A 144,179-nucleotide genomic window follows, 5' to 3' on the forward strand; every position below is an offset into this window, starting at 1 on the left:
ATATATATATATATATATATATATCTGACAGAAATGATAAGAACAACTCTGCCACCATGAAGGCAAATAGATGTCAAAATAACTGCCTGAATCACCCTAGGGTATATGTTAGAGCCCCAAATTCCTCTTGACACCGACATCTGATAAGACCCATAAGGCATACATTTGACATACAGTTCCAGAATTACTGCATTAAAACATACTGGACCTTTTTTTGAGGGTGAAAAGTTACCTGACATTTGAACAGGAACAGGTTGCTAGAAATATCTCACAGTGTCAATAATTTGGTAGAATTAGGTTATGATTCAAGCTCTATATGAATGATAAATACTTTGAGCAAATACATAATATAGCAAATACCTTAGACCTAATATGGCCAATGCCCTTAAATCTGTAAATAATATTGCATTGGATTGGACTGGTTATTATTATTATTATTATTATTATTATTATTATTATTATTATTATTATTATTATTATTATTATTATTATTATTATTATTATTATTTGTTTTATTTTAAATACAAAAGCATTGGACAGCAGACATTTTCTGCATTCATCTGGACACGACATGGTTTCAGTAATCATCCTGGCTACCTTTGTTACTATGGAAACATGAAACATATTTATTATCCTGGCAGCAAGGTTCACATACACATACACCATCACTAATTAGACTAATAAAGTATGTGACTTGACTTTCCTTGAGGTAACAGTATAATACAGAAATGCATGGCAGTGCCATTAACCCTATAAAGACAGTTCATGGCTTTAGGGGGGAAAAAAAATCTATTGAAATGTACTGGAATTGCTTTTTACATATATCACCGTCCAACAAGTATTGGGGCACCCTGGTTTTGCATATCAGGTTATATATATATATATAATCATGTAGTTTGCATAAAACAAAAAGGCAGTCTTAGTGGAATGAGGATAGCTGAATAACCTACGCAGCAGATCTGTCGAAATGAGTTTCATGGAATACTTTTTTTTTTTTTTGCCAGAGAAAGTATTATACTGGAACAAAGCTTGGTTGCATAATGCATGCTAATTTATGAAAACTGCCAACTGGAGTCAATTTATCTTGACTTAATTTTAATTAACTGGGTAGGTCTTCTGACACGTTCTGTACTAACTAATTGCTGGTTATTTTGGGAGCTCTGAATCAGCGGGTGCAACAGTCAGAAGCCAGGCCAGATGCTTAGGGTTTCTTTCTGGTGGCAAGTCTAAGAGCAGACAGCCTTGCACTGGTTATATTTTGTTACTTGCTGTGAGAGAATTATAACCTTGTGTGAGTACAGAATTACTCAGTGTAGCAGTTGATGGTTTAGATCTATTAACCACTACAGTATACTACTTTGTCATTATTTTTCTATTTCCTACAGTTTAAGTATATACTCAACATCTATATATGTCTTGTTAAAGGTTTTAAAAACAAGAAATCGAGATTTTTTTAAAAATAGTTTTGTTTACTAACAAATTACTGTTACTAGTGTAACGCTTCATGTCATGAGATACAGTAATTACTGCACAGTATATTGTTTCTTCTTCTTCTAACACTATTTATATTGCCTGTTATTTACAGACGTGCTCAAATTTATTGGTACCCTTACAGCTCATTGAAATAATGCTTCATTCCTCCTGAAAAGTGATGACATTAAAAGCTATTTTATCATGTATACTTGCATGCCTTTGGTATGTCATAGAATAAAGCAAAGAAGCTGTGAAAGAGATGAATTATTGCTTATTCTACAAAGATATTCTAAAATGGCCTGGACACATTTGTTGGTACCCCTTAGAAAAGATAATAAATAATTGGATTATAGTGATATTTCAAACTAATTAGTTTCTTTAATTAGTATCACACATGTCTCCAATCTTGTAATCAGTCATTCAGCCTATTTAAATGGAGAAAAGTAGTCACTGTGCTGTTTGGTATCATTGTGTGCACCACACTGAACATGGACCAGAGAAAGCAAAGGAGAGAGTTGTCTGAGGAGATCAGAAAGAAAATAATAGACAAGCATGGTAAAGGTAAAGGCTACAAGACCATCTCCAAGCAGCTTGATGTTCCTGTGACAACAGTTGCAAATATTATGAAGAAGTTTAAGGTCCATGGAACTGTAGCCAACCTCCCTGGGTGCGGCCGCAAGAGGAAAATCGACCCCAGACTGAACAGAAGGATAATGCGAATGGTAGAAAAAGAACCAAGGATAACTGCCAAAGAGATACAAGCTGAACTCCAAGGTGAAGGTACATCAGTTTCTGATCGCACCATCCGTCGCTTTTTGAGCGAAAGTGGGCTCCATGGAAGAAGACCCAGGAGGACTCCACTTTTGAAAGAAAAACATAAAAAAGCCAGACTGGAATTTTCTAAAATGCATATTGACACACCACAATCCTTCTGGGAGAATGTCCTTTGGACAGATGAGTCAAAACTGGAGCTTTTTGGCAAGTCACATCAGCTCTATGTTCACAGACGAAAAAATGAAGCTTTCAAAGAAAAGAACACCATACCTACAGTGAAACATGGAGGAGGCTCGGTTATGTTTTGGGGCTGCTTTGCTGCGCCTGGCACAGGGTGCCTTGAATCTGTGCAGGGCACAATGAAATCTAAAGACTATTTGCATTCTGGAGCGAAACGTACTGCCCAGTGTCAGAAAGCTCTGTCTCAATCGCAGGTCATGGGTCCTCCAACAGGTTAATGACCCAAAACACACAGCTAAAAGCACCCAAGAATGGATAAGAACAAAAACATTGGAATATTCTGAAGTGGCCTTCTATGAGTCCTGATCTGAATCCTATTGAACATCTATGGAAAGAGCTGAAACTTGCAGTCTGGAGAAGACACCCATCAAACCTGAGCCAGCTGGAGCAGTTTGCTCAGGAAGAGTGGGCCAAACTACCTGTTAACAGGTGCAGAAGTCTCATTGAGAGCTACAGAAAACGTTTGATTGCAGTGATTGCCTCTAAAGGTTGTGCAACAAAATATTAGGTTAGCGGTCCCATCATTTTTGTCCATGCCATTTTCATTTGTTTTATTATTTACAATATTATGTTGAATAAAAAATCAAAAGCAAAGTCTGATTTCTATTAAGTACGGAATAAACAATGGTGGATGCCAATTACTTTTGTCAGTTTCAAGTTATTTCAGAGAAAATTGTGCATTCTTCTTTTTTTGTGGAGGGGTACCAACAAATTTGAGCATGTCTGTATATATTTTTATAATGTAATCCATAGAAGCATTGTTTTATAACAGATTTTTTAGCTAGAATAGGGCCCATAGGGTGGGTATAAAGTTGCACAACATTAATGACGGAGAAAATAATACAAATTTGTTTAATACAGGAGATACTCAAATTGAGCGATAGTTCTTTTAACAGATACCTGTTTAAGCCAGTGGTTGAGGATATTTAACTGGATGTCCGGAGTACATCCAGCACATTCAGTCCCTTTTTTTGTCTTCAGGTAATTTATAGTCCTTGAGCAGTACACTACTTGTCCCCAGAGAATGTATGCTAAAGCCATACAATGACCTTGGTGGCCATTCATGTGGTTTGTTTGTTATCCAGTTCTGAAATGTCGTTTTTCTTTACTTTTTGACAATACAGGATCCATTGTATAAGCTTGCATTTTGCATATGGGCCACTTGTGTATTATGCCAGCCTGTAAAAGGAACAGATATAAATCTAAAAAGGATTAGCCTTTGTCAGGCCTTCTTGGGCTACATATGAGAATTAATTTATGTGGCTTACATAATATTCAAGTGGATATACTACATGTGCAGAACAAGCAATTATTTGTGTGCATCAGCCATATTATTTTTCAGCAAAGCTGAAGTTCAATAAAATAATAATATCTTTATATAGCACCTTTCATAGTGGACAACCATCACAAAGCACTTTACAGAGGTAGGCTGTGAACTGTGCATTACATGCAGAGTCACTTACAATAGGACATTGAATTAACATCTCATCTGTAGGATGGAGCACAAGGAGGTTAAGTGACTTGCTCAGGGTAACACAGTGAGTCATTCAGTGGCAGAGGTGGGATTTGAACCAGTGTTGAACCAGTGACCTTCTGGTTACAAGCCCTGGACTTTAACCATTGGACCACACTGCCTCCCATTATAGGGAAAACAAAAGGCAAAGACCCTCTAACAAACATGATATGCATTCTAAGTGTCTAGCAGATACTTGGAAAATGGAACCATGCTATGGGGAAAATGTTTTTTGTCCTAACCAGTTATTTAACTTACTTTATTTTAATATTGAAATAAATAACAACAGAATAATTAGCCACACTTATAAAATAAGCACCTGTTCGTGAATAATCATTGCTGATTAAGGCTAGTGCATAGTATGTCATGAAAAGATGTGTAGTTCAATAGGAATTCAGTGGGAAATGATGTGTTTAGTCGAGGAATATTCAGGAAGAACATGGTTTCAGAAGGCTAAGCAATGGAATAGTAAACAGACACCAAGAAATTTTATTTTAGTATAGACTGATCATGGGGCAATGCAGCTCTTGGTTAAAATGCTGTTCATTGCTAAATTTAAATAACATTCATAAAAAAAAAACAAGTTTTATTGTGTTAGTAACTGGTAAGAATGGATCTGATGTCAAAAAAATGAAAGAAACTTGGGAAGGGAAGCACAGATATTCTGAGGGGAATACTGCTAGTATGGTCATGGGTGATGGCATCATTTAACATGTGAACGTTTGCAGTAAATTACAGTCCTCACACTATAACACAAAAATGATTATGAGCTACAATACAAATGCACAACAGAGGCAAGTACCTTGTTGTTAATCCTGTGTTGCATGGCTTTGGTTTCCAAATCAACAAAGAAGTAATCAGTTAATACTCAAAACATTTAATGCTATTTTTCATTTATTTTTTAGAAAACTTGGAGTCTCGAAGGCTGGACAAAAGCATAGACTAATGTTTTATATATATATATATATATATATATATATATATATTGTAACAGACTTCACCTCTCACGGGTTCGTGCCCCTTTAAAGTTACAACCCAGGACACAAGAAATTGAGTTTTTAAGCGCAGTCGCGCTATTATTTTAATAAACACAAAAAAATAAACAAAATACAAATAAACACCTAACTCCCACTGGAGCGCTAACTAAACAGGTTTTTCCCTCACTACCTTGCAGGACGGCTAAGCCGTTTACCTGCTAGTAAAAACCACAACCACACAGGTTTAACACCGCACTTACGACTGCTCGGAAGCAGAGCACCTTCCTTCTGCCTCCTTCTACTCAGCAGCCCTGTGCAGACAAGCTGCACGTCTTAAATACCCTGCACCTGGTTTTAATTTACAATTGTACCCAGGTGCGGGTGATAATTAATCAATAAACAAATTAACAAAACAATAAAACAATTAAACAAAATGTGCATACGCACATGTTTTTTCTCGCAGGGAGGTTTTAACCCCCTCCCTGCTGTTTCTCATAACCCGCTACTTCACACATCCCCCCCCTTGTCTTTACAAGACACAGGCCACGAGACGGCCACCTCCTCCCTTAAAACCTAACCACCCAACCTCAAGTCCATCAATGTCCTTTTCTGCCCTTTTCCACGGGCGGACTTGAGGGTGGACCGGTCCACATCCCGGCCCCGCCAGGTAAGGACCGCGCACCGGCGACAAGGGAACCCAACGGTTCGACAGGGGCGACCGGAGCGTAGGCCGTGGCACTGGAGGATGCAGCAGTGGACAGAGATCTTCCCCTGGGAACCGGCGCAGCGATGTCCGATCACCCAGGGGAAGCGAAGCAGCGAACAGGGGGAGTGACAGCGACGTCTGGCAGCAGCCCAGCGACGTCTGGGTGCTCGGGGAGAGCGGAGCAGGGAACCAGGGGCAGAGCTGTGGCCAGTGCTGCAGACTCCTGGGCTCTAGGCCTAGCACAGGGAGGTCCAGGAAGACCGGCCGGGTGTCCTGGAGCAAGGGGTGAGTAACTGGACGCAGCGGTGCCGGACTGGACCGTAGGGGTGGTGGTCGGGGCTGTGGTGGAGGTATGCTTTTCACCTCCCCCCTGGGCTCCGGAAGCGGCGGCTCTTCCCCTCTGGGCTCCGGAAGCGGCGGCTCCTCCCCTCTGGGCTCCGGAAGCGGCGGCTCCTCCCCTCTGGGCTCCGGAAGCGGCGGCTCCTCCCCCTCTGGCTCGGGAGCCTGCGGAGCTACGCTAACCTGCTCCCACTTTTGGAGTAACAGCTCCAATTCAGTTGGCTCCCGCTCCTGTATCTTCAGCGGGGCCAACCCCATCTGTATCGCCCATCTCTCCATTCTCGCAGTCTGCTCTATTTGAGCAGCAGTATTGCGGTTGATCCTCGCAATTAATTGTTCAATGCTCTCCATTTCTAGGGTCGTAGGGGCGCACACACTTTCTGACACCATATGTAACAGACTTCACCTCTCACGGGTTCGTGCCCCTTTAAAATTACGACCCAGGACACAAGAAATTGAGTTTTTAAGCGCTATTATTTTAATAAACACAAAAAAATAAACAAAATACAAATAAACACCTAACTCCCACTGGAGCGCTAACTAAACAGGTTTTTCCTTCACTACCTTGCAGGACGGCTAAGCCGTTTACCTGCTAGTAAAAACCACAACCACACAGGTTTAACACCGCACTTACGACTGCTCGGAAGCAGAGCACCTTCCTTCTGCCTCCTTCTACTCAGCAGCCCTGTGCAGACAAGCTGCACGTCTTAAATACCCTGCACCTGGTTTTAATTTACAATTGTACCCAGGTGCGGGTGATAATTAATCAATAAACAAATTAACAAAACAATAAAACAATTAAACAAAATGTGCATACGCACATGTTTTTTCTCGCAGGGAGGTTTTAACCCCCTCCCTGCTGTTTCTCATAACCCGCTACTTCACAATATATATATATATATATATATATATATATATATATATATATATATATATATATATATATATATATATATATATATATATGTGTGTGTATGTGTCAAGGAGGCTGTGTGGTCCAGTGGTTAAAGAAAAGGGCTTCTAACCAGGAGGGCCCTGATTCAAATCCCACTTCAGCCAATGACTCATTGTGTGACCCTGAGCAAGTCACTTAACCTACTTGTGCTCCGTCTTTCGGGTGAGATGTAATTGTAAGTGACTCTGCAGCTGATGCATAGTTCACACACCCTAGTTTCTGTAAGTCGCCTTGGATAACGGCGTCTGCTAAATAAACAAATAATATACACACACACACAGTGTTTAACATGATTTGTAGATTTGTTCTTCATTGTACTCCTTTAGAACATCACTGTACCTTGTATTCCAGGTTAAACTTGTTGTCACCTGATAATAGAATGATCTTTTACTGGAATCAGATTCTTTTTAAAGGGGCACGTAATAAACTGCCTGTTTATTTGAGTAGTCTGTTCCAGGAGTTTACTTTTGATTACAGCCTACGAAATCTCTGCGTTACCAAATATTTTAAAATACTGATGGTAAAAAGTGGTACGGAGGGAAATCTTTTGCTTTTTCTGCAGTTTCATATTGGAACGCATTCCCAGTAGGACTTAGGTCAGAGATTTTCCATCGTCATGATCAATTTGTTTTGGGTGAACGTTTGAGATATACAGTGGCAGACAGCAAAAAACGAAAATCTTTCTGTTAAAATGAAACTCGATGCGGTGGACAGAGTAAGAAAAGGTGAAACTCAAGCAGCAGTTTCAAAAGATATAAATGTTGCAGAATCTACATTGTGTGGATGGCTAAAAGACAAAGACAAACTAAGAGGTTGATAAAATTGTCTCCAAAGAGGGCTGCTCTAGGAAAAAAAAGAACAGGTTGCAGCGTATGCAAGAAAGCAAAACACTAGACAGAGAAGGAGTGTGAGATTGGGGTTTAAATAGGAGGTTAATGATGATAGACATTAATTAATTAAGCTGCCCAGCTACCACCCCCTAAATTTTGCCCTAAAGCTAACATTTCTCAGACCGTGCACCTACATTCTTGTATAAAGGGCTCTTAATTAACTAGGGCTGCTCTGAAGTATAATAGGGTTTTAACAGAAAGAGCCATGTTTTATTAACAACACAGTGGAAACCTAAGGATGCCAACGTACAAATCAATGTTCGGTTTCATTTTCTAACAGCACTACAATCCATCTTACTTCTGATAACTGGTAGCTACCTATCACCTGCAGACAGCAGGCTTTGTTTTGCAGGATCATCTTCTAAAGGAGAAATAATACTTATTCATACACTTCACTAAATGTGTCAAGTTTTGAGAGTGATTATATTCCTTGATTCATGACTGTATTTTATTGTGTAGTCCTGTAAAGCATTATAAATTCTGGTGGTCATGTTTATTGCTCCCTGTTGTTTGAGTCATGGGGCACCTTTAAAAAGACTATCCTCAGTGCCCTAACTGCTCTAAATTGTCCACTCTGTAGATGCTGGCTGAGTGATTAAGTTAGTTTTTATAACAAACTGTTAAGATGCTTTTCTCACCAGCTATAGTTTCTAGCATATCAAATGATGCCATTTGGTTAAATATGTACCATTAAAAAATAATATGTGAAAAATGGATCTCATCTCATATCTCTTTTGATCATTTTCCTTTTCTAAGGTGGTAGAAAGATACATTTGAATAGCACTTGCTGTAAAGATTATTAAATGGTGATGCGAAAAGATGAGTGACTAATCTAGGTAGACAAGACTTGATCTTTATTGTTGAAATTCTTAAATTTGTCTTTGATGCTCACAGTTACAAACTTTGGTCTGAAAATAAATGAAAATGCATTACCATAGAATGTTCTTTTGTACCTTAGTTTACACGCATTATGTCAGACATTTTAATACAAATTAAAAAATAACCAAATATAATATGGTTTCAACTTAATCCAATTAATTTAACAACTCAAAAAGCAATAGTTACCAAACATTTATCTCAAGTCTTACATATATTATTGAAATAATTACAAAAGGGAATTTTCTGAAGTGTCTCTACTGCCATGACAACTAACGCAGAAAGAAGGGAAAAAACAGCTTCAAATTAAATAGAATTTGGACAAGAAATGACAAAGATTTGGGTCCAAGACAGAAAGCTCTGAAGTTAGCAGTCCCCTTACATGTTGCTTAGCAACTAGGTAGAATCACATGACCTAGACATATTATGGCATCTGTATTCTCATCTTGCAATATAATTAAACAATATATTTCTGAAAGGTAAATGGATAGGCACTATAAAATAAGGTTAAACTATACTATTGTACATATATTTTACACAATATGCAAGCAAACAATGCACACATTCAATTCGTTGTTGTTTAGAATCCAGTTTTAATTTTTTTATATGAACCATGAAAATCACATTAAAACATTTATTTTTTTTAGATACAAAAATGCGTTATCTAGAAGGCTAATCGTTTAATTCACAAAAGATTTGAACAATTTTTTGTTTCTTAAAAAATGTCCCCCACCCAAAAAATATAAACGTAATGGTTTTAATCGAGGTATATACAGGGTATAACGTCCTTGGGATCTTATAGATTATCTAGAAAGTTTGAGGTATAGCACCAAAAATTGAATGCCTGATTGCTTAAAACATAGAACAAAGAAACAACATTAGTGAAGAAGTTGCTCTGAGTGTGCTGAAGAAGGCTTTCCAGTTTTGTCACTTGGGGTCTTGAAGGCGAATGCAAATAACCCAGAGCTCTTTGTGTGGTCAATATATACAAAGGGGATATATTATAATTAGAAAAAGGGAATTGAATTGACTGAAAATGCTCGCTTTATTTGCTTCATAACAGTTACACAGTATTCATTGACAACATTTTTTTTTTTTTCTTTTTTTTTTTTTTTAACTAACATTAAAGAGCCAGATGCAATGCTGAGACACATGCAAGTTTTGAAAGTGGGTTTGGAAATAACAGTATTGTACAAAAGAATAATTACAGTTTATTAAAATACACCTTCTTTGTTGTATTTTACAGAGCACCATTGTAGTCATTTTTGTACAGCACCAAAAGGAATCCAAAAGGCGGTCATTTCACTGCACATCAGACCTCCGCATGTTGTTGCCTGTGTACCATTCTCTGCCAAGGCATCAAATGTCCTTCACGGTTTTCCATAACAGGTATAAGTCATGTGATTCTGGCCCTACAAGGGCAACAAGTATTTTCTAGATAATACATACATACACGGCAAGACAAATTCTCTACACCATTCTTATTCAAAACTTGCATGTGGCATGAAGTGGGTTGGTGACACCAAGTCGCAGCTCGCTTGTGGATCTGCCCGTCGCTCTGAGTTTAACCAAGGAAGCAGACAGGACCAACTACAAAGCCAAATTTCTGGTTTGGATCACCAAAGTCATTCAACATCACGTCTACGATTGGCACCTGATCAATTTTAGGTGTGTTGATCTCCATCACAGTCTTTTCATAGCCTTTCCTCAACTGTAAAAAAAAAAAAGACATTAAAGCTTTGTTATTAGCACCTTTGTATTTACATTATGCAGTTAGTTGGCACACAATAATTTATACTGTGCCAATACACATACCTCTAAACTAAGATAGTGCTTATATTAACCATTACATGTAAACAAACTGATAAATGTTATATTGACAATTGTTTTGCTGTCTTTCAGAAATGTTCTTCTTATAAATGTAGTCACCTAAAAACACAAAGTGAAAAAAGCGAGACGTATTTTGTACAGATTTTACTGTTTAACAGAAAACAAATGAGCCTGTCATTCTGGTCTGTCACAATGATAGAAACATGACTTAATTGGAAATACTTACTGCGCAACCATCATAGAGGGCTTTGATGTACGGATTGTTATCATAAGACATCTCCTCGTCATTTGATCCCAGGAACCTCAGAGCCTTGTCAAAGCTGTCGGATGAGACATCATGCCAGGCCACGGACTGATGACAGTTGTAAGTGAAATTCTGTCTGGCAGAGGCACTCAGTAATTTCAGGAATGTCATTTGGACCGTGTTAATTTGATTGCCTTCAACGTCCACATATGAGAGCTGTGGGAGAAGAGCAGGGGTTTGTGGGAAGTTGAAAGAAAGAGGTGGAAAATAAATTTGAAAGGGGGAACGGCCATCTATACCTGTGTGATTTAATATTTCAAAGCAAAGCGGTATGGTACATAAACATGGTTTAAAAATGTAACTATTTCTTCAAACCGGTGTGATACATGAATAAATTACACTTTTTCAAAGAAGACGACATGTGCCTTTTAACTACTATCTAAACGGGAAAGGCTTAAGTTATACTGTGTAACTAACTAAATACATATGAATGGTTTTAAAATGTGAATAATGCATTTAAACATAGAGAAACAGGAATGCATTGACAGGCAGAAAGGTTTTGAAATGCCAATGAGGGGTAAAAGGTCAGTTAATAGAAATTATGTTAGTGATAAAAACAGAACAGCTTTAAAAAAATGCAGTGATATTTCCTATAAAAAGTGGCTTATGTATATTTACAATGAGGATCCTTTCCATCTTTTAGTTTGCTTTAGCATTTCAGGTTAATATTTCTAAGTAGATTTGGAAGCATAACCATCATCATGACATTTTGAATTATAGGTAATACTGCTTTGATAAATAAATCAATATACATAAATAATAATAAAATGAATCACCCCAGCTACATTTTAAATAGTGCTATTTATGCTTTAAGATCCCTTGAAGTGGTAATAATGGATTATATACTAGGAGAAATATTGATGTGGACAGAGGAGCACAGAAACCTTTTAGTGCCCTGCATTTCTACAAGATGACTGAGAAAAAGCTTAGAGAGAACAAGTATAATGTAAAATAGCCCTAAGTCTACTTACTAATTTGCCACGCTTAAATTCACTGAACCAAGATCCTGGAGTTTCCTTGGGCCAGGAGGAGATTCTGACCTATTGTTTGAAACAAACAAGACAGATTAGTAACACCACAAAATGGGCACACATGGAAGCTGTTTAAAAATCTGAAAATATCAAGGGAATCAAATGATCAACAAAAACATGTGTGTTGAAATCATTCTAATAAACCTCGAAATAATACAATACTGTGCCACATGGGCAGCAATGTGGAGTAGTGGTTGGGGCTCTGGACTTGCCCGGAGGGGTGTGGGTTCAATCCCAGGTGGGGGGACACTGCTGCTGTACCCTTGAGCAAGATACTTTACCTAGATTGCTCCAGTAAAAACCCAACTGTATAAATGGGTAATTGTATGTAAAAATAATGTGTCCAGAATAATGTAATTGTATGTAAAAATAATGTGATATCTTGTAACAATTGTAAGTCGCCCTGGATAAGGGTGTCTGCTAAGAAATAAGTAATAATGATAAAAATAATAATAATAACATGGAACGCATACAGATAACAATATTAAAATTGCAGTAACAGAAAAGTAATTTAACTCATGAAAGACTACTCAATTGGAGCTGTGGTAGATCAGGTAAGTTCCCAACACAGGTTTACACAAACATTGTATTCACTCTTGGTGCTGTCTCACTAGGTTACCTGGGATGTAGAGTAGAGTAGAAAGCTTTTTTGTGAGAGATAAAGAGGTTGCTGTGGTAACAGCTAGCAATAAATTAAATTTTGTGCACAACACCAAGAGGTACCACAGATTACAGAATACATTAGCCATTCTTTTATTGTCTACTATGGGGGGATGTCTGGCCTGTACTGTATATATTACAGTGACAAACAATCTGCTGAAAAAAATTCACACACTGAAAAATATAAAATAAATAAAAAATTAAAAAACAATATGGGCAATGCGTACAATATAATTGCACTTCAAGTATTTGAATAATTATTTAGTAATTGTATACAGGCTTCTCTTTGGATTACATTAAAGTGCAAGATCTATTGACAAATCTGTGCTGGTCGATATTCACTTTATTCTGTATAACCTATAGATCCACTGTCTTAACCTCAATGTTTCTAACCACTAAATGTAAGACCTTTTTTATAATTAGTTAGGCACTGAGGCTTGATTATTGTATTTGGGTTATGTCTCTCAAAAACATCGATTACACTTTTGATAAATTAGATCAATGAACTTACTGCCTCAGACTTCCTATCTGGGTAGATACAAGTCTCGCCGCCAGATGTGAAGTTACAGTAAACTTTGAAGGAATCTCCAGAGCAACCCTGGTTAGGATCAATCCAGTATTCACCTAGACACAAAAAAAAGCATTATTTTCAATTCACATTTTCAATTTTTTGCATTTCGATGTAGCAGAGATTTTATCCTGCTCTGATCAAACACAACATTCTACCTACAGGGTTAGACCACAATACCTGTTCAGCAGAAGAATCCAAATTAGTTTAGGTTTTGAAGCTGCATAATAAGTTTTTTTATCCAAAATTTCATTAATGTTAAATGCCAAGACATCAGGTAAGCAGCTCTGTCAGTATTGTATATGCAGCAGTGGCATATTTAAATGCAATGTGCTCTATCTTGTCTCTTGACTGATGCTGGCCTATAGTTAGATGCATAGCATTATCAGTCCCACTTGGGAGCCTATTTAAAACCATGTACTTTAAATGCCAGCTGGGCAATAACTCAAGCAATCATTATATTCCAAAGCCCAGTCTGCAGCAGTGTGGAGTAGTGGTTAGGGCTCTGGACTCTTGGCCGGAAGGTCGTGGGTTCAATCCCTGGTAGGGGACACTGCTGCTGTACCCTTGAGCAAGGTACTTTACCTAGATTGCTCCAGTAAAAACCCAAACTGTATAAATGGGTAATTGTATGTAAAAAAATAATGTGATATCTTGTAACAATTGTAAGTCGCCCTGGATAAGGGCGTCTGCTAAGAAATAAATAAATTATGTCTTAAGTTCCTTACCATCTGGGAACTCTGGATGGCAAAGCTGCAGGTCCTTGCAGGTTCGTGCTGGGTTGTTCTGGGTACCCATGGGGTACTTCATGCGTTCAATATCTTGTTTGAGTGTGTTGAGCGACCCAAAGATCTCTTCCATGCCGTCTGAGTAATCCAGGACATTTCCGGCTTCGTCAGCTTGTTCAGATGATCTCCTGGTCTTCTTTGGAGACTGGATAGGCAAAGGCTGGATAACCTCACCAGGAGGACCCTTCAGAAATGAGTAACAGAACCGGTTATTTAGAAACTAGACACTTTCATGGTAAACAGCCTTATTATTCTTTGACTTTATCGAAAAACAAGCTAGAAATATAGTCAACTCGTGGACTTTTACATTTTTATTTGGAGGATTTTAAAGAGCACTTACAGGAAGACCTGGAGGACCTGCCACACCTGTGTCACCCTTTTGACCAACAGAACCCTATGAAGACATGAAAACACCTTGAGGACATCTGTGTCACATTTAATTTGGCTTAGCATTGTGCTATCAATGAAATATTGTTTGATCTAAAACAAAAATGAAATGTAGAAACTTACCAAAGAACCCTTGCTACCCTTTGGACCTTGAGGACCCTATATTAAACAAACAGAAAGAAACAGCTTTTAGTAAAAACAAGTATCCTTGAAGTCAGGGTTTCATGATTTAAACAATTCATTCTAATGAAGAAGAACAGCTTACTGGGAGACCGGGAGGACCGGGGGGACCAAGAGGACCAGGTGAACCACCGATACCCTGTAAAACAAGCACAAAGAAACAAAGGCAATTTCAATGAAAATATTTACACTCCACTCTAATCAAATCAAGTTGAAGGAATAACAACAGCTGTATTTGAAAAAAAAAATATTGAATAGGATACTTACTGAGTCACCCTTGGAGCCATGAGAACCTTGTAGGCCAGGCAGACCTCGGTCACCCTTCTCTCCCTGCTCGCCAGGTGGACCGATGAGACCAATCAAACCTGGATGACCCTATAATGACAGATGCGCAATACTAACAACATGTAGGTCCCACACAAATCCTGTGGCTAAGCTCATACCTATGATATGATACAAATTTTTACAGGTAGCTGAACACTTTGCACTATTGCTTTATTATTGTACTATTATTGCACTATTATTATGTAAGTTAATTCTATATTTTATTTATATCTCTAATTCTATATGATCTTTTCAATTCTCTTGTCAGCAGCGACAAAGCTACAGTATTGTACATAAAGAAGTGGCATCAGGCCCATCAATGTAATTATTGCAGGCTAATTCAAAACCTGTCAAACTGTGCTCTGTCCGGCCAAAATAAATAAATAAATGATGTACAGAGCTTTGCCAGCAGAATAACAAAAGGCTTGCTATTTGGAATGCAGATTACAAATCTAAATCCCTTTAAGCTTGGATTATAAAAACAACAAGACAAAATCACAGTGTTGTAGCTTTTCTTTTCTTTTTTTGAGATAAATTACAATTTATCCTAGCGTAAGTCAGGATAACCTCACCAGGATCACTTAAAGTATCTGGAACGTTCACCCAACGTTTGAGAGTGAAATTGCATTATGGGGGAAATGGGAGCCACGACCTTACCATGTCATAACCGATTCTGCACTATAAAAGGTCATGTTATAACGGGGTAGCACTGTAATAAGTTTTACATTAGAATTTCATCTAGTTAACTTCAAGTCACTTCTTTTGTTGCCATTGTTCTTATTGTTGATGGGGGGGTGGTATAGCAGATTAATGCATTTTATTTATTATGCAGTTAAATCCAGCCAAACCTATGTTTTTTTTTGTCCAGTGCTTAGTTGGCAGTTCACATCACCAAAATAACTTCAGCCCGGCTTGCACCATTCCTCATCCAAAGACTGTGTGTGGTGCAGTCCACTGAACCAGGATCTTTACACACTGGAGCAGTGTTGGGATATCCATCTCATCTTGGCAAAACGAGAGGCTAGAGACACCAAGGGTTTCAGGGCAACCATCCATTTTTTTGGCTCATGAGTTCTAAATGTACTTGTCTACCAAAACTGCATGGTATTTTGGGATCACTCACCTTTTCACCTTTAGTACCAGGATCGCCTTTCAAGCCAGGGAGGCCAGGTGGACCCTAAACATAAAAAAGAGAAGTGAAAAATAAAATATTCAGTAGAAGACTGATACCAGGTTTCAAATCACCCATCTGGGTCACATTTATTAAAGCATTAGAACACCTGCAAAATCACTGCAGTCCTATGTAATTTCAGACACTACAGAGCCTAAAACCAAGCGATATATATATATTTTTTTTACCATTCAATATTAACAGCCTCATGTTTTTTTGTTTTGTTTTTTAACAGTGCACAACTGTATTTCTATAGTTTTAAATAACAATAAATACGTGCAAATCTTACCATAGGTCCAGGGGGGCCATCTTGTCCCGATGCGCCTGGAAGTCCTTGTTCACCCTGCAATATTATTATATAGATGTGTCAAGATAACACACAGTTAAACCCCTCACAAAGATTACTATTTTACACATTTAGACTAAAATAATAGCACTAAGATTCCTCTCCTTAGGTGGTGTATATATATATATATATATATATATATATATATATATATATATATATATATATATATATATATATATATATAGTTATGTGGCACCAGGAAGAACAGGGGCATAATCTAAGAACCACCCCCTCTGTGTTTGGTTTTAATGCTTAATTTTATGGAAAAGGATTTATAATTTCTACTTACAACAGGGCCTGGAATACCACGAAGACCCTCTGAGCCTTGCTTTCCTGGGGGACCTTGTGGACCAACTGGGCCAGTCTTTCCCTGTGGACCCTCTGAACCAGCTTCTCCCTATTATTGAAATGAAAGCAATAACACTTGAATACAATAATAACAGCTTTGTTTTGTAAGATGCTTCCAGCTATAATATTTCACAAACAATCCACATCAGCATCCGGTGAACATCATCTTCTGAGGCAGGCAGAGTTTTTGGGGAATCTGTGATTAACCTGCATAGATTTGCCCATATTCATTGGGACGGAATTCAGAATTTTCATCTCTCAACATTTTGTTTTGTCCTTGAATACTAAACTAGGAATAATTAAACATACTAAATGTCAAAACAACTGTCAATTTAAGTGCTGCGTGTCACTGAAATATATAACTTACAAACAGAAGCCACAAATGAAAGCTGTGATTATTTCATACAGTACCTTTGCACCCTTTTCTCCTTGCCTGCCTTCAGCACCAGCTAATCCAGGAGGACCCTAGAGAACGAAAAAGAAAAAGAAAAAGTTAATCATACTGTCATCTAGTTTGTAATTGAGTTGTTAAATGGAAAATTAATGCAATGGCACAGGAAAAAGGTTTGCAAATGAGTCCCAGTGCCTAAGTGCTTAGTCTTAACAAAATCCCTTCAGATATGTATTATAACAATAAGCCACAATCAACTGTGTTTGTCTAGTCAGAAAACATCAAGTGGTAAAAGGTCAGGTTTTGAACCAAACAATTAAAAATTCAGTTGACAGCATCATTGTTAATACTGCTAGCTCACAAAGAAACAGACATTTGCCTGCACTACTTCAGTCCTATATTGAATCCATTTTTTTCATATTCTAATGATGCACAGGGAAACAATTATAACGACTTCTCATCAATACGTCTGTATAAGTTTCACTAGTTTCATCCTACTGAATATTATAAAACTAAACCCATAGCACTGAATCAACACATTAGCGTATTGAGTGAGAATGTATTGTATAGTATCATCTATTCATTATTTTTATATGTAAATTCAAAATAAAACAAATTATTGGAAAATATTAGATAATACATCTCCATAGGTACTGTGTGGCAATAATAACTAAGAACTGCAGCTACAATGTAAATTATCACACTGTGATCACTAAATTATACATATTATCTCTCACCAGGCAAGAACAAATGATAGTGCCTCATTACTAATCATACTTAATGCTGCATTAAGCTGCACCAAACAGAACACTGCCAAATAAATGGGCCACTCTGTGAATTCAGAAGTGTCTTCGCACCAGTGAGGGGTTCTATGCATTATGCATTACTCCCCTGCTTGTATATGTAGTGCCACAACAGAAGAAACTAGCAAATGAGTTTACAGGGTTGGGTAATACAAATTAGTTTACAGGGTTGGACAATACAAATGCTCTACCTATGTTATTTTGATATCATCTCATCAAGATGCAAGTGCAAGATTAAATGAATGTAAAGCCTCTTCTGTGATCAAGTGGATTGTTGTGTTGCATTTTCCAATGGATTCTCCAACCTTCTAGACCCTCTGCCTTGCCTTCTTTATTTTCAGAAAGATTTTTGGCATGGTGGTCCATGTTTTATTCATGTTTATAATGTCTATATATTTTAAAAAGAAAATCTGAAAAGGCAGGACATATCATATGTGTCCTGATATAATGTATATGTGTCACAAACTGTGGTATTCAAAGACACAGAAAAAAAGCACAATGTATTGTGTAGTGTAGTGCCTTTTAGTTATTCAAAGCACTAACTCCTAAGAGCTTGCAAAAAATGCCAACTTAATTTCAAATAGCTACAGGCAAGATGCTGAGAAAGCAAAACTCTTTACCTTAAATGCAAAACACCCCCTTAACTGTGTATTACGAATTCTGTGGAGGATATAACCTGTGATTTTCAGAAATTATTCTATCTTGTATTTCAAGGATTTAAACTCCTAGTGTGATGAAAAGGCAGTTTTACTAATATATCTCCCAGGTCTTTAGTAATTGAGCCTCTGATGTGATATAGTTATATTTATATTATATTGTTCGAGTTATGAAATATGCTGGGTAGGAAGAAATGTTAATTTGAGGATCAGAGATGGCATAGATTGGGAAAATATTATATGCATATTTTTGATGCTGCTAAATGTAGAGCATGCTAATTTTAAAACATTGCATCCTAAATATGCACAGTGATATTTTGGGCTTTGCTAGGGTAAATTATATGGTTGTCTGGGATGTTTTATGTTGCAGGTAGGTATGTGGACTAGGTTTTTAGAGCCATTACAAAACAAACTGGAAAGGGGTAAGGGGGTTGAACTGTCGAAACATATAAGCTACTTGAGGAGGAAGCCTAAAGAAGACTAATTAGAATTGATTATATTATCATATCTGTTCCTGTCAGAAGTCTCTGTGTTTTTTCCACGCTTTGTTTAAATGTTCTCAACCTCAGCAAATTGTTTTGCAAGTGAATTTTATAATGAATTGCTAATTTGAACGGCAACCTTCATTTGTGGTTTCGTGGTTTCATTTTATCTACAGCTATCCATATATTAATTGCCTACACTGTCTTCCTTAATTGGATGTCTTACAGAAAACAGAATTGAAGCATGCTTAGAGGACTGCAATCGTGAATGTACCAAAAAATATGTAGGAGGCAGTTTGCATTGAAACAGGATTTTAAAAAGAACATGGTCCCAAACTCAATGTTTATTGAGTAATTGCAATGCCAGTTTATGCATTGTATCTCGTTCTGGTGTTTCAAGCGTTAGTCGGGTCAAAAAGTGAAAGCTTTTTATTCAAAGATATTATTTTGTATCGTTGGTCAAGCAATACATTTAAAGCTAACATGACTGTGAAATAAAATTGTATTACCCTGATGCAATTTGTCTCTGAGAAACCAAATAGAATATTTCTTGAAGAGGAGACTAGGAGCATGTCTCCAGGTACATGTCCTGAAAACGACAACTTAATTTCCCTTTGTACATTAGGCCATTGTTTTTACATTGCTGTCATTCAGCCCACTTAGATCAATATTTTATTAGGACGCTATCTCTATACGTCATCCAAAACCTGGTTCTATTTGAGTGAAGTAAATGAGTTTGAGACTAACTCTGTCTTTGTATTTTCAATTTCACACATAGATTTAATATCCAGAAAAAGCCCATTAGCACTCTCTTCATTTCTTTCTGGTTTTGAGACTTATTTCCACAGACTTCCATACAATGACCCTGTTGAAACTACAATGCCAAAGAAAGTTGTATTCATTAAAAGCGTGACACTGAAGATGTAGCGGATCTATATGCTTTAAGATTGATTCATTCACATCTGTATCTGAATGAATAGCTCCATCTGGTCAACTTTCAGAACCATAGTTTTCTGGTTGCTCATTCATTCTTTGCTGTGCATGTGTGATTAGACACCCTTATTTAAAATGAAAAAAACTATTTACATTTTATATCAAGTTCGCATACACATATTGTTAGTTATTATAACCTGATTTCCCCAAACCATTCCGTATTTGCTGTTATCTATGTACCATAATGAAGAGCACATATGTATAGCTTGATCACATTTCTGGCATTTTTACGATATAGGCTTCAAAAGTGAGAATCTATAATGCACTGGATTGCATCCTCGATTTTTCAACCTTGTCAAACAGATTTGAAATGGTCTACAATAAACCTTAAGGGCCCGCATTATCACTGTTGTCACAATATTGACATTACATTGATTATAATCGTTTTAGATTAGAATCTTCAATTGCTACTCAAGGCATTGCTGTTGCAATAAAACTGGTGTGGTACTCTTTAAAGCAGGCAGAGCCAATTAAGCATGTTATCACAAACAAGGCTGTTCAAGGCAGTGATAGAATGCATTTGTTTAACTGCTTCCAAGTTGTTTAATGATGTAGTTTATAAAAAAACATTGTTAAAGTTCAACTGATTGCCCTCAGTGGCAAAGCAAAAGATCAATATAAACTCTGCAGTTTTTTGTAATGTGCTGCTTTTTTCTGGTTTTCTTTTTACTACAATTTAGAGGCTAGTTGTAAGTGCTGTAGATACACTGTTAAAAAAGACTCATGTATATCAAAATAGCTGGCTTTAAGACTGACAGTGTGATGGGAAAATTAAATGCAGAAAATAATTGTGATTAGGAAATGATTCATGTAAGAAGGCATACTGGACTTTTAAATAATGAAACTCTCATGCAGACTGAACAAAGTGTGCCATAGGAAACAGGAGATCTAATGACATGTTGTGGTAGAATTAAAACCAACAACTAAACTTAATGTACATTTAAACCAACTTCTGTAGATCTAGCCCTCCCTTCATGATCACACCCAAAAATCAGATTTGTTGTTTTTGTCATTAAAATATAGTACACGAAACCTGAACAAAAATCTGTATACCTCTCTTGTACAGTCATGTAAAACATTCACTGCAAATTAAACATAAGCTTGCTTAATACTATAAAACCAATCCCCTGTGAAGGGAGAAGATTATTGTATTAAACTTCAATTATTGATATACTGAATTCTATTATTATTATTATTTTTTTATTTCTAAAGAGACTTAAGTTCAAAGAGTGTGCATATTGCTCCTCAGCTAATAACAAGAAGTGATACTGCTGAAAAAAAACAAAAAAAAAAAAAACAAGATAAACCCACTCAGCAGGGGTACCAAAATACAACATGGTTCATACTCATCCATGGTCCTTAAGAAAATAGCTCTTAGCATTTCCTTTAGCACGGCTGTGGATATGGCCTCTGGCACCAGCTAATTTCTACCATGCGGTAAACTGTAATGTAAAAAATGTGGATGTTCTACTCACTCTTTTACCAGGAGGACCAGGTGGGCCAGCTTCTCCAGATGGACCAGGAGGACCCTTAACAGTTAGGAAAAAAAGACATTGAGCTACATGGACATAACAACAACACTGACCATGTTCTTTACAGACATGCTGAATTTGCACTTCAAAAACTCGTCTGTGCATTTGTAATTCATTTAATGGAACGTCAACGGAAAAATAACAGAATTATCTTATTCTGTGTTCACTGTCAACAGATCTTTGACCAAAACCGAAAGGAATATGTGGTATGTTGTAAATAATAGTACGCACGCTAAGATTTCTCTACCAGAATGTCTAAGGTGGGTCATTTATTATAATAAAGGTGAGGTTTTCACTACATCCTCGTGGATGCTTTTCCTGGTGAACTGTATTGTTGTAATGAAAGGTAATTAAGTCCAGGTGTGTTATTTAAAGTCACAAAAATGAAGTAGCACGGTAACTTTCTGTGTGATAGGCCTATCAGAGGCCTGGGAAATGATTGTATAAACAAATAACTAGAAGATATGACTCTGAACTCTCAGTAACCTACTTAATGATATAATACAGCTTCAGAGGTTTCCAGAATGAATATATTTCTCTCTCCCATATGGAAGGTCACAATTATCATTCAGCCATGGTATTCTATGTTTATACAGAGGAAGAATTATCTTGTAATCATATTTCTTACAAAGAGCTGATAAGCAGTTGATATGCAAAACCATGTGTCTTCCCAAATATGCCCTCTCAATAACCTTGCAGCTTTTTACATTTGGAGGTTAAAATTCTGACAAGCTTGTTAAGTACCACAATATGTTGAAACATTAACTCTTATCTTGTGTTGGGTTTGACATTCCAACTGCTTTCACAATTAATATTGAGCTACTACAAATATTGAATTGTGTGTGTGGCAGGGCAGGGACCCTGCATGTGTAAATGTGTACATTCTGTGTGTGTCCAATTTAAATTAAGTTAAATGCTACATGTCATAATTAGAAAGTACAGTATCTACCAAACCATAGATATGACATAAAGTACATAGATTGCAATGCACATGTTATATACAATCTGATATATTTAATCTAAACATATTTTGTATTTATTTAGTGTAAATACATATTTATCTTAAATACTTTAAAACTTATCAAGACTAGAAGTATTTTTAAATCCTGAACTTCAAATTAATGTTCTACACTTCACTTAACATGCATGACCGTTTCTGAAGTACTTTATTACAGTTACATTGTGCAACCTATTTTCTCAACCTTCCATGACAAATTTCAATGCAAGGTGCTACAAATCACTGTTATGGTAATAACAATTCTGAATTCTACACAATTTATATAAAGGTAAAACAAACTGTCATGCAAATATACTGTATAGTACATTCAATCTACAGTATGTTGGTAGAGTAGACTGCAGATTGAATGCATGGTCCACTAGTTGCCTGATCTATTGTTACTCAAAATAATAATAATAATAATAATAATAATAATAATAATAATAATAATAATAATAATAATAATAATAATAATTCATACTTACAGGTTGACCAGCTTCTCCATCGTCTCCCTTCTCTCCACCTGACCCATCTTGGCCCTGCAATTAAACAACAAAATATTTCATGGCTTTGTTTAAACTTAATCTTTCTGTACTTTTCTGTCTGAACAGCGTTCATTTGTGTATACAAAATCCAAATCTTGTTTTTATATAGAACAGCAATATGTTTGTTTCATCAATGATAAACTATAGCACATCATGTGTTACACTAAAAACTACAAAAAAAAAATACACATTGCAACCTTTATCACAGTACCTTCAAAGATCAGTACAAACATTTTTTTTTTACAAAACCTTAAAACATTATTTATTTATATTCTAATCTAAAAAGGCTTACGTTGCATGAACAATACAATTATATATGCAGCATGTGTAATATTAATGTGATCTGCTCAGCTGTGTTTTGACACTAGTATACTGTACATAATTAGTCCTGGTTTCCATATACTATGACTTTAAAATGGATACAGTATTCATTGAGGTTTTACTTACAGCTGGACCAGCCTCACCAGGGGGACCAGGGTCTCCAGGGAATCCAACTGGACCCTAAATTAGAAATCAGGATACATGCTGATTAAAACAGGTACAGAAACAGGTTATGTTTCCATTTCATGGTCCTACGTCGTTAATATTTTGAATTGTTTTGTTCTGTAAAATGATAATAAAATGATAGTGCACCAATACTTCATCGGGCCAACTTCAAGGGACATTACTGAAAACCAGTATAAATGAATAGACATTTAACAACAGTGTGGGCAGCGGCATTTTTCAAGGTGGAATAATGGCAGAGGAGGCTGGAATTTGATTGGCTGCACACCCTAGAACGGAGGACCATTACCCCACATGTGTACTTACAGGGTTACCCTTGGGACCATCGTCTCCTGGAGGTCCCTTGCGACCAGCTGGTCCAGCAGCACCAGGTGGACCTGATTCGCCCTTCTCTCCCCTCTCTCCTTTAGGACCCTGCAACAGACAGAAAGTCCAATGAAATTAACCACCGACATCACTGCTGTTTATTCAGAGCAACATCAGAAATCCTAATCTTAACACTAGGATACACACATTTACACATGTGTGGTAGGAATGTAATTCTATACATCTATGAATCTTTTTTTTTAATTCCAGTGAAGTAATCGAATAATGTATGGGTCAGAGAATTTATCACACAACAATATATGTCTTGAGTTGGTTTTGGGTAAGTAATTCATGAGTGGCACAGCCATGAGTGCTGAAATAATGTATATTTTCAAAATATAAAAAAATGTAACCCCCCCATCTGCACCCAGTGTATGTGCGCAGGTAACTGAGGGATGGGTTGCTGGGAGACTCGCAGTGCTTGAACCACGCATCTATACTATGTGTGTTATTGCTGACATTAGTGATGGTAAATCAAAAAGGGGGGCTATATTAAAACTCTCAGAGAAACATGTATAGTGGATATTTTGCATGGTATCGCTTAATTTGTTTCTCTTGTTTCTCCCACTGAAAACAAATATGACTTTGTGAAGATTGTTTGGTTGAATGTCCATGTCTTTCTTTTGAAGGCATTATTTATTTTCCATTGTACTGTGCTTGTTGTAGGAATTCATTTTAATGGGTCAAAGCTAAATCAACAGCTGTCAGGAAGAGCACACTGTTATAAAACCATTATAACAGCACAATACATGTGGAACAGAAGGGATGGTTACAGTTAATACAATGTCTGTAATATGAAAAGTCTGGCGTGCCTTTAACTTTGAATAATTACTAGAAGTAACTGAAGGACATTCTAAATGGGTATAGCCGTGTCATCCCTTATTTTGGTGCAAGAGTTTTTTAGGGGGGAGTGATAATTGCAGTTTGCTAAATTATTCTGTTTGCTGTTTGCTGAACTTACCCCAGTGCCTGATTCTCCCGGAGGTCCAGGGTTACCTGCTTCACCGTGCTCACCCTACACAAGGAAGAACAAGAAAGAAAACATTTAGGTCACTTTTACAGTGAAATCAATCAAGATATACAATGCTTAATTTGTTTTTGCAAACATGTTCTCCATGAAAGCATTGATTATTATACTCAGACACTGTGAACAATACAAACTACAGCTAAAGGATCTATACAAAAGAAAAGTAGTTGTTTACCACTTTTATTACTGTGTGACAGGGACTGTGTTGTGTAAAATGTATTGTTTAGTTTGTAAAAACACAATATTTTGTTACTGTTATTTTGTAGCATGGATGAGGTTACAATTCCCCATCCATGCTAAACTCATGTAGAATGTGATCATCTCCATATTCATTAATTTATTGCTAATTTGGAGATGGTCACATGTATAAAAACCTGCAGCTGTGGCTGAGCGAGGTTAGTGTGTTCAGAGGCGGAACGGGACGTGAGTCATAAGACAAGAGAGTCAATAGTAAAAAGCAATTAAATCTGCGCATCAGCGCATTCATATTCAAGCACTGTTGTCTGTCTACTTCCTGGCCTGACGTCACCACATGAGCTAGCCTGTTCACATACTGTCATGGTAAAAAGAAGTATAAAACAAGTTTCAGGAATATGGGGGACCGAGTGGTTAACAATAGCAACTGTGTTACTATGCACACAATGGATGACCAGTCAGTGCTGGAAGGATAATATACAACATATTCTGAGAGAATGTTTAACTTTATAACATTTTTAAACATCTATTTGTCCTCCAGGAATAATACTTTTTAGCAGCAATTGTTAGTAATCATGTTAAAAACTTTCCTTCTATAAACTTGTAAGTAAACTAGTTGCTGGGATGAAATGCAATTAACGACATGTATTGCCAAAAGAAGAAAAAAACAGGCGTACAGTATTGGCCTATGGTAAGTGTTTTATATTTGTAAAGTTCTACGAGACAGTCAATGTTTTCAAGTGAGAAGGGTTTTCATATTTTATATTTCTGTACACTAATTTGAGCCATCCACTAGGTATTGGGAGTAGCCTGTCAAATGTAATTAAAATGGAATGCTGGTGTCAAAATATAAAACAGAATTATTAATATTATGTCAGAAACTCAAATGCAATGAATGAATGTACTAAAATAACTTAAAAGAATTGCCAACAACAGTATAACAAAATATGTCAGCACTGTTCGTAAGTCTAGGCTGGTTGTTACTATTTTAAGTTCAATATTCCTTTGCGTAGTTTAACCAAGATATTCGTTTGGAATGCAGAACGGCAAGACATGGCTGCTTACCTTCTCACCAACTGCTCCAACAGAGCCCAGGCCACCAGGGGGACCTTGTGGACCCTGTCAACAAGAGGCATACAAGCATGTGGAATTGAATTATATAAAATTCATGTAGCAAAAAACAAACGGTTTACAGAAATATTCATTAATGTGGTTGACTTACATCAGCTCCATTCGGACCCTGAGGACCTCTAGGGCCTGGGGGACCAGGGGGACCCTGTGAAAAGGAAAGAAGATCAATTAGGTAGCATTCTTTAAGAAAAGTAATATGTGAACCTGACTGCCATTGTAAACAGAAATGTTTCTTAAAATGCAGATTTTTTTTTAAAAAGTATGCATCCACAAAATGGTCCTTAGAGATGGTAGTCCAGTAATGTTATGCCTCCCAAATCACTAGTATTTAGGGGGAAAAAAATAATTACTCACCATTGGACCAACGTCTCCATTTTCTCCTTTCTCACCTGGTGGACCAGGAAGACCCTAAAATGAATAAGAAATTGTTATCCTGTACATGCACACCTTGCAAACAATTTCACTGCAAAGTCATAGCACAGTCTGAAAATTGGAAAGAAGGGGTCATAGTGGAATATGTTCTATATTCTGTATACAACTGCTAACTGAATAGTAAAGGGCAAACAAAATCCATTACTACATAATTACACACTATGACTAAATGTAATTCAAGCTTAGTTCCTACACAGAAAACAAGTAGCATAACCATATGCTTTGTATAGTGAGAAATTAACCATTTTCTACAAAGACGATAGAAGTAGTACAATATAAATATACTATATATGTTTTTTAAACAAGGCGCTGCTTTCTCAACATCATATACAGAATCAGAGCTGGCCAACCTGCTGACCAGTAGAATCTTAAACAGACAGACAATCGGCGACACAAATGGAAAATAACCTGCAACTGGAGGGTTTGGGAAGTAAGGTAGATTTTGATAGTCATACTGTTACTTTGATATCTATAAGCTCCTGCCAAATTAAGAAAACCGCACACATACACATACAACATTTTTTCTTGTCTTGTAGACACATTAAATTATAACTAAAAAGTATTCTTTCCCGACTAGATGCTGAGAAACTGATGCGTGATTTGTTATCTTCAAGGATTGATTACTGTAATGTCCTATACTGGTACTCGTAGTCATGTTATTTCTCGTCTGCAACTTCTACAAAATGCTGCTGCTAGTTTTAACAGGGACTTATAGACAAGAACACATTACCCCTGTGGCAGCATCTTTGCACTGGCTTCCTATCCGGTTTAGGATAGATTGTAAGGTGCTGCTTTTAACCTATAAGGCTTCAAATGGCATTGCCCCATCTTACTTAAATTATCTTTTAACCCCATAAGTTTCTAGACGCGCACTCTGATCACAGGATGCCAGGTTACTTACTATTCCCAGAATTCAGAAAAAACACAGGTGGTAGAGCATTCCGCTATAAAGCCCCTAAATTTGGGAATAACATGCCTAACCCTTTAAAGAAAGGTCCCACTGTTGCTGCCTTTAACACTAGATTTAAAACACATTTTTATAATCAAGCTTATATATCTTAAAATGCTTTCTCACCCTCTCTTGCTTGTTTCACTGTTATGTTTTTATTCTGTTGTTCATTTTTACTGCTGATTGTTACTTTTTGTAATATTTATTTATGTTTTTATCCTTGTAAATCACTTTGCGGCGATCAGTTGTGAAAGGCACTATATCAAAATAAAGATTGATTGAATGATTGATTGATAAATAAATAGACAATAACATTTGCATGTCTGCTTAAATTCTGAAAATAATGTGGCATTTAAAACAAAATGCTTCTTCCTCTGATTTAATAACACTTAATGAGACTGGCAGACCCAGTATAGTTGTTATTGTTATTATGAATAATTACTAGGCAGTGCATCATTGCTGTGCTTTAATGCAAACCATTAAGAGCAAGGTACATTGCCAGTGGAAATCTTTTGTAAATGGCATCTAAATAATATTCACATTTGTCAAAACCTTTAGAATAATAAAATTATATTTAAGAGACAAAAAGTAAAAGCAGATCTGTATTTGTGTTCGGTTTATGTTTGAATATTTTGTGAAAATACATTTAAATGCATATCATCTCTGACTTGTCAAGTGTGTCCTTCCTGACCCCTTGGCCCAACGTTCAGACCATCCACATGACAAGAAGTTGTTCTCAATGCAGTTTCTTATTTATCCAAAGCCATTTCTGATAATGCTATCTATACTGTCTTAAACCTTACATGTTTGCTATTAAGCAAGAACCTACTTTGCTACAGAAATTTGTAAGAGGTAAAAGATGAATGGCGGCTGGCAATTTTGTATCAGGTTCACTGTGTTAAACCTTCATTATTACTACCCCAATTTTGACCTAAGGAGAAGGGGTTCCCTTGAGGAGAGGAATAAATGCTATAGCCCTCATTTTGTCTGATATTTACCCTCCTTTCACCCTACACACATTCTCAAATAGACAGGTCCCAGTAGCTTCATTTTACAAATTCCCCAGGTATGGAATCAGGCAGAACCTTTAGCCTCCTTGTGTCAAACCTCATTATAGAAACTAGCATTTACTAAGAATAATCAGTGTTTAATGGCATTCTGTCTATAAGGAAAGGTTATCCAATGCAATGAATAGGTTAGAATAAAGTGAATTATGCCTAATTTAAAGTCAATTATATCAAATGACTTACTCATCTCCTCTGTGTAATAACAAATGCAAGAACATTGAAAGGGAATGCAGAATAAAAGTGACATAAATTAGATTGTTAGTTTCATTCTGTCATTTGCATTAGGTTTTTGTGTATTCAAATGACCTCTTTTCTGCAATAAGATAAACATAATGATGTGCCATCACAATAACAGAGCTTTGCACCGTATATTTATTTTATAATGTTGCACCTCTTGTTGCTTAATGAGGTGTAAAGGCTCCTAATGAGGTGTAATGCACTTCTGCCCTTAATACATTTGTACAATTGTGGAATTCTTTCTAGGGGGTGAATGCTCCTTTTATGACTATATTTTTTGAACATTCACCTCTTTTAAATCTAAGGATTTATACAGCACACAAAACATATGATAGTGATGCATGGTGGCATACATATATTGGAAAATGCAATTGAGCTGTGGAGATTGATTTTCAAGGACATCCTGTGGTTGTAAGAGATAGAATAAAAACATTAACAGCCACAGGCTAGCTTAAGTGTTCTGTTCCGGCACATCCATACAATACTATAATCTCTTCCCATTACTAATGACTTTTTTATTTTGCTTGGCTAGAAACCCATTATGATGATGTCAGTCTACTTTTGAATACAGCATGATTTTAAAAAGGGGTAAAATACCCGGAGTTGCATTCTGAATTAAATGCATTCTGATTTAAATCCTTTTGAAATCTATGCCGTTAGTGACCTAAATCAGGTTGCAAAACTTTCTGACATACTGTGCTTATTACAGTATATTGACTCTGTGCTATGAAGATGATCTCTTGATGCTATGGTTACCAATATCTGTTGATATTAATATGCATCCAAACAGAGTAAACACTTCAATTAGGAATAGTTAGGAGTCTATAATAAATGTTCTCAGGAGCTATTCATAATTTGTTCAGTAGCTTCACGTTCAAGAAGACTTAGAAGAATGAAATGTACAAATCTGAAGGGTGAGTATGACAATGTTATTGGAAAACATGAAGTTGGTGTCTTACCTGAAGACCAATTGGACCAGGAAGGCCAGGGAAACCACGAGAACCTTCATCACCTTTCTGGCCAAACATTCCCTGCTGACCCCTGGGGCCTGGCTCTCCATCACCTCCCTAGAAGATACACACCTTACATTAACCTAGGCTTGATAAACAGATGTAGCAGTAGATGTGTCTAGGCATTGCAGGGTAATACAGATTTAATAATTGTTTGAAGGACCAGAGATCTTGCCTAAAGAGGCCGTATGATCTCATGACAATAGCGCTGAGCTGTCAGGTTGTCTTGAACATGAACAAGGTTGGTTCTGCCACTGTCTGAGATTGCCGCCCACACCATGACACTCTCACCACCAAATCTGTCAACAAATCAGTTGACCGCCAAACATTCACAACTTCGCCTGTATACCCGGGCTCTTCCATCTGTACGTCAAAGCAGCAGATTCATCACTTAACATCCCGTTTTTCCATCCTTGTATTACCCATACTCTGTGATTATGACACCACTGAAGTCGTAGTCGATGATGTTGTGCTGTAAGATTCACTCCTCTAACTGGCCTTCTTGCTTGGATACCTGCCTCCCGTAGGAGGTTTCTGACAGTCTGATTGGAAATACTATTTCCTGGTACTGCAGATGTTGTAGAGGTTGCAGTGGTGAACCTGTCACGTAAATGATGTAGGCGTATAAATCTGTCCTGGGCTGCCGTCATCACACGTGGTTGACTGGATCTTGGGTTGTCAACGCTGACCAGACTGGAAGTTCCGGGTCGGGCGGCCATCTTGGCCAAAATTGCGGAACCACGTGGCCACTGAGTCCTATTATTGCAATCAGCTGTGCTGCACTTGTTGATTGACTGGTGTGGGGCAGCGCACTGATTGCAGGGGTGGGGCAGTATTTAGGCAGCATGGTTTTGCCATTCAGTCTCCCTGTCCTGAACTGAAAACACGGAAGAGACGCCCTGTGCTTTGTTGTTTTGCTTTTACAAACCTGCTGTAATTCACAGAATCCTGAAGCTCTGGAAAACCCTGGTGGATTACTGTGGTGGAAAAAACCCTGGACTAAACCCACTGCAGCAGCACGGAGAAACCCTGTGCTTCCTTTGTTGTTGTTTTTTGTAACCGCAATGTTTTTGTTTACTCTTTTTATTTGAAACCTGAGTTTACCATTGCTGGTATTCCAGGTAGTTTTCTTGTTTATTTTCTGCAATACTGGACTGTTTATTTTCATTGTGTGTTAAAATAAAATCCTGCCCAGATACCATTGTTGGTACGCGGCTCCAGGACTAAATGTCACTTCCGGCTGCTGTGTGCTGTCATTTCTGGTCCTTCCCTAAGCTCCGCCCACTACCCTCCCACAATGACCTTGTGATTTTAATTCTGTATTAATACTCTGTATCAACAAGTATACTAAAGGGCAAGTGTATATGTTGCAAGCTGAATACTATCGATACAGACATAAGTGTCCTATTAGTTTCCATAATGCATTGTACACATTAAATCAAATTTAGAACATGGAAATGATCAAATATGAGATGGAACTGTTTTGTGTCAGGAGGTAATGGTATTACAGAATTACATGTTGACATCCACAGCAAACACATCTCATTAGCTAGTATAATTATTTGCAGCTTAGTAGTGTGCAAATACATACTTTAATTTCTTAAATAGGGAAATTCAGAAGACAAATGGGTCTTGAGTAATGAAGGCAATAAAACACAACCATTACTTACAGCTGGGCCAGGAGCACCGACAGGACCTTGAAGACCTGCTGGACCAGGAGGACCCTGGAAACAAAGCACACAGACGGTATTAAGAAAGAGACTTTAACTGTATGTGAATAATGCAGTACATGGGGGCTTGAAACTTGTATCTACATTGCTCTTGATTCTTTTTAAATACTCAATGTCTTACCACTGAGCGGGTTGAATCGCAGTTGTTGTTCTTCAAAAAAGCTGTTCAGCAACACAGAACCATTTGACTGAACATGAGCTTATTGCATTGTTATATTAACAGTTTTACAACGACTGGTTTCATACAAGATTATCGAGTCGATTAAATAATTCAATGTTATGTAAGGGTGTTGCTGCTTGAATTAGAGTTTTACAAGTAATATAACCATGAGACACCAATATATATATATATATATATATATATATATATATATATATATATATATATATGTATGCAATAAGGCCCGGCTGTGCATCCGTATACTTTGAATATATGGACGCCTTGGGGCGTTGTGAGGCATGAGTCGAGTGCATTCAACCACTGAGAAGTTCATATATTCAACCTATATGGACGCCCTAAAGGGCCTTATTACATTTATAATCCAGGTAAAACAGTGGATTTTAAGAAAAAAAAGGCAAAAAAGGCAAAAAAATAATTAGTGTTTTTTTTATTAAATATCCTTACGCCAAATAAAGTAGTCCCACGTATAACTGAACTACACACTAAGTTAAGATGAGTAAATTAATTCAATTAAAACATGTAAAATAAAGTAAATCATTTTTTTGATAGTGTGCACATTTGCCATTGAGAAAATACACTAGGGGGCGGAGTTGAGACACACTGTATAGACACACTGAGCCGAACAGACATGAAGAATAAAAATAAATTCAACGACATCTCAGATTTATTTATTGGTATTTTTTTCTGTTTTGCTATCTTCCAGTTCATTTAATTGTTCTTCATCCAAATTGGCATGTCTGCTTACTACTTTGGGAAGTTTTTGCAGGTAATTGGTCACTCAGTTTCATAGTTACAGCTGTACATCTGTAATTGTAAGCAAGATGGCTACTGATACTTAATTTACATTCTGTGAGGCAGCGCAGTGATTTAGAATATGTGACAAGGCTCCAACTGTCCATAACCATCCAGTATACGGACAGTTGGAACCTTGCTCGACCAATCACATTGCTTGTTTCACGTTCCATTACAGGCCCTGCACAAATGTCAATTCCATATATGTATTGTTCTATGGACAACTATTCTGTGTTCAGCGTAAAAAGAAAAGGCCAAGAATGCATTAGAACTTACTTGTTCACCCTTAGCAGCTTTGCTTCCTTTTTGACCTGGTTCACCAATTTCTCCCTGTAAAAAAAAAATTAAACATTTATGTCCTCTTTTTAGAGTTGACTGCCTTCCATTTATCTCCAGTCATTACCCCCAGTATCTTTAAATGTCACCTTTAACATGATTATGCTGTCACTTTTATGCTGGCGTTTCCAGCTTGAATGCCTGGGGGTATTCTTCAATTGATTACTTGGCTTTCTTTGAGAGATTAATCCTGGTATTGACTCGTAGGCTGCAATGCAGGATATGACCTGGCTTTGAAATCTCTTGTGCTGATTTTTATATAAAGAAAGACACATTTCTTTTGGCTACTTTACAGCTTTGCGATGATAAGTAAACTGGAAAACGAAACGGTATACTGTACTTGCTGTTTGATAAGTTCTGTTATATCGCACCTTACACAGTAGTTCAAGACAAAAATGTATACACAGTACCGTCACTATTAAGAGTTCATATGTTTGTTGATTCTCAGTATACTTTGAACATAAACAAACTGGGTCCTAATGGGTCATTTAAATGATACCTGGAAACACATGACGGATAGATCTGATTTAATGTAGCATTTGGCGCTAATGGATAAATAATTGATTTGTAAGACAGCTGGTATGTATGCATGTGACTGATATTGATCTGGATTTTAACACTAGAAGCCCCGCAGCAGTCATTTTGGCGGTTTTGTAAATATAATTTTCTCCAGTCATGTAACACATATGGGGCTGCGCGTTCATGTACCTTTCTGTCCGTATTAAATATTATCATTTGTTTATTTAGTTAGCAGATGCCTTTATTCAAGGCGACTTACAGAGACTAGGGTGTGTGAACTATGCATCAGCTGCAGAGTCACTTACAATTACATCTCACCCGAAAGACAAGGAGGTTAAGTGACTTGCTCAGGGTCACACGATGAGTCAGTGGCTGAGGTGGGATTTGAACCGGGGACCTTCTGGTTACAAGCCCTTTTCTTTAACCACTGGACCACACAGCCTCACAAAGCATGGAATGCGGGAGTGCAGAAATAAAGGAGACACATTACATTATACCTAAAAGCCCCGAGAGCAGTCACATTGACAGCCACACAGAAAACAATGATATTGTGATTATACAGAACGGTATTCTACTTTATTATTTTTATTTACTAGTCTGCAATGTGCTTAGCTGTAATTAGATCAGACTCTACTCTCTGCCTGGTTGGTGCCTGCTTGTCTGTTGTGTTGTTTTGGTCAGTCAATTAGCATCGGGATTAGTCAAAATAAATACCAGAGACCATGGAGTTTTACAACGCAAAAAAATATGGAGTTGATGTTTTGGATCAGATGGCACGGAAGTATTCCGTGAAAGCTGGCTCCTGACGGTGGCCTTTTCAGGTGTTTTACAATGTATTGGACCTAGCAGCCATCAACTCCTGGACTCCTGGGTACTTTACAAAGAATGCACAGAGAAGAATTTACCAAGTAGAGAATATATTTTACAGTTAGCACAGGAACTTCACAAGAAGCATTTGGAACAGAGGGAGACTGCCAAGCGTGTACCCACAGCTGAAACTGGCACCCCGCTAAGAGCCATAAGAGATGCCAATGCCAGGTTGGCAACTTCGGACAGCTGTGCCCTGTGCAGAAAGGCGGCGTGGAGAAGCGCATTATCTCTATTGATTGTGAACAGCCTTGGACTCAAGGTAAATGAATACCATTTTGTCGAAAAAAAACCCCAAAGAACTTTTTTTATAACTTCTTGTGCTGTGCGCTTCTATAAAATGTTTTCTTCTAAGTTTATTTATCTACGTTGTTCAGTTTCTTTTGCACATCTGATAATAAACCGATTGCTATTGAAAAGTTAAAAATGTATTGCTATCGTTTCAGTTTTATAAATATGTATGTTGTAAACCGATGTCTGTTCAGATGTTTATTTATTTTTTCTTGTTTTGATTTGTAAAATAAATGTTTATATGTGTATATATATATATATATATATATATATATATATGCTTCAGTTTTTTAGATGTTTATGTAACATACTCAATATAAAAAACCCCCAAAAAAACTAATTACATCCGACTGTTTCTTCTTTCATTATACTATTTACAGTGTTTTGAATACAGCCGTCAGAAAGACTGCTGTGGGGCTTCTAGGTATGAGTATATCTCCGGTCCTTCCAGTGTTAACCAATGTTCTTTACTGAGAAACAACATAAAACTGAATCATAGTGTAATGCAGAATTTCTATTTCATAAGCTCTCTTGACTTACCTTGTCGCCATCTTCTCCTGGGGGGCCCTGAGGACCAGCAGGCCCTGGAAGACCAACTGGACCCTGGATGCCATCTCGGCCAGCTGGGCCTTGGGGACCTTTCTCACCCTGCAGAGGAGAAACAGAAAGGGTAAGAGTGGGTCTGTGGCTCCACAGTGCACCTATACAATAACAACCATAGTGCATTGTTCATTCTTCAGAATCAGAATCAAAGTCAGATCTACTGGGTACACTGGAGTTAACTGTTATTGATTTGACTGCTGTCCCTAGATCTTAAAAGGGGAGGTAGAAATCTATCTGATGATGTCAGACCAGCAGAGTGGAAGCTGGAGAGGTGCGCAATATAAGAACATCTGTAGTGTCTCAAACATTCAGGTGAGTTGAAAAAGAGCACAGTATTGTTTCCAATATTAAAGATTCTACAACTGTTCTAGGATGTAGTTCACTTTTTAAGAGAAATAGTTATCCCGTGATTTAATGCATTTCAATTATATGATATTTTACAGAACTTAAAATCATCTTGTAATATATTGTCTTAATACACAGCACAAAATTAACCCTACAGGCCCTGGTACTGTCCCGCCTTGACTACTGCAACTTCCTCCTGGCCGGCCTCCCTGCCTCTGCTATCCGTCCACTCCAGCTCATCCAAAACTCGCTGCTCGCCTTGTCTTTTCCCTTCCTTGTTTCTCCCACGATATACCGCTGCTCCGCTCTCTGCACTGGCTCCCTATCGCTGCTCTCATCCAATTCAAAACTCCTGTACTCGCATATTGCTGTCTTGACCTTTCTGCTCAGTCCTATCTCCAGACTTTTCTCCCTACAACCCCCCTCGCCCCCTCTGCTCCTCCACCACTGGCAGATTAGCTGTACTCCCCCTCTGCTCCCCCACTTCTAGAGCCTGCCCCTTCTTCACCCTTGCCCTTCAGTCCCTGACCACCTTCCGGCGACTCCTCAAGACACACCTGTTCAGACAGCATCTGTAAACCTCACAACTCTTGACTATACTGGACTATATGGCACCTAATTGTACCAGTATTTGCATCAGCTTGTACTTGCACTGAACTGCTCCATACCTGGCAGCATTCTACTACTGCTCTTAATTATAACTACTTCCTGTATCTTGTATTTGATTTTACTCCGATACGTATCCTTATTCACATTTTTTGTAATTTCTCTTATTTGAAACCATTCTCAGTCATTTATCATACTTACCAAATGCTCTAGATGACATTTCTCAAATAAGCAAATATTTTTTACTATATGTTAACTGCTCTTAGTTGAATTCGCTCTTAAATGTAATTATTTACTGCATTCTTTATTTTGCTCTTTTGCTCTTATTTGAATTTGATCTTATAGTACTTTACAACTGTTCTTATCTGTAATGTGATATTCTATAATGTGATAATTTGCAAGGAGATAATTTGTAATGTGATACTTTGTACTGTGATACTTTGTAACAACTGTAAGTTGCCCTGGATAAGGGTGTCTGCTAATAAATAAATAAATAAATAAATAAATAAATAAATAATACTGTGGACTGCAAATACAGTTTTATTTATACAGTAACTCCAATTTCATAATTGAAAGAATAACAAAACATAAAACAAAGTGTTTAAACCTTTAAGTAATATCTGATTAAATGTATACATATGCAATATTGATTTAGTTAAATGTGAGAGGTGCTATACATTTTAAATGTGAAGTAGTTACTGAAGTGTGAAGAGCTCATAAGCTCAAAAGTTATAAATTCTACAATAGAACAAGCTATTATTTTTTTTTTTCTTCAATGCTTGTGAATATAAGTGCTCATATGGCCAGTCAGAGACATTGGCACTGGCCACTATGTGCCCTGTTATTGATTTTCAATGAGAAATTCTAAAGTGGACTTACTGGACCACCCTTCTCTCCTGCCGGGCCAGGTGGGCCTTGGGGACCTGGGCGACCAGGAAGACCAATCGGACCTCCTGGGCCAGCGGCACCACGCTCTCCTGGAGACCCCTGGAAAAGTGAGGACATTAGAATCACATAAACTGGTTCATGTTACAGCAACACAAGCTTAATGACATTTAATTTAAGATATATCTGACAATCAAGTTTTTAAATCAATTATGAATTACTGCTGCTAATGGTGATTCTACCTAAAAATCTTAAAGTAATAATAGGTCTAGACAGGGCAAAGTACTGTTAAATAATAGAATCATTGGATTTACTATTTGTAACTAGGTTCATAGAGGGTTAAAGTTCTCTCCATTTCTAGTAATGAGCTCCTGATTTGTGAAAAACAGAGCCCCCTAATTATAAAAGGTCACTAATGTCAAATTGATTCTGCAAGACCTTTACTCAATGTTTCACATTTCCTTTCACAAACAAATGTTTTGAAAGTAAACGTTTCTCTAATCGGATGATTTACGAATGCAGAACCCTGTCTAAAGTCAAGAGCACGTCAGCTTTATAGTTGCTAATGTTTGTTTGATAGTTATTAATAAGACTATTAATTTAAAATATACAGTGCTCCCCCTTTTTATAATGCTGTATTTGTATTGTGCCTTGTAATGAGAAGTCAATGGATAATGGAATGGATCTATGGGCTAAAATCGATTTATGACCACAACATCTTTAAAACAGTTCCACTGTACAAAGGGTCACCAAAAAACCACAGAGCTCTATATTTACTTCTAAAAATTGAGTCATCCATTGGACCCATCAAACCTAATCACCTGCTTTTTTCAGCTGCTTCAGCAAAATAAATGAACTTAGGCGTGTTCATCCTTGTACAGAACTAGGCCTGTGTTTTCTGTTACCATGGCTCTGTTCTTCAATACATTTTCACCACTATAAATACTTTGTCATTTCCGATCAATAATCATTGTTAGCTTCAGCTCAACCAATGACAGACACCTCATCGTTGACCAAATCGTCAACTTCCCTTACATGAATCATGCTTTGGCTGTATGATTTCTTGTCATCTTGCTTACCTTCAACATCTGTAGCTATTCCCAAACCCAAGTTCTGTACACTTTTTTAAACAACGAGCACAGAATCTGCAATGGCACGGCAAGTTACCTAACGCCATATTTCAATTAACCCTTTTCCCCTTATTGACATGTTTTGGCCTTCAACCACAATAACAACTGACAAATCAACTTTGAATTGCAAATTCTGACAGCAATCAAAGCGGTTCTCAAAGACAGTCTGTGACAGCTCTTGCTGTTATTCAAGTTTATACATAACATGTTCTGAGGGTTGCCTCTTCTATCAACACCTGTGTCTGCAGCTGTTAAGAGTTAATGCAGTGGGACACTTTTGACACTTCTTCTTTCCCAGATTTAGCTTCTTTGGACAGTCTCTGGATGATTTTGATAACCACTGAAGTGAAGTGGTATAATTAAAATGAATTTCAGCTTATGCAGGTTATGCAGTACATTTTGGCAGTCATTTTCCAAACTGGTCTGTTATCACAGGTAATGCCCTCTGTGCAAGGGTATTATTGCTATAGTAAGTCAATGGACATAGTGAACATTTGATATTTGTAATGACAATTTGTATTATTTTGGTATCTGGGTGTATACCAACAATCATTTTTTAGCCAGCCAGCTTGAAATATTTACAGCCATTTACTTATAAGTATTCTTATATTTATGTCTAAACCAATTATCATACACTATCTAATAATAACAATTAATTCCTGTTTTTATTTAGTAAACTGTTTCTTCAGGACAATTTTCTTCATTAAAGATGCCGAATATGTTTTTTATTTTTTTATTTTAGCAGTTACAGTACCACTGTTGCACAGTTAGAGTAATCACAGCTTTTATTCCAATTATTTTTAATAATTTGTGCTAGATGAAAAAGGGAACAAGTGGTCGATGCAGTACATTGTGAATTGATTGCATCATATTCTTTTTATAGGTGAGCATGTAAATATATTTTAGATTTATTTCCAGTGATGGAATGGGAAATAAATTATGGGAAATTAAAAATAAAATGCATGACTGAACACTGTCACCTTTAAATTTCATGGTATATTAAATATGATTTTTTTTTTTTACTTCAGCATAAAAAACATGTGTTCCTATTCAACAGCTGCATTGAAAAAAAACAATGATGACTTTTTTGAGATGTCTACCTGAGCTATATCTCCAAAATTTAAATACATGATCAGAGAACCAATTATATAATAGAATATCTTTATTTTTATATAGCACCTTTCATAGTGGACCAACCATCACAAAGCGCTTTACAGAGGTAGGCTGTGAACTGCGCATTATATGCAGTCACTTACAATCGGACATTGATTTAACATCTCATCCGCAGGATGGAGCACAAGGAGGTTAAGTGACTTGCTCAGGGTCACACAGTGAGTCAGTCAATGGCAGAGGTGGGATCTCAACCAGTGACCTTCTAATTACAAGCTCTGGACTTTAACCACTGGACCACACTGCCTACTGAATTAAGTGTTATTGTTCCATATTTTCTATTGTCAGCAAATATATTTTTTATCACTCAGCTATACAGTGGTAAACATATTTCTGATTGTATTTAATTCCATAAACACTCAATATATTAGGTAAACTGGTATATATTTAAATGACACTTGTGACTTAAGCGCCTGCTGTCATATTCCCCTAATATATCTTTCAGACATAGCAACTGTGTGGTTGTCTCCTTAAATATTGCTGGACAGCAACAGGAGGCAACATGTCAGGAGACAGTGATTACTACCAAGATACCCTGTTCATCCTGTGTTGCAGGATAATATATTGCAGGATAATGTTAGAGGTTCCTTTACAATTTCTTAAAAGGTTACAAACTGCCCTCTAGTGTTTACAAATGCATTTGCTGACTACAGACGCCCATGGAAAATATTCTATAATTGTAGCCAGCTACAGCTTACTGTGCAAAAAAAGCCATTTCATATCCCTTAGTCCAAATGTAAGATACATTCCCTAACCAGTCCATTTCTATATACATAATGCAAATTCGAGTATGGGCTTGACAGACTGCTGAGAATATCTTATATTATTACAGTAGGCTTAAGCTCATCATTAAACCAGTGTCTTTCTCAAGTCCCAAGTATAACAGAGCATAAAGAAAACCATTCAATTAAATGAAGCCATTTCTGTAACTTGGCTAATGTTATATACTGATACATAAAGAACACATATATAATACAAGCTAGCACAGTAAAAATAAAAACTGTGCAAGTCATCTTTTGTGTAAGAAAATATGTTCACATTCATTTTAATGTTTAAACGGGTCCTGCATTTCTGAATGGGAATAATTTACTACGACAAGCTTTTTCATACAAGGTTAACGCCCCATGCTTGACGTGAGTATTTCAACAGTGACATGTAACCATAGAAAACAGTACTTACAATTGGGCCTGAGGGACCCTGTGGGCCTTCTCCTCCCTTTAAACCAGCTGGACCCTGCAATTAAAGAATCATAAATGTTCAATCAAGCTGCAGAGGGGTAGCAACACAACATTAGCTTAATATCATAGTACTGTATCTAAATCTGCATGTGTTAGAAACATGACACCTATCAGAATACTATATTCATTTTGTAAGGATCTTAAAATGCATTTTCATCAGTGGCAACTATTATCTGTCGATTGCAGGAAGAAAGCATTTACTAAGACGTCCTTTCAACAAGAACAAGCACAATTATGTATCTACATTTTCTCCTGTTTAGAATGTTAAGTTAAGAATAGGTTACTGGGGTCAGTACAGAATTAACTCTGGTTAAGGAATGATGATCCAGTGCAACAGTCGCCTTCATTCCAGCAAGCAAACAAGTAAAGTTGCTGATCCTGAAACAGGCACACGTCTCTTAAACTCAGTGTGAGACTGAGGTGTCCCATGGATCACAGAAGAAGGGCAAGGCAAGAACACTGCAATGAGTTTTCAAGTTGGTCTGTCATCAAAAGGTACTAATACTAGCAAGTACACATTACCTTATTGTACCCTATAATGAAGTAAATAACAAATCTAACATAACATTAAATATTGGTTCATGGTTTACTTGCCTTCTAGTGGGAACTACCACTGTCATTCACAGAACATGAAAACTGGATGCCATGGTTGTAAGTATTTTTTAGGATGATGGCAACCAATAAGTATTGGAGGACTGCAGTGGTTATTTTTGGGAGTTACCCGTTTCTCTTACCGTGGCACCGGGCAGACCTCTTTCACCAGGAAATCCTCGCAGTCCAGAAGGCCCGTCTTTGCCAGAAGTGCCCTGGGGACCTGGGTCTCCCTGTTAGGAATAATAAAGCACAAGAATGGAACATTAATAATCAACATCAGATCCTGATTGTATAGGGGGAATCATTCCAAAGCATTTCTATCTAATCATCACTGAAAGTCACTTCCACCCAACAGCTAACTGAGCAGGTTAATCCATCTCTGTTCAGTGCCATGGCTACCAGGTGAATCCAATATTCTTTTAATAGTGGAGGTATATTGAAACTTTGTCTTTATGGACTTGCTGAAAACAAGGGCCGATTGATGTAAAAATCATGGGAATAACGTGTAAGTGCAAACACAGTGATTGCAAAGATTCAGACACAGTTTTATTGACTGGAGAATATTATGTGAACTACTGCACCAGCACTGTGCTGTTTTGTAACAACTCTGCTCATTGGTCATGAACACCCTTTCTATTTAGAGGGTTGTACCTCAGTTGTATGCATTTAATATATATATATATATATATATATATATATATATATATATATATATATATATATATATACACAGTCAAACCTCTTTATACCGCCAGGTAAGGGGCATGGACAAAAACGGGCAATAAGCGAGGGTTTAAACAAAAAGTAAAAAAAAAAATATGTGTATATATATATATATATATATATATATATATATATATATATATATATATATATTCTGCTGTTTACAAAACTGATGCTTTAGTTTAAGTCAGCCTTCATTTATGCAAAACTTGCACGTAAACAAACAAACCTCTTACCGTACCATTTTCTTTTCTTTACTTTTTTTTTTTTTTTACATTTACTGTGGTTTACAAAACTCACTTATTTTAGAGTGCGTCCAGCCTTTTTCAGGTTAAACAAATCAATCTGTTCCATCAAGGTAAGCCATTTGTTTTTATCCATTAGAATGTCTCCAATTGTCCTTCGGTTAACAGTATATGCCTCACTTAGGTGAGAAAACATTTGCAATGTCTTGCTTTCTTATTTTCAGATGCACACATGCAGATTTTTTTTCTTTTGCTCTGGTGTTAAATGTAGGGTCGACTCGCCATGTTGTACTTTCTGTTTTGCTTTGGGAGTGGGATGAACGTTCAGTTAATAACGAATTAGGAAAGCGAGTCAAAGGTTAACTGCATAACTTTGTTGTTTTAATTGGCCATGATTATTTCGCTGGCGCTACAATGAGGGAAACTACAGTGCTTATATTAAAGTTTGCTTGGCTTGGGAAGTTGGCGGGTGGCATCTGTTCAGAGAGAATAGCTGGCGGTATGTGAGGGTGGCGTTATAAAGGTGGGACAACTGTATGTGTATGTGTGTATAATATATAGTTATTTGTTTATTTCTCATACTTTGAGTGATTTTATCTGGGCAATCCCACCACGGCAAACCTAGGCAGAACTGATAAGTGAAAGCATTTCTGCAATGTACAAATATCTGACTCCTACTGAAAACTTCGTTTGGCAAAAACTTCAACTAATCAATAAATAAAGCTCTTTTTGAATAAATTAAACAGACGATGAATGCCAGTTCTGATGCTGGTGTTTCACTACTTTATAAGGCTCATTTGTCATGATTTTAAATGAAAAATCTAATGGAAATCAGCTCAAGTTGATCCTGTTTCTTTTAAATATGAATTACCATTTACATCTCTGAACCTGCTTTGGGGAGTTTTGCAAGTAGTTTGTATTTTCTCCATCATTAATGGAATAAGTGTTGGTATTCAGCACTGATTGAATGGTTTTAAAGATACATTTACTAATACAATACAGCCATAAGAGGTTTCTTGGTTTGGTCAATTTTAACTTAGTGTTATCGGGTGGCCAACTGCAAACCCCATGCATTTAATGACTCGGTCTTTCGTTTGTATCAGGCAGGAGAAATAAAAGCCTTGGAGTATTTTACCTTAGCGCCTTCTTTTCCAGCAGCTCCTGGTAGACCCTGCTCACCTGGAGGACCAGGGGGGCCAGGATGACCTCTCTCACCAATGGGGCCGGTCTCACCAGTAGGCCCCTGCAAGATACACCATTCAGTGATAAGTCAAAGAAAGAGGCATTTGAATTTTAAAAGTCGATAAAGAGGTTCATTATTTGTATGTCTACGTTTTACTTAATACCTAAAATGCTTGTCTTTAGATTCAGTTATGACTTTTCCTGTTTATTCTCGTTAACGGCACACTAAACACTGACCCAAAATGTCAACAGGGATTAACGTCAGCTTGTAAATAGAGGGGTCAGTGAGGGTATATTTATAAAAAGAGCATTTGATACAAAAAGTAAAGGTTACTTATCGGGTACTCGAAAGAATAGAAGCAGAGATAAGCACACTGTTATAAGAATCACATGAATGGGATCCCAACAGCTAAATAAGATGCAGTTCATCCCAAGCCAGACAACAAAGCAGTGTCTTATAAAACACCTAATAGTTCAATAAATAAAACAACATGGTTTTTATTGAGCTCTCCCTTTAGAAAGTTTATCTGCTGCTTCTTTGAACCAGCCGCATGAATTGTTTGTTTTCCTCTCCTCAGTTTGGCCAGTTAATCTGAACACGGCTTTGACTGTCTAAATATATAGTAGTTGTAAACACAGCAGACATGATTAATCCTCCTTCGAAACATGCTGAAATAATGCAAAGGTAATAGGGGTCTACAGCTTTGAATATTAAGCATGTCTCAGTTTTATGGGAATAAAATAATTCTCTGTGCCACATACTTTAGGATATTTTGTCTTGTATTGCGTACAATTTCTAGAAAGTCATTACTGTTTTAAGTCTGCAAGGAGTTGATATCAAGCATAAGATTTCCCAGACCAGGGCCAAAACAACACCACATTATCTGTAATAGCTCTACATGCTGATTGTGCAAATCAGCTTTAAGATGAAGAGACATTTGGGTGTAATTTAATGATCAAAGCAGTCTTAAAGGGCGAAAGTATTTAGACCTCTCCTAGATTGCCTTACCTGTGGACCAACCACACCGCCAGGGCCTGGAGGACCAGTCTTTCCTTGGAAGCCCTGGGGGAATAAAACAAGATTATTGACTCATCTAATGAAAATACAATCCTGCTTTATTCTGTAACAGACTTGAAAAATATATTTAACATATATAATGCATTCGTTCAGTGAGAGAGAGAGAGCTATGAGCTTCGTGAAGTTCAAAAGAGGGCCCTTTTGTGGCCGATTGCAGCATAACAACTTGCAGTAAATTATGGATTAGGAGACCATCTTTAAATGGCAAAAAAAACAAAACAAAAAAACCTTGGCAGAAAACTGGCAGTGTATGAGATAAACATTATGTAATACATTTGTTGTCACAATGTACTGTTTTATATTTTTGCTGTGGAAAATGTACTGTATTGAGACTGCAATCAATTATTTGAGCTTATGTTCTTGACTAAATCAATTAAACAATAAATCAGGTATTGATATGTAATGAATAATGCTTTGGATAAATGACTAGAATATAATTAAGAAAGTAAAACCAAATTTATTTCGAATTACTTAGGAACAAGTTATTTAGAAAACCATCATGGCTGTCAACACTTTCTCTGGTTTTTGTTTGTTGTATTGCTTCTAGGCATACTTAAATCAATATTGTGAATGTGGAATGGATCTAAATATTCTTGCTGCTAAATGACCGTATTGCAAATAGACATAAATACCTAATGTCGACATTTATCCAATATCTCAGCACACAACAAATTTAAGCAATGATCAGCTTCTCCCTCCTGAAGAAGATTAAACCTCACATGAACTTAGAAAACAAAATCCTGGATATCCTCCCACCTTGTACTATTCACTAACACTGGGGAAGGCTTATAACATTGATTTATAACATACACTTAGAACATACTGGTATTTTCTGCAGCTTTAGAATTTACTATCAGCCTGTAAAAAAAGTGGCATACACAATCTACTACATTAGAATGATTAGGTATTGTAGGGTACCCAGAGCTTCCTATTTCATAACTAGACATGTCACTGCATCATGAAACATTACCTTAAAATGTATTACGCATTGTGTTTTTTTTTTTTGTTTGTTTTTTATAAACTGTATATCATGTATTATGCATCTCTCTGTATTTAAAGTGTTATGGATTTTCTTGTTGTTACTGCATCTTGTAAAGCGCTTTGTGATGGTGGTCCACTATGAAAGGCGCTATATAAAATAAAGATTGATTAAAACATACCCTGTCATACCCTAACTGGCATGGGAGCACTGTGTGATTCAATTTATTAGCCCTCATGTTCCATTTGTAATCTTTCATGTGACAACAGTTGAGATGATCTATAGATAAATCCGTCATTAATTTGTCCTAGCTGGGACTGGTTCAACTCTGCTGCTGTACACTGTTAATATGGAACTCGGTCCGCAGGGAAGAAATAGAGTAACTATGACATCTACGCACCTTGAAACAATTAATATATTGTTTGATTAGATTAACAGATGTTTTGTTCCCACAGTCTATGCAGGTTTCTAAATCATTCTATCTATACGGTATTGCCATATTGTGGGGAAAAATAGCAAGCTGTCTGACACCTGCGTCGAATGTTTACTAATTCCACGTACACATATTTCCATATGTGGAAATTTAAGACAAGGTTTTATTAGTTGTAAAGCTATTTTTCATCTCCTGACTGTCCCAGGTGTGGTAAAGCTCAGAGATAGGGACAAAAACAGGTATACTTACAGTCTCTCCCCGCTGTCCAGGGTGACCAGGCAGCCCATCCTTACCAGCTGGTCCCTACAATAAGAAAAAAAAAAACAAAAAACATATTCAAATTATATTAGTTTTCAATAGTTTTACACTTTCAAACACTCTTGTAAACGTGATGCTTGTGTCTGCATGACAAGTGAATTACCTGCTCCTCGCAGTCAGAATGTTAAACATCACTTGTCTGAAGTATAACACTGATTTGTACACCAACCTGCAGTAGCTGCTAAGATAAATATAGACTGGTAAATTATCCCCCAGCTATAGAGTCAGCTTGTACAGCCAAACACGATGGTTCTGTTACTTGAATGTCATTTAACTTACATCTCCTTGCAATTACTTTATACAACCATTATGTTGTAGCTATGAAAGCTATAAAAAGCCCATCCTCCTAATAGGTATGACAAAGGTTATAAAAATGTATTACTTACAGGGGGGCCCTTTGGTCCAGGAAATCCGACTGGACCCTGAGGTCCTTGAGGTCCCTAAAGTATAGAAAATGAGCTGTTTGAAATACATTACAACAGCTGGAGTTAAGACACAACCACAAGTAACTGAAAAAAGCAGATTCAGCAATTTTGTAAAACGTGCTGCCATCTTTAGTCAAGCTGGTTTGAATTCAGCAGGGTTGACTTCCAGCAAGTTAGTGGAAGAAAAAAGTATGATTTACAAAAGTTGCTTATATTTTTGAGCATTTGAAGAAATCAATAAATGCTTCAGAAGAGTTATTTGATGACAATTAATTACAATCATTAAACAAAATTTTCAATGGACTTCCTGAAGTAACTGGTACACTTACATGACTTATTTTGTATGCAGATACAAGCTTTAAAAATGTTGAGGTGCTGTACTCATTATTTAATTAGGAGGTGCATAAACATGTATGCAATACTTCCTCAATACTGAGTCACTAGTAAAATGAATCTATATGTTCTCTTGTCTGTATTAGCTTGGCTTGTACAGTTTGTTTTGACTGATGTTTTATTCATAATGTACCTAAAGTTTAGTTTATTGACAGGTGCAAATGTATTTCATAATTAGAACCATAACATGGGAAAATAATTCTGATGCTGTGGCTAAAATAATTAGTTATTGTTGATATTTTATTTTACTTTTTAATGTAACTTGTTACTTTACTTATTATAAACAACAGTGAATCTTGACATATTATGATGTGATATAGGAAGGTATTTCTCATCTAACAGCTGTTTAATTACAAACAAGTACCAGTGTTTTCCTTTCAAGCAATGAGTTCAGTAAATTGAGTGGGTATTTTTAAGGTTGTCTGGTTTGTATGTATTTTAGTGGCCCACTTCCAGATAATTTTCTATACTAAAAAATAAAGCTTTGTTAGAGAACCAAACCAATAATACAGTCACCAAGCCATACCTTTCTCTGGAGACCTGTCGCATATAGTAACCAAGACTTTTTTGGTTTATCTATTAAGACCAGCCCATGCCTTCCGATAAAAGCTAGTGAAATGTTCACCTGTTTTGAAAAAAACATTGTGGTTCAAGACATTGTACTTACTCTTTCTCCAGGTGGGCCAGGTGGACCATCATTGCCTGATGTACCCTACAGAGAAAAAAGATCAGTTTTGCTATCTTACATTTTAGTAAAAAACAAAAACACTATACATTTGATAGCGGACAATGATATTGTTTTAAACAGGCAAAATGCTGGTTACCTTAGGACCTGGTTTTCCAGTAGGACCTCTGGCACCACGACCACCACGTGGACCCTAAACATATTGTACAAAAAAACAGCCATGATATTGACAAATGGTTAACAAACACCTTATCTGTAATATAATATAATATAGAATAATAATTACATACCGTTGGACCTCTTTGCCCCCTTGGACCTGATTTTCCTACAAGACCCTTAAAAAAACAACAACAAAAAAAATAATAAATAACACAATATGAAGCCTCGACAGATACCAGCTGTGTCCTTAATGAAAAATTATACAACAACTTATTTCACCTGGTAACATTTCAAAAAGGATAAAGATAATTTGTACTTTTACAGACTTAAAGTAAAGCTGTTTTTTATTAGTGCTGGTGGTCTGAATGCACAAACAGGAACACATATAATTTGGAGGAACAGAAATAGTTGCCTACATTCACATAGATGGCCTCTACACTTGTAAAACCACTTAATTAAACATCCACCTAATTTCTAACTAAAATAGACAGGTGGTGAATTACAGGTGTCTAGTCAATTTAAGCAGTCTACTGTATATGTAGTCATGTTTCCCAAAGACTGCTGTTGAATTTAGAAGCTTCCAGCATATTGTCTAACAGGCCAATCCAACTCACCCCCCTCGGGACCCCCTGATAATGGGGTAGAGACCACCTCCTTGACCTGCATATAGTACATTGGAGGTTTTTGCGCTCAGAGATGTCATACTCCTGACAGTCTCATGTTCTACCTCAACAAAGCAGCACTTTCTGTATTCTCAGCTAGTCCACTTCATGCTGAGAAGCTTTGATTTCGAAAAAAATGATTTTTGAAGCACCAGCACAATTTCTCAGTGTGTTGTTTTGTTAACTCCTTTAATGTTAATTTAGTGGGTTGGAATGTGAGAATGTATTTTTTTTGCTGGGACATATTTGTTTATGAATTCAGGAAACAATGACAAAAGTATTACTTTTTATTACAGATGTGCAGAAACTTTCAGAATTAAGATCCTTGCTGCAATTATAATATTGTGAGATGTTCTGATTTATAAAACACTGTAAGTGCAACAATTGACCACTGGGTGACACTGTGTGATATGTAAAAATGCCATTACAAGTAAGTGATTTTAGCCATAATATTCATTTGTCAGACAAACTTATTGTATTCTATTATGGAAAATTAATCAACTGTGTTACATTGCATATGCATAGGCGGTGTGGCATTTATTTTTTTATTTTTTATTTTTTTACTGTAATACTGTATGTGTGAATGTAATAAATAAAATAACTTACCCTGGCACCTTTCTCTCCATTGGCTCCTGGAAATCCGGGGAAACCAGTGGAGCCCTAGTGATAGGAAAACAGAACAGTGAGAGAGATACATACCATGTACCCAAATGGGCCTGATATCTAGAGTTTGGTAACTTACATTGAGTATATCCACCAAACACTTTCTGAAAATAAGGAAATTATATTTTGCATGGTTTTACTGCCAGGGTGATGACGAAATAATACAATGGAGTAAATATACTCAAAACAGACCTTTCTGATTAATAAACCCCAGTATAAACTTAAGACCTTTGTACAGTAAAAAAAGACACAGTGTCTAAGGAGTCTGCTTAAATGAAAATGGATTGCATGACAATGAACTGCTTACGAATCTGGAGAAAATTAAAAGTAGCTTACCACTGTACTCTCAGTCCTGGGAGCATTGGAAGCATTAACACAGTCATTAAAACTACATTTAACATTTTCAATAGAAGACACTATACATATAAACCTTATTGCAGTGTTAATAAAAGTAACCAGGGCTGTTTCTTCTAAGAGCTGCTCCCAGTCTTGATTAATGACCTCAATAAACTGGTGAGCGGCCATGACTCCTAAATGTGTGATCATGCGTCAGAAATCAGAGGCAGCTTTAACGCTATACAACCAGCAGCAATACTTTTGGGGTACTCTTTATCAAAATAAATGCCAGCATCTTAAAATGAAACAAGAAGATTAAAACATCAATTGTGGGAATGCTGTCCATATTATGCAAATACTATGCTTAAATTAAAGTTCAGTTACATATTGTGGATTAACATGAACGTCCATTAATACTGATTTCAAATGAGTGCTTCATTTCAATGAAGGGATTATGAGGCTGAATGACAATGCTTGCACATTCTTTGAATAAACCACACAGCCCCATTATCCTATAGTAGTATCCTTAGTATAGGTATAACCCACAGAGATGCAATATTTCATTTTAATATTTTCTGCAGTGGGGCTCAGTTCCTTTTTTTTCTTTTTGTGTTGGATTAAATTAATTCTTTATACCCCTAGTCTTTCGCAATGATTTGTAGTATTCGCATATTAGTTCAATAAAACAATGTGGCAACACTGCCAACACCCCTTCATATGCTTGAGCAGCCTTGGGAGGTACCTGACCTGGCCCAACCCTGCTTAGCTTCTGGGATCTGATGAGTTACAAATCCAAGACGATATTAATCTCAGTTTGCAATCTAAGCCTTTAAGATCTGATACATTCACATCCAGCTTATTAGCAGACAAGCTTGGAGCATGCCCAAGCCCCTCATTATAGCACAATTCGCATGAGTGAAAAAGACAATAACCCATCTCCACTTCATTCCGTGCTGTGATTTTTTATCAAATCAAATCCATTGTGATGAAATGATATTCATTTAAGAAACATGGCTTGTAATGTTAATGTGTAGAACCAGACTTGTCATTCAGGGTCAGTGAAGGAGAAGATCTATAAAGAAAAACAAAGCCTGTACATGCCTTCATTTCTTCACCTGCCTTTATATTTACATACCTTTGGACCTTGTCTTCCTGGATACCCGGGCAACCCTGGAACACCAAGTTTTCCCTAGGATTAAACATTATTATTAATATCAGTTTACTGTAATAAGTAATATTCATACCTAGAAATGTTACGTGTGTTCTTTATTTCCCCCAGGGGTATAGGGGAAGCTTTAGTTTTGCATAGAGCATATCTGGAGATCAGCTTTAATTATTGATTGTATTATAATCTCAGGGTATATGGAGACTGTCCGACTGTCTGTAAGTCACATCTTATATTTTTACATATATCTAGAGAGCTGCTTATTCAAATGTGATGAAACTTGCTGACATTCGCAGGTTCTTGATAGTATCAGAATATGGGGATAAACAGAGGTTGTCTGCGGTCCTTCCGACAGTACAGTATGTCTGCATGTTACAGTTACATTTTAGCATCTACTCGAATTAAGCTTGGTTTGGACATTTAGCACCAGGATCACAATCTGATTAGGTAGCGTGACACCTATTATTATTTTGACAGCATTTACACAATACTAATAAAACTTTTCAAAACTATGAACAACATCTTTTTATGTACGTTACATAACAAATATATTTATTTCTGTCTTGCTAGTGCTGCCTCATTTGAAACAGTTTTAACAGATGCAACCTTTTCTTTCTTTTAAAACACCTTCTTAACAAGCCATAGTCAAAAATCATTGCACTACTTATAACGTTAGCATTGGTATAAACATGTTACTTGATGTTATGTAATTAAGTAAAGTGGGTCATTAGCTCACCTTTTCACCAGCAAGACCAGGTGAGCCAGAGTCACCATTGGGACCAGCGCGACCTTTTGGGCCTTCAGGGCCATCCTCACCTCTTGGACCACCCTGCCCAAGTTCACCCTAAATACAAGCATAGCAGCATAAGATTTCTTTGTGTATGTGTTATTATGAGATTTGAGAACAACTGAGTGTCGTTGGTATGAACTAATCTAATGATTTTAATGTTATGTTGTGTAGAAATTTGTATTTTGTGTCTGTCACCACATATTTAATATCAAAAGTGTTGAGTTTATACTGTACATATATTTCAAAACACAAATTGTTGTTTTGTATGTTTAGATTTTAATTCGCTTAACCCTATACAGCACGTACCCTGTCCCCTTTGAGACCCATATCACCCTTGAAACCTGGGAAACCATCTTCTCCCTGAAAAACAAGTTTAAATAATATGAATATACAGAATAAATCTTTTAAGAAAAATGAACACATTTCATGTGTCTGCTGGACTACACAGTCCTTTATCCCAACCATGAAGTTTGTATTTCGGACCACAGAGCCCCCTGCTGGTACAAAAAGCAAGTGCCTTTTAGAATTACATCTAACAAAAAGTTCATGGGACTCAAACCCGGGAATTATGCATGTTAAATGGCGTTAGGCTGTTCACGTCTACTTTAAATTTTGTATATTCATAGAATAATCTGTATGCTAGTGATACATAGTACATTTCTCTTTGTTTTCATCTGACCAATACCCTGCCTACTAATGCACTATCATAAATATAGCACATGTGCAGAACATATGCTTTTAGTAATCCCTGATTGTTTATTTGTGTCATAAACGGGTAAATTAATGGTAATGCTGCAACCTTGTTAAAAACACAAGGTATATGAACCTGAACTTGTTGTAAATAAACAATGTGTCACAAACTGTACTTGTAAAATAAACAGCTCTCTTCCACGCGTTTCAGAATTACTAACGGCAGCCTAGCTTTCTACATCCAAGACCAATGCAACAAACAGCAGTTTGAATTTTCTTTTAACATATATCCTACACTATATAACTGTTCTACCAGTAATCTCTAGAAAATCTCAAAGGGTTCCCATGAAAGGTGAATAAATAAATTGCACAAAAATAGCCATCAATTACATTTTCCAGTGGTTAACAGATACAAATGGCTTTTTATGAAGACAGGTGAGATATATATATATATATATATATATATATATATATATATATATATATATATATATATACATGCGGCACAAGGTAGTATGCTAGCGTGGTAGAGACATTCCTTGCTTGCTGCCACGTGTCTGGGCTTACTCTTGATCAGATATGAATAGGGCCTAGGGGGATCCCGCCCTACTATTTCTGGAACATCTGCAGTAGATTATCAGTGGCTGTTGTGGGTACTGTCTATGTACCCCCTGTTCATTAAATCACCACATCTCACTGAGACTCAGTCAGATTTAGGTCAGGTAACAGTATTTAACACACCCCAAACTCACTTATATATAGTTTCATGAATATTTTTTTTGATTATTATCTCAAATTCTATTAATGAGAAATCAATGTAGCTTTTTGAAAGGTGTTTCTAGAGAAATGTTTCTCTATAGTTTAAGTGTGTCAACAGACTGTGCATAGACACCTCACAGATGCATGCCACAAATGTGCACAGCATATTATGAAATATTTTGATTACTTCAGAGACATTGTGAGCTGTAAAGGCCAGTTTCCTCCTGTAAGCAGAATTCTTCTTTTGTCTTGTTATGTCCCAGCAGCATTCATTCACACATGGAATAAGTTTAACCTAAAATAATTCCTCCACTTAAGGGATTTAAAAAGTCATTACCTTAAAGAACATGGTGTGCCTGCTCATAATTACACAACTGAGTGGACTTGTCCTCACAAGGCATTGGCCTTTCATCTCTGAGTTCAATAGACTCTTGAGACAGCTGCTCAGTACCATGCTGTGGTGTTTCCTATCTCCACCTAATAAGTAGCCCACAAGAGAATAAACCAAAATATCTCAATGAGGAACCATTGTTTGAACAACCTGCATGAAAGCACTGCAGTGTTAATGCACCACTAGTTTCATGCTGTTCTTAGAATACACTAAAAATGTAATTGATTAAATTTGGTACCAATGATCTGAGGTTACATAGTCTTGAGTATTGAGGAATATAATATAATTTAAGCTACAGTCAACAGCTCTTTGTCAAAATACAAGAGTAACCTCTAGATGAGGCTTCCAGTGATTGTCCTATATCGTATTTTCTCTCCTTAAAAGATGTGTGAAAGAAAAGCCTTTGATACAGGAGCCAAGAGGCTTTCCTGAACCAGCAGCTGCCAAGACTGATTTGTTGCCAGCCAACCATGTCCAAGGTGGAACCTGATAGGGGATTCCCAGTTCCTGTTATCCCTTCCCCTTATGACATCACTAAACTATAATGGGACTGATTTCTAAAGTATTTTCTTCCTTGAAGAAACTGTTACGGAACTATTAAGAACTAACAAACATGCATAACAGCCCTAACATTATCCTTTACAAGACATGCAGGGGTAGATGTACTCAGTAGCAAACAAGTCAGAAGTCTATGGTGAAATGTACTAGCCATGGTGAAGCGCAATGCTGTTAGCGACTTTTTAGGGAATGCTTTGTGGCAGCAGTTTTTCTTTGCGGTTTAGCCTTAGATGAATATGTAATTATGGGCGTCCCTGCATACATTCGCATAAATGTGGTGGAGATGAGGGTTCTCAAATATTGTGATGAGATGTACTAAAGCTGCCGACAATTGTGACACTTACAATTGCATCAATTTGTTAAAAAACTTTTGAAAGCATGTTTTAAACAGTCGGAATTAGAATTAGAAGACCTTAAAGGCAGTATGGAAAACACTATCCCCTAACCATAGGCGCTGTGATTGCTGCAAGAAGGAGACATTGTCTTCAACAAGAACAAGTGATTTGTAGGATGAGAAGAAAAAGGGTATTTCGTACCTGCATTACCCTCTTCAATTTAAATGATGGCCAAATTAAGCACTGGTACAGGCTCGGCAGCCACATAATTCTTGAGCTGCTGTCTGATTTAAAAGATGACCTGGAGCCTGTCACCCAGAGAAGCCATGCTATCCCTGCAGTGGTCAAACTATTGTCCATCCTGCATTATCTTGCCTCTGGGTCCTTTCAGGGAACTGTGGCAGCTGTTGCTGGCATTTCGTTGTCAATTGTGCTCAATGCATTTTTGAAGCGAACACCCAAATACCTATTTTTCCCTAAAAGCAGGGTGTACTTACAAGCCTTGAAAACACATTTCTATGACATTTCTGGTTTCCCCAATGTGTTGGGAGCAATAGACTGCATACATGTGCCGCTAACCTCTCTAGCTCATTCTGAACATCTGTATAGGAATAGAAAACACACCTATTCTATTAATGTGCAGGTGGTTTGTAATTGTGTACAATTTAGCACTGCACAACTGACTAACTTATTTGGCTTATAGGCTACTCATGATAATACGAATTAGTGGTATAATGCAAATAGGTTGCTGGTCCCTTGAATTTCATATTAACGAGAATTGACTGTCCTCCTGTAAGTATCATAACTTGTCAACGCAGCACCATGATCTATGTTGTGTTAATTGTCTACGCTACTAAGTAGGCCAAGTTAAAAATAATAATATTAAAACTAAACAGATACAATCATTTAGCTTCAATTTAAAATAATCTTTTATTCACATTGTACATGTGTACAATGCAGCAGCATGATTTATTTTGTGTTACCGGTAGCCTACAGGCTAAAGTAAAAATAAAGTGTGCTAGGTATTCATTTGATTTTACTACTGTACTGTATACTGTATAGACATACTGTACAGATTTATATTTTTACATAATGTAATGTGTAGCCTACCCAAAACACATTAGTGTTATTTCAGAGCAATAATTTATACATTTAAAATATACTGAGCACTATAAATGTATGTGTGTGCAACTTTATTGTATTTTTTTTAAAACCCGAGACCTCCTTATGTCGGACAAACATGTCCGGTTTAGCAACGGGCTACTGTATGATTATGAAAAGCTTTTTGATAGAAACATGTTTTTTATTTGAGGACGCACATTTAAGTAAATTGCAGCTTTTTTCATTGACAAATATTCTCTCAGTACATACGACAAAATGTATACTTTGTGAATTGTCGCAATGAAAATGCAAATTGCGGTAAAAACACCCTCCCCTGCTATTTAAATTAAAGAAGACCCCCTATTGTGAGCAGAAGCAGTCAAGTGTGTGAAAATATCATATAATCAATAATTACCTTTTCACCCTTGCCGCCCTTAAGACCACGGACGCCATCAGCACCCTGTACATGGAATACATAGACTGTAATACATGGAATACATAGACTGTAAAGAAAGTTATGGGTGTAAATTAACACTAATAAACTCAAATTACCTTTACACCTCGGGGACCAGGATATCCAATTGGCCCTTGTGGGCCGGACTGTCCCTAAAAATACAGCAAAGAATATAATATGATGAACATGTGCAAACAGAAATATATAGAAATGCATGTTGAAATAGGATTCCACAGTATTTCACAGAACACAATGACATACAAATCATTAAACAAATATACACAGATTAGAGGCAGTACATGTAGATTCAACATTTCACAGATCCTTAATCTTAATGTGTCTGTCACTGACATAGAAGAAAAGGCTCAGGTTTTGTACTAGGTTAATAGGTTTTGTTAGGCAAAAATTCAGAAGGGTCCAAATCAATAATCATTTAGACACTTGGGCACCAGTAATGCTGTTTACTTACTTGGGCACCTTTTTCTCCAGGTGGACCTTCTTTGCCCGGGTGACCCTAAAAGACAGCAATCCACATTATACAAAGATACATCCACCACTTAAAGTGTCTGCAACTGTTTAACTATAGCACTAATATTAAAGTGCTGAAAGTTCATTTTTGCACATTTCTAATTAATAATGCTATTGGTGTTATCTGTGCTTATCTCCCAAGTCCACTCTTCCCAACACAATTGAAGTGCTACTGGCAAAAGCTGCAAATAACAAACATCATTACAATACAAGTGTTCCTCTCATCTACGAACTCGTTCTGCCTCTCTGAAGGGCTTCTCTTTTAGGAGTAACAGCACTTGATTCCTTTAGATTGAAGCAGGCTTCCCTTCCTAACTGGCTTCCTTCCTTGTGGCAGAGAAATCCCCTTTCATCCACCGCCCCACTCTTAAATGTAATATAGCTCTAGGGATCACTTTTTAAATTTTAGGGGTCTAGAAAGGGGTCTTCCCTGCAAAGTATACACCTTTTACTCCTATATCAAGTTGGCTTAGTGCAAAAGAACGTGGAACTTTCCCTGTTCCTATTTTTCCCTCACTGCCTGTTGGGAGGGATGCAACAGTAGGTCTACGCTGCGTCAGACATAGCCACTGTAACCCAATGTCTACTCCTGGTTCAATGCCAGGTATATGCCCTTCTTGTGACACTGGTTTGGCATACTGTAATACAGAAGAACATTTTTTTTTTTACCTTCCATCCTTTCTGAATTCCCACAAGCTTACAACAAAGACTCCAACAGCCAATCACAGTTTATTTTTTTCTGGTCTACTACCTATCTCAGAAAATTGCCATAGTATATCTCCCTATATTTATCTGACCTTATACAGATTACACATTTTTGGAGAGGGTACAGGGATGATGTGAGAATAGACTAATTTAAGTATGTTTTAGTCTGTATTCATAAACCATAAAAATGTCAGTAAATATATAGTCCTTTCATATTGTCCAAATTGAGCAAAACGATTTAGTGAAAAGCTTACATGAGGCCCGTCTGAACCAGGCAAGCCAGGGAGACCAGATTTACCCTGGGGTCCCTGGAAAACAGAAATAGTATGCTTCATTAGTGACATGATTACTTTCCCTTTTGTGTATATATATATATATATATATATATATATATATATATAAAAGTAAATCCGTTTAATGAAAATACAGTGTGGTTTTCTTATTTGCAAAAATATAAATGCAAAATACAATATCTGCTTTTTCATATGTCATCTGCATATTCTACTTCATATATATTTTGTTATAAATCCAATGTGAGAATAGTTTTAGATATAGATTATAAGAGATTAGTGCCATTCATGTCACTACTATATTATTTTCAATTTTTCTTGTGCTGTACTTTGATATTTTACATGTGATTATTATCCAATGCAATGTTTAGTTGTGTCATCAGACTGTGGACTATATCATATCTATATTTAGCAGTTTGTTTAAAAATCAGAAACTTACTTTTTCACCAGGTGGACCAATAGGGCCTTGAGGACCTGGAAGACCCTGTTTAAGAAATGAAAGCAGTTAATGTGATGTTATAGAAGTGTACAGATACTATGGGGTTCGCTGGAGGAAAAAGTGAAAAAAAAAATTACTCAGTCAGGAGCTTTTCATAATTCACAGTCAAGCTATAAATTGGTAATACAAAAACTGTACTGTCTGGTTCAGAGCTCATTTTTTTTCAGCTCCCTGAAAGACCAGGGCTTTGGCATTCAGGAGGTAACCTGATCCCGTATGGAGCCCTAGCAGGTGTGGCTTTTCTTATTAGAATTCCAGCCACATGAATGTGCTGCTTTGAGCTGTCTCCTTCAGCAGTTGAAGCTCACAGTATAAGGGAAATTGCTATGGATCCCAGCTAGAAAAAAAAAAAAAAGTACAGGCTCCGATAGTTCTAAAAAAAGCAATAATTAAACACATTTCTGACTTGATGCTTTAGTACAAAGGAGATTGATTATAGACTGCTGTTATGATGTTATGGTTATTATTGTTTTTGTTATTTGTACTCACTTGTGGGCCAGAGATTCCCTGCTGTCCGGAAGGCCCAGGCTCTCCTTGAGGACCCTAATGGAAAGAAAAGAGAAATTTCAATAACTTCCACTGTGCAGTTTAATACTTAATGCTGCATCAGTCAACAACAGTAATAACAATGATTATTATTATTATTATTATTATTATTATTATTATTATTATTATTATTATTATTATTTTTGAAGGAAATGAGTGGGTACATTTTGTTCATAGGTTTTTTCTACTTATGCGTACTTGTTTGGTGTACTGTGTACTTTCTGTAGCCAGCAGGCCTGACTCAGAATGAAGCAAAATGGATGTTTGTAATTACAGTGTGTCATTCTGTGAACCATGTGTATTATCAGCAGCGGTGCAATACTAAATCTGAAGGTACCGAAAAGCCACTAAAATATTGATTTTCTTAAACAAGATTTATTGTTCGAATTCTAATTGTATTTGTATACTGACCTTCAAGTAACAGACACAGGTAATGCATTTATCTAATTTCTACACACAGTTGTAGTCGATGTACTGCTGCTGTCCTCTATTTTAGCATTTCTAGCCTTCTTAAAGAAGTAGTTTTGGTTCGACTACACCTCTAATACAACGTGTCCATGTTTGAAGGCTGGTATTAGTAACACACCACTGAAAAGTTTTAAATGTATGTGAGGCCAATTAAGTTCAACAAGTTTTTTGTATATAAAACTTGGTAATCAAGGTACACAAAGATCGCAATACTGAAATGTGCCGGTATACAATACTACGCACTAGTAGTAGTTTACTGTAGAGGGCAGCAATGAACATTGTTTGTGGCACTACAATATGAAGTCATTTTCATAATTATTAACTATTAAAATAAAAAACAATTTTCATATTTTATGAATGAAAGATATACTATATGGTCAAAGGTTGTGTTGCAGATTGCAGATTGAGAAGGTCTTTCCTGCTGCAAAATAATGAACCCAGTTTCACTAGGTTAGGTCTGGCCTAAATGATAGCAAGTGTTTAGGTGCCAGTTTCCACAATATATTCATAATCTTGCCCTTTCATCATTTTGCGATTGGTTGAAACAGAGCCTGAAACAAAGTCAGCTGGGGTTTTTTCTGTCTCTAGTAACTACGGGATTATCTTTCTTTGTTCAATTCAAACAAATGGAGCAAGCAGCAGTGACAGTTTGTCAATGCAAATATTTTAATGAAATGCAAAAACAAAAATACAAATCCGTCCATACCATGTTTCCTTTTGGACCCTGAGGACCATCAACTCCAGCAACACCCTAAAGAAACAAGGCACAGTTAATGGTGAATTCTCCAAGATTAAGTTGAGGAGGTTTGAAACAGAATTCCAGTGAAAAGTGAATATCTTAAAGAACGTACAGGCTGTCCGGTGGGACCGGGAGACCCTCTTGGTCCGAGCAATCCTCTTGGGCCCTACAAACAAAAAATATGTGTTGAGTACATACATTCACAATAAACGCTGTGTTTATAAAGATAATTAAGTTTCTCACCATAATAACATATTGACTATTTTATATTCAAGTACCCTTATTTATATTAAACCCTTAATGGGCTATTTGTTAAAACTTTAAATTAAAATGTATTATATTATACAATATTTAAATTTGTATCAACATACTTATCTGTGGTTTCATAAAAAAAATATATGTTAAATAATATTCATACATTTTTTGTTTTCCAAACAGCCACTTCACTTATTTATTTTAATGAATAATTCTGTTATTTAGGGTTAAGAATGAGTCCAGATGTACTTGTTCAAAGGTCAAACTGCGATATAAAATTAGTTTTAGCTTTAAATTGAAGGTTTAAAAAAAACACAACTAATTGCACAACTACTACATGTATGTATATGAAAAGGAATCTCGATAGAAAAGACTAGACCCATGTATTTTCCCTTGAAATTAAGGTCAAACCTCACATCTGGATCATCAGTCCTCTGACAAACATACTGCCGAGCCATTATGCCTAATAAAATGAACAGTACTGGGCACTCAATCAGATAGCAAAGGGTAAAAATACTATACATACATGTACAGAAGACTAATTTGTATCAACAAATATATATTTTAACGTAACTGTGTAAACCTCATGCTATCAGCAGTTCACATCGGTGGAATAATCTTGAAAGACCAGAGGGGATCTAAATGGTTGCTACATGCTAAGGAAGATAAAGAAAATACATACGCTCTCGCCAGAAAGACCCCTTGGCCCAATCTCTCCATCTTCTCCCTGCAAGCAAACGGGAAAGGGTTAGATCTCTGACACAGTGGAGTCATCTTCAATAACTAACAATCAGAGAACAGAATGAAACTTACTCTTTCTCCATCATCACCAGGTCCGCCAGGGGGGCCTGGTGGACCGAGTTCTCCCTGGAAAAGAAAAAACAGAGACAGCATGTGTTACAGTGAAGGCTTCCACATCTGTGTGCATTTGAATGATGGTACCGGTATAACTGGCAGAGGCTTGGTAATCACATGCTGTATTAATCACATTTCTTGTTTTACCTGTACATGCAACGTTCTGAATTGTTTTATTAACATGGACAATGACCAAAAAAACTTTCTTGAACAAATACAAAAGTTGAAGCTAAATCTTGATAAGACAAAGAAAATGTATATTGGTAGTAGTAGAAGACAAAGCAGAAGAAGAAGAAGAAGAAGAAGAAGAAGAAGAAGAAGAAGTAGAAGAAGAAGTAGAAGAAGAAAAATTATTTCTTACTGGTTTATTTTTCAAAGCCTCTGCTAAAATCATCTGGTTTTCTCATTTGTACATTCCTTAAGTAAATATGGACTGTCAAGGTTATAGCTTTATTACTAAATGCAATACTATACTCCTAACTAGGATAACAATTTGAAATGGTGTTCTCATGTAAGACAACACAAGAGGATTTCAGTCCTGTAAATCATTTACCACATACATGTTTTTTTTTCTTGCCAGTTAAAAAGAAGTGCTCTAACTGTGTGTTAAAAATAGTCACACATTTTTGCTTTCTGCAGAAAAATCCTTTGTTATTGAACATGTTGGGACATTCTAAGCTTTCCTGCCTTTAAAAAAAAAGAAAAACAAACATCATGTTGCTGGTATTGTATTTTTTTGTTGTGTTTTTTGCACAGGCATCAATGTAAATAAACTGATATAATTACATTGTCTGCAATTGTCTCAGAAATGACTATTGGCCTACATACTGAAGAGACAGGTCACTTTTATAGAAGATGGGGGTTGCAGAGGATTGTAACATCTGAAAGGCTTAGTGTGGGCAGTGAGCAAGTTATATTGACCTGAATAGTGCACGAGGGTTTTTCTGTACTTGTACTTTAAGAGATAAAAACAGCTTTACTGCCCATTGTGTGTTGAAAGACAATCTGACAGTAAGCAGTATATGTGCCTTGAGGCTAGGTCACAGGTCCACATTATTCTTAGCAGAAATCCTTATCCTCTACATATCAATTCATTAGCACTGTCTGATCTAATTTGAGGAAGTTAGAGATCTCATAGCATCTGTCAGAGATGGCCAGATGTACTGAGCCCTAAGACAATTTATTTCCTAAGTAGTTTCAATACCTCCCTTCAGAATCAAGACACAGCCTATATATTAGACAGCAGGCCTGCTTAAGGGTCTTCTCAACAGCAGAAGTTTCAATCAATAAAAAAAAGAAATTCCACTGAAGTTATAAAGTTTAGTAACTACATTCCCATTGTCACCTTTCAGGCTGTGATAAAGAATTTGCTATGCTCTCCTGATATCTATCTATCTATCTATCTATCTATCTATCTATCTATCTATCTATCTATCTATATACAGTATATATATATATATTCTTTGTCAATTTATCTTTCTTTGTGTCTAATTGTAGGAAATGTCACATTTAATTAGCCACTTTAATGACATATTCTCTGGTGTTCTGCACTTTAAAGACATTTGTGTTTTATTATGCATGAACTTGTGAAGTATAAATAAATGTTAAGAAGCACACAATACTGACAGAACACTTACTCTATGACCTTTTTCACCAGGCAGACCAGGAAGTCCATCAAATCCTCTGTCACCCTATTGGTAAACAATGGAGACAATTAAGTGACATATCAGTGTTAACCCTAGTAACAACCAGCACTTCCATCTACAATATATTTGAATACTATTAAGCAGTGGCCACAATAGTGGCTGTTTACAATAATCTTTTAGCCAGTGCTACAGACTATTGTAGTATTTTTACATGGACACGTTATCAGCATGGGCATAGTTGATAAAAAACAAGCTTATTTTAATGGTATCAACCAATGCACCCAACTTTAATGATCTATTTAAATCTCTGAAAAAGGCTGTCTTGGTGTTTACATAGTGTAGACCCACATGCACTGTTAGATAGTAATAAATGACTCTATTTTAACAGTGAGTTGCAGCAGTATGCTTTCCTTTAGTTCATTATGTTACGGTGCACTGTAACTCAGCTTTCTTCATGAAATTCACAGGTACAATCTTAAAATATTAAATTTCAAGTCAACTTATCTAACGCTTTGAAAACACACACAAAAAAATGATAATTCAGCTGAGAACGCACCTTTGTTCCTGGTTCCCCTGGCATTCCTCTGGCACCATCAGCACCTGATCGGCCCTTAAAAGTGAACAGGTTCATTTAAAATCATGTCAGCCACAATATGGGGCTTTAACCTCCTGTGAGCACCATAGGGTCCATAAAATGTTGTATTGTACAGTATGCTTTACCAGGGGTTGCAAGAGCTTATTGTCTGATGGTTGATCTAACTATTTTAATGACAATCCTGTTTTACTTATATTCATAATTCTTATTTATAAACCTACTATAATAGAAGGCCTGTGAGCAAACTAAATGTTACAAGGGCGTTCTTGGTGTACTTATTGGTCTGCTAATATATATTGTACTTTCTAATGTGATATGTAGATATCGGCACAGAATAGTCAGGAACTTACCCTTTTGCCAGATTTGCCAGGAGGACCAGGAGGACCTTGAGAACCACGAGGACCCTAAGACACAGAAACCAAACCGTTAGAATTATAATACATGTGATTGCACATCTTTCTAATTAAGTCTTTATAGATTAATTTGAAAGATGATCAAATGAGATAACAGTATTGAATTGAATTACACATTGTACAAACTGCTGCTGCATTCACACAACAGGGAGATTTCTTTCTCCACTGTAGGAGTGCTTTGTATAGTGGTTCTGTTAATAGTCAGTATGTTTCTTTTTTTTGGAGATAAAGATATCTTTACCTGAGGACCTGGATCACCACCATCACCTTTAAGACCTGTTGCCCCAGGGACTCCCTGCACAAGACAAATTAATACATATATAAATAAAAGGAATAGAAATAGAAACAGGAAATACCTGCAACAATAAAATGCAGTCACATTATAGAAAACAAAAGGTGGTGTTGCTGAGCAAAAAAAACAAAAACAACAACATGTTGGTGAAAATGATCTGTCAATAAACTCCAAGCTCTGGAAATTGAATGTAAGCTAGTAAATGTAAAGAAGACAAACAGGAATGGTCAAGTCATGCATGTTTTTCCAATCACTTGTATTACAGAGGTTCATAATGTTTTTCAAAATTGAATACATTTTGTAGATAGAATAACACCAAAGATTTGCAATTATAGTGCACGGTTATTAACAAGTGTAGCTGCTCTAACAAAATGATAATGTGTTTTAGTGCTTTAGTGCCTCCTTATGCAAGTCACTATGAGAGATATAATTTATACAATGGACACTCAATTACCAAACACGTCTTTTTTTCTTTTTTCTGTTAACAGCAATGTTTACTTGACCTAAATGTATTTTCCTTATTTATTTATTTATTACTCACAGTCTGACATATGTCTTTATATATGTTGCATTGTATATATGTTGCCTTGTATGGTATTAAACGGTTGACATAGTCATTCATGGGAATATAACCTGCTGTGCAGAAGTCTTAGACACATTCAGGAGTTACAATATATATCAATGTTATTAGCATCAATAATTTACTCAAAGCCTCCACTAGTGTTTTCCACTATTATAATAACTTTGACTGTTATTAATGCAGCTTAGTTTGGGTGAGAAGAAACCAAGCCTGTCATTTAGCAATCTTTAATTCACATTGACAAGAATCTCCAAAAACTTGTGATCACAACTCAAAGTAAACTATACATGAGCAGCTTATATGTAGTGTTGTAGTAGCTAATCCATCACATTTTCCCAGTGGTTCTCAACAGGGGGGTGCGAGAAACGTCCAATCCCAGAGGGCGGGGCGGGGGGGGGGGGGGGAGATTGTGGGCGCGAGAAACGTCCAAAAAAAAAAATAATAATTTAAAATATATACATGACATGACATTCTGTAGATGGGATGGGTTGATTCTATGGTAGTACTAAAGCAGGTTGATACCATGGTAGTATAACCCCCCTGCCCCCAAAATGTGCAAAATGTCCAAAATGTCTTAGACTTTTGCACAGCAGTGTATATAGATATTATTTTATATAGTAAATCCTAAATCTGAAAGCACAGTCAGCATCTGCTTATTCAATGTATTCAGCTTGTTGTCTCATCCACGGGTCATCTGTGTAAAGGTGTTTCAGAAGCCTATTATGAAAGATTCTTCTTCTTCTTCTTCTTCTTCTTCTTCTTCTTCTTCTTCTTCTTCTTCTTCTTCTTCTTCTTCTCAGATTGACAGTTACTAAAATGGGTGACTAATTCTATCAACCTTGATCACCACATGTTTTGCAGACTGAATTTTGAATAGAATTATGAACGATTCTAATCACCTATTGATTCCTGAGCACAGATAAACAATATATTATTTAAGTTGCTCAATCGGTGTTAGTTATGCCACGGCCTAAATCTGTGTAGCCCAATGGTTACTGGAAACTTACCACAGGACCAGACCTTCCAGTGAGACCCATTGGACCTGATGGACCTCTCATAGCAAGCTGAAGAAAAAAATCAAATCAAATAAATCATCTAGAATTAGATCATGCATCAGTACACAACACCACTGAGATTTCAATTCTGAATTTAGACTGGTCAGATCTGGTTATTTTGTTGGTTTTCAGCTGGTGAGGCTGCTTTAACATATGCTAATTCTGGCTATAAAGAAAGCCATTATGTCTCTGTGAAAAGTATAGTAACTATCATGGTCGTAACTAGAATGTCAGATCTGGTGACGACACTGGTAACTATAATGTTAAAATGGATAGTAATATCACTGCAATTCTCTACTTAGTCATGTCAACACCATTCGCTGGCCCCTGTGGCATTTTTATTATCCACAAAGAAGGCCGCAACTGACCAAACAGATAACTTGTCTACACAACTGAGTACACAGTTTAGACTATGATCAAGATTGAACCAATCCAAGGAATGGAATACAACACAAAATGCACATGTAGCAACTGTGTAAAGGGTTAGATTGCACTTACCCTGGCTTGAGAGAGAATAGCCTGGGCCTGCGCTTCCTGGGCTGAGACAACTGGTCCTTTCTCTCCATCTCCGCCAAAACGGAACTGGAAGAGGGGAGGGAGGTTATGACAATTTTACACAGTACACTGTTGCATCTGCGTTACATCAGATCCCTAAGATTATTATTGTATATCCCTAGTTAAACACATGTTTTAATGGCAACAGTTAGCAGTATTCAATATTTAATTATTTGGGAATACATTCCTATAGAATACTCCTTAATTTGGGGTTATTGTGCACATTGGAAGAATCATTATTCACATGAACTGTCACTTAATATTTTTGGTCACTGTTATTTTTTACCAGTGTTTTGACATTAGGTGCACTGCAAGAAAAGTGAAGGAATAAATGTAAGTGGCTTACTGGCAGCATGAGCATGGTACCCGGAGGTCCAGGCAACCCATCAGCACCTGGGAGACCAGCACGGCCTGCAGGGCCCTGTTAGAGAGAGGAAACACATCCTGTTGAAAAAGATTCAGCAGGACTGACATGCAACCACATTTAATTTGGGCTTGGAACCTTTCAATACATTTATTATAATAATGCTGAAGAAAAAAACTCTCCACAGCCTGAGGCAATGTTTTAATTTAGGGGTTTATGACAATGTCATATTAGTTTATTTATTTATTTATTTATTTATTTATTATCCAAAATCTCAACAACCTTATTTATTTTATTAGATTTTTTATTTATTTTTTCCCAGAAAATTAAAAAACATTTTGATGAAAAGGTTTATGCCATACAGAACATTAAGCTAAGTTAATTTAACAATTAAATCCATAAATCCAAATAAATAATGTATTTGATCCACTGGTTCATTTTATTCCCCCAGGAAAATAGTTACTTTGAAGGGGCTCCTAGAAGGAATAGCACATCTGATCCGAGGAGATACTGCCTGAAATATACTTGTTAGGTGAACATTGTAGAAGCCAAATATATTGGTGGATGTTTTCTTTGGAGAAACCAGGCTGCTTTGTTAGATTATATAGCTCTGTTATATTAAGACGTGGGGAGGGGGGGGGGGGGGTGTTGGGGGGTATTCAGAGATGGTCCAAACTAAATTTGGGAAATAACTATAGACAAAAGATAACTAATGTACATTTTTATCAATGGGTATGTTTAAAATAATTTCCCAACAAAAATAAACACCCCCAAGATAAAAAAAAAAGAAATACAAACATGTAAATGAGTGCACCTATTTAAAAATCTCCATCTGTATAAAAATCACTCAAAAAGAAAATAGGGGCTTATATAAATGATAAAATGTTTTATCGTATGAATGTATGTATGCATGCATGCAAAAGTAAAACAAATTATTATTATTATTATTATTATTATTATTATTATTATTATTATTATTATTATTATTATTATTATTATTATTAGTAGCAGTAGTAGTCGTAGTAGTAGTAGTATTCATAACCTATGAATATTTAATAATTTTAGAAAACGTATATTCATTTTAGAGACTGAATTACAGCAGTCCTAATTTATTTCTCTTGGCCACAGAAGGAATGCCTAAAAGCGTTGAGTTTTAAGAGAGGAATGCAATGCTGCAGCTAAGAAAAACAAACAACTTCCCAGCTTGCGGTAGCACTCACCCTGCTTTTCACTGTCCATCAAATTCAAACATTTCAGGGACTCGCTAAATTCCTGTCCTGCGTGTCAGGATGAATGTATCTATTCTTTTCAGGAATGCAAGCCATTAGGTAATTGAGTTCCTCTAAATAATTGTAACCCTGTCATTGGCTAGTTAGATTACAAACGTGTATCTCTCTCTTCCCATAGATTTGCCCAACAAGTCTGAGTTTGACCGTGCTGTAGGATGTAGCTGATAACAATTAAAGTTAAAGAATAGATGTAAAAAAGTTTCCTAAAAATGATGCATTTGTGTCTTAAAGCTGATTTACATTCAGCAAGGTATTGCTTAAACACTGTTGTCAAAATGCCCTTTTCAAAGATATGGTAGAGCGCCTTGTGATTATTCACACATGCAGTTAAACAGTGCAGTTTAAACAGTGGGGGAGGGGGGTTCAATGCAACTTAACTTTAACTGCAATTCATCTGCAAAATACTGTAATTGCAGCTTAAGATCAACATTATAAAGTCCTTATTGCAGTTATAGTGCAGTTTAACTAAATACTGTTACTAGTGTCCATTTTTATTTGCAGTGTCCTGGCAGTAATTTGTGTGTGTGTGGGTGGGTGGGTGGGTGTTGTAAAGACAATCACCGAATGGATGACATTAATTGTATGTCTTTTAACAATTACATGTCTTTTAACTTCACTTCTAGACATTAAGTGGCACAGAACAGTCTTACCCTGTCACCGGGATCCCCGGGAGGACCAGGAGGGCCTTGTAGACCTGAAGGACCTGGAAGACCCTGAAAGAAATGAAGAACACACTTGAAATGCCACAAGAATGTATTTAAATCCATACACAGTTAGAACAGTCACGGTAGAACTCAGGGATGCTTAATGTTTAATAACTTTAATAACTTTGAACTTTTTAAAGTTACAGACATTCTACTTCTCCTTGTGAGCTTCCTTTTTTAAAACTTGAAGTTGAACTAGTATTTACATAGAACGAGAACAAAAGTCAGCAGCTTCATTTTTTATTCTAAAGAAGGTAATACTTACGGCGGGGCCTTCTGGCCCTGAGGGGCCTTCTATAAGCATTCCCTGCAAAAAAAAAAAAAAAAGACAGCTGTGTTTATAATACTATAACAATCAAATTCACTTAAGGTGTTTATATAAGGTGTAGTGTTATTAAATCAGGCCCATAGTATTGTTAAAATGTTGGAATTACCATCATTTTTTCACCTAGAAAAATAAAAAAACTACATTTAACAGATTACTATCTCCTTTATAAAAATGAAAAAAATAGGTAGTTAAATGCAGTATGTCTAGCCTTATTCCCTCCATAAGATATGTATATCTGAGTGAATAAAGTGGGTTACAGTATAATTAGGTTAATAATATAACTTTATACTTACAGGTTCGATAATTGCTGGTTCACCTTTGTCTCCCTTCTGCCCAAAAAACCCTTGGCCATTTACCTACAAACACAATTTTAAATAGCTAATATGCATTTTCTTCACCCAAAACATCATATATATATATATATATATATATATATATATATATATATATATATATATATATATATATATATATATATATATATATCACAGATATAAATGTAAAAATCATTGTCTCTTGCTTTGTCTTGAATGTTGTGAATTGCGGAATATTACTGTATATGGCTAATATCTGAACAGGTTATAAACTCTTGATGTGAGTTGTATTCATAATCATTGTACATCAGTCAACATGTTCCTAATGAATTCAACTACATTCAAGCTATTCAATAGGCATTCATAAGGATTTGCAGCCATTGTTACTGACTCGTCACCACAGAGGGTTCTGTTAAAGGCATTCTGGCAGTTAAGTGAGGCGAAAGCCAAGAGTTACTCTCAAGTGGCTTGTGCCCATCTGAGTATTGAGATCGTACTTCTGTGGGCAGGTGCCAGGTCCTCATCTTTCATGCAGAATTATTTTAGCAGCAATATTAAACATAATACACTGTCTGTATTCAAACATTGGGGCACATTACTTTTTATTTATTTTTAAAATCATCTGCCCATTTGAAAAGTTGCATTTCCAAGTTCTGGAAATCTGATGCCTTTGCATTATTTCTGTCAACCTTTAGCTCGTCGGTTATATATTAAATCCAAATCCCCAAGCTTCAACATTTCTGCTACTTGTCTTTCTGAGCCATTTTTCATTCACTCAAATGCCTAGTAAAATGCAACAGACGTAGCGGAGATATTCAGGCAAGACCGAACATGACACACATATCCAACAATACTGTAAATGCAATGCTAGAAGACTCGCTAAACTGACCCATAGCCCATGTCAGATTCATGTTCTTTTGCGGTTCTATGCAAACATTAACCCTTCAGCATGCAGACTTGGGGTTGAACTTACTTTACTCTCTGTCACATCAGTCTCAGCTGGAACACCCGGCCCAAACTCCTCCTCTGTAGTTGGTACTTCCTCTTTATAGTCATACTCCCCATATTCTTTTTTATCATAATTATTAAGGTCATACTCATTAAGATCATACTCCTTAAGATCATGTTCCTTAACGTCATATTCTTTGAAGTCATATTCGTTGGCTCCTTGATCCACAGTTTCCCCAGCTGCCCCAGTTTCCACAGTTTTCCCAGCTGCCCCAGTTTCCACTGTTTCCCCAGTTGCCACGGTTTCCACTGTTCCCACCGTTTCCTTGGTTTCCACAGTTTCCGCGGCTTCCTCAGTGAATTTTTTCTCCACACCATAATCCTCTCCAGTTACATATTCATCAATAAATTCTTCTTCGACAGCCTTATTATTTCCAGGTAAAGCATCAGAGGGTTGCGTAATGGGAGGAATATGATTGTTAATTGTTAGTCAAGCAGTTGAAGCACATACTAATCCTACTGCATGGCTTTGCTACTAAAGGAGCCAAAGGCAATAAAAAAAAAAAAAAAAAAAAAAAAAAACGCTATACTTTTTCTTGTGGCATTTTGATAGTAATATATTGTTATACACATATTACACTGTAATTACATGTGTAGTAACAATGTACACATGTTTTATGTTACTACTACGTAACTACGGGCCTTATTCCCAAACATTAAGGACTGTTTTAGGAATGTTTTAAGCACTGTTCAGAGTGTATAGAAAGTAAAAAAAATCCCTCTTTAAAATGGGTTTCATAAACTACAAACTAAAAAAAAAACAACAGTCCTAATCAAAAAATGCAATTACAGTCTAATTTTAGTTATTTCAGTTATGGCAAATTGCTATGGTCTGATTTTAGTTATTTCAATTTAGTTATATATAATGCTTTGGCTACTTTCAAAAGCAGTATACATTATAATGCAGGGTTTAGAATTCCCTATTCAGGTAAATAGTGGACATTTAGATGCTCACAACCTACTAATGGAATACTTTACCCAACATTATGGCATCAAGCTGCTCTATTAATTATAGCACAGAGGAAAATAAATAAGTAAGCAGTACCCATTCCTGGATTTTTAATTGGTTTGGGAAAATGCTATAATATTAATTTTCCTTTATCCAGTATATCCATTTTTGTGCAATAGAGTATTGTTAAAAATCCAGTTATCGTGTATTGCTTCAACATTTATTATAACAAAAACAAAAAAAACCCATAAAAACATGACTACAGCATGTATTTATTTATTTATGTATTCTATAATAGTCATTTAATAAGAGATGCACAAAGACCCAGAATAGAAAAATGCCTACCATGAATCTAATTCAATAAACATTTTAGCTAATAGGGGAAATTCTAAGTTCATACTTTATTTGTCATATCAATCTAAATCCAAATACATAGTGCTGCATAAATTCTAGGTACTGCAGATATCTTATATTTAAGGTTTCTTGCCTAAATGAATTAGACTTCATGGGTTCCTATTGTTTTCACAAAAAGTCAGACAGGATACTCAGGGCTCAGCACACCTTAAATTTCAGACTTTCCGAGGTTTCGACCTCTTATGCCATGCATCAAAATGTGTGGACTGCAGAACAAGAAACAGAGACTGAAGGCATCTGATTGGCCAACAGTCCTGGAATCAAATCAGCAGCATCTAGAGGAACTGAAATGTGTTGATCAAAATGCCATTTCAAGTCACTGGAACTACATGATCATCTTATTACAATGCACCTGTGCGCTACTTACACAAAGTGAAGCAGAAACCCTTCAAACTTAGTTATAAAATCAGATCAACATTTCAACGAGAAGTCAGTGTCTTCTCTGCCACGTCAAAACATTCTCCGAATTTAACACTAAGTTATTTTTAGTTCTGATTGAGGGTTTATTGTAATGGATGATTTAAAGCACAATATGATGTGTTTATAAGTAGCACCATTTGTTAAATAAAAAGCAAAATTAGTCTTCTAATGAGCTCTGCCAATTGTTTATTGATGTGTTTCTGTATCGTATGGTATTTTAATCATGGGTAAGGCTGCAGCATCAACAGTAGTTCTCTAAATAAACTCCCACATAGTATATGGGGTCTTCTATTGTACATGGATGTATGTTTGTTCTGTTAAAGCCCTAACATTTAGTGCAACATCTTACAAAGGTTATTAATTCAACCACTGGTAGTCTCAGTATTGTTATACAGTTTACCAAATATATGCATTAGAACATGAAACTAAATGCTTTTTTTTCATAAAATTACATTTGAGTCTGTAAAAATAACAATAAAGAAATAAGAGTGAAACTGGAAGAAGTATACATATATTGTAAAAAGGGCAACTTGCAATGTGGCAGTTTTCCTGTATTAATTAGTAAAATGTTCTTTGAGTATGCCATCTTGTGGACAAATATTGCAATTGCACCTATTAACATGATAAATGGATCAATTGTATAAGTTCAATAATAATAAAAAAAAAAACATCTCCAAAAAGAGTGTGAGTTGTGTGTATTTGTATCAGCCAGAAGCCACTGGTGCATTACTACATTTTTCCAATGGAAAACACAATAAGCTAAATATTAAGTAATACAGCCTTACCCATTATTAAAAGTTTCTCTGGATACCAGAATTCGGCTTTAAAAGGAACTAGCTGGATAAACGTAGGATACCTCCATTGAATATAACACCTCCTACCATATACGTCCTTGGGCTTAGAGTTCTTCAAGGAATGACTTAATGGAAGCAAAAATAGTTGAACTCACTTTTAAAGACCAGCAGCTCTTAAATATTTACCTCGTTCTCCCCGGCTGAAGCAGTGGGAGTTTGAGTCTGATAACTCTCCACGGTTCCGTAATCGTATTCTTCTGTTTCATCGACATTGTTGACCTAAATTCATATTACATTGAAAGACAAAAGGGAGAAAATCAGTTCCAACAGAAAGGGCAAAACAAGCCAGTGAATCATGTTATTTGCTAGGTTCTACTATTAGCCAGTGTTGTATGTATCTAGTGGGGTTAGGGATAGTAATGTCTATCATCAGAGATCTTCCAGTCTCGCTCACAAGAAGATCTTGATCGTCTGGTCTATCATTACCCCTAGATTGACTGATGTTCTTGCTGGTGCCGCTGCTTGGTAACCAGGCATCGCTTTCTTCTTCTTAGCTGCTAATTTTTCAGATTTTTTGGAAGTGAACTTTAGAGGTTTGTCCTTAGTTTTAGTGGGTTTTTTCACTTTCTTCTTTTTGCTGAAGGAATTTGGTTTCTTTTTCTGAAAAATGTGGTGAAAGATGGAATGGAAAAAAAACATGAATAAGGATGAAAGGGAAATGGAAAATAGAAACATGGAGGGAGAATGGTACTGTAGGGGGTTTGAGAACACAGCGCCTGACCTGAAAGAGAACTGTGATTTATTGATTTTTTGTCAGATGAGGAGAGGTGTAAAATGACATGAAGCAAGTCTGATGGACAGGTGACATGGAGAGACCACACAAATGGTGCCACATGATGAATGACAGCAAGACACCACATGACAAACAGGCCAGGGTTTGTTTTTACCTCTGGTTGAGTTACTGCTTCTTCTGTTGGGGGGCTCTCGTTTTCAGTATATTCTCCTTCACTGTATTCATAGTTGTATTCTACTAAGTCATCAGTAGTGTACTAGATTGCAAAAGGGAAAACCCAGGCAGAGTAATGTTAGCAAAAGCAAATAAAACCGAGCTGCATTAGAAAACAACTTTAGCGATGAAAGGTACTACAAATATGCCATAGTCATAAAGATTTTGATATATTTGTGTCATCTTTAAAGCTTGAAGTGAAGATCAGTGTTCACTGAATAATGTATTGACACATTTTTTGTCAGCACTTTATTCAATGAAACTGCTGGCACATCTTTTTAAATATAAATATATATAATATATATATATATATATATATATATATATATATATATATATATATATAATATATATATATATATATATATATATATATATATATATATATATATATATATATATATATATATACACACAGTGCTCCCTCACTATAACGTGAGACACACAATATCAGCGTTATTACCGAAGAGTGTTATAAACGGGGGAGGGGGTGGGGGGTGCCGCGGGACATATCAACACACACCTGACTAAAATACAAAATAAAATAACTCCCACTCTAATGCACATACTGTATAGTGAAGCAAAAATGTAACTTTCCGTGAATTGACCATGCGTAAAGCACCATGTAATCAACGCTATATTTAAAATAAAAAAAGGTAACATTCCCACTTGTGGATCATTTTACTTAGCAGTTTTTAAACAATAAATAGTCTGGCTAAACGGCGGTTAAGAGTTCAGGTCGACGCGTCAGACAACAAACCAAGTGCAAGAAGGAGAGCGGGTCGGGAGAGGGGAAGAGGGGAAGAGGGGAAGAGGGAATGGGCTCGCCTCAGGTTCGGCTGCCGGAGCGGGGTTCAAGCATCTTGTCTCCTGGAGAAAGCTGCAGCTCCTCTTGCAGCAAAAAAGTAAATACATTAGGAAAGATAACCACGTAATAGGCCTAATAATACTTATTTAGTTATAAAACAAATGCTGAATAAGATGTCTGTGTTATAAAGTGCCAGCGCAGCTTTTCTTCAGTTCAGATACTGTATCAAAAGGGAGACAGAAACGGAAGTTAGGCTGAGAAGTTGTTTACAGTTTGAACAACACTGGTACTGTATTTACTGTAGAAATATTGCAAGAATCACTATTATAGGGAATTGGGGGACATGCTGTAGGAGTGTGATATCCGAGGCGCGTTATAATCGAGAGCTTTATAGCGAGGGAGCACTGTATATAAAAGAACATAAGAACATAAGAAAGGTTACAAATGAGAGGAGGCCATTCAGCCCATCTTGTTGGTTTGGTTGTTAGTAGCTTCTTGATCCCAGAATCTCATCAAGCAGCTTCTTGAAGGATCCCAGGGTGTCAGCTTCAACAACGTTACTGGACAGTTGGTTCCAGACTTCCATAATTCTCTGTGTAAAAAAGTGCCTCCTATTTTCTGTTCTGAATGCCCCTTTATCTAATCACCATTTGTGACCCCTGGCCCTTGTTTCTTTTTTCAGGTTGAAAAAGTCCCCTGGGTCGACATTGTCAATACCTTTTACAATTTTGAATGCTTGAAACAGATCGCCGTATAGTCTTCTTTGTTCAAGACTGAATAGTCTATATATATATATATATATATATATATATATATATATATATATATATCAAATACATTTAAAGCTTAATTTAACTTGGTTTATTTCAATTTCTCTGCTCTCAACCAGAAAGCCATTCAGCCATTTTGCACCAAAAGAGCCCGTCTCCATCAGTGGACCAGGCAGACATGTCTAACATATCTCAATCAAGTAAACTACCAGAGGCAATCCATTACTGCACAAACAGCCAAAAAAAAAAAAAAACTAGAGAGCGAGCGAGAAATAAAACTGGGAAACTTAATCTTAAAATGCTATCATCTGATAAACACTTATCACATTAAAAAAATGCAGAGAGGCAAAAAAAAGAAAATGAAAAGTAGTAGTATTTGCATTTTGTTTCCTGGATGCTGGGTTCAGAGTTGAGTTGAAATTAATCTTGCGTAGTTTATAAGCTGTAGCAGTTTAACAACAGTGCCGAGTGCAGTTAACAGGCTGATCGTGATGCCACAGCACTCATCAAAGACAATGCATGTCAGTCCCAATGCAGCTGCTCAGCTAATAAAAAATCTCATAAGGCGAAAAGTTGGCTATCTTCTATAAGCCACAAAACTGGGTTACAGAAGGAAAATAAGACAGCAGTAAGCACATTTATGTTGTTGCGTAAGTGATGCCAGAAGCATTCTGGGAATAGTAACAGCTATGAATGAAATATAGTAACGACTACTGACGGAACAAAAAAAAATGTATGACATGGGGTGGTGCTCAGTATAACATCATGCAATATTTATTGGGAAATTCTGTGGCCATTTTCCAAAACTAGTAATCATTCTTAGCAAAATGAGATTCACTATGGTCAAGTTTTGAAAACTGAATAATTTTGGCATAAGCAAATGAAATGGATTGATGTGTGGAACACGAGCTGCATACCACATTTTAGATGTAGATTTCTGTTGTTAAATTTAACAAGACTACTTGCATTTAAATTTACATGATTAAAAGTAAAATGTCATGCCTGTGCCATAAAATGTTTCTTTTTTTTCCTTCGCTTTATTGCTCATTTTGTTCACATTGTTGAAAAAATAAAAGCTTTTGGTTATCCATGTAACATTGGCTGTGTAGGACCACAGAGCAATCTGCAAAAGTCATTAGCTGAATAAATTACAAGCAACAAGAAATTCAGGTCTGTCTTCATGGCAGGAAAATGATTCCATTGTGATCTCATCAGTTTTTTAGTGTTGAAAAAAAATACCACTGGAAAATTTCAACAGAGCACTGGGAAAAGACTATATAATTGATTTAAAAAAAATCTACAGCTCAGTTAAATTCTTCATGATATGTTGCTATGGTTAATTGCTGGTCAAAAAATATATCTTATAATATCTTTAGTGCAAGTTAATACTGCATCTGAAAATAATAAATGATCATAATGAAAACAACAACCTTGCTGTAAAGGGTTACATTACAGCTAGATTTGGAAGACACAATAAAGCACCTTTTACGCAAGTTGTTTTTCTCTTCAAGTGGAACTCTGTGTATACCAACCTGTTCATCCACTTGAGGTTCCTGAGCTTGGGGAGCGTTGGGATGAGAGGTTTCACAGTCTGGGCTGTAGTGTTCACAGTAGTCATAAGCTGCTCTGGGATCCGCTACAATAAGCAGTTGCTGGATATCACCCTGAAAAGGAAATCAGATCAACTGTAAAGTCATCTTTATTTCACCAGAAACAACAAGTCTTTTGAACAAAAGTTTGAGCTAGTTCAGTGTCCAAGGATTCTTCTGCTGAAGTCATAATGTAGGGGAATATAAACATGAATTATACTTCACTCAAATTATAGATTTACAGGTCTTTTAAGTTGTAGATTTAACTTTTTCATAGGTATGTCCTTGATGCTTTACAGTAGTCATATTTCATTCTAATTCACAAATGTCTACAGCCCACTTTTATAAGAACAGTGACTTAAAGAACCGTAGGTTCTTTGCACAGCTAAGAAAATAAAAGAACACGATTTCTAGCCTTTGACATGAATCGATAGGGTTCAACATAATCCATTTAACCCAAACATCTGGAATAGGGCTATATTATTCTAAGACCATACTGAACAAAGTATTTGCCTATGGGAAAGGAAATTAGAGCTGGGCTCTGTTAAAAAGCATAGGTTATATTATACATGTGTTTATTTGAAGAATTTTAGTTCTTTGAATGGTAGGTCACAGGAAATGCTGACCATTTACTATTTAGTGAACCAGGCTGCTGACAAAAAAACAAAAGAACAGATCATCAGAGATGATATAACTATTCAAAAAACATTAATCTATATTTATCTTGTGTGTTATATAATAGGCAATCATAAAAATCTCTACTGCCTTTCAGATTGTGGTATAATTGAATGATTTATTAAACGCTGTTTCTATAAACTGGACTAAAACAACTAATAAACTCTCAAATGGAAGTACATATTTTTGCTATTATACTTTTAAAATGGTGTAGTAACTTAATTTGGCCTAAAACCTGACTAACATGATGTATGCAACCAGCCTTACACACTTCAACACCATGATGTACGCATGCACGTCAAATGAAAACCCACTTACAGTACCATGCCGTACCTGCGTACGTCAAGTTTTCCATTCTATTCTATGATTGGTTTCTCAGACTAGCGTTTCATTTTTCATTCTCTAAGGCAGTGCTAGTACTGTGGAATGTGCAATGAAAGTCAGGGGAGGGTCAGGTGATATTTGTATCCAATTGCGTGTCATGTAGAGATTCCAATCCACCTGTGGGCCTTTAGAAGGCAGATATTGCAGGAAGCCATTCAACTTTTACATGTATGTGTGTGTATATATATACAGACGTGCTCAAATTTGTTGGTACCCCTCCACAAAAAACGAAGAATGCACAATTTTCTCTGAAATAACTTGAAACTGACAAAAGTAATTGGCATCCACCATTGTTTATTCCATATTTAATAGAAATCAGACTTTGCTTTTGATTTTTTATTCAACAATATTGTAAATAAGAAAACAAATGAAAATGGCATGGACAAAAATGATGGGACCGCTAACCTAATATTTTGTTGCACAACCTTTAGAGGCAATCACTGCAATCAAACGTTTTCTGTAGCTCTCAATGAGACTTCTGCACCTGTTAACAGGTAGTTTGGCCCACTCTTCCTGAGCAAACTGCTCCAGCTGTCTCAGGTTTGATGGGTGCCTTCTCCAGACTGCAAGATTCAGCTCTTTCCATAGATGTTCGATAGGATTCAGATCAGGACTCATAGAAGGCCACTTCAGAATATTCCAATGTTTTTGTTCTTATCCATTCTTGGGTGCTTTTAGCTGTGTGTTTTGGGTCATTATCCTGTTGGAGGACCCATGACCTGCGACTGAGAAAGAGCTTTCTGACACTGGGCAGTACGTTTCGCTCCAGAATGCCTCGATAGTCTTGAGATTTTGTTGTGCCCTGCACAGATTCAAGGCACCCTGTGCCAGGCGCAGCAAAGCAGCCCCAAAACATAACCGAGCCTCCTCCATGTTTCACTGTAGGTACGGTGTTCTTTTCTTTGAAAGCTTCATTTTTTCGTCTGTGAACATAGAGCTGATGTGACTTGCCAAAAAGCTCCAGTTTTGACTCATCTGTCCAAAGGACATTCTCCCAGAAGGATTGTGGCTTGTCAATATGCATTTTAGCAAATTCCAGTCTAGCTTTTTTATGTTTTTCTGTCAAAAGTGGAGTCCTCCTGGGTCTTCTTCCATGGAGCCCACTTCGTTCAAAAAGCGATGGATGGTGCGATCAGAAACTGACGTACCTTCACCTTGGAGTTCAGCTTATATCTCTGTGGCAGTTATCCTTGGTTCTTTTTCTACCATTCGCACTATCCTTCTGTTCAATCTGGGGTCGATTTTCCTCTTGCGGCCGCGCCCAGGGAGGTTGGCTACAGTTCCATGGACCTTAAACTTCTTAATAATATTTGTAACTGTTGTCACAGGAACATCAAGCTGCTTGGAGATGGTCTTGTAGCCTTTACCTTTACTATGCTTGTCTATTATTTTCTTTCTGATCTCCTCAGACAACTCTCTCCTTTGCTTTCTCTGGTCCATGTTCAGTGTGGTGCACACAATGATACCAAACAGCACAGTGACTACTTTTCTCCATTTAAATAGGCTGAATGACTGACTACAAGATTGGAGACATGTGTGATACTAATTAAAGAAACTAATTAGTTTGAAATATCACTATAATCCAATTATTTATTATCTTTTCTAAGGGGTACCAACAAATGTGTCCAGGCCATTTTAGAATATCTTTGTAGAATAAGCAATAATTCATCTCTTTTCACAGCTTCTTTGCTTTATTCTATGACATACCAAAGGCATGCAAGTATACATGATAAAATAGCTTTTAATTTCATCACGTTTCAGGAGGAATGAAGCATTATTTCAATGAGCTGTAAGGGTACCAACAAATTTATATATATATTATTTTTTGTTTTATAATTAGTTTTACTTGCTTAGTTGTAGTTTATATAGGTTTTAGTGAAAGCTAAACATGGCAACACACGTGGTCTTTCTATAATGAGCAACGGGAGTGAAGTTGGTTCGGAGGATTTCGATACCAGCGACAGTGACGCTGACTTATCACTCAGCAATAATGATGAAGAGGATGTGGAACCAAGAACAGTACAAACTGTACAAACAAAAGAGCATGCAGCTACTTTACAGGGAAGCCAGCTGCAAACGGGAAGCTGTTTGGTTTGAAATGGCAGTGCTGTGACTAAATACTATGAAAACACAGCACTGGGTACAGGCAATGCGGCAGCCTGCGCAAAGTAGCTGTGTAAACGCATTTGTGACTATCCCTCCAACACAAGGGAAGCAGAGACTGCAACAAAGGTGCAGGGTCTGCTTCGAAAATGAAAACAAAAAAAAAGACACAATAAAAATGTGCAGTGGTTGTGAAGGCAGAGTTCTGTTGTATTGAACATTTCAATAATGGCAGAGAGCAAGTCGATAATGGCACATGTTTTGATTTGATCTCTATATTGAATATGGGTATGCAGTACACAGCAGCATAAAGGGTTAATGAAAAACAAAGTTTAGGTCATTTATTTGTGTTTTATTCATCATATGTTAACATTTTGTAGCAAATACAGGTTTGAAAACATTATTATTATTATTTTTAAAATCTGGTACCTGGGAAGGGGTTCCATTTTTACATCTGGAGTTGAAGTGGTTAAAGACTTTTTTTTTTTTAATACAATTTACATATCATAATCTATCTAAGAAATCCTTGTACGTTTTGTATGTTTTGTAATTTGCCTGTCACAGTTAACATTATTAATGAGTCTTGATCACTTGATCACCTTCAAGTATGCAACGTTTTAAATATGAACTAGACCATAAAATCTTGTGTTGGCACGACAGCATTGCACTATGTGTGCCAAGTCTGAAAAGCTTCTAATAAATTACTAAGATTAAGCTGATGACTGAATAATGTAGACAGGCATTACATCATTTGTCATACATACACTTGCTGTCATAAGTACTGCTTTTATAGTGTCAACATCAATTAATCAGCTTAAAATTACACAATACTTGCACTTAATTCAGTATTAGAACAGTACTTTATTGCAATTAATCTAAGAAAATGCATTTCCCAAAGAGAGAGTGGTCTTGATGATGAACTTTATATTGAGCTGGAAGGAAGGAGGCATTTTATTATAGCCATGATATGTATTGTGCATGAAAAGATCTTAGTATTTTAAATAGGTTGTGTGAATAAAATATTTACTCCGGAAAAAACTATGATCCATCAACCTGTCTATCTTTGCATGATAAATCAGCAGTTTTAAAGCGCTGAGTGTGCTTAACATGTGTGATGTAATTTGGGTTTAATTCTTGTACAGGCTTAATTGGAGAGCTGTATCCTAGTGTGTGGCACCAGGAAAGAAATAAAAAAAATGAAAACAAATGGTGCTGTGAAACCCACTTTCTTCAGCTGTGAACCAGTCTTTCTATACATCACACAAACTGTCTCCTCTGTTCATACTGCTCCGGTGGATTTGTGTGGGAGTGGGGGAGGAACAAACAGATTTGTGTTTTGAAATGGACTAAAGAAGCAGGTAACTAAAAGAGGAAAACAAAAAGAAAATGGTATCTCGACTCTCACCAAATGCAGCCTTTGTGTGCAAGGGAGATAAAGTTTCTTTTTAAGTACTAAAGGCAGACAAACTCCATCAGCAGTCTGAATATTAATACTGTTTCCAGACACGAATCCACAGTGCATTCATGGTTTGTTAACTGTTCTGAGTTTAATATCTCCCCACTTCCTTTTTGCAACGGCTACCGAACTTAAGCAAATCCCCAACCTTGCTATGAACAGTCAGCAATTACTTTATAGTTCTATAGGGACTAGTTAAGTACTAACACATGTTTAGTAGAGTAGTAACCACGAGAACTAACTGTGAGATTCAGGCACCAGATTGGAGTGGGGGTGAAAAGCTTTCATTTATAATATATAATATACTGGTATTGTGACACTGTAGTATATGCTGAACATGGTGAGGCATTATAAACGTTGAATGTTTTATGAATTAAAGCACCCTATATGTTAATACTTTTCAAATGTAGCCTTGCCCCCTCAGTCTGTTTTGATCTCATGCTGAGACTCCCCTTTTAAATTTGGCGCACAGATCAGACAGAACTTTCACATGATGTAGACAACTTTAACTTATATTTCGTGAGGATTTTATTTCAATTCTTTTTCCGTTGTTTTTTTTTTTTAACATCTGTTAATCTTTCACAGGATTTTTTTTTTTTTATGACTATTTTCTTGTTCCTATATGTAAGATTTTGAAATTGCAGACTTAGCAGCCTGCATCATGTCCACTTGTGACAGGGCACCCACCCTTTGTGTGTACTTTATGTATTGTTATTAATTGTATAAGTATTTTTAGTAGTATTATGATATTACGTGTTTGTGTGCGGACAGATGAAAGCCGTCCGTCATTGTTATTTACTGTTTTAGACCAGCGAAAAAAAGCCAGTCTCAGAATGTAGCTGGCGTGGATGGGGTTGAATCCCCATCCTGAGTAGATCGTGGGAATGTGGCTGGAGCCTTAATAAGGTAATTGTTTAATAGGTAATTAAGGCCCCAGCCACAGTATAAAAGACCCACACCGGGCTCAGAGCGTTAAGGAAAGTAAGAGTGAATGCTAACAACCAGCGAACAAGGTACTCATTTGTATAACATAATTATAGTGTGTGTTATTTTACTTTGGCCCGTGTGCCCTTTTGTTTATTATTGAGTTTTTGTTTAAACTGTTTGTTTATTTTTTGTTTACTGCTTTCAGTTTAGCCCTGTACATTCTATTGTTTTGGATTCATTTCGTGGTCTGATGGCTCCACCCACACGCATCACTCTAACCAACCTTTTACACCACTAAAAAAATTGTTAACAAATAGATAAATAAATAAACAACCAATCTTTATGTGATATATAAAGATAGTTTAAAAGATGCTGGGGCAAATCAGAGAGAAAAAAAAACATTTATAGATTATTATTTTAACTTTCATTGGAACATTTGCTAGCTTCTATAATATCTACTGATGTAACTTTTATACAGCTGTATTGATTAAGCATAGTTTACCAATGATTGCATTGTAGTTCAAGAAAAATGGTTAGCTTGTTCGGAACTAGTTCATATTCATTGTTGCTTAATTTATGAGAAAACTGGGAGTGACAGAAAGACATAAGAGTATATCTTTCTTTCTTTAGTTATGGATAATTTTAAAAAAAAATGCATTTAGAAGGCTACAGTAAATTAAATCCAGAAAGATAAGATTTTCCAAAAGATAACAAACCAAAACCCAGCCTGCAGGCTTTTCAAAAAGAACAATGCCTGGAAGATGTTAAAATAATTTTAGTTTCAAGATTGTGATACTTTCAAAAACTAAAGAATTTACAAAAAAAAAAGTTTTTTTATCACAACTGGATAAGCGATTCTCTACATACATGTAAAAAAGTTGAACATAAGTACTGTATGTAATAATTTGTGCAGAAATTGTTATGCTCCTACCATCAACAAAAAGCAAAATAGTGCTTTTTTTACAGACCCGTTACGTTATAATTATCATTATAAGGCAATTCTAAGCCACCTCCAATTGTAGTCCATTGAGTACAAGTTGAACTTTCACCTCCACCCTGCTTGCTGCCAATCAGGACCCGTGAACAGAGGTGTATTTGTAGTGTATTATTTACTAAGCTATGAGAAAGTACATAAATAAGTACATTAATAAATACAGCTACCAATGCTAATTCAGTTTTACTTAAGTTGACTGCCTCCACATTGCTGATCATGACTGCTTCTGGTTCACATCGTGCTATTTCCAACCCCTAGATGTAAAACATAAGTTTTCCACTAACTGCTAATTGATAATAGCAGTGATATTTGGAGCAGTCACAAGCTGAGCTCAAAAAGACATCACAAAACTACCGGCAAAGTGATATTCAGTTGCCAAATGTCACAAGACAGTATGCTTGTCATTCTGGCTTTACTAGGGGTGTTTGTTGCTCATTGTTCCATATTGGCTTGACTTCAACTGGTAACGTTAATGGAATTCATTTGCTTGGGATCCATAGCATGACTTTTAGGCTTTAATAGCACCAGATGGTGTACACATATTTTTGTGTGGTCTTTTAGAAATATAAACTGTAAAACCACAGCCCTACTGGTGTCAAGGATTTCCAATACTTGTCATTTAGCCTTAATACTAAACAGATTTTTAAATGTGGTTAATTATATTTGCACTATATACAGTTGTCCCGCGTTATACCGCCCCCCTTTATAACGCCCACTCGCATACCACCAGCTATTCTCTCTGAACAAATGTCACCAATATAAAAACAGTGCTATTTTTACCCGTTATATTGCCACCCCGTTGTACACCACCTGCCAACTTCCCAAGCCAAGCAAACGTAAATATAAGCATTGCAGTTTCCCTCATTGTAGCGCCAGTGAAATAATCATGGCCTCTGACTCGCTTTCCTAATTCGTTGTTAACTGAACGTTCATCCCGCTCCCAAAGCAAAACAGAAAGTACAAAATGGCGAGTCGACCCTACATTTAACACCAGAGCAAAAGAAAAAAATCTGCATGTATGCATCTGAAAATAAGAAAGCAAGACATTGCAAATGTTTTCTCGCCTAAGTGAGGCTTACTGTTCATCGAAGGACAATTAGAGACATTCTAATGGATAAAAACAAATGGCTTACCTTGATGGAACAATTTGTTTAACCTGAAAAAGGCTTGATGCAGTCTAAAATAAGTGACTTTTATAAACCACAGTAAAAGAAAAAAAAAAGTACAGTAAGAGGTTTGTTTGTTTACGTGCAAGTTTTGCACAAATGAAGGCTGATTTAAACTAAAGCATCAGTTTTGTAAACAGCAGAATATATATATTTTTTTTTACTTTTCATTCAAGAAAAGTGTTTGTCTGTACATATTCAAAGTTTTTTTTTTTTAACTGCTTAAAAAAGAATGCTGTTGAGCTTAAAATGCTTTGTGAAATAAATAGATGGAATCGTTCAATGGGGGATAGTATTCAGCAGGCTTACAGTCGTGCCACAAACGTTCAAATGACCAGTACAGTAAAAAAAAAAAAAAGTCGTATGCTTTGTTTTTATGGAATTGTTAAGTATAAACTGTTCATCAAAAGTAACCATGTATGTTTCATACAGATGGGAAGAGATGATAAAATGTCACTAGTAGACCTACTGTTGTGTTAAGAACTAGTACTGTAGTTTTAAAAAAGATTAATGTTTTATTAAAATGGCCTGGAGATACTGTAATTGTATAACTAACAAAATAAATTGAATTTATTGCAAACATAGAACGTTGTGGGTGTGTGTGTGTGTGTGTGTGTGTGTGTGTGTGTGAGTGTGTTTTGACCCTCACTAACGCCACCCTCACTTATTGCCTGTTTTTGTAGCTAAATGGCAGCTAATTAGTCCAAGTTCTTACCTTTCAAATGAGCCGTTGACATCACTCTAGGACGTACAACTGGAGAAATTATGTTTGAAGTGACAGGTGTGAGTGAAAATGTGAACAGAGCCAAAATGACAGCTACCATGTATTTACAGCTGTTTTTTTTTTCGGATTTAATGTAAATTGTGTATTTTTTCCTAAATTTAACCAAAAAAAATCCAGATTTAGTGTAACAAATTGTATGCTAAAAAAGCAGCATATTAAAAGTTTGCACACCACTGCTTTAAAAGATAATAAGGGAGTAGGGGGGAATTGAACACAAATGACTTTTTAGTTGTAATAGAAAGTGCCGCCAAATGTATTAGTACAACGAAACAAAATTGCTAACGCTACCTGGAAGCATTTGTTTTATTTACTTGTGTGGCGAATCTGCCATTAAGAGAATCAAACTCGCTGAAAAATAGGAACATACTACCCTTCACTGAGTGCAGTTAGCATACTAGTTTTGTACATTGTTGCTTGGATGCAGACAGTTTAGTAAAGTAAACTGCCTATACATCCATTCAAAGTTAACTCTCTTCTATTTATGCAGCTACTGTGCCCTTTTTTACAATACCAACTCCATGGGAACATATATACGAGGGTTCTGAGCACCTGCTTATCTTTCCCCATGCAGTGCATATGCATCGTACTCATGTCTTTACTGTAGTTTAAAATAAAGAAGCAACAGAAGCAACACAGTTGCTTAGGCTATATTACAGGTTTTTTTTTATTATTATTATTTGTTGTTGTTTTCTTTTTGCAGTTACATTCAATTTACATAAAAAATAAATCCTGCGTCCAAAAAGTGAGCTAGCGTTTTTTTTTAAAATTTATTTTACAGACAACAATATTGCCAGTGTACCCCTTATTATTAAAATGAAACCAAGTAAAATCAGTACTTAACTTCCAATGTACGCAGTGCTTACACAGATCATGTTTTATGTCTCACGCAGACAGTTCAGTGACGCTTACTGCTCAATGCAGAGCCGCTTCCTGCTTCACTGGGTCACGGAGGATGATTATCGATAATAATTTTTCAATGCGATATCGTGATTATCGATATTATCGATTATTTTTCCAACCCTAATATGAAGGTGGGGTTTCCTTTATTTTCTTATTATTTTTTGTCAATAATGATTCCTTGAATACTTAGAGTTTCTATTTTAAAAGGCGTTTTGCCAAAGTAAACTACAGTCGCAATGTTATTTACTTGTATATTATGTGATATTTTTACAGTGGTGTTAACACCACTGTTACTGCCTCCACTTCTAGGCTTTTGGTGATTTAATGTGCCACAGTGCTATCATTGAATGCTGGCAACAGAAAAAATAACATGCTTCTAACAGTACAGACCTTTAACTTGTTTCTGGTCTATGTCATTGCAGCCTCATAACCAGGCATGTTATCGCTCAGCTCAGGATTTCACTGTGCAGTGTTTTAAAAAAAAAACTGTGAAAATAAGGTCTTGTTTTAGACGACCAGTAAAAAAAACAAAACAAAACAAAAACAAACAGTAATGTTTTTTAAGAGACACATACTAAACCTGGTTGAAGTAAATACAAGCATAACACAAAATGAAAACACACACTCAGTTTAGCAGCAAATACATATAAACTGACAGCATTCTGGGTAAAGCTAAAACTTGTTTTGACCCTTTTCATTACCACTGTCTCAACAAGCTTTACACAGAGGATATGTTTTCTGTTCATTTCTCAGCTTGAAATGTTTAAGTAGTTTCATCACGCTTTCACAGAATATCCAACAACACACATTAGAACTTGGGTTTATGTTTGTTTGTATAAGTTCAATCCTATTCAAACCCCCTTCAAACACAGCTAAGGTGTACAAATATAAAATGTAATATGATATGGCCCTGAAAAAATGAATGTGCTTATTCTGTTTTGTCATAGATACTCTCTTGTCAAAGCTCACATCAGTTGTAACCCCAAGCAATTTCAGAAGTATTTATTACAATAGTAAGACACATTCCTGTTATAACACTACCCCAAACACCACCCCCACACCACCCAACTCTGAACAAAATCTAATTTATGGCCTTGCACTGTTGACACCAGCAGACTGGACATTTAAGGCCGGTTTTCACTCATTTCATTCTTTTTCCTATTTTAGGATTCCTCAGACAGCATTGCCTGATAGAGACACCAGATGGGAGAGGAACAACTGAAGCAGCTGAAACTTCAGGTCAAATGGCAGACCTATCCCCCACTCGCTATGACTTGCTCCTGGTTCAGAAGCATAGGATTGCATAGGAACCAGTGTAAGTTCTCTTTCTCTAATGGACAACTACCCCCTCCCCCACAGCTGTAAAAGACAACCATCGTATGTCAGTAGGATTTTTTTAAAACACGGCTAAGCCCTTATGTGTGTACTGTTACTGTCACTCATCTGGCATTTGAATGTATATTTTTGGAGCCCCTGTAGCAATTCTCAACTTTTATTTTTGTTTGCTGTAGTTTTAAGACGGAAGCGTAGACCAGCACCCATGACACTACAGCAATAAAAATACCACAAGAGGAAACAACCACAACTGAAATTATATGATACATGTTTATAACACAATAATAATAACATAAATTATTATTATTATTATTATTATTATTATTATTATTATTATTATTATTATTATTATTATTATTTTTATTTATTTATTTATTTATTTATTTATTTTTTACCTCAAAGACTTCTTCATCCAAAATCCTGGTACCGAACACTGTTATGCCATCAGTGTTGATGACAGCCTGGTCACTTCTGCTGAGTGGTTTTGTGATTTTCTTTTTACAGTCAAAAATGATAGTTACAGTTTTTTGCTGTACACTGATAGCTACCCGATGCCACCTGTACAAAAAGATGGGAAATTGAAAAGGTTGTTAGACATCTAAAAAGGCTTTCAAAGCAAAGCAAGAGTTAACAGTGAGCAACACATGAAAAAAACACCCCTAACTGAGTGCAGTCAGCTACTACACATAAATAATACATTCCAGGAGTATTGTTCTGTAATGCATTCTTGCCCCCACACTTTCGCCCTTTGTAACACTGGATTAAACTCATTAAATACAAAACTAAATCCTCCATCTGGGTTATTTAGTATGACAGACATTGTGAACATTGTGGAAAGTATTTTTAAGTAACAAACCACATATACTCTACTGTTGTAAATACTGCAGTGTATTTAATTATACATTCTATATTGGACATATCAATTTATATTTATATCAATGTATGTAATGTAATAATAATACAACAAATCCGTTTCTTAATAAGTAGGGAATGAGTTGCATTTATAATGACATTGCCCCGTCATACAGCACTTCATTAATGATGATTGTAAAGTTTGTTTGACTGTATTGACAGACTGTGGTTTATGAAAACAAAACTGTAGGAGAAAAAAAAAAACTGTATTCTGTTAATTGAATTAAACAAATAAAACAAACTGTCAAGTCCACAAATAAATACATCCTAGAGGCTGCCTTTAAACATGGTTTTAACAAGGTGATGTGCCGATCCGTGAGGATGGAATAAGGGTCGGCTGTGAATGCTGCGTACAGCCAACAGTTTATGCCAAAAAGTTAAGAATTGGATGCAATTTTGCCCATGTCTGTAAAAGTATACTTTTGTCGCTTATAAATCTCCAGTAATCCAGGTGTCAGTATTTAAGGTCTTAAAAGATTATGGGACTATTCAATACAATCTTAGACCTAATTCTGAGTTACAAATGAACTTTTTTAAATGCTGCCAAAGGTGTGACTCTCATAACCTTAGAAACGGTTCATCCATCAGTCTCAAATAACCAAAAAGGAAGATGGCTTCCTGCAAAGATCACACATGAAAATAATTCCTCAGTCAACACAATTCTCAGTACATTACCTGCTATGTTTAGTATAAGTGATTTAATTGTTACTATACTTGTGAAGCACAAGGGATCATATTTGACCATTTTTTGTTCTGTAGATGGGAAAATAGTGTTAAAAAACAGGTCTGATTCAATGCATGATAAAGAACCAGTTTCTCTCACTTTGCATTGCTTCTGCAGCTTTGAGTCTGAGTTGAGTTTAAAGGGTAACATTTTAAATATGCTGCTAACATATGAAAAAGCTTTATATTCACATTTGAACCTTGTAGTCATTGTAAGATGCTCTTATAAAGTACAATATCAATTTATATTAATGACACATTATGGTATCCTCTAACTTTTATTTCAGTTTTTTGATAGACAGGCTTATCATAGATCAGTGAGGTCATTGTACCTACAGCAGATTTTTTTTTTTTTTTACAAATCACACATCTGTAATATCATGACAAGGTAAAAGGGCAAACATAAAATACTGTATTAAGTAGTTTCCTGTCTGGACATGTTACTTGTTCCATGATTCACTCTTTGATCTTGAAAATCCACATAGTATTTACAAAGTGTTGAGATGTTTTGTCCAGGCTATTCCATTTAAATTCCATCTTCATTTGCAGTGATTATTTTAAAGCTTTTCTGAACCATATGCGATTCTGTCTTGAATTCTGCATTGTTCTACATGTATTTCCACTTGCATTCAATCCACTATCAAAGGACTTCTCAATTACAACAGCCTAAAAACTACAAAGACACAGAGACAGACAGACAAGCCTTCTGCAGCTGCACAGTGGGTTCCCACTTTAATGCCTGCTGGATTAACCTGTGTTCTTTCTAGACAGTGCTGCTAGATTGAACATTTTCACCATGACGTAATGGGTCTGATTTACTAAGCTGTTTTCTTAAAATGCAAGTTTTGCTTAACTTTTTAAGGAACAAATATGAACAGTTTGCCCAGGAAGGTTTGTATATGTTGCATATAAACAGGATATACCATTCTAGTTTAACAAAAATAGTTTTTACTTCCAAAGTATTGTTTTATATTTAAGTTTGTTTTGTGGTAGCAGTATCTCTTAGAATAATTATTAACGGTATTTAAAGAGCGGTCTTATTCAATTGACCTAAACAGTTTTAGATCAAAATGCTGCCACTGAGAAACTACGTCATGAAAATCAAACATCTAAAAGTGCATGCAAGTCAATTTGGTGTCTTTCTGTCTGATGGTCCTATTTAGCTATTTAAAGGACAACATTATTTAGATCATCAACTAAGTAGATCAATTGAATAGACCAAGGTGTGAGAGATACGATTTTATGTTTGTGAGGAACTGCCAACTTCAGTTTTCCTTTCCTTCTCGTTATAGTGCAAGACATTATCTGGCAGCGCTTGAGATGCCTCCTGCAGTCTCCACACACGTTAATGGCTGGTTTCACTGACCCTGCTTAGCACTAGTCTTGGACTACTCTTACCTAAAAAAAAAACATTAATTAGTCCACAATAAGAGATAATCGGGGTCTGTGAAACCAGCTAAAAGTCTTTCAACCTTAACTATGTCACTGGGTTGCAGAGTGTTGAAGAACTAAAGAAAATTACTTTATCAAAATAAGCCATATTCCTGGAACCACTAATACACTTTTTTCATTAGAACTTTTTTTTGTTGGATTCCACTTACTTTCCATCTGCAATGTTAAGAGTCCTGAACAAAGGATAATCCTCAGGGGCTGGTTTGCCGTATTGGTCCTCATACAGGAACACCGGGGATCTGCCCACCTCCACTCCCAGCTGCTGGATTCCCTGCTCATTGTACACTGACAGCAAGAAGGACTGGATCCCTGACTTGGGTTTTATCGTTGTTAGGATAGAGAAATCTTCTGGGAACACTCCACCTGGAACACCGACAATAATTAAATTATTTTGTATTGGTTTTTGATATTTTGTATTATAAAATTGCCTAAAATGTTTTACTTAGAGCAGTTTACTGTTTTCACATGCTTTATACAGTCAGCAATCAATTACTTTCTATAGGTAATATGAGTGGCTATTCCCTGTTCTCCATTTACAAGTTACTGCCAAAGTTGGTTTACTTGTATTTTAACAATGCATGCCAAACAAAACTGTGACACAAATTAAGATGTGTGAAATCTCAAGATATCTGACATGTGTGATTTATATTGACTGAAGTTATTTTTTTCAAACCCCAATATATCACGATAACATTCCTTGTTCCAAGACATACTGTAGGTGTTCTAAACATGTAGTCAGTATTATTGCTGATGGCCAGCAAAATACATTTTGTATTGTTTTTCAAATGTGTGTTAAATATAGTATGGCTACTGCATATACAGTAGGTCAATGTGCCATTTGCTTAAAGTATTAACTTTTTACAAATTGCATAGAAATGCCATGTACTGTAATGCAATTTCAAGTTTTATAAAATGTCAAATGCTTTCAAACACTTTTTTCTTTTGTGCCAGTAATCAAATAACAATCACATTGTTATTTTCACTTTGTGCCATTTTGTGTTTTTTTTTTTCTTTTCTTTGCAGTCAAGCCAATTTGGTAAAAAAACAAAAAAAAAAACACACTCTGAACATATTAATTTAATGAGTGTCTGGCACCACTTGTATATTTTGCCATTACATATAAACTGTCAGCCCCAAATCCACACATGACTGTTAAATTTACAAGGACCAATTTTAACTCTTTTATTGTTTGTCATTAAAATGGCTTTCCAATAAAGGACACAAAAATGGAACACTCAGAAAACAGCAAACCAAGCCATTCTTAATGGTATTTAAAACACATTTAGTTTTCTTCACTATAGCAAATACCCATTGCAATAATAGTAACATTCATTTTCAAGCATCATTTCATGTACAATAATTAATTTTACTCATGAATTTACTGTGTGGTTAAAATAATTAAAAAGGGCCCAAGGTTATGAAAATAAACATCCAACTGTGCACGTTTGTTGCTTAATTTTATTTCTGTCTGTAAACCTACTATACAGTCAGTCAGGAAGGTGAATATTTGAATGGTTTTAATGACACCAGTATTAAATCCACTGTGGTTTAAATCAATTGAAAAGGCTGCTTCATTCATTTAAATGATTATTATTTAGTTAAGTGTATCAGTGTCACTGCTTTGGAGTATCAAGCCTTTAACAGTTTAAAACTATTTGTTACAAAACACTCCTCACTCTTATATGAATGTTAAAGTTAAAATACATGTGAAATCAATCCCAGTTTACCAATGTGAAGAAGTTAAAGGTCTGCAACATCAACAATAAAAGGCATTAAATAGCATGTCTTGATAGACAATAACATTTCTGGAGCTGCCCTATTATTTCCATCTAATTCAGGCTAGGATAATCATTTAATGTAAACTGGACAAGCAATTACTAAGGATGTGCATTCAAAACCAACAATGGTTGGCTGTATTCAGCATTTTATGGCAGATTTGATGTTTTGACCTCTAAGGTCTGCATCACTCTCTGGACTGCATGCGATTTTAATCTGGGTAAGCATGTGAGTTGATCCATGGAGTTTTGTGTGGAGTTCACAATGGTGCATCCAATAGAAGAGAACACAGCTTCAATTGTTAGTTTCTGTAGCTTACCTGGATATAACTGCTTTGTCGGGGCACTGAGTTGTGCTTGTTTTCCGACCCTGAAGGCTGTGTCTGATCCTTGTGAGTTTTTTCTATTCGTGCAAAAGCCTGTTGTTTTTTTAACCCCTTCTGGAGAACTGTGAAAGTCTAATACTTTGAGCACATCAACAGGATCAGCTGTAGGAGACAAGAATAAAAAGAAATTGTAAAACACAGTTAAATTTGGTTCCCACCAAATCACATCTTCATCAATGAAGATACTTTACTCTTACCTCCAGGCCACACATTTCACTCATTTCCTTAGTGCACTAATTAAAACTTAACTTTGAACTGACACATATCCATAGGCAAAATACTTCTGGGATTTTACAATTACCCCTTTGAGAGATCATCAAACCTCATTATCTTTTTGACACCAATAGTAAACTTTATTACATGGTTATGACATGGTTTTCGGCTCTTACAGTATTACTAACTTTTGTTTAAAGTGAAGCCTTGCCATAAAGCTACTCCTTTTTATGTTCGAAGCTGGATGGCTCCCACATTTATTAGTAATCATTATTAATCAATTGGGAATGGCTACCCCCTTTATTATTTAACTGGGAAGAGGTATCTCATTGTTATACTTTATAAATGCTTTAATAACTTACATTCAGTGTTACTATGGTAATTAAAATGAGTAAAATAAAAGCTACTTCATGATAGGTTTGCTGTGGATAGTTAAACAAAAAACTAATAGGGCACAATGTTGAAAAGTGTGATCCTGCTAGGACTTGGACTGCCTGGTTGCAAGACTAGTCTGGTATGGAAGACACCATTAACAATCACTAGTGTTACCCTAAAGAGCTACTCAAGTATTTACTAAATATTGCAACAGAGGCTACCCTTATAAAATTTAGCACGGCATTTTTGCACAGTATTTTTGCCATGCTTATACAGGTGCACTCCACTCATAATGGATCCTGTTAGAACGGAGTTCCGTTTATAACATATTGAGGAGGCATGTCTCTGCCAAACAACGTGGGCTTTAATGGGGAATTACTCAAATTTCTCGCTTATAAAGTATATACCGTTTAATAAGTACAGTTTTCCTGTTCCACAGGCAGGTGTTTAATACGTACAGTTTAATACATACAGTATCGTTTAATACGTACAGTTTTCCTGTTCCACAGGTAGATATTTTGCACAAATAAGGTACATCCGGGACAGTAAATGACCGTCACGGCAGCATTTGTGAGGTCAGGCAGGAAAACAGTTACTGTTTACTTTTATTCTATGTTTATGTGAGCACCGCAGTTGTACAGTTTAAATGTATAACGTATACAATTTTAATTACATTTAGCGAAAATATACATTCGTAAAATGGTACTACTTATTGCATTGTACGGCCCACAGGGGCGTGTTTTTAAAAAAAAAAAATAAACCATTGTTTGGCAGTAAGCTTTCTTGTATTGTTGATATTTACCGGTATTTATGTATTTATTTGACAGGGACAACGAACAGTTTTTTTTAACAATTATGACATGTCTACAGAGAGTAAATATTTCAGGTACTTATGTTCGCAGTTACATACAGCATTTCAAATTGTGTTTACAATGTCCTTCGTTTAGAAAGTACTGATTTCCATTGTCCCTTGGAGTCCGTTATAAGTGGAGTAGACCTGTACTATGCATTTGCTATAGTTTATCCTGGTGTGCTGTGTTTATTAATATGCTTTACAATACTTCACTGACCTTTACACTGTTTACCTATGCTTTACCATGCTTTATTACTAAGGCAAACTTTCATAAGGTTACATAGAATCTGCCTAAACTAGCAATACTTCTTGTTTTATAAAGCACCCTAGGGATAATATTAACTATTGTTACTTTTATGAGCTACTGTTACTTTTATGAGCTGGAATAATTGCAACTAATACAGTTACTCTCCAAACACATTCTAATGAGTAGGCCAACATTCTCCTGTTTAACTAAGAAGGTTAACACACCCCTATCGCCTCTGTGTTATCACATAACACTGTATTGTACGCAAAATGGTCAAGACAACTGATTAAATGAATCTGTTACATTAACAGACTATTTCATTACTGACCCCATTAAAAATATAGGGCACACATTTATAACTGTGAGAAACTAATTTGCCAAAAATACATCAGAAAATGTAATAAAAAAAAGTTAATAAACTCTGAATCCAGTTTTATGTGACATGTCTGAAGGGTAACTGAATTCTGCCTCATCTAAACAACAAGGCCGTCAGTTTTAAGCATTACAACATCTATGCTTATCACATTTATCAAGTTTCTTTAAATAAGGAGGCAACTTGACACCTGACACTACAGGGACGATGTAAGGCAACAGGCTTGTCATGTTAAATAGACTTCAGTAAGTCCCCTATATAGTATTTCTAGTACACAGTTCTCATTAATAAAACTAGACTCTCACTAGTATGTGAGGCCAAGTTATTTGTCTCCTTGGCAAATTACCAGGTTTATATACTGTACTGTTAATACCTAATAGCATTCCCATTAATAAATCTGAATATTAAATACTGCACCTATATTTAGTTAATATTTTCTACTTACATTAAAACATTAAAGAGCTATATTATCTTCTAAATAAAATAATGATACAAATCTTCACTTGAAAAATGTCAAATTATAAACGTATTAGTGGATTGCATACAATACTGGTACATCAAAGCTGTTGAAAAAAGGTCATATTTAGGCTAGCTTTTCTCAAAGTACTGTTTAATTTGGCTCTTCCAATGTAACACAATCAGCTTTCTTTCTAGCCTCTTTTCTTTTCCTTATACAACAGACTGATTTTTCTGGAGGGTTACTTAAGTTTAACCACGAGTTGTTGATTCTAACAGTTTTTAAACTTTTCCCTTATGTACTGTTCTAGTATTTGGTCTAATCTTCAGTGCCTGAATTTGGACAAAAGCTTTCTGTATATATATATATATATATATATATATATATATATATATATATATATATATATATACACATACATATATATATATATATATATATATATATATATATATATATATATATATCAGGGTTCTCCTCAGGCCTTTTCAGCCGGATGGACCGCCCGGCAAAGTGGCTGTCGCCACCTGGCTGAAAAAACCTGACCCGCCCAACTTGCAGATGCTACTGTGCCTTTAACAATAAGGATTGATTGCGCTTCTAGCAGACTAGATCAGTTGCGCATTGCTGGGTGAAAAAAATATATACTGGAACCACATGACATCTGTGTTACATCTTGACACAACATTTAAGAGAGTTGAAGGGGCGGGTTTTCTGTGTTAAGCACTTCCAGAGGCTAAAACATTAAAAATAACTGCTAAAAAAATAACCAGTTATTTTCAAAGCAAAAATAGCGACAATGAATGCAGGGAGTCAAAATAAGCTAGCGATCGGCACAATCCACTGCCTAATACTATATTTGCGTCGGCTACTTTATTAAAAAAATATTAAGATTATTTTTGGGTATTATCATTCAGTCCATTTTTTGTCGTGTTATTGTACTGTAAGGTGATATATAGTACATAATAGCTATACATATGCACCAAAAAAAAAAGCATATTCCATTTTGTTGTGATATTGTAACAATATGTACCCAGGTGCTTGTGAGAGATATTGGGGGTTCATATATAGAGGCTGTAAGAAGAAAGGCGTGATGGGATATCAGCTGAACACTTGTCAGCTGACATTCAAATCCTTAAGTGCAGAGGTGCTGGATTATTACACTCCAGTTTCATGCAACAGTTATGATCGTAACAAAATGTGTGTGAGTACTGTTGTGTTAAAAAAATGGTTAAAATGAACAGTTGCATTAAAAAAATGTAGAGCAGCGAAAAACAAAAATAGACAAAATGCCTTGAAAAACATAAAGAACATTTTTTTTGTGAACTCCAATAACCCTACGTTATCTTTCCACAGTCAAATCGTAGAGTGCCTAAATAAGCATGGTAATTTACAATAATAAAAAACAGTAATGAAAAAGAAAATGTAGAACATAAAAAAGCACAACCAGATATAGTCAATGAAAAACAACACATTATTCAAATTCTTTGTCATATTATATAGTTAAGGTAAGGCAAGTTTATTTTTCTGTTAAAAGTGCTCCCGGCTATAATGTTCTGCCGCCCGGCTGTACAGAATTTCTGGGGAGAACCCTGTATATATTAGTAACATATTTTATAATACTGTACATTTTAAGGCAAACTTGGCCTGATTGGGTTTTCCATGAATAAATCCCAGTTTTAGGCCTGCCCAGATCTCTCCCAGACAGCTCCCTGTCGTCTTTCATTTGTATGCATGTTGCTTGCATTAACACTTTGGAACTGCGAAGATCCCTAGCCTCATCACTACATATATTCAACAATCCACATGCGAAAGAACATATGTATTGAGTGCACCGTGACTGAAACCACAATTAATCTCCCAAATCCCAAATGCAATGTGTTTAATTAAACTCCTTCTAATATGTGCTTTGTACAACCCTAGCTTATGTTAAAAAGTTCCAAGCTCCACATTCCCAGTGCTGAAAACACAATCACGACCCCCTTAAATCTCTGAAAGGCAAAGGCTTGTCACATCTATTATGCCAACCCTTTTGTGTTGGCGAGAGTTTGCGTGATTGGAGAGAATGCACAGCCTCAAAAAGCCACTGAAAATTATACCCCTGTTACCTCTTACATACAAACCCAAAGAAGATACAACAGAAGTGAATACATACCACTGATGTTTAGAAACAACTACTGAAATCTTGGGGATGGATGTTACAGCAAGCACATGTATTCGAAGAACGGTATTACAGATTGCTTAAAGCTAACTTGACTTTAAAATATAAAGTGAATAACTCAAGTTGCAGAATGCCTGTCTGCATACCACCAGGCCTCATATACATCCCAGATGTGTAGACCTAGCCAGGCTATGACCTGTCGGGTTGGTGCCAGAAAACAGCACAAGCTGAAATTCATTAAAATGCCAAATGAGCATCTGCAGCCTTCAGCTGATGAGAGAGTGTCATATTGCCTTTCCTTTTCTGTAAACAAGTATGTGTAGCTCTCCAAACATGTGTATTATAGTACAGTGAACCAGAAGGACTTGAAAAAATAACATATTTATTAAGCAGGAAGCTAAGGTTTTTAGTAAATATAAGAACAATCAAAATCCACATTTAACACAGAAGAACATTGTTCTAGCCTCAAATTATTACTAACAATTTCAAAGAAATTTGGCACGATAGGTGCATTTTTAAGCCTTAATACTGGAAATTTGATGGTCCTACCTGTGCAATTGAACCTATATTAAATTAGCCGGTAGTAATATTTAGCACATGCGAGAACCTGTTTAATGGAATCACATTGTCTAGGATACTACATACTGTTCATACTACCATGTTAGTCTTCTGTCAAACGTAAAAAGTATTTTTTCACACCCTTTTACCTACCAAAAATGGGTAAAAAGAAGCTTAATCTTGTATACCTTTGCTGTGTCCTGTCAGTTTGGACAGAGTGTAGAGAAAAAAAAGAAAGGACCTTTTCACCTGCTGATCCCTGGGACTCAAATAATCTATTCAGCAAGAAGCCTTCTTGTGTGCACTCAGGGTTTCAACAAGGGCGCATTATAGCAGAAATCTCTGCACAGAAGTTTCACCGGGATCTTTTTTTTTTTTTTTTTTAATTCTTCAGCTCTACAACTTTTTGAGATTATTTGCCTGGGCAAGTAGTCTAATTATAAACCGAAAGATTTGATCACTATACTGCTTATTATCTGGGTAAGGGTAGATTACTCTGTTTACATTAAAGCCTGGTCTGGTAATAAACCACACTAATGACAAGCCACAATGTGCAAATTAACTGTGGCACATGATACAATTATGGGTCATTTACATAAGACCTGAAGTGTACAGGATACAGAAAAGGGTTCAGCTGTCCAGACTGATGGCAGTTGCATTCATAATAATACCTCAAAGTACTAAATAGACAGTGATAAGGCTTTTTCAATGTTTATTATTACACAATAAGTTCTTGCATTGTGTGTTTGTCATCTTATATTTAGACAGTACAAATCCCCTGTGGTATAACCTAAATGCATGCTACAAAGTGTAGATAGTGTCACAAAGAATGTAAAGATGTAATGCCTTAACCCTTAGGACTTAGAAACATGTCTGTACATTCACAACCTGAGGGGGCAAGCAAGAGATTACAAAAAATATATAACATCGACCCTTTTTAACTGCTAAGGAGGAAAACTCCCTCAATCCACGAAGTACTCAACTAACACAGACACTGTGCTGTTAGAGGCCTCAAGATTATGTGCACGATTGAAATTATTCAAAATGTTATATATAAATGAATATTTATTTTTACAGAAAGAACATAAAAGGGTATTATGTATCTTTTAACTGTCACCAAGTATTGGCCCATTTATTAATTTGCTTGATTATTATTATTATTATTGTTATTATTATTAGTAGTAGTTGTAGTAGTAGTTTTTGTTATTATTCTCTGAAGGCAAGGGCCTTGGTTGCTTTGAAGCTTGTTTAAGTTTCAAAAGCAGTAAAACTTAACAAAAGCGCAGTCTTTTGAAAACAATGAATTACATGTTATTTCAGCTCAGTCCTTACTGTGTGTGACTCAGACATTGTTAGGTCACAACACACCGCTCAGCCATGTAGGGCCCCCATAGTGGCCTGCTCTTTGAAGCATCCCAAATAATAGGGAAGTGTAAAGTAGACCATCACTAAATAACTGCTTTGTCCTCCATTTAGGAAATTAGCACCCACACTGAGTGCACACGCAAAAGACAAAAAAAGATTCTCACAGCTTGAGGTATATGTCAGTTTGGATGCCATAGGTTGCTATTAATAAGTTGCTATGTAAAAACTATTGAACAACAGCTGTAAATGCCAAACCTGTTTAAACATTCTGACTTCTGGGCTTTAGTGAGAACAAGGACAGTGTGGAGAAAGGGTGTTTCTTTTCCTCTATAATATGTATCTGGTTTAGATGTTATACTGTATAAGGCACTGAAGCTGCACAACATCCATACCGGGGCTTGCATATTACATTTACTGGCACTGCATTATGTGCAAACATTTTTTGTTTTATAGTGAAGATTAAATTGCCTACAATAGGCTACAAAAACTATTGATAAAAACATATAACAAAAAATCTATGAATAAATAAATACAATAGAAAAGTCAGCTTTTAATTTTATAGAATCAATCCACAATACATATATTCCGTGGTCTTCTGTAAATATGTAATACGATTAAAAGGCTCATGTCCCAAATCAGAATCTTCATTTCCCACTATTCAAGCCAGTCAGAGTCCATCTGTATGAACAGCAGGGGGCAGAGCTACAGACCAGAGAAAATAAACATGCTAGTCCAGCAGCGCGGTGCGATTGTGTGCTATAAACTTTAAAACCAAACTCCTTTTATAACGATTCAGCTCGTTACATCAAATGTCATCTTTTCGGTCTACAGTACAAGTGGGCAAGTTTTTTTTTTTTTTATTATTATTCTTTTTTTTTTTTACCTGAATATTTTAATTTCGCAACTGACTATTAAGTGATGTAATAAAAACAATTGAATTACCAAATACGTTGCATGCAGCTAATATGAATACCTGCAATAAATAAATAAATAAAATACGAAGAAATGCTACAGTAATACTATTTAGTACAATATGAATACTCTCTGAAAGTCATGAAATCCAATCGTCTACCCAGTGGTAGGTGCAGTGGGACACTAAATGTTAAAGTTCACTAGGGTTAGTACTAGTAGTTAACGTTGTTTATCCCTCAAAGCTTCTAAAGTCCTTGACAGGCAACTCTCGTGCGGCTGTATAATTATTGACCAAACTGAGGCTGCAATCTTAAAACCTGAGGAATGTCACCCTGCTAACCGTGTCCACATACACCTAACGGACCACCAGTTCAAACAAAAGGGCTTTTTGGATAAATGTTTTAGGCAGTCGTCAAAAACTTGTCAGCCCATTTTATATTTGCAGTTCCATCCCAGCTCTATGCCACGTACGAAGTGTATATTTAAACATCCAAACAAGATGACCAAGATAATAACCATCTCGCTCCTCTGCTACAGACTAGACGGGGTTTTTGAAAAGTTAAAATGATACCTGCAAGAAAAAAGAAGCATGCCTAGAACGGTGAATAAAAGCAAAACAAAAAAACAACAACTACAAAAAAAACCTATAGTTTTACCGTTTACTTTGTAGAATTATCTCAAACAGCATATTGTTTTCAAACTTGAGAAGACGGATATCTTTAGTATAAGGTGATTTTTTTTTTAATTTATTTTATTTTTTCCCACAACTCAATAGGTGGGGGAAGATTCAGGTAAATTAAAACTACCTTTATTTCAGATGCATTGAAACCTGCTGTGCACAAATTAGGTTATATTTGTCTTCTTTAAACTTATACATTTACAGTTAACTTTTCGTATTTCAGTCTGAACCACTGTATTTGCTAGTGTGGCTGAAATGTTTGCTTAATGTAATGTTGTTGTTTTTTAAATATCTATTAAAGAGACAATCCATTTTTAAAGGTGCTTGAAAAGCTTGGAATGGTATAAAAGTTTGAGGTCAGGTCAATGGAATAGGTCAATAGGTTATGACAGTGCTAAAACTTAACGTAAGTTTTTTTTTTGGTCTCTCATTTCTTACCTGCTCTGACATTTGCAGTCTGCAGAACGAAAGTAAAAGTGATGATTAAAGTGGAATCCAAGAGCCACCTTTTCGTTTTCCACCTTGTGGACCACTTTTGCATCTCCATGATCGGCGCCCACAATTGTGATCAAAACTGGGCGGCTTCAATTTATACAAAATTCAGTCCCTTCCACAATCCCAAATGTGATATTTCTTTTCTACACAGCCATAAGTGAAAAGCAAGATTTTTTTTTTTTTTTTTTTTACACAGCCAGTCCAGGCCCCTCAGATCTTTCCTCCCTGTGCCCTGCCTTCAAACTGAAGGTATTTGGGCTTTCATCAAAATGCAAAGAGCATTCGATCCCCCTAAAGCCACACCGTCAAGAGGGTTGGGCAAGCACCACAAACCAGACCCACGATCACAGTAAACTGACAAGGCAACATTCCTGCTAATAGCAAATCGCCGGGCTCCAAAATTGCCTCAGGATCCTCCCATCTCTGCGAGTCATAATCCCCCTTTTTGCTTCCAAAAAACTTCATCAATTTTCTTGGAGCACTTTGGGAATGAAAGGAATGGCAGGAGAGTGTGAGACCGAAAAGCCATGTAAGCAATCTACAGTGTATGAGCAAGCATTATCTGTCCTTGTTCAACTCGGGTCACCTAGGCATCTCTCCGATATCTCCTTGCAATGAATCGCAACTTGTTCACAGCCGCTCTTACATAAAGAAATGTTATAGTATTTAGTGCATTTGGAAACACCTCGTGCAGCTGTATTGTGTACGTTTAAACAAACACGTTTTCTTAAATGTATATATTTTTACCAAAAAAATACAAATACAAAAAAAAAGTTAAAAAACTCAACTAATAATTTGGGTAATCAAAATAAATCGTAAGAGATACAGTTTATGATTATCAAAGGTCGGCATTTTTATTAAAACATTACAATTATTGTTCCTATTAGTGAGCACACACTGTATTTATAGTAGTGGCGTTAATATAATAATCAACTTTAAGAAGTATATTAAGAGCTGACGTTTGTACACAGATGGGTCTTTGTATGCTGTTAGTGTGGTGGGGGGAGGGTCGATGATCCACGACTGAAAACTAACTTGGGGAAAGCCCTAGGAACAAGCAGTGCATCATATTTAATGCATTTCGGTAACCAGATAGTCTGCAACATTATATTCACCTATTCACGTAATGCTGCATGTTACTGCACAATATGCTTTTCGTCTATTTAATGCGTTTAATGTTTACTTTATATATTTGCAATGTCAACTACAATATTGTATTAAAATTACTACAACATTCTACTATTTTGTCAGATATCCACCTAATTACAATCGTAACTTTAAAATAATATTTGCAACGAGCTAGCTTTCAGTGGCAAATAGAAGCACAAAGTACTGACTGTTAATATATATATATATATATATATATATATATATATATATATATATATATATATATATATATATATATATATATATATCAGGTGTCAGTGACCTTGAAAAAGTTGGTTCTGTAATTTACAATGCAATGTTTTCCCTGCATTGTGATTGTGTTATTTTATATCACACAAATAAGCATGGTGCAGTAATATCAGTCAGTGATGTCACTGCATTGTGGTGCCATTTGATTTAACTTATATGAACAAGGCACAGTGACATCATGAAGTTAGTATACTGGAAAAGAAAAATGGTCAAAGAACAAGCTGTACAATATATAACGAAGTACTCAAACTTGGGACACCACTTTAGGGGTTTTATTAAGAAACATTGGTATATTATTGATTCAGATCCTTTGCTTCATAAGGTCTGCAAAGAGCCCCCTCATTTAGTTTTCAGCAGACCTTCTAATTTAAGAGATTTGTTGGTACATTCAGATAAACCCCCTACTGTTCATAGAACATTTCTTATTGGAATTGGAGATGGGTCGTTGTGCCCAATTTAATTTTACACATACATGTATTTCCTTTTGTCATCCATCATCAGGTAAAATAATTGATATTATTATTTGTTTATTTAGCAGACACCTTTATCCAAGGCAACTTACAGAGACTAGGTTGTGTGAACTATGCATCAGCTGCAGAGTCACTTACAGTTATGTCTCACCTGAAAGACGGCGCACAAGGAGGTTAAGTGACTTGCTCAGGGTCACACAATGAGTGAGTGGCTGAGGTGGGATTTAAACCGGGGACATCCTGGTTACAAGCCCTTTTCTTTAACCACTGGACCACACAGCCTCCTAGGATATAAATGGTATAATAACATGTAAAACACAAAATGTCATATATATGATCAAATGTCCATGTGGCCTAGCCTATGTGGGAAAAAACTACAAGTTGCCTAAAAATTAGGATTAGTGAACACAGAAGTAGCTTCTGTAGAAAAGATTTACAAAGTCCGATGGCTGCACATTTCTTGAAAGAAAACCATAATATTGCATCTCTAAAATATATAGGTATTGAACATCTTCAGGCTCCTGGGGGGGGGGGGGGGGGGGGGGGGGGGGGATAGAATGTTACTGCGAAGATAAACTTTTTGGATTTATTATTTACAAACAATGTCTCCAAGAGGTCTTAATGAGGAATTCGATAAACCTTTTCTGTAAATTCCTCTCATTTGTCTAAAATGATTTAGCTCTTTGTAAATATAACGCTCTTGCTGGTTATGTAAAATGTAGAATAGATGCGAAACAATTTAATGTATAGATTCTAGTATATTTGTTACTTGTATTGCATAGATAATAAATGGGGACAGTTCTGGTGGTTATTTATTTATTTTCATAAAAATCCATATACCATGCTGTTTGTGTTTAGGATATAGATTACTCAGCTGGGAAGGACTTTTTAGTGTTTTGTTAATATTGATTGCTGTTATAATTGGTCCTTTAACTGCTTTCCAACAAAACTTAGAATTTATTTTGAAAGAATTAACTTACATTTTAATAGTAGGCTAAATCATCCTTTACAGGAATCAGTGGCCTAAGAACAGGAATAACATTGTTGCTTATGGATATACTCTCCTTCTAATTCTACATGAACTCAGTAAGACAAAACTGATAAATCTGCAGCATCAGACTGCTTCAGATTCAGCCCATCACCGAGTATCAGATCACAGTGACTGCTTTAGGTGTTTTTTTGTAGATCATATCTTCAGCTTGAAAGTTCTCTTGGCACTGTATTTTTATTAGATCACTAATGATGCAAAACATCTGGATTAAGGGTATTGAAGACACATATGTTAAACATCTGCAGGTTAATAGATATTCCATACTTAATACGTGTAAAAATATACCCAGTATCCTTTACCCCATTATTCTGATTAGGACACATTAATACGTACAACTAGATGACACTGTGATGCAAACATCCCTGGAAAAAAAGATAGATGGCCAGCAAACCAGGCATTAGTATTGTTAAAGAGTTGTGGGGCTACCTCTAGGATGATTCCAGTCATAAATTGAAAAACTGCATGATTGTATAACAGTGACAAATGAAGAATGCCTAAAGAGGATTGTGGCAAAGTGGTTTGCAGTGCGCAGGTGTAGAGGTGATGTAATGCGTAAACAGGAGACAAACAACAAAGTTAATGGTCCAAACAATTCTTTATTTGTTATAATTGAAATCCAGGCCGTGTTGCCGACCGCATATAATAATCCCAGGCAACACACAGCAATGTGTATTGCACAGTTTAAACCACGGGTTACAGTCCCGAAATAATAAACACAGTATAAACACACAACACAAACACAAACACGAATCACAAGTCCAGAGTGAGTGCTAACGTGCAAGTGGTGATATACAATGTATTCGTGAACAGTTGTGCAGTGCTGTCCGGGTTGGTGCTGGCCTTAAACGGTACGTGTTAACCATCTAACAAGAACAAACAAGTACAATTAGAAAGGACAAAACAAACAAACACTAAACACTCACAGTTCTTTTATTACACTCCTTCAGCGGTTCTCTCGTAACCATAACAAAGGAGCAGTTCGTTCGGCTACGTCCCCTTTTGTACCACGCCCCTTTGGTTAGCGAGTGTAATCGCTTTTCCTCCAATCCGCGATTGCCACATCGCTTCCTGTCTGGGGCGATGACTTGGTGTACCGTGGCTCCGCCCCCTTTCTAGATGGCCGACTTCCACCTTTCCCTGGAATGAATTGTCAGATCATCCAGTCCGGGGCGCACTGTTCCCTTTACACAGTGCCCTCACAGGGAGGGAGGGAGGTTTATAACCAAGATTCATTTTTTCTCCTTCACAAGGATATATAAAATAGAAATAATATGTATTCTTTAAGCAACATTTTGTAATTGCTTAATGTTGGTGTATGATCTTTTTACAACAACGTAAATAATAATAATAAAAAAGGTCATTTAACTTCACATGAGATTTTGTACATTCGTTAAGTGCTTAACATTTCCAATCCTCTTCTCCCTTTAAATTCTTGTCACATGCTGCCACTGTGATGTCTGTTGATGTACTGCCATGTTTGTCATGCTGACATCACCAGTGACAGCCCCTTTGACAAGCACATTTCAGTCAGTTTGATCTGCACAGTGCATTTCACCCTCAATCATCCCACTATCTGAAAAGTGCATTCTTGCCTGTAGTATGAGGTACTTGGACATCTGCACTGGATTACATAAATCGCAATAACTTCAGACTTTTCTTTCTAGAGGTGTATTATATGTAAGAATATATCTATTCAGATAGATACAAATGTTCATAGGAACATAGAAACTGCGTCTTGCAGGACTTATTGTAATTAATTTAAAACATAACAACAAACAATGAGCTAGATTCATACCGATCATTTACTCCAAATCAGTAGCACACCCTATAATGCTTCCAAACCAGAAATAAACATTTTATTTAGGGGATTGTTAGAATTGTAATTGTAAATGACAATTTGGAACAAATATATTTGAGAATCTAGCCCAATATCTTAACAAGATCATCGTGGAGTGGTTTGTGGTGTACTTTACGAAATTATGTCCAATAGAAAAGTGCATTTAATGGACTAGTCTTTATATCGAGCTGGGAAGGAGTTCATATGTGGTTAAAACCTGAACACTAAAACCTGCCTGCACTCCTGTCATCTTGATCGATGATGGTGGAGCCAGTGAAGGGACCAGACACCCTCAAGAACAAAGTAAAACATTTCTTTCCGATATAACTATATGCTAAAATAAAATCAATTTGGTGTTTGAAAGGCCCCAATCTTAAAGGACAATAAAAATAAGACTGACCTGGGTCACTGCCAACAAAGACTGAATTGTGTGGTGGTTTAGAGCTGTACACTGTGCCATCTAGACAACCTGTTGATTAAACCTAAGGTTTCACAGATCCCGATAAAAAGTAATAAGAACAAAGTACCGGTTTTAAAAACAGATTCATTTATCAGATCCTTTGTAAACAATTATTCTGGATGTACCTCTGGAATAACAGAGCATCTCTAATCTGTTATACAGACCAGAGTAATTAATCAATAAAGGTGTTTAAAAAAAAAAAAGAAAACAACATTATTTAGGATGTTGCTTTATGGTACTAATGAATTAAAACAGGTGCAAAAGTCAGTTTCCTCACCTTTTATGTTCTAGTTTGTTACCCCCAGAATTGAATTAATCTTCAAACTGGTAATTTAAATGTATAACCGATGGTTTAATTGGAGTCTGTGCCCAGGAACACCTAAATTAAGTGAGTGGAAAGGAGAATAATGTCTGTGGAGAGTGGCAAGCTTCCAGCTCATGCTGTTTCAGGACCAAAGCCCAAAATAATGTGTTTAACTTGAAACTGCCATTGCAGACTTGAGGAAAAAAGATGAATTAAACAAGGCCAAACTGACCTGAAATCTGATTATTTTATTCTTTTTTACACCTGCATTATTCACATAATGTAATCCCGACCTACATGAGGGTCACCATATGTTGTATGTCTGTGTGAATAGGCTGGCTGGTGGTGAATTCAGACCCGCAACAGGGTGAGTGAATTGTGAATTGCGCTGTTGCGCCGGTTTATTATTAAACAGAAAATAAAAAGTTGAACTGAACAGAACACACTTAACAAAACAAACGACACGTTGGCCAAATTAAATAGACAAACAAAACACTAACACAAACAAGTATTGTGCTAGTTTAAACTAGCACGCGTAGCAATTGTTTATTTTTAGCTTTTTAAAGTTTACTTTCTCGCTCCTGTTCTCCACTCTCGAACACACAACCCCGAGTGAGTGCTTCATGCATCTATATATACAATTGTGCCGGGATTCAATTACTAATTAATTTTTCACTTGATTTCCAGCACGTGAACTAATCTGTGCACTCCCCGTGCTCACATAGTAATACACATTTTGTCTGCACGTGAAGTGATTGTGCAATCCCTGTGCCTAAATACAACTATATAATTGAAATCCCTCGTGCTACATAGCCCCATTATATCCTGTGCACCAATACCTATAGACCAACATTAACACACCACACGCAACATATAACACAAAATACACACAGTCTGGTATTTTTATTATCTGGAAAATTTAAAAAAAAAGAATATGCCAATAATTATGCTTTTATAAATAAAATTGTTTTCCTATCAACTTCGCAATAACACATTTTTCATTTTACTAGATTAGAGGAACTGTAGCATACCCTCAGATACAACGTGTCCTTCTATCTGTAACAAGATGTTGCAACATATCTACAAAATGTAGCCATTTATTCTTCCAAAGGACAGTGCTTCCTACAACCACCAACATACCTGGAAATTGATTGCGTTCTGAGCTAGAGGAAAAAGGTGTCCCATTTTCATCCACCCTACATCATATTCCTTGGAGGTCTGCCGCCCATATACTCACCAGGTCAAACTCTACTTAGTTTCTGAGATCTGACAAGACAAAAAAAAAATGATACATACACAATTACACCATAAGGGGTCTCCATTGGTAGGCTAATTTATTGAAGGCAGAACTAGTTTATTGATGTTGACAAAATGTTATTTTATGTGTAGAATATAGAACATATGATATTACTATATTTATAGTATACTTTTTTGGACTTCAGTATACCATCACAACTACTCATTTGAAACAATGAGTTTAGTTTAAAAGACAGACAGCTCCAAAGTAGCAAGCATGTGATTAGAAAACCATAACTGATATGTTCAGTATCTGCCAGATTGTAACACAACATTATTCTATAATTAGTTCACTTTGAAATTTTGATTAAAGGGACAACATTATAGAGAAGCTAAAACTTTTTTTAAATTTTTTTTTTTTTTTTACAAAAACTGGCAGATGCTGTTCCTATTTAATTTTAAGAAGTCTGCCCAAGTAAACTGTCACAGCCATAGTCAGAAGTTGAATCAGATCTTCAGATCTGCTTGAGGTTTTTCCTCTAAAATATCAATCATTGCTGTACAACTTATACTAGTGGGGCCCTTGCATCAGTTAAACACACATACCATTTATTTTATAATAGTTCTAGTGATTCTCCAAAAACATAAGATAAACTTTTTTTGGTTTTTTTTAAACGGGAAGAGAAACGTTCACATGTTTTAAGTTTTTTGCCAAGTTGCTCTGTGCCAAAACATTCTTATGCTTTAAAGCCTTGGTTTAATATAACATGTGTAGAATTTGAACAGTGTGCATAGGAATTCCATTGGCACTGGAACTGAAACAGTGCGTCTCGTAACTTTCTTACTCTTGAAACGATGACTGATGTTGATTAAGGTTATGAATAAATGTGGATTGTGTCACAAACAAACTCCATAATAATTCTATAGCAAATCATGTCTTTATACATAATTGCATGTTAATTACTGGCGCTTAATTGAAAGTGTTACCTCTTAATTGTGAATTATCAGCATCAGTGAAATGAAAAATATATATGAGAATGAATCATTTTATGCATTTACAAATGTCAAACTCTTTTGACGAGCCATACAACTAACTGAATAAATGAATCAGATTCCATATATTTCCAGCCTGTCTCCCAGGGTGCAGAATACAGACCAGCTTTTTACAAGCAACAATCTGCAGCACAGACATCACCACCTAACAAATTACCTGCAATAGCAAAACTGTAGAAATTTTACATTGAACAATTTTGATTTTTCATATTTTATCGAAGTAACATTTTCTTTTATTATTTATTTTGTGTTCAACAAACAAATATATAATAAAATGATTTTCAATGCTCTGGAATTCAATATTGAACTATAGGGGTCATGCACACAGTGTAACAAAAATTTACCTTCTTGTTACATTTTGTAGCCCTATACCATTATGGATACACTAAATCTGCATTTGACCAGTGTTACAGTGCTTAGGTACATAGCAAAACCTATTCTTGTTGAGCACACTATTAAAATTAATTGTTACCATCTCTGAAAAAGTTGTTATTAAAATGTTCTTCAAAATAAATTATCCTGTATGAGCACATTGGAAAACATAATTGTATTCAGTTGTGTGTGCATACTTCTTAGAAATAACAGGTCACCTTTGTTAATTGTATTCAATCTAATATGTATTAGCCTCAAGCATATTTAAAGACAACTTCACACTCTTTTTAGACTACAAACCACTGACAGTAGGTATCCCAAGCCTAAGGTCAAAATACCTGTGTATTAAAAATAATTCACCCATAACCAAACACAAAATCTGAATAACAATGAAAAGAAAAATTACAGGTACATTATTTAAACAGTTGTAGCAACACATGGCGACGTGTAACATTATATATTTTTTGGAACCCCGCTACTTACTCTTTAAGGAAGATCAAGTGAAAAAATGATGCTCTGTGAGGGAAGGATATTTTTAACTTTTGTTTGTATAAGGCAAGGTTGTGTACTAAAAATGATCTGATATATTTTGTTTAAATATAGCTGTTACAGAACAAATACATAAATAACATCAATAAATACATACCATGAACATGAGAATGCATAAATGTTACATTGTACATTGTAAATGACAATAATTAATAAAGCTTTCGTTTAAAATAGTATATTAAACATTTTTATATAACATTTCTACAGAGCTGTCCGTCTGACTTTCTGACTGTGGCATAGAATTCACGAAGGAGCCCGCTGAGTTTGTGAACGTCGTATTTATTTACATCAAAGTTGGATTTGTTTGAATTTTACAAAGTCTGAAAAAACTGAAAGCAACGTTTTTAGGTCGAGATGTGGGTTTGTCCGCCATTTTGCTTTGTTGTGTGAGGACGTAATTTGAGGGAGTTTATAAAAAAAAAATCTATAGACCACAAGCAGCTTCACAGGGCCAATAGTTTGACTCCAGGGTTGGATTGACTCAGCATAGACAGAAGTCTAAAAAAAGGTTATGGGTGCAGGCAGTTCCTATTCGAAGAATAAGTGAACAGACTAAGCTGGCTGAATGGCAGTGTTCTACAAGCTGCTGAGCTGGAACTGAGGGAAATAATATTGTTCTTTTCTGCACACTCTGGGCTCTTAGATGTACACACTGTATCACAGCAGTATATAAAATCAAAGAGTTAGATCAAATAATATCTCGCTGTTCCTCCAGACCTCTAAATGGCCATTAACTGTCAAGATACTAGTATGTGTTTTTTTCATTTCTATTACTTGACACATATTTATTTGAGCTCTGTCTGCAAAACACTTAAAAAATAGGTTTCATTGTTTGAGTAAATGCATAGAGACTAGTATTCTTCAAAAACTGCTGTTTTGGTAATGTGAAATATAATATATGGGAGTGGCAATTTTAGATTAGGGATCTCTTGTAGCAGTTTGACCAAGAGCACTAAGGAATGGGAGCCTGGCTTCAGATCTCCAGGCCCCTGAACAGCCACTTCTCTTCCTTGTGTCATTATAGCTCAATCCTAGCAGAATATTAAGTGAATCTTAATCAATCAATCAATCAATCAAACAATAAATAGCACCTTTATAGTGAGTCATCCAAAAGAGATGTTGGCGAGTGAATACCACATGAGAAACGTATTGTTAATGTGTCAGGTTCTTATGAAAACAAATAAAAAAGGTTATTTTTTGCATGAAATTTGTTCTTACATGGTAATTGCACACCTGTGTGAAAGGAAAATGCAATATACTTTTTGTCACAACATTATACCACAGCCAGAATATATTTAGGTATGTTTATTGTTATTATCCCTGTCATTAGCTTAGCTCTCTCATTAACGGACCATTAAATCCTACTGTTTAGCTCTATTGCTGACCTCATTCTGACATTAGAGGTTAATAAATGATACTCACCTTGTCCTCACAAATTCTAGACATTCTCCTCAACTCCACCCTTTTCAGGAACGGGCATATCACGTGACAAAATTCCTTTTCACAAGCACATACCAAATAATTGCCCACAGTCCACTGGCCATAATATAAAGAACCCTTTCTTCAGCAGGTATTAAGACTAAGACCAAAAAACTATATTCGCTGAAGTTTTTGGTCAGTCATGAATCACTGTTCCAGTAGACTATGCGGTTGCTTTGCAGTAGGACATTCGTCTGTAAATAAATTACCTTAAATCATATTGCTTTAAAGGATTTCTATGAGTCTAGAATAATGTACTTGTGTAACAAAAAGAAAAAGTCTGGATGCCCTGTCTGCTCCCTTAGTGAATGAGTCCATTCACTAAAACCCTTTTGTTTGTTTTGTGGATTCTTTTTGCTGTAAACCAAAACTGAGATTTGAAAAACACAGCCTTGCACTATACTGTGAATTGCACTCTGGTTTGAAGCCAGTTAGCTCAAACCTGGCAAATATGTTATGGAAAATGAGTCTTTATGTGCAGAAGATGCGTGTGCTGTTCCAGCCTCTATATTTTGGAATTTGTGTGAAAGTAAAGTGATTCTATACATTGCAATTGAGGATTTCTGTAAAGATGCTGCTTTATACTTTACTTAGGGTTAATGATTGGAAAACATTTCAGTACCAGAAGTAAAACCTATTAACAACATGTGAGAAACTTCCTATATTTTGAACTTCACTTCAGGAACATTTACAGTTGATCCATTCCTTCTCTGTAGTAATCTTTTCAATGGAATCAATCAAAAGTATAGCATGCCATAGTACAGGGGTGGCCAAACTTCCTGACCCTACGAGCCGCATACCAAAATTCCCATATGGTCGAGAGCCGCAACACACACACTGTAAAGCATGAAATGTTTGCGAGACCAAGACATTTTAAATACTAGCATTGTTTGAAACATTGGTTTAATTCTCTCGAACAGTATAACTGAATCTTGCCCTTACTCTGTGCAGTACAGTAGTCGTTATCTCTTGATGGCAGCAAAATACACAAGAACAAGGCAGAACATTGCAGATCCTTACAGTTTCTGTGTAATTTGTATTGTGCTGCACTGTGCAGTGTATTACACTTTAAATGTAAAGTTTTTCCATTATGTCTGTTTATACTGTATGTATTATGCACTTTAAATAAAATATATTCAGTTTTGTTAAGCAAAATACGATAACTGTCCTGATTTCACCAAAAACACCACATAAAAAGACACATTTTTGTAAGGATTTTGACAAGCTCTTCCCTTGAAGATCTGAATCCTGTTTTTTTTAAAAGGAATCATTTTTTGTATGACTGCTGCATGTGTTAAATACTTCAGAGAGCTTTGTGGATGACAAATGCACTGTGTTTATTTTAAAAGGGATTACAGTACCTGCTCATGACGAGACGCAAGGCATATATAATATTAATTTTAGACCTGCAACATAGCATTTAAACATGCATTCTCTAGTCTAGCGTCAACACTCCAGTTTTATATCAAAAATGATCCATTCATCTGAATAAGGCTATTCCATGCCTAGGGCTCTAGGTTTTTTGTTTTTATTTTTGATCATGTGATGTCCCTTTTTACATTTTAATTAAAATATTTTAAATCCGGAAAAAGCAATTTAACTGAACTTGCTTTTTGTGTTAGGTTTGAATTAAAAATAGAGCTGCCTTTTTTACATTATCAATGAAACAGAATCATAATCTCATTCAAGTTATGAGAAAAAAAACAAAAGTGATCTTGGTTCAGAATCAACACATTTCCAAGAGTTTAATTAACAAACAGAGTCGGCGCAACAGCTTTAAAGGGACATCACATGACCAAAAATAAAAGAAATAAAAGAATAGAAAAGGAAGAGCCCTATGCCATACAAAACTGTCTTGAGTCGTTACATCACCTTCTTTACTGAATGCCAAAAGGAGCATCTGCTGACTGATGAGGCGTGCTTTTAAAGGCGCTAGATTGTTTTTCCATAAGTCTGATCCAGGAGGATATTCAGATGAAACTGTGTTGTGTTTTGTTTCATAATGACGTTTACACCTTGTACAGACTACAATGTGTAGAACATAAGAAGAACATAAGAAAGGTTACAAACGGGAGGAGGCCATTTGGCCCATTGCTCGTTTGGTTGTTAGTAGCTTATTGATCCCAGAATCTCATCAGCAGCTTCTTGAAGGATCCCAGGGTGTCAGCTTCAACAACATTACTGGGGAGTTGGTTCCAGGCTCCCACAATTCTCTGTATAAAAAAGTGCCTCCTATTTTCTGTTCTGAATTCCCCGTTATCTAATCTCCATTTGTGACCCCTGGTCCTTGTTTCTTTTTTCAGGTTGAAAAAGTCCCCCGAAGCGATTTGTTGCAGATGAGACACAGACTTCCTCCCATTCTGGCTTAAGCTTCATACTTTTGTTTATTACTGGTGGATGGTTTGCTCAATGCCATTGTCTCCATGAAATGAACGATAAAAAAATTATGAAATTCACTTTCAACTGCACATCCGGCTTTCACTCAAGGTGATCGAAACACGGTCATTAAGTGACAAAATGTCCTTGCAGTGCACATGTAGGCTTAAAGAAACTGGAGAGAGAAAGTGAGAGAAGAATGAATAATAAACACAAATGAATGCAAAGAACCCAAATAATAAACTCGTTGTGTTTATTTTTTACCTTTTTTTTCATTTTTGTTTATTATTCTTTCTTCAGTTCATTTGAGCCACAAAATGTGCGTCACCCAGCATTTCACTGGTAGCAGCACTTGAACTGCCCGGGAGCCGCATGCATCTCGGGAGAAGCAGTTTGGCCACCTGTGCCATAGGACCCTGCGTTTTTCGCAATCTGCTTTCTTAGACTGCACTTCATTCTTCCCACCACAAGGTGGTCATGTAGTCTGCTTAATTAAACCACTTATTGATTAATAATGTCCCGATTCATTTAATCATCTCAATTAGTCATTCTATTAACTAGCATTGGCGCGTTCATTAGGCGGCCACAGTAGCTACGGACATTTATTTTGTCATGCATCCCTTTATTGCTAATACGTCTTATTCAATATTATTTCTTAGAATGTGTAAATAAATAATTTAAATGTTTCAGTTTACTAGTAGGAACACACATAATCTATCAACAAAATATTTAAAAAACCAGCACTGATTCCCGGAACAATTTATATAAAATACTGAAATCATAACATCAATGTTATAACATATATAATACAAATATAACATAATAATAATAATAATAATAATAATAATAATAATAATAATAATAATAATAATAATAATGGAAGGTTGTTTGCAAGCAGCACATTAAGTGTCACTTACAGTTTCATGAAAGAAAATGTCTCATGCATTAAATGTTGCTATTAAACTTAAGCATCGTCAGTTGGTTAACCCTGCCTTCTTTCATAGATTGACGTTGTTCTGTAAACACTTGACCATAAGAAGAAACACTTCTTTCAGCATCTACAGAATAGGTAACAACTGACAAATATATTTTAGCCTTTTGTGTTAAATTGGGAAATAATTCTTCAGCTTTAAACCAAAATTCATTCAATGTAATTCTACTGCTGTTTTCTTTTGCATATGGTAGGTATTTGTCCATTTCTGATTTAGAGTCAGCATCAAATCCTGGAATAGAATATAATGGGAGGGCTTCCAGATCCAAACTACACACTTTTTCTTGGTCGAATATCCTTACTGCCATCAGAAAGTTATAAGCTGGTTGAAAAAAATGTGGTTTATTTTTGCATTAATCCGGATTGTAGTAATTAGTTAGTTTTTCAGAAACGTCATGGAAGGTTTTTACACATAGTTTGTTTATTGTGTTGTCTGTGCTGTGTACCATTGCTCGGTATGTATTTATTAATATGTATGTATTTATTAATTCTACAACTTTATTATATGTTTGATGGACTCTCACTTCACGGCTTTCAAACCAATGAATCAGATCCACCAGTCCCTTGGCATGCGTTGCAATTAGGGAGAGTTGAGATTTAAAATTTTGCACATCTTTAAGGAATTTCTGGAGGTCCTTAAACACTACAGTATTTGGTGAAATGTGCATTTCCTTTTCCACGAAGCCTGCGTAAAAAGGGATGTATTTGGAATGATATTCAGCAGGAGAATACCAAGTGCCCCATCTTGTTATGGCTCAGATGGCAACTTTATGGGTAAAGTACAGCCTTCTTGTTGGATTGCTTCTGCTTGGGCAATGTTTAAACATTTATTTTAACGGTTGCAACCGTTGTCTTGTCTACTTTCGGAAAATTATTTGCCCAGATATTGCTGGCAAGGGCTATTATGTGGGCATTACAAGTCAAATGTACTGAATTTGGCAGTAAACTTCAAAGAATGTCACTGTATGCCTTGATCATGTAACTGGCATTATCGGAGACAAATCCAGTCACATTATTAAAATTAACTTCAAATGCATTTAAACATTTCACAACGCCCTGTGCCACCGATGAGTAATTCACAGAGTGCAGATTAACTGTATCGGTTAATACTACTTTCAGTTCGAAGGTATTCAATAGTCCTTGGAGAACAAACAAAATGTGCAAAACATACTGATCTTTTGCATTTGTAGACTCATCAGTAACTACTGGATACACTGTCAGACATCTTTACCAGTTGTACAATTTTCATCTTGTGTAACTCAGCAATTTGGGGTAGATATTCCCTTCTCAGTTGACCTGCTGTAGAAATTGCTCCCGCATTTATTACATGTTTGTTCAGAAATGCACGTAGTTTGGGATTATCATTTTTTTTCCTGGGAAATATTAGCACAAACAAATGCCTCTGTCAAATCGAAAATGACATCTTGTCAGCTTTCATAATTTTCATTCCCCTTACGTTTTTTACTGGAGGACGCCGTCTCATAGCTGTCAATCTCAGCCTTTCGTTTTCTGTGTTTTTCTGATGATAAATGTCGGTCTATTGTTGACTTTCGAGTGTGGTCCAAAGATAAATTGCAAGTTGTGCAAAATAAATTATACCCATCGGTGTACAGAACAATTAAATGCTTTTTGATTGCGAAGTCTTTGACTCCATGTTTACGTCTCTCGATATTTCTTTTAACGCATCAATTTATTCAATTACCATTTATACTCATCATAATTAGCTTTTATTTTTCTAATTAGTCAAAGCATAATGTGTTGATTTCTTAATTGTGAATTCGATTATTATAACTGGAGTGGCTGCAGGGACATCTAGGGGATAGCAGTTGAATTACAATTGAAAAAACAGGTCGCGTAAAATGCAGGACTCTAGCCATAGTATATAGTATATAGACAAATCTGTCTTTTCATTATAGAAGCCTATTAAAAACTCATACAGCAAGTAGGTTGAACGCACATTCCAAATTTGTTTAATCTTTCTTTCACTCTTGGCATTTTTCCTCAGGCCTGTGGCAAAGGTATCAGCACTCAAAATGAGTGGCGATAAATCTGATGTCAACTACGACTACTCTATTTCCGGACCGTCCGAGTCGGTAAGCCACATTTATTTTTTGTGCGCCAGGCTGCAGCCGTTTTTCCTGCTGCTTAGGAATCTGCTGCTGCAGTTCTGGCTGCACTTTTCACCCACCCTCCTCATTTTTGGGCACCCTGTTCATGGCTCCAGCAAGAAGAGAGACCTCCTCGTGAATCTCCTCCTGGCTCGTGCTAAACTGGCAATTTACAAGACCAGGAAGCGCAAGATGATCGGGGAGGGTCTCTTTGACTGTGGGGCCATGTTCAGGGCCCTTGTCCGGTCATGGATTAAGTTAGAGCACGCCCACGCGGAGTCCTCTGGGGACATGACTTCTTTTGTCGACCAGTGGGCTCTAAGGGGCGTGCTCTGTACCACCTCCCCATTGATTTTGCAAATTTAATTTACAGACTTTTAAACCGTTTTTTTCGTTAAATTAGTTAAGGTACATCTTTTTTAGCACCCTCAAGGGTGCTAATTAGAATTTTTTTCCAGCTGTCTTTAGACAGCTGGTGTAGTCATTCACACGTATTTTAAATAGGATTACTCTATTTCACTGCCTCTCAGTTATGCACTGTGCATACCTTTGGTTTGTAAAATTTCATCTTCATAGGTGTGGACTTGTGTGTATCTTGTGCGATCGGTTGAAGTGAAACAGACATTTCAAGCTTATAGAATTGTACTTCTTATTTAGTGGTAGTAATGAGCAAACGGAAACAGATATGTTTGGTTGAAGCCTTCAAAAAGAGCAAAAATCTCTCTTCTGATGATCCGAATGTCAGAGAGGAAAAAACCAGTAAAAGCACCGAACCGTCTGTTTCTTGGAAATACGTTGGAAGCATTGAAAGTTAGTACAGTACTATTGTATAATCTGAATTCTGCTGATCTTCCAGGATTGAGTACGATAAGTGCACATCTAAAGTTTCGTTTGTATTTAAAATGTTGTCTTATATTATAATTAATAATACATTTTCCTAATCAATAACACATAATTGCCAAGTTATTATTATTATTATTATTATTATTATTATTATTATTATTATTATTATTATCAGTAGTAGCCATTTACAGCCCTATAGATTACGTTACAACTCCCAGAGTTTACAGTCTTATTATGTACAGCTGTAAGATTATAAGGTTTATTATGTACAGGCCGCATGGGCATCTTAACTGACTTCACCACAGCACACAAACTGGCAGTTTAATGAAAATGACAACCAGATTTCAAAATGTTGCTCATGAAAACAGCTGTGTTTGTTAAAAATCAGGTAAATGCTGCCACAAGAAAAAAACAAAACACGTTGAGTGATATCAATTTACTAAAAGCAAAACTGGAAGAAAATGGAGAAAACAGGAAAATTCGTCAAATACCAGTACATCAACTCGACAACATTACGGTATACTGGGAAGCGTAGACAGGTATTTAACGCGACACAAATATGAAAGTTCAATTTACTATGGTAACCAAGCGGACTTCACAAAAACAAAGGAAAGTTTAGTGGCAAAACAAAACCATGAAAAAAACAAGGGAAGGGAAATTGTCATGTGTGCTACTTTTTCAAACTTTGTAAATGGCTGCAACTAATTACAGCAAATAAAGTACACCAAGGTGTGCAAAAAAAAAAGCCTGTAACTCTATATCGGGCTTCTGGTGACATGGATACTCCACCTTCGGTCTTGTCATTTATCTTGCCACGAGAGTTTATTCTTTATATTATTATTATTGTTATTGATGTTTTATTTTTTTATACTGCCTGTTTTGTCACGTGTAACATACAGAAGTGTATGTTTATATGCCATGCTTCAGGGATGAGTAATGGTTAGTTGCAGTGATTGTGAGTAAAATGATTAGAAATGGAACCAGCATAAAATATTCTTACTGTTTTTGGTGAATAGCAAACAGAATACTGTTTTTGATTACCCAGTGTTTGTCACTTGATGATGAAAATAAGCTGATAGCTCAGGGGTAAAATAAGAAGATCCATCACAATTTCAATGTTATAAAATACCAAGTTTTTTCTTCTTCCTGAGAATAAGCCGTGGGCAGGTGGGCTTATGCAGTAAACACAGTTATATAGTATTACAGTTGTATTGTCCATTATTATGAAGACAAAAAGAAGATGATTATTTTAGTTTTTTGTACCCTAGTTGAATGGATTATTTCATCTCTATACAGAAAACTTTTTTGTATTTTCCATCTAATTTGAAGCAGAACTGGGTATAAGAGTTGTGTGGGCTGGTGGAGATGGAAGCTGCCTTTTAAAATGTAAAGCACTTATGCTAGACATTCTGACTATAAGGCTTCAGACAGGAATGCTTATTTGTCTGGGCAAGCATATTATAGCTAAGGGGTATCTAATAGCTCTGCATGACCGAATGTGCCAGGCAGTATCTACAGAGTTTCCATCTAAGGTTTTAAAGTAATTGAATTTATAAAGATTTTAATCTTTTAGAAAACTTGGCTTTTTCAGCTACCGATATCGTACTAGGTCAGTAATGCAGATTGTGGCTTTGTTTGTTCTTCTTTACAGCAATATAAGCGTGCATATCCATAAACCACTGATTAAAATGTTGCATACTTCAAGTGTTAAAACAATTAACACAATAAACAATTGCTTGGTCAAACATTTTTCCAATAGAGGGAGTGAAAAGGTTTAGTGTGTGTCCTAGTTATGCCAAATCTCTTAAAGCCCACTAGTTTGCACAGCAATATATTTACTCAAGCGTCTGGCATATAACTTAATGTTGACAAAAATGCACTGCACTGTAATATGAGTGTTATATTGTTTCCACTTTAGGGAAAACCACTTAATGTGCTTCATTGTTAGTAAAGAATTTTCTGTAAGTGCAAATCTAGCAACTGTCACGTCCTATTCAAGACACCCAGGCTAACATTTAAGCCTGAAATGAAAAGACATTGAACACTCCTGTAGCAACATGTTTTCATCTTTATTTAGAGATTCAAGGGAGAATATATGGAGTTTGGAAGATAAAAAAAAAAAAAAAAAAAAAAAAAAAAAACACAACAGGATTTTTTTAAACAAATAAAACTGTAAATAATAATAAAAAAGAATTCTTGGTGTGTTTTTTATCAGCTTAATAAAAACAATAGTTGAAGATCTGCACAGAAATTCCTTTAGGGCTATAATTTTGCACAGACATATGCTTCTAATGATACAGTTGCTTTTTACCTACATTTTGCCAAGTAAAATTGTAGTGTTTTACAGCTGCACTTTTAAAGGATACATTTCTTAATATAATATGGTTTATTAAGAGTTTAATATTAATAAATGTGGAACATAACATGAATGAGGAAACTCTTATTTTGGTGGGGCGTTGTGTTTTCTGGGTGAAATAACTGAAACTGCAGCTCACTACTGACAGATTTATAAAGGTCGTTGGAGGTGACTTTTCTTCACATGAGTATCTGCAATACCTGATTCAGTAATGATGACAAAAAAAAAAAAAAAGAAACATAGGTAGCCATGCCCATGGTTGTTTACCTACCTATAGCTTTCAATAGCTCTTACAATAAGGTGCCTCCCCAGGGGAAATACATACAAAGTGTCTCTATTTGGAGAAAGATACTGATAAACAGCAAAAAGTATTTTTCAAAAAAGTCTGTGACATTTAAGTGGTGGAACTATTTTGATAGGCATATGGCTAGGCTTCAACATTGCATCTCATCTCTATACTGTAGGGTCCACCCTCACTACACATGACTGGAGTTTGTGCCAGGCTGTACTTTGGTTCTGATGTCAAGACTGTTACCCATCAGTGACTGACTTGAAAATAAAATGGGTAACTGATAGAGTTACATAACTTTCCTTTCCATTTTTGACAAGGCCCAAACTGTAACAAAATAAGAAACAATTCAAAATGTTAATCTAAATGGTCCTGCCTAAATGCAGGTCATTTCTTAAGTTTTATAACTTACAATTATTGTTTTCTTCTTGTCCAAAAAATGAAAGGAAAAAATATTGTACCGATTTCCCAGCCATTGTCTTATGGGTAAATCCTGATTCTCTTATTCAATAACTTGTATGTACTACCAATTTTAGCTTACTGTAAGCTGTACAGTGCAGTATATCTAGGTCAATACTGTAATCATGAATTAATTACCTGAAGTCTGCAAGCTAAGTTATAAACTGTATGAGTCATTGATTTTTAGAGGTGGTGAAGACAATATGGAAATATTTATGAAGTGTAATCAGTCTTGCTTACATTGCTGAATGAAATGAATTTAAGTTGAATGTTTTTATTTTTCTAAAAATAAAAACATTCAAAACAATATCCTTGAGCAAGTTTATTGTCTACCAACTTATTTTGCAAAAGAATAAAGAAGATCAATTACAATTTTATAAATTAACAAAACAAAAAAAAAATGTGGCCAGCTAAAGATAATTAGCATTGGCAGGTTATATTTGAATATGCTCTGAGCATTAATTGTCATTGACATCTTCAAATCTGAAAATGCAATGTAAAGCAAACTGAATCCTGTTAATACAAATGGCTTGCAGTGTGCAGGTATAGAGGTGATGCAGTGCTCAAACAACGACAACAACAGTGTTCACGGTCCAAACAGATTCTTTAATTTGTTTTCATGGTTTGGCACCGTTAAATAATAATGCTGGCAACTACACAGCAATGTGTAATTGCACAACCAAACAATACAGGGTTTCAGTCCCGAAATAATAATACACAAAGGCAATGTACAGATACGACACCGCGTCCTTTCACAGTACTCACATGCTGTTGGTGAATACACAGTTAAGTGTGACTGGTGCAGTGTTTGTAATCCGGGTTGGATGCTGGCTTAACAGCGACAACTCCCGGTGTGCTTAGCCGTCTAATAATTACAAATAAACTGTTAATAACAAACACAAATACAAAACACTGACGGTTACTTTCAGTTTCGCCTGTCCTTTACAGGTCTTTCCATAACCAAAACAAAGGAACATATTGCATCGTCAAATCCCCTAAAATACCCTTAGTCATGCCCACTCCAATAGCTAGTTCAATCACGTCTCCTCCAATCCATGACTGACACATTGCTTACCATACTAGGTCAATGACTTTCTAGTATTGTGACTCCACCCCCTTCCTGGATGGCCGGCTTCTGACTGACCCGGGAATGAACTGCTGAACCATCCAGTACGAGGCACACTGTTCCTGTTATACAACGCCCTCACAGGTCAGGAGGGGGATTGTTGACTAGGATTCATTCGCTCTCTGTCACAACCTAGCATTAATAAAATCAATTTATATTTTTTGTATCAAGCTATTGTTTCCTGTTTTCTATATGAAATTGAAATGTTGAACTCGTCTTATTTATTTAGTGTTAATAGAATATTAGATTTGCTTTGTAGTTACCTTGACAAGTAAACAATTGCCAGCTTTGAATTGAAATAGCTCTGTTTGCCAGAGCTGCATTTTGTTTCTATGTAGTGGTAGTTATTCTTTAAAGCTAGCATTTAGAAAGAAAAGTATAGGCTTACTGTTCCACAGTGAATTACTGTGTTCTCCATGAAGCCAATGTGTATGCCACTTCAGAAAGAATGTGAAACTCAGATTCTAAAAACAGTCTACGGTCCAGTTTTCTGCAAGAGACAACTTATGTGCACTTATGAGACTTATGTGATGTGCCAGTTGCTTTTTGACAATTTCGCTGCTCAAGTCTATTTTCAAAAGCCTCCATGATGACTGGCAACCATAATTTGCTACATTTCAACGTGCATTACTTGGTAAAAAAAAAAAAGAAAAAAAAAAGATAACTGAAAACCAAACTGGCAGTCACATTGTGTACAGTTTGACAGTGCTATCAAATGTCTAGTTCTGAATTTGAGGGTGCACATTGGTGTGCACTATTATCATTATTATTATTTATTTATTTATTTATTTATTTATTTATTTATTTATTTCTTAGCAGATGCCCTTATCCAGGGCGACTTACAGTTGTTACAAAATATCACATAACAGATAAGAGCAGTTATAAAATACAATAAAGTCAGTAGTAAGAGCAAAATCAAATAAGAGCAAATAAATACAGTAAATAATTATGTTTGAGAGCGATTTCGACTTAGAGCAGTTAAAGTGGTAACACTTTAGTTTAGGGATACATTATAAGTGGTTACAAAAGCAAAAACAAAACAATGGCAAAAGTATATAATAACTGTATCGTACTAGGTATGCTGATGATACCCAGCTATATTTGTCCCTAAAGCCAGGAATTTCTTCTGCCTGGGTGTTATTAGCTACTTGCCGTACAGACGTCAAGCATTGGATGTCACAGAGGTTATGCTAGTGGGTTCACAGGACCAACTAAAAGGAAATGTGGGATCACATGAGCTTGACCCTTGCAGTCTCTCATCAAAACGTAAGCTAGAAATTAAGAGTTTGGGTGTCATCTTTGATCCTGATCTCTCATGTGAGGGAAGTTACTAAAGTATCTTTTACCATCTGAGAAATATAGCCGAACTTAGACCAATTAGTTCTGTATCTGATGCCGAGAGACTAATACATGCCTTTGTTTTATCTAAAATTGATTATTGTAATGCACCTTTACTGTTGTCCCAAAATATGTGGTATCCCACTTCAGCTTGTTCAGAATACCGCTGCTAGAATTCTGACTAAAACCAGAAAAAATGAACATATTACCCCTATTTTGTCCTCTTTACACTGGCTCCCTGTGCAGTACAGAATTGATTTTAAGATTTTGCTGTTAACTTACAAGGCCCTGAATGGATTAGCACCTAGTTATTTGCAGGAGTTACTGACCCTGTATCTTCCAAACCACACTCTGAGATCACATGATGCAGGGCTGCTGGTTATTCCTAGGGTCAAAAAAAGCAACACAGGAGGTAGGGCTTTTTCTTGTAGAGCTCCTAAATTATGGAATGCTCTGCCTTCTTTTGTCAGTGAAGCTGGGACCGTTACAGTTTTCAAGTCAAGACTAAAAACTTTCATAAAATGGCTTTCTTATCTTAGTGGGTTTTAATGTAACTTTAAAATTGCTGCTTTTGTATTATGTGTATACTGTTATTTAAATATGTTATTTATGGCAGTTGTATGTGTGACATGCTATACAAATGTATTGTGGTTTGTTCTTTTTTTCTGCTATGTACTGTGCAGTGCCTTGCGATACTTTTGTATAAAAAGCACTATATAAATGCAATAAATAAATAAATAAATAAATAAATAAATAAATAAATAAATAAATAAAATCCAGTATAGTCAAGAGTTGTGAGGTTTACAGATGCTGTCTGAACAGGTGTGTCTTGAGGAGGTGCCGGAAGATGGTCAGGGACTGAGAAGTCCTGATATCTGTGAATAGATCATTCCACCACTAAGGGGCAAGGATGAAGAAAGAGCGGGCTCTGAAAGCGGGGGACCAGAGGGGGCAAAAGGGGGTGTAGGGTGAAATAATAGTCTGGATATAGGAGGGAGCAGAAAGGTCGAGACAGCGATAGGCGAGTACAAGAGTTTTGAATTAGATGCGAGCGGCGCTAGGGAGCCAGTTGACTGAACGGAGCAGCAGAGTAGCATGGGAGAAACAGGGAAGGGAAAAGACAAGGCGAGCAGCAGTTTTAGATGAGCTGGAGCAGACGGATAGCGGAAGCAGGGAGGCCGGCCAGGAGGAAGTTGGAATAGTCAAAGCGGGACAGTACCTAGGCCTGAACTAGGAGCTGCGTGGAGTATATGGTGAGGAAGGGGCAAATTCTGTGTATGCAATTTCTTTAATCTTGAAGCAGTACATTTGCCAAAGAGCATTGAAAATATTTAACAAACACACTGTTTCAGGACAAATATCCATGAGTGCATAAAAAATACATATTCAGAGGTTATACTGTATTTGGTTATTACTGTATTTCTGAAATTACAACACAGGGCATATTCCAAGACCCAGTTAGTTTGGTTGGTAAGTGTGGTTTGCTTATACATATAATTTAGGCTCATTTTAGTTGTTTGGTTTAGATTGGACTTACCCAAGATAGCCTTACTAAGTGTATTCTTATACATATAAACAGAAAACACAGTATGCATGACCAAAAAACAGCAAAAGAAAATAAGGAGACATTCATCACCTCATTATCGCCTCACACGCACAATGTGCCCAATTAAGTATATAGTTAAAAGGTATAGAAAATGAATGGGGTGTTATTTGTGCAGGAGGCTGCACAGGTCTAAATATTCTGCAAGCTACTGTGAAACAAAAAATAATGATTTGACTGATGTAAAAAAAAAGTAAGCTATTGCCTTTAAAAAATGACTGGAGGAAAATCAGCTGTTGCATTGGTAATGTGACGCAAGTGTTATGTAAAATTGTGACAGAGACAAAATGATTCTTGGTGATACATCTCCCTCCTGACCTGTGAGAGCGCTGTGTAAAGGGAACAGAGTGCCCTGGACCGGATGGCCTGACAATGAATTTCCAGGGTTAGGCGGAATTTGGTCATCCAGAAAGGGGGCGGAGCTCCGGTACACAAAATGTGTTTGTGTTATGTGTGGGTGTAAAAGATCGGGACTATTATTATTTTGGGACCAACCCGCAGATTACAGTAAAGCAATACAGGCCGCTGTATTGCTTATCATTGTTATTATGTACTGTGTGTTTTGTGTCATCAGACACTTGGATTTAAAATAAAACACCATTGCACCTGGTCTGTTATTGATCATTGCTGCACGCCTGCACCTGCACACTGGTAATCACTTTACCACAAAAATACTAAGACTTCATCCACTTACATCTCCTACTCTTTGACCACTTCTGCATTTCATGGTCCACATATCAGAACTCTAACAAATTGAATGCTCTTGTAACTGTCAGCATTCACACTCATTTTTACGTGAGAAAGTGCAGTAGCTTGACACTATATCCCCTTTAAATCTTCACCCAAGGGAGACGATGTAGACTAAACAGGAAATCACAGGGAAAGACTGTTGCCATAGCTGGCCGGTTACATATGTGGAGAGAACTGGAAAGGTTTAAGGGATTTCTAGCTTGATTGCAACCAAAGGGAACTGTCTAGCAATGGTCCATGGCATGCCATTCAAATCTATCCTTATATACAGGTTTATTATCAAAAGAGCAGGGATGTCGTTTTAAAACTATGGGGTAAGATATTTTTTGAATTAGTTAACAGAAGCTTAACGCACACTGTTTTAGTTGGAAATTCAGAGTAGGGTTATGATCAGTATCTGTATACAATAATAATTTTAACTAATAAATTAATATTTACATCTTGTGGTTGGTCAGTTTATAGGTTACTATGATTATTTACTTTAATGTGTATTCATTACACTGTAATTACCCTAGTTGCTAATTATAATTTGGTAATTACAATTACATTGAACAAATACTATAGTAAAACTGTTATTGATTTTTGGATGGATTCAAACATGACCTTCTGAGTTTCTGCCTGTCCTGGCAATTGTGCCAAATTCAATTGAATGATTCCTGTGGTAATTCCAATACTGCTTTCTCTTCCTTATGTACATGTTTACCACTTCTGGCACCCACAATGGAACATTCTTTTTCTAGATTCCTGATGTCATCATACCATCATTATACTATAGTTTCTAGATTTTTAGTGCAATGTGTGTTTAATTGTTAAAAATAATTAGTATTATTTAGTATCACTAAATTATTTAATTCAATGAAAGAAGATGGTTTGATTTGCAAAACTCTCTGCCTACTTTAATAAATCCCTGTTTGAAGAAAAATGTATTTGAATACAACATATTGGAAAAAATGATGTCCATACAGCATTTGGACACTTAACACAATGAAAAAAAGCCCTTCATGTCAACATAGTTCTCTTTATTGTTGACAGGAAACTATTTATAAACAGTATGATTTCCCAAACAGAGGGACACAAAGCATATACACAACTTGCAAATAAAATTGTTCATGATTGTTTTTAAAGCTTAAATCTTGAGATGTTAGTAAATATCTATAACTTGAAAACTTGGAACTCTATGATGGAAGGTATTTTGAAGCTCAGCAATTTACAGCCCTTTTCCGTAGTAGTTATTTCCAACTGTCTCCCTTCCAATTTCTCCAAACTTTGATCATTTAATTTGATTCAGATTTTCCAGGCTTACCGCAATTATTATTCTTTCTAGAAAAATTACAGGGATCTTAGAAAAAGTAGAAAAATTCTACTTACTGTACTAAAACGGAATGTTTTATCTTACCAGTACAAAATATCAAAATCATACAGCAATACAACAGTGTCATAGGAACTCTGCTATATGAATTCATATGTTAAAATATGTTAAAAATGAAATATGTTAAAATATATATTTTTTATCACGACCCCCTAGTTTTACATTTGTAAATGTGGTGCTAAAGAAATCTTCTGTATTAAATAAAATTGTAACTTTAAGCACAAATTACTGCTGTATGTATAACTGAAAGTGATGCAGATTAATTATGTTAGTAGGAAATACTGATCTGCATGATTTTTTCCCCCATATTTACAGCTCAGCATAGAGATAGAGAACTCTTTATATATCCATCTACATTGTGTATGGCTCTGAACACTGACCTACTATATGTGCTTGTTGACATTTCACAGGCCACGGTCATATAACACAATGCCTAGGTCTTGTTGCAGAAAGCCAAATGAAGCATTTAGCACTTTTCAACAATTTAACATGAGATTTTCCCCAAAGATTTCTTAGCACTTAGAGCTGAGCTATAATTCTTAGCACTAAGAGCTTAACTATAATAATTCAGAGCTATAATTCAGTATTGAATATGACATTATCTAAGATGCAAGTTTCCAACTAACTGTGTTCTGCATGTACTGTAGCCTGGCAGTAAGCTGACTCATCTACAGTACTTTAAACATAACATAAATTATGAGGTAAAATTAACACACTTAAAAAGTCAAATAAAAATAAAATAAAAAGTTGTGGCATGCCAAAACATAAAGGTATTACAGTTTTTATTTACCACTGCAAACAGTAGCCTTCTTAAGTCATTATTGCCAAAAGTTACTGGGGTTTCTTTGAATTAAATACACAACCCTGTGCTCCTCTTCCTCATCAAAACTATCATTATGAATAAAAAGCCATCACTGTGCTTCTGTTGGACAGTCTCCAACAGGAGCACAATGCAACATTCCCTGTGGGTCTCCATCCAAGATCTGCAACTGTAAGTATGATTGAAACCACACTAGCAGGACTCACCCTGAGCCACAGAGGACCCCTGTATAACCAATTATGTTATGATCTGTTCTGTTTATTCCCTAAACAAATATATCCCTTTCGGTCACCATTTTTTAAATGAAATTGTTATGACATTTTTTAACTGTTATTAGGTATGAGAAGTTGTCCTGCCATGCAGTGACTGAAAAAATACATGAAAAGCTGTATGGCTTGATATTGTTATCACAATCCAAATGTTGAAGCTGCTGTTACGTTTCCCAGTCACCTTTATTTGTTAGCTTGTTTAGAGGAATAGTTAAAGCAGTTTTGCAAAATATATTTTTTATCATAAGAAACAATGAAAGATGTTAATTGACCTTAAAGATCTGGATAGAAATGTACTGCTTAGCCATCACTATAAAAGAAAGCTAAACAGTTCAGAGACAATTTGGGCAGCCTCTCTGGAAAAAAAAACCATATGCAACAGATTATGGAGTACAGTAAATCATGCAATATAAATAGTGTTTAAGATTACTGCCGATATTTTACATAAGAACAGAAAGAAAGTTTGCCAACGAGAAAAGGCCATACGGCCCATCAAGGCTCATCCCTATTCTCGTCTACTAGGGGGAACTATTTTAAAAGCACAGAATCTAGTCTTTTCTTTTAAATGTTTTAGATCCTACTACTTCACCTTGTAGGTTATTCCATGCATTTGTAACTGTGTAAAAAAGTGCTTCCTACCTTCTGTTCTAAACTTACTTTTACTCAGCTTCCACTTATGCCCTCTTGTTCTTCTTTTTGTGCTAAATTTCAAACAGTGTCTTTGGTTAACTTTATCTATACCATTTATGATTTTAAAAACTTTAATCAAGTCCCCTCTTTCCCTTCTTTTTTCTAGGCTGAAGAAATTTAATTATTTTAACCTGTCCTTATAGCTCATGTCATTAAGTCCCGGGATCTGCCTAGTTGTCCTTCTCTGTACCTTCTCGAGTGGAATTTTTTGTAGCAAGGTGACCAAACAGTATTCTAGGTAGGGTAGGGCATTGGATAATCCTAGCATAACCTCTCTATACATGTCTTCCACACTTTTTTCAATATATGCCTAACATTCTATTTGCCTTTTTAATTGCCTCACCACATTGGTTATATGCTTTTAATGATGACTCCACTATAACCCCAAGATAGTCCAAGTCATTTATATAAATGAGGAATAATAAGAGTTCAAGTACAGACCCTTCTGGTACCCCACTAAGTACACCCTCCTCTCTCCATTTACTCTCTGCTTTTCTGCTTTTTAACCAGTTCTGTATCCAATTACATGTCCTCCTCAGTATTCCTGCTGATTTTAATTTGTGTATAACTATGTCTTTCATGTGGGACTTTGTCAAAGTTTTTTTTTTAAATAAATTTGATCATAAGCATTGCCATCATCTACATTAGCTGTAACACCTTAGTTAAGCATGACCTCCCTCTTCTGAAACCATTATGGCTATAATATTGTTGCTGTATACATAGTCTTCAAGCTTACCTCTTAATATTTCTTCCATCATTTTGCATGTTATGGAAGTTAAATTAATAGGTCTATAATGACCTAGGTCTGTCTTTTTCTCCTTTTTAATAATGGCACAACATTTGCAAGCTTCCAGTCTTCAGGGGCCTTACATGTTTCTATAGAATTATTCATGATAGTAGCCAGTGGTCTACTTATTTCTCTTGTTGTTTCCTTAAGTACCCTTGGATAAATCTTATCTGTTTCCTTGTATTTTGTATGGTACTGAACACACTGGGACATTTTCTTTAATTGTTTCAGTACTGACATCATTAATTCCTACAAGAATGTTAAATATTCCAACAAGACATGATAAATATTCCACAGGCATTCTTTGATATTTTTTTTCCATGAAAAACCTTAAGTTCACTCAATAGATTGTTTGCACTATTTGAAAAATTATCAAGAATTATCCCTATGTTGGGCTCCCGAGTGGCGCATCCAGTAAAGGCGCTCCACGTAGAGTGCAGGATGCGCTCTATAGTCTGGACGTCGCGAGTTCGAGTCCAGGCTATTCCTTTGCCGACCGGCCGTGCGCCGCCCGGGGGGAGGGAGGGTTAGGTCGGCCAGGGTGTCCTCGGCTCACCGCGCACCAGTGATCCCTGTAGTCTGGCCAGGCGCCTGCAGGATTGCCTGTAAGCTGCCCGAGAGCTGGGTTGTCCTCCGATGCTGTAGCTCTTGGGTGGCTGCATGGTGATTCCGCAGTGTGAAAAAAAGTGGTCGGCTGACGGCACACGCTTCGGAGGACAGCGTGTGTTTATCTTCGCCCTCCCGAATCACCGCAGGGGTGGTAGTGGTGAGCTGAGCATAATAAAAACAATTGGCCACTCCAAATTGAGAGAAAATAATAAAAAAAATAATTGGCAATGACTACATTTATATAAAAAAAAAGAGTTATCCCTATGTAAAAGGTCAAAGGTACCAGTAACTTAAACATACTTTCACATAGGTGAACATAGAGATTTTCTTTGTGTGTGTACTATAGGAACTCCACTGTCCTTGAGAAACTGGGACTTCAATACAGGTCTGTTTATCTTTTCCATACTACAAATCGACTATGTATATGTTAGGCTATCCTTTTCCTTCTTGGCACAGAAAAGTTAGTTAAAAGATCAGTAATTACAGGAAGTGAAAGACTGCAGTAATAAAATAACATTTAACAATATATAAAACGATAGGTTACAGATGTAACCCTGGTTCCCTGAAAGAGAAGACGGCTAACAACCAATTCTTTTGGGATATGCCTGGAACAGGTCAGGTATTTATTGAGCATTTTATGTCAGAGCTGCCGATAGGCCCATCCGGGGATCACGTTCTTTTTTGCATGGAACCCACGAATGTGAGTGATGTGACCTCGCAAGGCTTGTTGGCCATCTTCTCTTTCAGGGAACCGGGGTTACATCCGTAACCTATCGTTCCCTTTCAATTCGAAGGTGACCAACAACAATACTTTTGGGAAAGTATATTAAAGCCATCACAAGGGAGCTTGAGTGGACAGCAGATGAGGGATGTCTCTATTGTGTGCAACATCTCAATGTCCGAACCGGGCAGAGGAAATTCAATCTCCGAGCCTCCTCCGAAGAAAAAGGAGGGGGATGGAAAGCCTCTAGTTCCACTGATTGATTCAAGTGGAAAGCCGTAACCACCTTGGGGAGGAAAGCGGGGTTTGTGCGTAAAGATACCCTGTTTCCATTATCCCACACCCGCATATAGGCTGTGCACTGACAGAGTTTGTAGCTCACTAACCCGCTTAGCGGAAGTGATGGCTAATAGAAAGGCTGTCTTCATAGAGAGATATTTCAAATCTATGGAATGTATAGGCTCAAACGGGGCATTAGTGACGTATACGGACGGCCTGTCGGGCCTTATTGCATACATATTTTACTAACAAAAAGTATTGCATGAGCAAGGCAACTGGACACTAACAGATAAGGGAAATTAATCTTGTCTTTCAAGCGCTGTCATCAGTTCAAGGTTTCTTGCTCTGTATACACTTTTAAATTCACTAAGGAAAACAAAGTTAATGTTCATTACCTCAACATGGTATCTATAAAATGAATGAGAACTTGGTAAAAAATTATTAGACTGAAGACATCCTCTTGTCAGTAAGAATACTGATGTAAGCAGTTTCTCGGGTCTGGCCAAAGCATAACTTCATGTGGTGGATTTGGAAAACCGCTTACAGTAGAGTTTCATATTAATTAAAAGTAAACTCTGGTTAGAAAGTGGGCCCTTCAGAATTGTTATCTATAAATTGTCAAGGACTACTGGAAGCAGGGGATTTTTTGGCTAGAGAAAAGCATACAATTGAGTTTAGAAAAAAAAAACATCTTTAGCATTACCTTCAAGATTTATAACATCAAATAAGAATCAATCAGTTTTGTAGCTGAGTTATGTAGTTTACTCTGGGGATAAATATATTAACAATTAGGTTTAGGAAGAGATTCCAGGACTTGAATTGACAAGCTGTGGATCTCTTTGTCTATAAGTCAAGACTTGAATGTTAAGAACTGCAAGATAAACTTGGCTTCAGCTCATGGTTATTAGAAAAAGTGTATCTATTTTTTGCAAAAGAGTTTCAACTTTTAAATGATGTCCTTTTTTAAACTCTGAAAAGTAGTTTGAAGGGCAGGGTGTTTAGGACTGAGATATATTGTATTTGTAGTAAAACGTCAAACAAATTACAATACTTAGTATTTATTCAAATAATTCCAGACCGGGTGTATTCATGGTACCCTTTTGTAAGGTGAGATTAAATTAGAAATGTGTTAATAAGCTTATTTCCTTTAAAAAGAGGAAATCATACATTATTAACCTTATTATTCTGAATAGAACAAGATTTTACATTACCAAATATTTAATTAAATACAGCACATTCTATAGCAAATGGTCTTCTAAATTACTTAGGCAGAGCAAATACAGTTCTAAGAGTCTGATTCTGTTTCTGCTGTAATAATTTACAACTGAACGTCTTCAAATGTCAGAGTTCTGCATGCGGCTTTGTTACAGGGCTCAGAGGAATACTTCACTCCTGCTAGCTCTGGTTGCATTTTCTTCCTACACAATCAGTCTACTGGACAAGTATGACAAACAGGTTCCTTTTTTTAAAGTAGATCTTTGAAAAGTAGTAAGAAATAGCATTACATTTATTATACGGATGATAAATATATTAACTGATATTAACTGATAACTAGTTATAAATGTATCATTTATCACCTGTCAGAAAGTAAAATACATCTCGAAGGACAGGTACACATTCTTTAATAATTCCCACCATATGAAATCTAGACAATTTAGGTCCATCTGAACTTTTAATACGTTTTTTTGTAATGTTTGACAGCCTTTCAAATACACTTCATTATAAAGACATTTAATATAGAGGTTGAAAGATAGAAGCCCACTTTTGTCAGACTTATCAGCCTAACAGTGGAAAAGCATGATGACATTGGTGTTGCATTTACTGATAGCTGTTTTTTATAAGAAGCTGGCCAGAATGGATTACCATTCCTTCAGTATCAGTATGTCTAATCTACAACAGATGTCACTACTCATAGCTTCCTACTGGCTTGGTCCATTACTGATGTTAAAACAAATAAAACATATGATTCTATTTAAAAGTAAGCAAATGTATTCAAGCAGGAAGGCATGAATTAAGTCAATGTTGCCTCTTCATAGCTTTCTACGTTTATAATTTATTTATTATTTTTCCAAACAATAGTACAATGCGCTGATTCATTGTACATGCCATTTGTTCACAGTCAGAAAATCCATTCAATTTATACATCATTCACTGGCTTCGTTTACATGCAGTTTAGAAATTCCAAATTCTCTCTCCATTGTCATTCCTCACACCGCCAAAACATGGTATGGCTAAAAAGGGAGGATAAATTTTCTCCTCACGCTAAAAAGCTATGCAAATTGACCAAAAAGGCTTGGTTTATGTGCATAAATAAAGATGTCTCACCTTTTTGTAGTGCTATTTTGGTAGTACCTGTCCGTCAACTTGGGTTTACATATATTTTTCTTTTAGAGAGAGAAATTCTCCTTCAAAATTCAAATAACCTAATTAATATTAAAACATAGGAGGGTAACACAGCCCAAATATTCAGCCTGCAGAAGTGTTTCTGTATGTCTGGCGGGACATCTAAGAAAATATTTCAGTTTAACACTAGAACGACCAAGCCGGTCATTTTGACAGTTTTTGGAATTTAAATTTAAATTGTGGTGCGTTTGTTTAAGACACAGAGCTGTGCTTTCCTGACTTTTCCTAAATATATGTACTAATTACCCTGACAAAGAAAGAATCGTGTAGATGCAAAAATTAGGGAGATAAAATACCGGCATACCTATTCCGACCAGGAACGGTCAAAATGACCGCTACATATAAAACATATTATATCAATCTGAATTCCTCAAGTGACCGGTCTTCTGACATTTCTATTGTTCCAATGAGCCTCCTGATAGTCCACCAATCAGCCTTGACAGCTCACTGTGCCCGGCTGTATGTCTGTGTGATAGTCTATCACATGTGTGAGCCACTACTTTTCTCCTCTATGTTTTAGATACACTCTGGTTACTATATAAGTCACTTGTTTTTCTAAGAAATTCATTGTTATCCCATTATGCATTGAAAATGGATTACGGAAGACGCATGACAGCAAACCAGTGTTTGGAATTACTGCAAAGTTTACCAAACAACAATTCTGATGCAGCAGAGATGGACAATGATGAATCTGGCTCTGAAGCAGACTGGGTTTGCAAAGATGACAGTGAGGACGATGCCAGCAAACTGCCAGAACCGAGTACTCGAAGAGCGCAAAGGAGATCTCGTGGGAGAAGAAGCAATCCTGTGGCAGCCCCTGCAAGGATGCCAGCCACTTCACCTGCATCAGCCCCTGCACCTGATCCAGCTGCTACTTCACCTGAGGCAGCTGCTTCTCCAGCGGTAGCGCCAGTTGGTAATGATAGCACTGTTTGGAACACTATAAATCTGGTGTTGAAGCTGCAGGTAGAAGGTGTGAACATAATATTTTGAGGGAAGTTCCAGGGCCCACAGCATATGCAAAACACAACACTGATGAGAGTGCATTGAGTGCTTTTCACCTATTGATTGACATGCATACCCTTCACCTCATACAACGTTGCACTGAAGCAGAAGCCCACCGAAAACTACAAGTTGATTCCTGGTCAATGTCCTTGGAGGAATTAGAAGCTTTCATGCACTAGTATATGCTCATGGAGCATTTGGTGCCAGAAGCTTGTCACTGTGCAGTTTGTGGTCCAGTAAGTGGGGAGTTGCTTTTTTTTCAGAGACAATGCCACGGAATCGCGTTTGTGAAATTTTGCGATTTCTGCGTTTCGATCTGAAGCAAACCGGAAGCACCCGACTTCAAATTGATAAATTTGCCCAGGCATCTGAAATTTGGAGCTGCTTCATTGACAATAGCATTTTCTGCTACACGCCAGGACAGAATATTACGAAGACAGTCTGCGGTAAGTGCACTGCATATGTTGAAAAGCACATGATCTGTGTGATTTGTGCCAGCACTTAGACTTTGTAAACGATTGTAAATGAAGCCCATTCTGTTCAAATGTTTATTTATTCATGTCATTTCAATTATAGTATTTCTGTGTATAAACACATAGCTTCAGTTGCGTATGCGCTTTGTTATGTAGGCAATATAAACACATTTATTTGAAAACGTGTTTATTTCATTTTTTACCATTTTTTGAGGTTGCGCTTTATGTAATATGCCTTTATATAAACACATTTTAAAATGTCGGTTTATTTACAATGTTTCTGTTGTGTAGATGCTTTATATGACGTTCCTGAATAAAACTACGACTTATATTCAATTGTTTGTCCTTTCATTGTAATATTTATGTTGCTTTTAATTCGCCGGTCAAATTGACTGCTCATGGTTGTTCTAGGTATGTGTATAAACATGGTCATTCTAGTGTTAAAGGCACAAAAGAGTGTATAACTCAAATTCCACATTTATTTAAAATAATTTAGATTTCTTCGAATATCTGTTTCTTTAAACATGGTGTTTTAAAAATTACTGAACTATTGTTGAGTTTTTTTTTCAAGTTGCTTGAGAAAGGGAATACCATAACATGTCATATGAGCCAATGAAATTAAAGTACCTCATACAATGCAACTTGAGACACATTGGCTTCAGTCCAAAAATGGTAAAATGGAAGAACTGAATAAACAAGACATATAGGGTTAAGAGTTGTTTTACACACTTTTAGTATATACAGAGTATACCAGATTGGTAACTGTATAATTTCCAAAGAACCCCTCATCAGAAAGCCGTGGTTTTTGATAACCTACATATAAAAGTCTCTCCCATTTTAAAAGTAGTAAAACTACTTGTGTTGGTTTTAGTCAAATGCAGTTCATAACCAGTAGTGCAAAAGAAGTGTAATTTAAATGTTTGTGGCTGGAAAAATATGTGTGCCTACGTTATTTCAACAGGTCTTGGTTTTGTGGTAAAATGTGTTTTTATTTATTTATTAAAGTCATAGTGATAGCGTGATAGAGGTACTGCTCAAAGCTAAACTAAGCTTACGTAATAGGCCAAAATCGTTTAGCAGAAAAAGTGTTTAGTGCTGTGTATTTTCCACATCTCCAAACTGCAAGTTGCTTTAGCAATAACTACAAGGCTCATCAAGTGGACAAAGAGATAACAGACTTTTTTTTTTTTAGCAGATGACATAAGCAGTATGTTCACATGGTTCTCATGAATGGGAGGCATCATATTCATGTCTGCCAGATAATTGACAGTTGTTGATGTGAACTCCTCTTGGCTTTCTCAGAGGTTTAAGGAGCATAATCGACCAATATACTGTTGCAATGCAATATAGTCATGAGACATTGAATGTAACAGACTTCTTTAACATATAACCTTGTAGTTAATCATTCATGAACTACCAACATATGCATTGTGCTGGTAGTTTAGACAGATACAGATATACTTCACAATCTCAAGGATGGCCTGCTCTGGGTAAGTAATGTACAGATCCTATTTATGCAACTGCAGTTGAAAAAATTAGTTCCCAGTGGCTCATCCAGTAGTCTGTGTGAAGTGCATGGGAGCTTGCTGGTTGAAATCCTGTGTGTTTACCGAATTGCTGATCTTGGCTGGGGACCAGAGGTGGAAAATGAGATGGGGATTGTTCATCACAACGATTCAGCAACCTCACATCAGCCATCACCTCCCAATGCCAGGAGGAGAAATTAGCCTTGATTGCCTCTTAATATTCTCATTACCGGGTTTATCTTTCCATATGTAACAGGCAGTGCATTTCATGGATACATGACCTACTGGGGCGTATTAAAGAGCATCAAGGTATAATCTATATCTAAAAATATGACTTATTTCATGGCACATCATGGCGTAAAAGTAGATATTTCACAATTAAATGTAATATTTATTCAAACAGATTAAATAGCATTGTCACATTCAAACTTGATCATTTTTCTCTACATTTATTATATAACAAATGTTCTTAAATACTTACAGTAAATACTTCCGTGAACAAGCATAAATGCTAAATTATACAAAATTAATGTGGATTCTTCATGTCCATCTTTTAAAGAGATTCTATTTTCCCCATCAGCGAATGAATAAATATAAAACTTACATAAAAAAAATAACACCAGACACATTAAATGTCCCTTTCTTTATCTAAAGAGTTATCTTTAGCAGAAATATGTATAATCTTTAAAGAAATCATGCAGCTCCCTATGCAGCCGGCTTCCAGGTTCCTAAATGTGACATGTAGTGCATCAGTAAAGTAAACGTTTGCTGGGAATTTTCACAGGGAATTCCATATTACACAGCAATGACTAAATTCCACGGAAATCGTGAAATCCGTAATAACTGTGAAAAATATAAAAGTGAATTCATTTATCTCCAAATGCTCGAATCACTGTATGGTAGTATGATGTCACAGAATGTGATCTCATTGTAATTGCTAGTATGAAAGCCATAGCTCTAACACCAGACATTTGTAGATACGACAAACTGAAGCAAAATATTCAAGAGGGTAGTTTTAAAGACAATTGGATTTGGTTCTGGCCTTTTAAACTTGGCAACTGCATCCATCTTTTCAAATGTAATTTCTTCCATATTTAGTTGCAATACACAACCCTTTTTGTTAAAGCTATTCATAAAAACTAAATCCCTTAACACTTACTGTTGGCACTATTTATTTATTTGTTGGTACTTGATTCAAATTCACAATAATAGTGCCTTGATATTTATTTGTCATTTATCCAAGCACAATAAAAAAACAGTGGGATTTGTAATGTACTGTATGGGAAATAAATCTTAGCTCTGCTCTTTTAAAGTCCACTGGTTGATAGATAGTTTTATGTGTGTTAAGTTAGCTGGAAGATAACTATAGTAGCCAACAAAGTAAAAGTTTAAAATTATTTTCATATACTGCACTAACCTTACACCTTTGGATGTCTGTCAGTTCCCAGTATATAAAGTTTGATGGTGTCAATAAGACCTCAGTTGACAGATCAACATCAACATCTCACAACCACAACCAATCACATTCCTAATGAGAATAAAATTCACTTCTTTCATGCAAAATATAACACTTCACATAATAAAACACTGATGTGAGAACCAAGTATGGTAAACCATGAAAATAGTCATGACACTGTGACGTGTTACATCAAGACCAATAGATCTTTGTGGGTTTTCATGTCAGCATATTTAAATATTAAACTCTACAGTGCACACTACCAACAGATGTATATTATTTTTGTGACCCACCACTGGATTTAATTCCTGTCTCAGTTTTGCCATTGAAGGATTAAAACCTACTGTATAACCTCTAATTCAGGACTGCAAGACTCACCCAGCAATTTCCACTAGAGACTACAAGTTTAAATGTAATTAATCCAAGAGATTACATGGCAGCAGTCTAATGCTATATTTTTTAACGCCAACACAAACGTCCAAATGAGAAGTGTCCACTGCTCATGTTTTACTGTATACTGTACATGTTTTATCACCATCTGGTGGACAGTATGGCAATTTTCAACAGTACAACAGGGAAGCATGAAACATCAGCAGACTGGTACATTTAAATGATGCTTAATTACTCTCAAGGGTACAATTTCAGGACTGAACTGCCTGGTAAAAATTCAACCTACAACCAAAGTCAGCCACAGAAACATCACTTCAGATGAGCTGCTAGAATACTTTTGCTTCAGCTCATACTTTCTACATTGCGTGCTAGATGTTGTTTTTCTTGTGAGTGTAATTTGTATTGTGTATTTTTTTTTTATATTATTAAAAGTGCTGTTATACCCTTGGCATGTATTTTGATTTAAAGCTTGATAGGATACATTTATGAAATTAAACATAATACTAAATACAATGTAGAAGGTAAAACCTAAAGAAACTAAAGGGTTGATTTGATCAATTAATATGCTGGGAATAGCTACCCCTGCATTTTATTAGAGTGTTTTACATCGTGGAGAATCCTTCTAAATTTCAACCTACCACCTAATAATGAGCTTTATGTTGTTGAGAGCTAGGTAACCGCTATTTCACTATAAAAGATATGTGATTTTTTGTAATAAGACTAAGATTCAGAACCCTAATGAATAACAACTTTGAGCTTTCTCTTGTCAATCCTCATTTGAGATAACCTTTGACGTTCTAAACACATATTTCAAATTCCTAAACAGTTCTGGAGCTGCTCTACTTGGCTGCTTTCTACATGTTTTTATGTGTCGTTCATCTCATGCAATTCCCATGATTCCAGGAATACTTACTGGTACAAGGAAAAAAGGTAATAATGATGAGTGACAGATATTGCCTTAAACTATCATAGTGTTTTAAAATATGAAAAGAAGAGTCTTAAAATGGCTCTTTTATAGAGAACAAAAATACCTTTTTTCTAAGGAAGTAAGTTAAATAAATGTTTCCATGAAATATCAGTAATTGATACTTTTGTGTTTTTCTCACAATGTAATTCATTGGCTTTGTTTCTGCTTCCAGCCACATCATTGTGCTAAAGAAATTCCAACATCCCTTACTCAAAATTTGCTTCACAGGGCACAAGACATTTAAAAAAACTTAGTTCTGAATCATTAAGCAAATATGTCTGATGCATAATGCACACACACACACATATATATATATCCAGCGATGGTCTGTTCTTCTTGCTACATGTCCGGCCCACTGCCATTTCATTTTTTTCGCTCTTATAATAACATTGCATACTTTTGTTTGCGCTCTTATCCATTCCTTCCTTTTCCTGTCTCTTCTGGTATTCCCATTTTTGCACTGAGGGTCCAGGTTTTGCATCTGTAAGTTAGCACTGGCAGCACACATTGCTTGAAGACTTTCCTCTTGAGGCATAAGGGTAGTTTCCCTTTCAGAACCATGCTTAATCTTCCAAAGGCACTCCAGCCCATTTTTGCTCTTCTGTTGATTTCGCACATTTGGTTCTCCATTGCCGAAACTAAGTGTCCTAAGTATACATAGTTATTGACTTCTTCAAGCTTGATCCCATTGACTTAAATTGCTTGTGGAGTGGTACTACTTAATTGTGCTTTCACAGCATGGTTGAACCTGCCAGAGTCAGGGGACCCCGCAGTACTTCGTCTTGAGAACCCGTCATCACCCTCTTGCCACTCTGAGGCAGTGGAAGTTTAGGAGGGTATATATATAAATAAATGTAAATACAATGTTGGGTGTGTTGGTGATGGTTGGAAGGGATGGAATTAATTTCTGTCCCTGCAAAATAAACGTGTAAATGTGGGTTTTTATACATGTGACCGTCTCCGAATCAACACTAAATTATTCAATTCGGAGATGGTCACATTCCACACGAGTTAACAGCGATGGGGGCTTTTAACCCCATCCATGCTGCCACACAATAACAAACAAAAACTATAATAAGCCCTTATTATAAACGCCACTGTTTTAGGACACCTACTATTGACAAATAGCAATATTTCGCAATATATATATATATATATATATATATATATATATATATATATATATATATATATATATATATATATATATATGTACATAAGATAACTTTAAAAGCTATTCAGCATTCCCTGATACCTTGACAAAACAAAATGCATGAATCATGAATGACTAGGAGACCCCCAGGTCTCTCATGTTGCAAACCTCATCTGGGAATAGACCCTCCTGTTGTGCAATCTGCTATCTCTACTTCATCATCCCCAGCTATGCAGAGAATGAGCAGGCATGAAGAATGGCACAAGTTACTTTGTGGTATGTGGCCAGATGGCATTGTTGCAACTTTTCTATATCACTTGAAAATCATCGCTGTAGGAGAATAGCAGCTCTGTTCCTTAATGAATGCAGCATGTGGAAGGTTTATTTTAAATGGAGTAAGAGCAAACACTGAAAGATTGATGTGCTGCTTTTTCTTTTGCCTGTGTTTCTTCTATATTACAATGTTGTCATTACAAGTTGCTGACAACATTCAAAATATATATTTTTTTTATGGTTCACCCTGGTATATTCGCATGATTACAATTTCCTATTGCATACGGATGCTTTTAAATAAAGAAGAGCCAAATAACCTAACTCCAGTTTGAGGGGATGTTTTACTGCCTAAAGCTTATTTTTGACTACCTGAATTTCTTCATAACAGAAAAGTCTGCGGTTTCTGTATTTGTGGTTTAAAACGGACCAGATGATGGTGTATGACTGACAAATTTGAGTGTATAATACAAAACGGTATCAGTGAATGGACATTTTTAAATAAGTACGAATTTCTGTTTTACTATCTGAAAAGGTTGATGAAAACATATTATAGAGGGCCTTTCTATAACAAAACCAATGCTTTATGCTTTTGCACTGTATACCTGAAAAGATTGCTAGACACAGCTGAATATATAGATGTTTCACAGATGCAAGGTTAAACATGAATATGTAAATAGGCACCAAGTTCAGACCAATAATGACCAGAAAAATAAGTAATGTAAAGAAGAAGGCTACTTTTTCACTGCAGCTTTTGACATTAAGTGAATTTTGATGCTGTGTATTCATTAATAATATAATGTATTGTGTAGCTGTTCAAGCTTGTGTCCTCATTTTGTTATATAGTTTTAAGTTATTGAGAACTACAGTGGTTTATGTAGTGTTTCTTATTTTAGTTATTCTTTAAATATATATATATATATATATATATATATATATATATATATATATATATATATATATATATATATATATATATAATTTTAATTAAATACAAGAAAGACCCTTTTTTCACTATTCACTGAGGACATCTGTATAGCACATTGCACTGGCATGCAATCTATGTTATGATATCATTTACATCTGGATGAGGTTTTGGTTTTTATTCAGTGACCATTTAAAAGGAAAGTGAAAATCCTGATATTTGCATTTTATGTAGAATTTAATGTGATGTAATTTATTACTGGGATCAACTACATAATGGCACGGTATGTTGATATTAATGCATCTTTTATCCCACAGAGTGGTGCTGGAATTTTAAACCGATTTGTATTCAAGCAAACAAACAGTAGCCAGGGTAGCGAAAAAGAAAGAAAATTACAATGATCTTTTGATTTAGCTAATAAACAAAAGCCAGATGTGTTAGCATTCAATGAGGGTCTGTGTGTAAAACACATACATTTTCAGCTCTACTATTTAACTAAAACTAAAGGGCAACATAAAATGAACAGCTGTTCAAGCAGATAGTGATTTGATTTTATGGAATAATGTTGCACTATTTATTGCTACACCCATCCGATAGAGCACCTTTAGAACCACATCATAGGGTTATGTTAATACTTCTGTATTTAAAAAGACAATACCCTTTAAGTATAGAGTGACACATTTAGTTTACAGCAAATTGACCATCAATATTGTATATTTACAGCAATTACTGTGTTGCATGCATTTTGCACTTAAATGAGCATTAAATAAGCACACCATGCTAAATAAGTAAATACGAGCAGCCCTAAGGGTAAGTGTTTTTGATTTATTCTTTTTAAACTTATATTATTTTCAAAAAACCCTGTTTACAGAGAAAAGGCTGTGAACTATATATATATTTTTTAGATCAAATACAATGTTTAGTCCTTGGTTAGAATCACTCAACCTTACCACATCAACGTCCAAACCCCTTTGCCAATTGATGACAGACAGATAAAAACAATTACAAATGTAGTATTTATTTCCAAAATAGATAAAGTTTTGGAAGATTCTATAAAACTCAGCAGCTGGTTTTGTAAATTTTAGTAGTGTGTGCAAGGTCCTGCATGTTAATGTAACTTCAGTTGTATTGTGCAGCTGTGTCACCTCTTAACAAATGATACATTTATGCAGTTATTTATTGCTGTGTTTAGCAAACAAAGTGGACACATTTCCATTTCTTTAGCAGATGGTTGCACCAGGATATGTTGTGTTTGGTGGTTTATTTAGTTTTAGTGTCAACCTGACAGTCTGATACCACAGAGTCTAAAACAGTGACCTGCGATTTTTAGAATGACAAACAGCGACTTATTTCTTTCTTTCTGCTGTTACCACTAAACTCAATGCCTGGCATCAAGTTACAATTTCATGCTGTACACGCATATAACAATCAGATGTATGATTTGCCTAAGGGCAGCACCAAGAATTTAGATGGTATTTATTCTCTGCATGTGAGTCTGAATTTGTTTTACATCTATGACCTTTGAGAACCACCCCTGAGTGCCTCAGACTTTGGTCCAGAGTTACTAAAGTCTAATTTACTTTTATGCAGATAATCAGCTTTAAGTATTGTCATAACATGAAAACAAAGGAGATTTGCAACTATGAGAAAAACAGCTTGCATTTCCTTTCCTACTTCTTAAGCACTCACTAGGTGAGGAAGGGAATCCCTCCCTCTGATTTCTTTGGAAGGGTTAATCTATTAGCTAACATTCCCAAGCTGTAATAATAAAGTACCTGTATTATTTGAGGGCATTGCAATTGCTATTGGCACTGGGGTTTCATTCCTGACCTGAACAAGTAATAACAGTGACTCTGCACTACACTGATATTAAAGAACAGCACTGAGTAAGAATATACCACCAATACAGCTAAATCATAACATAAATCAGAAAGATAAGCAACGCCCAGGAAATGACCTGCAATAGATCGAAAACTGGAATACTTTAGTTACAGTGAATTCCCTGAGTTCACCTCAGCAGACTAACTCGATCATTAGCAATCAGACATACCGAAGTGCAGGCGCATTGATCTGTAATGACACTGTGTTACATTCTGCATAGTTTATGCTGCCCAGAAACACAAGAAGGGTAAATTGTGTTAAGAATGCAGATTAAATAGTTGACCTTATGTCAATATAATAGCTTGTGTTGGCCCCAACCTTTCAATTGGTTACTATAGCTGCTTATTCATGGAGGGTCCTATGGAAACAAATGTATGATGGGAATGAATGAAGCACTGAAAGCTTACATGTCAATGGACTGCCAGTGAATTCTGCGGTGCCTCACAGTAAAGCACTGTGTGTGTGACC

The 144,179-nt window shown here is 36.1% G+C and overlaps 1 protein-coding gene across 7 annotated transcripts; it reads right to left on the bottom strand.

The window, feature by feature from the left end:
• Positions 1-9,312: 9,312 nt before the first annotated feature.
• Positions 9,313-101,558, bottom strand: LOC117417449 (collagen alpha-1(XI) chain-like). 7 transcript variants are annotated; one of them, XM_059034874.1, is made up of 68 exons: positions 101,193-101,558; positions 92,496-92,663; positions 90,550-90,763; positions 87,709-87,871; positions 76,533-76,664; positions 73,364-73,465; positions 72,903-73,076; positions 72,603-72,695; positions 69,805-70,203; positions 68,811-68,873; positions 68,455-68,496; positions 68,136-68,198; positions 66,179-66,253; positions 65,776-65,859; positions 65,230-65,286; positions 63,592-63,645; positions 63,288-63,341; positions 62,899-62,952; positions 62,334-62,387; positions 60,655-60,708; positions 60,524-60,568; positions 59,699-59,752; positions 59,554-59,598; positions 58,323-58,376; positions 57,774-57,818; positions 57,299-57,352; positions 56,281-56,325; positions 55,910-55,963; positions 55,773-55,817; positions 51,830-51,883; positions 51,470-51,577; positions 50,704-50,757; positions 49,176-49,229; positions 48,039-48,083; positions 47,888-47,941; positions 47,731-47,775; positions 46,632-46,685; positions 46,177-46,230; positions 44,447-44,500; positions 43,391-43,498; positions 41,428-41,517; positions 40,635-40,688; positions 37,150-37,257; positions 35,257-35,364; positions 32,980-33,033; positions 31,671-31,724; positions 29,950-30,057; positions 26,660-26,713; positions 26,397-26,450; positions 26,240-26,293; positions 24,914-24,967; positions 23,893-24,000; positions 23,530-23,583; positions 23,023-23,076; positions 21,484-21,537; positions 17,095-17,148; positions 16,625-16,732; positions 16,276-16,329; positions 15,939-15,992; positions 14,759-14,866; positions 14,577-14,630; positions 14,435-14,470; positions 14,265-14,318; positions 13,865-14,108; positions 13,080-13,192; positions 11,849-11,917; positions 10,800-11,033; positions 9,313-10,454 (listed from the first exon to the last, which is right to left on the bottom strand). In XM_059034874.1, exons 1-68 carry the CDS (start codon positions 101,299-101,301, stop codon positions 10,308-10,310), a joined length of 5,724 nt encoding a protein of 1,907 aa, XP_058890857.1. In that variant the 5' UTR covers positions 101,302-101,558; the 3' UTR covers positions 9,313-10,307. The 7 variants fall into 7 exon arrangements, with proteins under 7 accessions (XP_058890857.1, XP_033885498.1, XP_033885499.1 ...); XM_034029607.3 differs by lacking the exon at positions 73,364-73,465 and having other exon boundaries at positions 101,193-101,557; XM_034029608.3 differs by lacking the exon at positions 72,903-73,076 and having other exon boundaries at positions 101,193-101,557.
• Positions 101,559-144,179: the final 42,621 nt, after the last annotated feature.

This window comes from Acipenser ruthenus, chromosome 12 (assembly GCF_902713425.1).
Source record: "Acipenser ruthenus chromosome 12, fAciRut3.2 maternal haplotype, whole genome shotgun sequence".
NCBI classification, from domain to species: domain Eukaryota; kingdom Metazoa; phylum Chordata; class Actinopteri; order Acipenseriformes; family Acipenseridae; genus Acipenser; species Acipenser ruthenus.

What these genes read in the sequence shown, in the direction of transcription:
- LOC117417449 (XM_059034874.1), bottom strand. Translation starts at nt 101,301, where the DNA reads ATGGAGATGCAAAAGTGGTCCACAAGGTGGAAAACGAAAAGGTGGCTC. An exon ending in GACAAAGCAGTTATATCCAG is followed by an intron (nt 90,764 to 92,495) that starts GTAAGCTACAGA and finishes TCGGTGTTCCAG; the next exon opens with GTGGAGTGTTCCCAGAAGAT. An exon ending in AACCTCAAGTGGATGAACAG is followed by an intron (nt 73,466 to 76,532) that starts GTTGGTATACAC and finishes TTTGCAATCTAG; the next exon opens with TACACTACTGATGACTTAGT.